The sequence below is a fragment of the Rosa chinensis genome, chromosome 1 (assembly GCF_002994745.2).
Source record: "Rosa chinensis cultivar Old Blush chromosome 1, RchiOBHm-V2, whole genome shotgun sequence".
Classification (NCBI taxonomy): Eukaryota; Viridiplantae; Streptophyta; class Magnoliopsida; order Rosales; family Rosaceae; genus Rosa; species Rosa chinensis.
In genome coordinates, this window is record NC_037088.1 from 18200103 (window position 1) to 18343212 (window position 143110).

Consider the following 143110-nt stretch of genomic DNA (forward strand, 5'->3'; position numbering starts at 1 on the left):
TTCGATCAGAAATCCAAGCACAAATAGACAAAGAGGAAGTGTGGTTTTTGTGGTTGCTAAGGAAATTGGTTGTTTCAGACATGTGGGTTATCAGTGAGCATCTTGTGGTGTTTTATTAACTGTTGGACCTTCCATAAAACCGTGTAGGAATTGAAATTGTATTAAGTGTGGGTAAATGTATTATCATCATGTTGTTGGTGAACAAAGTGGATCTTCACTGTATGAGTTATATGAAAAAGAGTATGAATGTTACTATTCAAACTGAATAGTTTGTGATATTGATACCATGAGTTATTTGGACTAGTATTTGACCTAAATTTCTTGACGTCGAAGTTGTGTACTTGTGAGTATGTACTACTATATAGTTAGGTAAGACAAGGGTATCCAACTTGGAACATTGATACATTTGGGGTTCTAAGTATATGTTTTTGGTTGCTTGTGTAATCGAGATTGTCGAGATTATTAGCTACTCCAGTCGTTGACTTAAGATTGCAAAGGGAAAACTTAATCCAAAGAAGATTTGATTTTCGTTATGCAGTTTCAAGGTGTAGTTCGTTCAAGTAACATCGACCTTGATTTAGCCTTGAGTTTTATTCTGGAAATTTTAGTAGGTGTTTCTGCTCATATAGTCGAACCATTTACAGGTTGCTTCAAACATAATGCTTTGACGATGTTCTCCCTTAGTTGTTAGGGACTGTCAGTAATGAGTGGAAGTAAATCTACCTACTAAAACACTGAATTTAGTAAGAACGCTGTGGGAATTATTCATATAGCAATAATTGGCTAGATTTCAGCTAGAGAATTGTTTCTTATAAGGGTTGATCTCCATGTTCTAATTGGTCAAGTTTTGGATCAGTTTTGAAGGTAATTTCTACATGATTTGAGCAGACTTGCACATCTTTTCTGTGCTTTATCATCGCCACGGCCGTACGATTGGTGTGCTATTCATCTTGTGACTGTTTACTATGGATTGGCGTGTGCACCCATCTCTACTTCAACAGTATGGAATTTCGAGGACGAAATTTTTATAAGGTGGGGAGATTGTGACGTCTCGAACCCGAATTCACCGGGTTACTAGTCATTTGGACGGTAAACAACTTTTACTTTCACTTTTACTGTCGTTTCAATGCTTTTAGGGGGCCCTAAAAGTTGACTTTTTGTTTGGGTCAAAATTTGAGAAATTTTCCTTCATGAAGATTGTAGAGGACGTTAAACCGAGCGCGTGCATATGTGGTACGTAAAAATCGGACTTCGTATGTGAGAGTTATGGCCAAAAATGTGAAGTTACTGTTCATGGTAATTTTTGATTAAAATAGAAAGTTACCCCGGGTAGGTTTCCATTTCCGGAAACCCACCCTTCCTCTTTCTCTCTCCTCCCCCCCCCGAGCTCTCTCTTCTCCGGTTCGGCGATTTTTCTCCTCCCACCGATTTCCGGCGATTCCGGCCACCAACCGGCGTGTCACCGGTCACCAGAGGAGCGCCTCCTCCCTCTGAGCACCCTAGCAACCTTGGTTTTCCACGATTTGGCCGGAAAACCACGGATCGAAGCCAAAACCCCACCGGCTGCAGTTTGGAACTTTTGCCGATTTCCGGCGATTCCGGCCACCTCCGGTCCCCATTTTTCCGTCGAAGGTTCGGTTTTCATCACTGATCATTTCCCTATGGCCTTGTATCACGATTTGTTGTGTAGATGCCGAATCGACGAATTGAAATTCTAGGGTTCTTGAGGATTTCTGGGTTTTTGTTCATTGATCGATTTCGGCCGTTTTTAATTGTTATTTGGGAATGTTGTAGTTGAGAAGTTGAATCAGTGTGTTGAGAAGGTGCTACTGTCAAATTTTGGTGGCCATCGGAGATGGTGGCGGCGGCGCCGCCACTGTGGGCGGCGGTAGCGGCGGCTAGGGTAGTTTATAAATTTCAATTTTTAGCTAGTTAAATTCTATAATTATCATAGAGCTTATATATGAAGTTTGGTGAATTTTGGAGGAGTTTGGAATTGTTTGTGAATTTTCAAAGTTTGGAGTTTTGTGGTGGAATTATGGGAAATCCGACGGCCGGATTTCCCTCGTTTTCATTATGGAATATGTAAATTGAGGAATTAGAATTTTGGAAGAGATTTGGGTTGAATTTGAGAAGTATTGGAGATAGGGATTTTCGGATTTCGTTTAAGTTCGTAATTATTTTATCGGATTGCCGTTTACGGAAATATAATTGTGTACAGGGCAATGTCGCGAGCTACGGTTAGATGAAGGAACTCGTTTGCGTGGTTGCCAATAGTACTGTGAGTGGACATTTTTTTTAAATTAATTCCGCATGCAGTATTATTATTATTTTCTTCCAATTGAGATTTAATTATGTTTTGAATATTTGAGATTTAGTTTATCGAGATTTATTTATGGATTACGAGATTAGTATTGAAATTCCTTCCCGAGGGCTTTTAGTAGATTTTTGAGATAGTCAATCATGAGTTATTGAATTGAGGAATGATTTTCGGGAAGTGACTGATTCAGAAAATATTATGAGGATTCACGAGTACGAATGTTTCATCGAATATTTGAGCATGATTGATTTATCGAGATTTATTGAGCTTTGAGCTCCGTACTTATCAGCTTTGAAGTTACATTGAGTTTTCTTCCGAAAGCATTTATTGATTTACAGAGTATTTGATTTTATGCTTTCGAGGATTTATTGAGATATTGAGGTTTGATTTAGTGAGTTAATCCTGAGTTATGCTTTCGGTGAATTATTATTGATTTATTGAAGTAATACCGAGTTTCTTTCCGAAAGCAAGTAATTAAAAGCGGTTATTTTCAGTTTCTTGAGGAGGCTATTCAGTTTATTAAGGAGGCCAGTTTTGGCGCATGCGTATCTTACCTAGTTGGCAGTCCCTTCTAGGTAATGGTCTGGTTGGCAGTCCCTTCCAGACTACAGCTCGGTTGGCAGTCCCATCCGATGCGTCACCTGGTTGGCAGTCCCTTCCAGATGACATGAGGTAGTTGGTCGGCAGTCCCGTCTACTACCTGTGGTTAGTCGGCAGTCCCGTCTACTACATGTGGCTAGTTGGCAGTCCCATCTATCCACCGCCTCCTATTCCGGTTGGCAGACCCTTCCGATGCGTCATCTGGGTGGCAGTCCCTCCTAGATGGCATGAGATGACTAGACAGCAGTCCTTTCTAGTCATCAAACGAGCCTCATGAAAATCATGTTTTTATAAGGATTGAGGATGAGATTTTAAGAGACTTCAAGATGTTCTTGTTACGCGATTGAGATTTCAGTAAAGAGGATGATTAAAAGTATTTCCAAGATTGTTACTGCATGCGAGGTTTTAGAGAATAACTTGGGAAAGCATTAAGTTTTACTTATTCATTTGAAATTACTTATTTTTCGTCCACTCACTCTAACGGATTTTAAATGTTTTCCCCTGGGCCCTTCGGTTTTAAATGCCCAGTTTGCAGGCCAGTTTAGCTTGAGGTCGAGCGTACTTGGGGTTGAGGCATAGCTGTCATAGCTTCCGCATTATATAAAGCATCGGTCATTTATCTGGCTTTCTATTCTCTTGTTCGCCTGTATATTAGATTGCTCTGATAACCTATGAGATTAATATTCTTAAATTCAGAATTGTTTATGAAATGAGATTTGTGAGATGTTGTGATATAGGGAGCAGGGTGGCTCCAGGAGAATAAGGATGGATGATTTAGAAGTGTGGATGTTTTCTACAGGTGTTGGGTTGTCCATTTTTAGGGGAAATTCTGTCAAATTTTTGGTAGAATTTCTTCTAAAGTGGGCCCCGCAGGGCCTCTTCGGATTTCAGGGTGAAAACCGGGGCGGGTCCTGTCAGTTGGTATCAGAGCACTAGGTTGTAAGATTCTGTAGACTTGTTTCGATCTGGTTACCTTATATGCTTGATGTTACTCAGTACCTCCCGAGTGATGGCCCGACTGCAGCGGTTCCCCATCGTTTACTCTTCGGTGCTGAAGTATTCATCAATTATGTAAGGTACGTGGTTAGTTGATTTTCCTTCAGGTGCTATGCCTCTTATACGCCGACCTCATAGGGATCTGTCTGCATATCAGATTGTTTAAGTGTCTTGCACCTTTTCATGGTGATGGTGATGTTAGATTACTCTACAGGTTTGAGTTATGTTACGAAATGTGATCCGAGGGAATGTGGTGGTTATCTCTCCCTCGATGCCAACAAGTTTGTTGGGGCAAGGTTTAAGGTGCAAGACTGGAGTTCGATTTCGTGTTTGATTGTTAGAGTTGAGTGGGCATAGATTTGGGTTGTCTCAGTTTACTATAAATTGCTTTAGAATCAGAATTTTTGACGGAAATGGAACTAGTAATATTAGTGGTTCTGACGTTGAACCAAGTTTCGGGAAAGATATTTTGTGATGTGATTGGTTGTTAAGTAGCATTTGAACATTATTGGAAGTTTTTTTGTGGTTCTTTGGGAACCTCAGTGTTGGAAACCATTTACAGAGAAAATTGAATAATTATTCTGGGTTGTTATGGCTAGAGTCTTTGTTTTCAAGTGACTTTGGTCACTGATGAGGGCAAGTGAGAAGTAATGATAGTAATTGAGAGATATAAGTAGGACGAGATTTTTAGAAATTGTCATTTTGGGTCGTTGACCTAACCAAGGGGTATGAGCATAGTTTTGCTCGAAATAAAAGAGATTGATTTTTTGATATCATGACTTATAGTTTTGTCTATCTGAGTCTTGTATGGTAGCGAGTAGGGAGATTAACAAGAGTGGGTTTTTGCAGTTATGTGCTTGAAGTGCAAGAATTGGAAGAATGCTTAAGGTTTTATATTAGAGTTACGGTTTTGGTCGGTAAATAATTGGGAGAGTTGGAATCAACTCTTCGTATGTGGTATTATGCAAATGGATTCTTTTGTTTATCCATTTATGAGTGAAACGGTTGTACGTAAATTTGGGGAATAGTGATAGTGATATAGTTGGGTGTTCTTAGAAGTTCAAACGGAATTACTTTGTGATACGGAATCTGATTCGAGTTTTGAATCTCAGAGCCTTGAAGGTTGAATTGTGATAAACCCTTAGTGGAAGTTTGTCGGACGAATGGGTTGTGTTATGATATTAGTGGATGGTGGAATAACTTTAAGGAAATAAGTTTTCAGTTGGCTCTGGAAATGTTTTAAGTTAAGGTTTGACCAGAATTCTTGTTATATGTGGGTCAGACGTAATGCGGTTTGTCTTGGCAGTGACGTATTTCAACAGTGATTAAATGGAGGAATTGGATCGCCAGGTGGTTGGAAAAATTTCAGATCCAGGTACCGCTTTGTGTGAAATGAGATGTTGGACGGGTGTCTGTTTTACATCAAGGTTGTTGTTCGAGGAAAGACTCTGTGAACGGTGTTTGTCATCTAGGAATTTTGGTGGTTGCTTGAGTTGCATACATATACTAACAGATTGCTTTGAAGGAATTAAGTGAATTTTACTACCTTGGTACCGTTACTGGTGGAATTGGTTAAACTGTTTGAGATTTAATTCACACTTTAATTGATATTTCTACCGTATGGTGGCCCATATTTGGAGAAGTACAGGAAGTTGTTAGTACGATTTATATTCGGTCACCATCACGGGTTTATAGGTACGTTGACTTAGCGGGATGTTGGAGTTGAGTTTGGAAATTACTTGTTTGGACCTTGGGTTTTATCAAGGGTTTCAATTTACTCTTGAAGTACTAAATTGTTGAGCGAGTATGGTTGAGTTGTGTTGTTGGATTTATGCTTAGCGAGATGAGGATTGAGAAATTTTGGTGCAATCTTAGTTAGCGCGGATTAGTTTTTGAAATTGTTGTTGTAGCTGGAATATTATTGAATAAGTGTGCTAGAGGGTGGATCTTCAGCTACTTTATCCGCAGTTTAGCGATGACAGCGTCGCTTGGGGATACCGGCTTTAAGCCATGTCAGGAGAGTTCGCTATACTCAAGTACTTGTCTGGTACAGAAATTTTGAACATGAACAGGTGTGCGAAATGTGTCGCCTTATGGCCAGCAAGGTATATATCGAAGAAGTTTCTCTAGTTAACTTAGATGTCATCTCAAGGCTTTGATCAATGTTTTAGTTGGGTATCAAAGTAGCGCAAAGTAGCGCAAAGGAAGTGTAGTGACCCGATAACGTACTTGATTAAGAACTTATAGGTTGGTTCGAAGCTACTCTTTGATATGTTTGACGACTATGGGATCTCTACGTGCATGACATTCGATCAGAAATCCAAGCACAAATAGACAAAGAGGAAGTGTGGTTTTTGTGGTTGCTAAGGAAATTGGTTGTTTCAGACATGTGGGTTATCAGTGAGCATCTTGTGGTGTTTTATTAACTGTTGGACCTTCCATAAAACCGTGTAGGAATTGAAATTGTATTAAGTGTGGGTAAATGTATTATCATCATGTTGTTGGTGAACAAAGTGGATCTTCACTGTATGAGTTATATGAAAAAGAGTATGAATGTTACTATTCAAACTGAATAGTTTGTGATATTGATACCATGAGTTATTTGGACTAGTATTTGACCTAAATTTCTTGACGTCGAAGTTGTGTACTTGTGAGTATGTACTACTATATAGTTAGGTAAGACAAGGGTATCCAACTTGGAACATTGATACATTTGGGGTTCTAAGTATATGTTTTTGGTTGCTTGTGTAATCGAGATTGTCGAGATTATTAGCTACTCCAGTCGTTGACTTAAGATTGCAAAGGGAAAACTTAATCCAAAGAAGATTTGATTTTCGTTATGCAGTTTCAAGGTGTAGTTCGTTCAAGTAACATCGACCTTGATTTAGCCTTGAGTTTTATTCTGGAAATTTTAGTAGGTGTTTCTGCTCATATAGTCGAACCATTTACAGGTTGCTTCAAACATAATGCTTTGACGATGTTCTCCCTTAGTTGTTAGGGACTGTCAGTAATGAGTGGAAGTAAATCTACCTACTAAAACACTGAATTTAGTAAGAACGCTGTGGGAATTATTCATATAGCAATAATTGGCTAGATTTCAGCTAGAGAATTGTTTCTTATAAGGGTTGATCTCCATGTTCTAATTGGTCAAGTTTTGGATCAGTTTTGAAGGTAATTTCTACATGATTTGAGCAGACTTGCACATCTTTTCTGTGCTTTATCATCGCCACGGCCGTACGATTGGTGTGCTATTCATCTTGTGACTGTTTACTATGGATTGGCGTGTGCACCCATCTCTACTTCAACAGTATGGAATTTCGAGGACGAAATTTTTATAAGGTGGGGAGATTGTGACGTCTCGAACCCGAATTCACCGGGTTACTAGTCATTTGGACGGTAAACAACTTTTACTTTCACTTTTACTGTCGTTTCAATGCTTTTAGGGGCCCTAAAAGTTGACTTTTTGTTTGGGTCAAAATTTGAGAAATTTTCCTTCATGAAGATTGTAGAGGACGTTAAACCGAGCGCGTGCATATGTGGTACGTAAAAATCGGACTTCGTATGTGAGAGTTATGGCCAAAAATGTGAAGTTACTGTTCATGGTAATTTTTGATTAAAATAGAAAGTTACCCCGGGTAGGTTTCCATTTCCGGAAACCCACCCTTCCTCTTTCTCTCTCCTCCCCCCCCCGAGCTCTCTCTTCTCCGGTTCGGCGATTTTTCTCCTCCCACCGATTTCCGGCGATTCCGGCCACCAACCGGCGTGTCACCGGTCACCAGAGGAGCGCCTCCTCCCTCTGAGCACCCTAGCAACCTTGGTTTTCCACGATTTGGCCGGAAAACCACGGATCGAAGCCAAAACCCCACCGGCTGCAGTTTGGAACTTTTGCCGATTTCCGGCGATTCCGGCCACCTCCGGTCCCCATTTTTCCGTCGAAGGTTCGGTTTTCATCACTGATCATTTCCCCTATGGCCTTGTATCACGATTTGTTGTGTAGATGCCGAATCGACGAATTGAAATTCTAGGGTTCTTGAGGATTTCTGGGTTTTGTTCATTGATCGATTTCGGCCGTTTTTAATTGTTATTTGGGAATGTTGTAGTTGAGAAGTTGAATCAGTGTGTTGAGAAGGTGCTACTGTCAAATTTTGGTGGCCATCGGAGATGGTGGCGGCGGCGCCGCCACTGTGGGCGGCGGTAGCGGCGGCTAGGGTAGTTTATAAATTTCAATTTTTAGCTAGTTAAATTCTATAATTATCATAGAGCTTATATATGAAGTTTGGTGAATTTTGGAGGAGTTTGGAATTGTTTGTGAATTTTCAAAGTTTGGAGTTTTGTGGTGGAATTATGGGAAATCCGACGGCCGGATTTCCCTCGTTTTCATTATGGAATATGTAAATTGAGGAATTAGAATTTTGGAAGAGATTTGGGTTGAATTTGAGAAGTATTGGAGATAGGGATTTTCGGATTTCGTTTAAGTTCGTAATTATTTTATCGGATTGCCGTTTACGGAAATATAATTGTGTACAGGGCAATGTCGCGAGCTACGGTTAGATGAAGGAACTCGTTTGCGTGGTTGCCAATAGTACTGTGAGTGGACATTTGTTTTTAAATTAATTCCGCATGCAGTATTATTATTATTTTCTTCCAATTGAGATTTAATTATGTTTTGAATATTTGAGATTTAGTTTATCGAGATTTATTTATGGATTACGAGATTAGTATTGAAATTCCTTCCCGAGGGCTTTTAGTAGATTTTTGAGATAGTCAATCATGAGTTATTGAATTGAGGAATGATTTTCGGGAAGTGACTGATTCAGAAAATATTATGAGGATTCACGAGTACGAATGTTTCATCGAATATTTGAGCATGATTGATTTATCGAGATTTATTGAGCTTTGAGCTCCGTACTTATCAGCTTTGAAGTTACATTGAGTTTTCTTCCGAAAGCATTTATTGATTTACAGAGTATTTGATTTTATGCTTTCGAGGATTTATTGAGATATTGAGGTTTGATTTAGTGAGTTAATCCTGAGTTATGCTTTCGGTGAATTATTATTGATTTATTGAAGTAATACCGAGTTTCTTTCCGAAAGCAAGTAATTGAAAGCGGTTATTTTCAGTTTCTTGAGGAGGCTATTCAGTTTATTAAGGAGGCCAGTTTTGGCGCATGCGTATCTTACCTAGTTGGCAGTCCCTTCTAGGTAATGGTCTGGTTGGCAGTCCCTTCCAGACTACAGCTCGGTTGGCAGTCCCATCCGATGCGTCACCTGGTTGGCAGTCCCTTCCAGATGACATGAGGTAGTTGGTCGGCAGTCCCGTCTACTACCTGTGGCTAGTCGGCAGTCCCGTCTACTACATGTGGCTAGTTGGCAGTCCCATCTATCCACCGCCTCCTATTCCGGTTGGCAGACCCTTCCGATGCGTCATCTGGGTGGCAGTCCCTCCTAGATGGCATGAGATGACTAGACAGCAGTCCTTTCTAGTCATCAAACGAGCCTCATGAAAATCATGTTTTTATAAGGATTGAGGATGAGATTTTAAGAGACTTCAAGATGTTCTTGTTACGCGATTGAGATTTCAGTAAAGAGGATGATTAAAAGTATTTCCAAGATTGTTACTGCATGCGAGGTTTTAGAGAATAACTTGGGAAAGCATTAAGTTTTACTTATTCATTTGAAATTACTTATTTTTCGTCCACTCACTCTAACGGATTTTAAATGTTTTCCCCTGGGCCCTTCGGTTTTAAATGCCCAGTTTGCAGGCCAGTTTAGCTTGAGGTCGAGCGTACTTGGGGTTGAGGCATAGCTGTCATAGCTTCCGCATTATATAAAGCATCGGTCATTTATCTGGCTTTCTATTCTCTTGTTCGCCTGTATATTAGATTGCTCTGATAACCTATGAGATTAATATTCTTAAATTCAGAATTGTTTATGAAATGAGATTTGTGAGATGTTGTGATATAGGGAGCAGGGTGGCTCCAGGAGAATAAGGATGGATGATTTAGAAGTGTGGATGTTTTTCTACAGGTGTTGGGTTGTCCATTTTTAGGGGAAATTCTGTCAAATTTTTGGTAGAATTTCTTCTAAAGTGGGCCCCGCAGGGCCTCTTCGGATTTCAGGGTGAAAACCGGGGCGGGTCCTGTCAGGCGGTAACCTGGCTAGCTGTCTTTACGCCAGTCACCTATATGGTGGGCGTTGGTACCCCTGGCGGTACAATGAGCGTGGCTCATTATAGCTAATTATGCTTGCAAATGCACATGTATGTACAATAAACTTTTTTAGATGAATAGCAGTAGCGAACGTCGGGAGATTTCTTCAACATTCAAAAACACTCAAACAGAGAAGATTCAAGCTTTTTGGCAAAAAAAAAAAAAAAAGCTCCAACCTTTTTCTTGTTCCTCTCTCTGGAAATTTGGCAAGAATATCAAGCCAGTAGCTGTAGAGTAGCTGGTTCGGCATAGTAGGATTCGGGGCACAGCATCTGCTGCTGTTGTTTTCATATATTGTAGGTTAATTGTTGAACCTACTTGTATTATGAATTCTTATTCTTCTCTAGATTGCTCTGATAACCTGTGGGACAAATGTTGTAAAGTTTGGGTGTTACCTTTATGTTTTTGGGTTATGTTGTATGGTTCGTATTTCAATTGTAAATTGTGGAGTTGTTGTGATTTGGGGAGCAAGGCGGCTCCAGAAGAATAAGGATGAGTTATTAGAAGTGTGAATGTGTTTTCACAGGTTTTGGGTAGTCCATTTTATGGGTGGCTCTGCCTAATTTTTGGTAGAGTTATTTCTAAAGTGGGCCCCACAGGGTTACCTTGGATTTCAGGGTGAAATTCGGGGCGGGTCCTGTCACTCAATCTAGGCTAGAATCGATCCAGTCGACATGCCGATGAGTCGAGACGCTTATTTCTCTCCCAACCCCCACCTCCCACCCCGACAGGGATAGCAGATCGGTGCTGAGACTAGAAAGACCCGCTCGACGACGTCACCATCAGACGGAGCATGAAAAAGAGTGGAGGCTGCTTTTCTCGAGAGAGAGACGAGAGAGCAACCCTTTTGCCTTTTATTGAAGCAAGGGTATCAATTATTAAAGAGTTCAATGAAAATACAAATAGTGACACACTTGTTAACATATTTTTTGATTTTTTGAGAAGCATTTGTTAGCACATCTTACCAATCCAATAAGCCCAGAATTATAGATGAGTTTATTGGACTAATTAAACCTATGTGGAACAAGGTCTGCTAGTTAAAACTTTTCTAAAATGGAGAGATATTTGTAGTATATTTTTAGATTCTTAAAATGACATAATTCATGGATGATGTCGAATGTTCTTGATTAATTTTCAAGTACAACTGTATTATTCTGAACGTAACTGTGTGCACAAGTGAATTATTCTCAACGTAACTATGCTCGTAACTAGTCTCAACCATTGATTAACGCACTTGATGAAAAAAGGAATTTATTGATGTAGTATGCATGAACCTTTGGTGCTTGCATTTACCTTATAATTCTTTTCAAAAACTATAATATACTTGAAAGAGGAAAAAATTGTAATTTTTTTCCATATCATGAAAGTAAGAATTTATGATTGAATCCCCACCAACTTTATTTACTTAAACGAGAAGGTAGCAAGAGTCATACCTCTACTGATGTTCCATTATAAGAACAATAGCAAGGTATCAAAGTACCAGCCAACCTTCCATATGATGTTTTTTACCTTTTGTGCTAACTTAATTCCAAGTTTGGTTCCATGTTCAATTTGAAAATATGAAACTACTTAAAAGGCCAATGCACTGATTAACACCACATATGAAAACTCAGTATGGAAGGTTATACGGAGATTTGAGTAATTAGCCGAAACACATATTGGTGTGATGCATGTAATAACTGAGAGGGAAAACGGTTGTCCAAAAACTAAATCTCAGGGAAGCCTTCGTCATCAAATTAATCCTCCAACTTTGAAATTGCATATTACAATTACGATCTGAGATTGCATACCAATTTTGAACGAATGCACATTAAATTCAACCCTTAATAAAAAGGAGTTCATGTCTTACAATCTTTTCATCAAACCCAATTTTCTAATCTCAGTTTGAGGATGAAGAAACCAGGTGCAGTGGAAGCATGTCCTTTGGAGTCCCAGGTTGCCTCTGAAGTACCATCATCACCTTCTTCGCTTCCCAAAGAAGGTGGCGATGGTGATGACAAGAGCAATATGAAGATGAAGGAGAAAGTAATTGTCTTAATAGACGAGCCCCAACAATCACTAGAGAAGGAGAAGGAGGCTGCGGTGGGTGGATCCACCAGCTCTGGTGTGGTGCTTGATATGACACCTTCCAACCAGGGTCCGCCGGGTAGATCCAATCTAGAACTCGCTCTTTTCAACTCTTCGTCGTCTCAGTTAGTACCAGAGGTGGTGGAGGTGGAGGAGGGCTCAGACGAGAACCCGGCGGCGCGTGATCAGAAAAAGGAGCCCAGGGTTTTCAAATGCAACTTCTGCCAGAGAAAGTTCTCGACCTCCCAGGCCTTGGGAGGGCATCAGAACGCCCACAAGCAGGAGCGCCAGCTGGCGAAACGGCGGAGTCAAGCATTTGATCATATGGGTGGATTAGGGCACTCGCACTTTCCTTATTACAGCCCATATTCAGGCTTCTCCACACACTCTCTCTATGGATCTTACAACAGGTCTTCTCTTGGTGTCAGAATGGACTCCATGATTCATAAACCTTCTTATACCCCGTGGTCCCAAACTTACGGCCGCTTTGGCGTTGCCCTCGGCGGTGCTGCCAGCGGCCTCGGTGGAGGCGCTTCTGGCTGGTCGCGGCCAGGCTCGAGCCTCATCAACTGTATTGATCAACATAGGCTAACCTCCTTGCAAGGCCTCCAGAATAATATCAATGAATTAGGGCTTGCTGGACGAACTGCTACCGCTCCAAGATTCGAGCAGGGGAGTACTAGTGGTCTTCAAAACTTTGGTGGTTCAAATCTGTCAGCTCTCAACAACAGGGTGCCGCCAACAAATGGTGCTGATCTTCTCCGACAAGCAGAGCCTCCTCAATGTGATACCGATGGTGCTGGACTCGATCTGTCCCTTAAGCTTTAGTTTATTTCAATTTTAGTTTTATTGCTGTTTTATCTATTTTGAGTTATACACAGGGTATGTTGAAAGTTAATGGCATTTAGATGTTAATCTTCTGGATTAGATTTATGTATTTCTTCCAATCGATCTGTTGTTCTCATTTGTAATGTAGTTCCTTTAGCTTTTGAAATTCAAAATATTCAGAGGAGATTAAATAAAAAATCAAAAGATTTGTGCTGTTAGTGTCATGATCTATAATCTTAATTTACGTTTATTTCCCAATTAATTAAGTTTTTTTTTTTTTTGAGAAGAAAAAAACCTAATTAATTAAGGGTTTGCAATTTAATGGAGTTGGAATTAGGCGCATGAGAGAAATTTTATCGCCAGGAATTCAGATGATTTGAACAGATCGAGCATGACTCTAATTTGTGTCAGTTTAGATATTGCACTGATCGATCAATCTGTAATATATCTTCAATGATCCGCCTGGATCGAATTCTATGTGATAGTCGATGGAGCATATTTATTGTTTTCAAAAGTTCAAAACTTGGATTGATAATCAGCCAGTCATTCATATCCTTATTAGAGTCCAAGGAGATTTTGAGTCGAAAATAGTAATCCAACCCTAAACGGTCAAGGACGTCTCTACGTAGAGGGTAAGGCATTAACCCTAAACGGTCAAATTAACTAATGTGGATGGAATAGTCAACTCGTACATTCTATCAACTAATATGTCTACGTAAAGAGCAATGCATTAACGTCCTAAACGGCCAAATTGACTAATACGGATCATATATAGTTAACTTGTTCATGCTAACAAGACCGCCTTTTATGTTTTATTTTTTAAGGTAATCGACAAAATTAACCTTCAATAACCGGCCTGGTTCAAATTCTTTGTGATAGACGATGGACATATTTATTGTTTTTAAAAATTCAAAACTCAAATTGATAATTAGCGAGTCGTTTATCTTTATTAGAGTTCAAGGAGAAAAACCTCAGTGAGAAACAAACCCACCGAGGCAAAAATAGAGTCGTGCTGCAATTGGCTCCTCCTGGTCTGGGTTTCATTTGCCTAGATCTGTTCTCAAAGTTGTGGCTGCAAATCTCATGTTATGGTGCAAATTTGTACTATGGGGAAGAGGATATATATGTGTTTAGATCCTCTTTTTTCGTTTGTCTTTCCATTTTCAGGGTTATTTTGATCGGGCTTTGGTGTAGGGGTCCCCTTCCAAGCTGCAATTTTGGAGTTCCATGTTCGAATTCAGCTACAACGGCCATCCTGGACGTTGGTGGTACTGGATTTGTGGCGGCTGAAGAAGATGTGTGGAGTTTCCCGGTTCTGGGCTTCGTTACTTTTTTTCCTTCTTTTTTTCTTTTGCTTTAGGTTTTCAGCTGTTCTTTCTTTTCCTTTGATTTCTCTAGTCTTGCTTGTTCTGGCAATTGACTATGTGAATCGTGCTTTGCAGACTTCGTCTATATTGGATTTGTCCCTTGTACTGTTGCTTGGCCTTGGGCCTTGTTAATTGATGCTACCTTTGACCCAAAAAAAAAAAAAATTGAACCCCTAAACGGTCAAGGATGTCTCTACGTAGAGAGTACGGCATTAATTATACATTTCTATGTAAAGAGCAATGCATTAACCCTAAAACGGTCAAATTGACTAATGCGGATGAATAGTCAACTTGTTTATGCTAATAAGACCGTCTTTTACTTCAAAAAAAAAAAAAGACCATCTTTTATGTATTTGTTTAACAATGTACGGAAAAGACAATGATAAAGTAGTTCAGTTTATTAAGACTAAGACTACTTTTTAGTACATGGATATTTTCCTTCACTTATCCAAAGGTGACAGTTTAATGTAGTGTCAATTTTAGGAATGAATCAGGAAAAAAAAAAAATCTACTTACCCTCACCAACTACACAAGGTCATCCTTATTTGGGAGTTCCAGACCTACCATCATCCTATGTGCTATGACTCAAAATTCTTATCTGGAAGATGGAAAGATTTATCTGGCAAAGTAGGAATTAAAGTTAGTAAAGTGCAATTAATCCTCTTAATTCATCATCTCCAAACCTTTCAAAATGATTCAAAATGCTTCCAAGTCAACTTCTCTTGGCTCTTGCCATGCATATTGAATCTGGACTTTCCTTTTTGGGTTTAAAACCAAAAATTCTGAAAAATTGGAAGAATATTCGCATCTTACCTTGTAATAATGCCCTTATAGCATCTTTAGCAATGCTAACAATTTCGTAGTCAAATTTTAGTCAAAGTAACTGAAAAGTCATTTTGGCTAGCCACTTTAGAAATTCATCTGCATAAGTTCTATCTATTTTAGCTTTATTTGAATTTATATTATTTATTGAATGAAGAAAAAATAGTTTAAATGTATTTATAAATTATATAAAATGACTTAAAAGGAATGTTTTAAATTAACAAAAATAATAGAGAGCATCATCTCGCTCTCTATATTTAGGAGCGAGATAGCTAAAAGTTAAAATGGAGAGCCACTTAGAGCATTTTAGCAGACTCTCCATTTTGGCTCCTTAGCTATTTTAGAGAGCATGTTTAGCTTTTTACCTATTTTAGCAGTTGCATCAGACACTTAAGAGCATCTTTAGCAATGCTAGCCATTTTTTATTCCAATTTTAGCTCAAGTAGCTAAAATTAAAAAGTCATTTTAGCTAAAATAGCTAAAAAGTCATTTTAGCTAGCCACTTTAGAATTACGTCTGCATCAATGCTCTCTATTTTACTAGTTTTGAATTTATATTATTTTTTAAATGAAGATTAAATAGTTTAAATGTATTTATAAATTACATAAAATAAATTAAAAGGAATGTTTTAAATTATAGGGAGCCTCATCTCGCATTCTATATTTAGGAGCAAGATAGCTAAAAGTTATAATAGAGAGCCACTTAGGAGTCTGGTGCAGCTACTAAAATAGATAAAAAGCTAAACATGCTCTCCAAAATAGCTAAATAGCCAAAATAGAGAGTCTGCTAAAGATGCTCTAAGTGGCTCTCCATAATAACTTTTTGTTATATATCTTGCTCCTAAGTATAGAGAGTAAGATGAGGCACTCTATAATTTTATATAGAGTTTATTTTATATAATTTTAAAACATTTATTTTAAATTATTTTATATAATTTATAAATACATTTAAAATATGTAAATCTTCATTTAAAAAATAATATAAATTCAAATTTAGGTAAGATAGATAGCACTAATACAGACGTATTTCTAAAGTAGTCAAAATGACTTTTAAGCAAGTTTGGCCAAAATTTGACTAAAAAATGGCTAGCATTGCTAAAGATGCTCTTAGGAGTCTGGTGGAGCTACTAAAATTGATAAAAAGCTAAAGATGCTCTCTAAAATAACTAAAGAGCCAAGATAGAGAGTCTGTTAAAGATGCTCTTAGTTTCTAAAAAATTTCACTATAAATATCATTCTTTGAATAGGGATTTATTTGTAATTTTGGTAATTTTGTAATTCACTTTACCATTTTGGTAATTTTGCAAGCTCTTAGTTTCTTACCACTTTACCATTGTGAATATCATTCTTGGGAATTTTGGCTAAAGGACCGAGACTATTAATTTGTAAAAATGTAGACTTGCATGTGTTTTCTAGGTTTTATTTTCGCTTTTTACAACTCGAGGAACCCAAACATCGAGATCGTTCACTACCATATCACCACATCTAGATATCAGCCTCTACTTCGAATCGGGTCACGTTTCTCCTTCCCTATTAAGCTAGGATTTCAGTTTCTAGCATAGGGTTTTTGAACTTCAACAAGATCGGAATAGGAATTCTAGGTTTCTGAATTATAGGGGTAGGGAGCGTTTACGTTTTCGGGAATTTGAAATTTAGGGTCTTTGGGGGATTAGGTTCTAGGTTAGGCTCAAAATGATCGTAATGGAGGGTATGGTCATTCTAGACATTTCACAGTTTGATACGCTTACATCGGGCTAAGTTGGCATCTAGTTTACTGCCACATCAGCCAGCTCACGAAGCATTTGGACAGAGTGGACCGATTGGAGTGAAATTGTGAGGTTAGGGAGTTTTTAGATTAAATTAGAACGTTAGGGACTGAAACAATGAAAGAGGCAAAATATAGGGACTAAACAAATTTTAACCTATTAATAAAAATGTAAAGAAACTAAGAAAAGAGTAAACAATATAAATGGGAATGTTGGGTGCTAGAGATGCTTCTTCACCCAAATCACATGTGTCAGAAGATAATCTAATATAGATGCAAATTTCCTACTTTGGCGGTAGTCGTATCCAAGGCGGTTCAAGGTTTAAGGACCATATATTCTCATTTTGGTATTAATGCGATAGTTCAAGGGTCACATTAACTCAATTAGAGAGAGAGAGAGAGAGAGAGAGAGAGAGAGAGAGAGAGAGAGAGAGAGAGAGAGAGAGAGAGAGAGAGAGAGAGAGAGAGAGAGAGCAGGTTCAAGGGTTACTAACTCACTTTAACTGGCTTAAAACTTGAGAATTAGACAACTAAGCAATCTGCCCATGCAATCACGCAACGAGTGTAAATCACCAAGTTTATAACCCCTTGAATAAGAAATTTAGGGTTTCTAGCTTAGAAATTAGAGGGAGTCAAGCTTCTAACTCCTTGAATAAGAAATTGAGGGTTCCTAGACATGCTCAATATTCAACCGTAGAGTTAACTATGGTCCTAGACATGTATTCAACGTAACAATAATTGATATAAGTATCCATACTATAAAATTGCATCATTACATTAAATTAAATATCTTTGGGTTAGGGCACACAACCCTAACTCCTAGCAAATAAAAAAAAAAAACTACTGACTACCCATAATCAAATCAACATCAATATACATCAATATGTAATGAGTTCGATTGTCACTGACATTTTGTCATGCCCCGTTTTTTTTAAACACAATTAAAAATCAATATATAATCCCATAATTATACATGTGTGATGGTTCAGCCATCAATACAAAGTACCTCCTTTTAAACAAATTACATATATACCAATGCCTTGAACCCACTATGTCAATACAGACCCGCTCCATAGAGATATATTACATAAGTTTACGAATTAAGTTGGCAGAACAAAATAAAACGTAAATGCTCCTTGGAGCTTACTACACAACGGAAGTCATATCAACGGTAAAGTCACAAAATTGGCTTCCTACCGTAAAGCTGCAAGCAAGCTACCTCAGCTTCAGCCACGATTATCCTGACCTGTAGGATTAACCCCTACCATCGAATAGCGCACTGAGTTGCCACACAACAAACCCAGTAAGCTAATGAAAGCTTGTATGAGTAACTCATAAACAACCATCAAACAACTCACCTCAACCACAAGAAACCCACCCTTTCAATTTAATGAAATAAACCCACGTATAAATTCCTTTCCTCAAAGGATATGCATATGTTACTCTGTGACAAAAATCATACCATTTGATCACACAACAAAATGAATATGAAACCCAAATTCCCATATGGACAATAAAAGAAAGAATACTCTCGAGACTCTCTTTCAAACCCATACTTATGAGTCCCAAGTAATCTCAAATAACTATTACCCCCATAAGATACAATTAAAATCCCGACAAACAGACTAGAGCTCTAACTAATCGTAACCACTAACCCGGCCAAGGCGTGGTTCCCAATAACATGCCATGATCACATTCATGACCCTCGATCACTGTAGGTGATCCCCGATCCTCAACCCTCAGGCATTTGGATCTTCGGTATAAATACAAAAACATTAAGCAAGTCGCAATGGACCTAAAATGATACCTGAATCTAAAATAAAAGATTCCCCGTAATTTACCCCTATCAATTACTCCCGGTACAAAGACCAAAACATTAAGCAAGTCGCAATAGACCCAAAATGTTACCCGAATCTAAAATAAATGATTCCCCGTAATTGATCCCTATTAATTACTCCCGGTACAAAAACCTAACATTTAAATAAGTCCTAAAAATGTTCAACAATTCTTAACACTTTTCAAAACAATAAAAATCAACCATTTCCACAATATATTGTTTTCTGAAAAGTCAATCTAACAATAATGTCAACCCTATCACAATTATTCCTTTCATCATAACAAAACCACCAACACATATATATTTCACGTGTGTGTATATATATGCGGTCATTCACTTAGGAATGCCATTAATACCAACTATAGTTTGCAGTTAAATAAATAACTCCCAAAATGATAAGGTAAATCCGTTAGTAAATGAACATTGTGAGATTACTCACCTTGATATTCCTGCTGCATCTTCACACAACTAGATAACTTACAGAAAGAACTCTATCAAGCACCTAAAGAAAATACAACCTCGATTCAGTGCCTGAATCACAAAGTGACTAAAGTTCGAATCCCCCGAATCGAACTACAACCCGAGAGTAACGCCAATCAAGGCGAAACCTGATCCAAGACCACCCAAAGTCTCCGGAACACTTATACGGTCAATATATCAAAACCACAAGTCGATCGGATGGTTGGATCCTCACGGATCGAAAACCGAGATAATCGAAAACGGTAAAAACCCTAACAATTTCATACGATCTCCAAAAATTATGTATTATATATCGAAATGCTAGTATTGACGAGTAGATCATATATAGAACTAGAAACTGCCCCTAGCTTGGCAAGAATGCCGCCAAGCTCCTCCATAGACCAAACTCAAACCACTACAATCCAACCATCGAAAATGTCAATAATACCTAATAGAGCAACTTTAATACCTGGGGTTCAAGCCAACTCGGCCTAGATCGCCGTCCAAAGCCCAGTATTTACTGTTCACGTTGAGTTGCAGCAAACCATAGAGAATCGATCGAAACTACCACTGTGGGTCGTAGGAGGAAGCTCCCATGAACCTAACAAGTCTAGTTTGAGCCGCTGCCGTCGCCGAAGGTGAGATTTCTGATCGGGTCCGACTGCCTCTTAGCTTCACTGCCTTGCTGCGCCACCGTGGGTGAGAATTGCCCCTAGAGACCACCGCAGGGAGGATTGCATGGAAGAGGCGAAGCGATATGGGTTGGTATCACCGATAAAGGTCGCCGGAAAATGGAATTCTGATCGGCTTGAAAACCCGTATGCAGGTCGGGTCAGTTGTGTTTTAGGAGAGAGAACATAGGTTTCTGGCTTTCCTGAAATGGCAACTTTCCAAAAATGTAAAATCTAATTTTCCAAATTCAGAAAACTCTATTTATAGTAATTTCCAAAAAATGGCAGAAGCTTCCGATGGCCGTAACTTTCGCAGACGAACTCCAATTTTCGCGTTCTACATATCCACGAACTCGTATCGACGTGCTCTACGACTATTGTGAAGGAAGTTTTTAGAAAAACCCAACGTATAAAAACTCAAACTTTGTACACCCCCCTAAAACTGTGAAATTCAAATAATTATTCGTATGAAAATAAATCCACTTCACAAATAACATACGAACAAAGAAAAACACCCATAATTCATACAACTGAACCATTATTAATTGTAGGAATTAAATAATGAAAATCCAGGTCATCACAGTCTTCCCTCCTTTGAGTTTTGCGTTTTTCAATCTCTAATTTGGGCAATCTATGGTTATGTGTTTATTATTGGCACGCCCCGAATTTTGAATAAAGGAATTCAAATCCGAAACGCAAGAACAAACAATCACTAAAAGACACTTAGAAAATTTTTCATTTAAACTAAGCAACAAACAAACTGAACTCACAATGTCAACACCGACTCGTTCTCTAGAGTCAAATATCACATCACCAAGTGTTTACAAATTAAACCGAATAACAATTCAATAAGTAAACACACCCTCCACACTCACAACAACCAAAATACCATACTACGTCCAAGCTACGACAGCAACAAAACCTCAGCTTCGATGATGATTATACTGACCTGCACAATAACCCCTACACCATGGAATAATGCACTGGGATTGTAAACAACAAACCCAGTAAGCTTTTTAAGCTCGTATGAGTAAACTCAATTAAAATGACTCACGTCACTCATGCTTATAATTTCTCAACTCGTGAGATAAATTAAAGCAACAACATTTAACTCCACAAAACACAATCAAACATACAATCACACTCGGTAATAATTAGTAATCCCTGCATAGAGAATTAGTTCAGGAGATCACCTAAAATCACACAATTCAAATCGTAGCAACTCCTGCATAGAAATTTAGTTAAGGAGATTACATTAAAACAAACAATTTAAAAGACAATAATCCCTGCATATAACTTAGTTCAGGAGATTACATTAAAACAAATAATAAAAATCATAGTAATCCCTGCATAAAATTTAATTCAGGGAATTACACTAAAACAATCAATAAAATCATAGTAATCCAAATCTCAAGTATAAATTAACGAAATAACACCAGAAACATTCTCTGAAAACTACGTACTCATGATGCCGTAAGTCCGTAACACAGTTACCACCATGGCCGTACGCATACCACAGACTACGTAGTCATGATGCCGTAACCCAGTTACCACAATGACCGCACGCATACGACAGACTACATACTTATGATGCCGTAACACAACTACCACCATGACCATACGCATACCACATACCACGTACTCATGATGCCGTAACCCAGTTACCACCATGACCGCACGCATACGACATACTACGTACTCATGATGCCGTAACACAGCTACCACCATGACCGTACGCATATCACAAACCACGTACTCATGATGCCGTAACCCAGTTATCACCATGACCGCATACATACAACCCAGTTACCCCACAACACAAGGTACTCTTTACAATACTTGGTTACAATCTAAAACCAAATCAAAACTTCAAATACTCTTTCCACACAAATAAATCAACAATTCACATTTCCGACAAGATCAGTAAATGCTCCAATATAATAATCTGAATAAAATCACAATTATTATACTTCACACAATGCCACACCATCTATATATATATTTCACGTAAATATATATATGTAGCCATCCACTCAGGAATGTCTACTAATACCAACTATAGTTTTACAAATTATACTTCTCGAAAATCATTTTATATCAAAACATTGTTTTAACTTACCCATGAACCATTGTCAATCAAGTTCATATATTTTAAAACAAATAATTTGTTTTGAAAATGATTTAACAATTAAACAAGTAATTCCGAGTAATAAATAAATCCGTTCGTAAATGAACCACGTGAGATTTACTCACCTCCAAATCTTGCTGCGTCTTCACACAAACCAAGACAAGCACAAAATTATCCATACTCCGCTCACACAATTCCGTCAAACACCTAATAAAATACGACCTCGATTTAGTATCCGAAACACTAAAAACAATTAATTTCCAAACTCCCAAATCAATCCAACAATCCAAAAGTAATGCCAATCGAGGCGAAACTTCATCCGAAACCACCGAAGGTATCCGAAATACTTGTACAATCAACATATCAAAACTACAAGTCGATCGGATGGCCGAATCCTCATGGATAGAAAACCGATCGAACCGAAAACCCTAAAACTTGGAAAATTCATAACTTGCTCATACGATTTCCAAAAATTACAAAATATATATCGAAATGCTCGTATCGACGAGTAGATCAAAATCAGGAACAGAAACTATCCCTGAGGTGGCCGAAAACCTCCGGAAAACACCACCACAGTGGCGGCACCGCCGCCGGCCCAACGTTAGAATTTGGCAAAACTTCCAACACCAAAGTTCTTCATCTCAACTCCAATTACAACTTTCATATCTAGCACAAAGTCTAAATTAAAGCCATATGGCCGGAATTTACCTCGAAAGCTTTGAATTCCGATGAACCCTAGAATCCCAAATTCCAAAATTCGATCTCCACAAGTTGAATTGATGCAAGCCACCTTGGGAGAAGCATCTACATCCTCTGGGCTCCAAAATCCCTCAAGAACCACATGCTATGGTGGCCGGAATAACCGACTCCGATCAAGGCGATTTGCAGCTCAGGTGCCAAACTTCCCGGAGTTGCTGTGTCGTGCACAGGCCGACCCACATCGTGAAACCCCACAGAGTCGTAGATGGGAGTGAGGCGAAGAGATAGGGACAAGAATCTCATTGATTGGTGGCTAGAGGAGGGAGAACAAGCTCGGTGAAGATGGCTGCTGGGGAAAACTCGGGAGAGAGGAGAGAGAAAAACTTTCTAGAAAGGGAAAATCTGATTTTTCTGATATTTTTCAGGAAATTTCCCATATATACCAAAATGGAAACTTTTTCCGATGGCCATAACTTCTTCATACGAACTTCAAGTTTCGTGTTCCGCATGTCCACGAACTCGTATCGACGCGCTCTACGACTTTCGTGAAGGAAGTTCTCACAGAATCTAAACGTATAAAAGTCAAACTTCGTAACCCCCTAAAACATGCACTTCGAATAATTATTCATCCAAAAATAACTCCATTCCACCCTCGAACCACGAAATCGTACAAACGAACACTTTATTAATCCCAGGAAACATTTAGGAATTAATAAAAAAATTTCGAGGTCTAACAATTATACTTGATAGTTCTTCAATTTCTTCCTATGCTTTTGTTTATCAAATTTGATGTGATTGGGCTGCTAGCTTGTATTTGTTTATGGGATATAAGACTTGTTCTGGGTTTTCTGGGTTGTGTTTTTGGGTTTTGGGGGTTATGTTTGAGGTATCTGTAATGGGTTTTGAGGCTTGGTTTGCCATATCAGCAGAGATGTGTTTGCTCTGGGCGGCCTGACCGCTCATCATCTCCATGAGCTCCTTGTGATTTTCTTGGCTCTGCTGCCAATATCCCTGCGTTAGTCGCGAACTCACTTCAAGCTTTTGAAGTGAAATTGATAGCTTGTCGAGTCTCTGACGCTCTTCTGCGAGAGCTTTCTCCATCCTTTCATTATATGCGGCGTTATTATGTTGAAAAACATCAAGCCACTCCATAATGCTCGCATTCGCCGGGATGAGAATGGGCACAAAGGGATCAGTTGTGTCCGCGCTCACCTGGGTGGCGTTAGACGTGTTGCCAGCTTCATCAGTCTGGACAGCACGGGTGTTGTCGCCCTCAGTGGTGGGCTGTTGAGTTCCACCATGTTCAGTAGACATGTCGGATGATTGGGGATTGACCGAAAACCTTTGAATCACCTGTTTGTCAGAAAGACCACAACAGACTGTGTTAATACTCAAAGTTCGGCGGTAGTCGAACCTTCGTTTAACGCAGGTCTGGTGGGGGGACCGCTACTCTGATGACTTGATGATCCTAGCTAGCTGTCAAATGAAAGACAGGGCGTTAGAGGGAGACCGCGTGGGGTAGTCTTCTTTTCTCCGATGCCTAAGTCAGTCAATGCACATAGACAGCATAACAATAAATGAGTAGTAAATGCATAATTAATGAGGAGAGAGGAGAGAACCTTTTATAGGTGAGGAGAGAGCTGATCTTCTCCTCGTTTTCGATGTGGGACAGATGTGCTTCAATTCCCAGCGTCTGGATCTTCTGATGCTATCTTAGCCCGGCGCGTGGTGGCACTTTAGCGGTGATCTGGAGGTAACCCGGGGCTCAGGCGGTAGCCCGCCTGACTGTGTTTCCGTAGGTCACTCCTTTGGTAGGAGTCGGTACCTCTGGCGATACTATGAGCGTGGTTCATTATAGCTAATTATGCTTGCAAATGCACATGTAGGTACAAGTCCCCCAAGTCCCCAGTCAAGGAGGGCAATCTTGGTTCGGGAGTTGCTCAGCCGTTTGAAGCGTTACTTCCGCTAGACTTGCAACAGCATAATTAGCGTCAGTGCGTTGTCAACCATGGATTTACTGAGCGAACGCTTTATACCATTTCGGGTGGGCCCTTGCTAGGCCCCTTATGGAGTCCCCCACTCCCCGGCTAAGATAGACCTCCAGATGGTTGGTATATTGTTTGTTGAGGGGAGCTGCACGGAGCAGAGGGTGTCGGATAGCGAGCCTAATCTTTGGTACCCAAGTGACGGGGGTTAACGTGCCTGATTAGTGCTGTCGTAGACTGTTGACAAGTCCCCGTGTCCCGAAGGGACGTAATCTGATTCTAATGCCGCGAGGCGGTCGTCGTCATAATGAGGCGTTGCCTCGGGAGCCGCCGCTGGCGGAAATCCCCCACTGGCTGTGAGTAGGAAGCAGCGTCGCGGAGACGTGTCTGGTGGTATCTTAGTGAGCGGTGTTATGCTCAGCAAAGTACGCAGTTTTCAAGATGGAAAAGGAGTTCTGCTAGCGGTGTGTCGTGTAGCGGAAGCTGCCTCACTTGCAGGGTGATAAGGGAGAAGTTCCGCTAGCGGAGTTTCGCTTAGCGAAGACTTCGTCGCTTGGATGACGACAAGGGAGAAGTTCCGCTAGCAAAGTGTCGCTTAGCGGAGGCTTCGCCTCTTGGAAGATGACAAGGGAGAAGTTCCGCTAATGGAGGCTTCGCTTAGCGGAGACTTCGTCGCTTGGAAGATGACAAGGGAGAAGTTCCGCTAGCGGAGGCCTCGTCTCTTGGAAGATGACAAGGGAGAAGTTCCACTAGCGGAGGCTTCGCTTAGCTGAGACTTCGTCGCTTGGAAGATGACAAGGGAGAAGTTCCGCTAGCGGAGTTTCGCTTAGTGGAGACTTTGTCACTTGGATGACGACAAGGGAGAAGTTCCACTAGCGGAGTGTCGCTTAGAGGAGGCCTCGTCTCTTGGAAGATGACTAGGGAGAAGTTCCGCTAGCGGAGTTTCGCTTAGAGGAGACTTCGTCGCTTGAAAGATGACAAGGGAGAAGTTCCGTTAGCGGAGTTTCGCTTAGCGGAGACTTCGTCACTTGGATGACGACAAGGGAGAAGTTCCGTTAGCAGAGTGTCGCTTAGCGGAGGCCTCGTCTATTGGAAAATGACAAGGGAGAAGTTCCGCTAGCGGAGGCTTCACTTAGCGGAGACTTCGTCACTTGGATGACGATAAGGGAGAAGTTCCGCTAGCGGAGTGTCGCTTAGTGGAGACTTCCGATGATTGATGGTCCTTCCCCTTAGTGGTTACTTCCATTAGACGCTTCGTCTGATGGTGGTTGACACGTGGCCGACTTCTAAAGGGTTAGCGTCTAGAGGCGTGCCGTCTCAACATGCCCGTCTTCTCGCCATTAATACGAGTAATTATGGATTTTGTAACCGAGGCGACGCCTTGGTTAATCCGGAGAGTAAGTACAAACGTGGGACACGTGTACGACTGGTGTGTAATGTCGTTTTTTGGCGGACGGGCTAGAATTTCTTGACGTTGACATAAAAGAGGGGGAACTTAGCGAGATTTGACACTTCTGCGAAAGTTTCAAACTTGAGTCGCCGTCCTCAAGCTCTGTTCATCTGAGATTTGGTAAGAAGGCTGCTACGATTTCGCGGGGTTATCGAACTTGGAAGGACGAAATCTCCTATAGTGAAGACAAGTGTTCTCGATCACACCAGAGTTTTCATCTTTGAGGTTGGTACCTCGAATCCTGTCCCTATTTCATTGAATTTTTGTGTTTTTTACTGCTAGTTTCTGGGTTTTTTGCTTTGGGATGGGATCTGTTCTCCCCCGGTGTGCTTTGAGGGTGTAAAGTGAGTCTTGGGGGTGGGTTATGGTGTTTGGCAAAGAGTTGGTGTTTAGGGATTTGCTAGATGGTCGAATCTGGGTTGAGTGTGTGGGTGCGTTTTGTTCTTGTTTTGGCATTTTGTGGGTAATTGTTCTTGATGTTCTTGGATGCAACTGATATAGGGATAGCTTAGATCTTGTGTTAACTGACTGATTTGGGTTTTAGGGTTTGGGATGGTTAGTGTTGTAGAGATTTTGAGCAGCGAGGACTCCGGGTTTAACGTGTCATTCAGCGTGGCGGATAGAATTTCTATTGACTCGTTGCGTACATCTGCCCGTGCAGGAACCTCACTGTTCGAACCGCTAGACACCGAGCCGCTACAGACCATACCCTGGGAAGTAGCAATGGGTCGTGCTCCGCGTCCAGAGAATTCTAGGGCCGGGGAGGCTGCCGCTGCGCAAAATAGGCGTGAGGAGCTGTTAGTAAGTAATAGCGCTGCTAGCGGCTTCTCTGATGGGGAAGAGGTGGCGGGGAGGATACCGAGTCAGTGTGGGTCCTTCCCGACGGCACCCCTGTTGACGAGGCGGGAGGGTCGATGACCGTTGCTGCCATTGATCGGTTGAAATGGATGTTTCGGTTGCCAGGCGTATTGAAGTTGCGTCCGCCGATGACAGACTAGATGGCCTCGATTTTGCCAGCGGGGCATGCCACCATGCACGAGGCGATCTTCCCCCAAGGAGTGACATTCCCGCTACTGCCAAATCTCCAAATCCTGGTGTGTGAGTTTGACCCCGCCTTTGGTCAGATTTTCCCCAATATGTGGTGGTTGATGAGGGCGCTCAACTCGTTATGGCGCTTGTCCGGTTGTGAGGGTCCGACCGTGGCGGAAGTGTTGCACTTCTACGAGTTGGTGTACGTGAAGCGCTAAGGTTGCAGAGGGCAGGTGAGCCTGAGTCGCCGCCATGGGGCGCCCAAACTCATCGAGAACCTGAAGGACTCCATGTCTTACTGGTGGGGAACCTTCTGTATTGCCACAACGGGTTGGGAATACCAAGCGGGGTCCAATGAGGGGGAGTCGACGTTCAGGATTAAGTCGGAGTTTCAACCTATTCGAGGTTGTTTGTCGGCCTCCGCTGACCAAAGTTGGCGGTTTTGCATGTGATAATTCTTGTATCTGCGCTATCAATTAACTTGTCGTGCTGTGTGTGCATCGGGCCTGCGATATAATCTGACTCGCGAGGAAGAGTGTCGCGTGGCACGTATCAGAGGCTGTTGGCGAAATCGTAACCAGTTGGACCTTCGTCTCCTTACTGGTTGGGAGTTGTTGGTTGATCAACAATTGATGCATGCTGTTGGTAAGTAATTTCCGCTGATCTGCTCCTTAGTTGAGCTTGCCTCAGGCTAACTCGTTTCTCTATTTATTTTTTAGATTCTCCGCTGGGAAATAAAGCGAGCCGCGACGCTTTTGCTAAGGCTATGGATCGCACTGAGATCAACAATTTTTTGGAGAGCATGTACGCCTCCGGGCTGGCAGCCTAGTAGACGATCGTTAATCAGGAAACACTGGTGCTAAGCCAGTCCGAGACTCACGTGGTGCTACCTATACTGCACCACTCTCATCTCGGTGGCGATGATTCTCCCGTCATTCAGGCGGGGACTGGCGTGGGTCGTGGGGATGCCGGCGGGAGTAAGGCTGCAACTATGCAGCATGAGTGAGTGCTCTCTAACTGGCGTGGGGCACAGAAGGAGAAAGCGGTGCCGTCGAAGGAGACAGTCAGCATTGCGGGGCTGGACTCGCTGAAGGGATCAAGGCAAGTATCCACTGGACCGACACGGGTGGCGCTTCAGCGGAAGAGTCACCAAAATGACTTCAACGGAGAGGAGGAAAGGGGCAACGCGGAGACCATCGGGGCCCGCCAGCAGAAGAGGGCAAGACAGGCTCCGCTCAAGGTGCCGGTGGTCACTGAAAGGGAGATGCAAGCAAGCGACCTGGACTCGTTTGCCATATACGCAGAGTTCTTGATTGATGATGAGCGAGAATTTCTTTACCACCTCTAAGAGCTGCTCGGGTTTGGCGGCCTAGAGGGGATTGTGCGCTCAACCGCCTTTGATCAATCGCCCTTCAGCTCGACCTTTAGACATCTCTCGGTGGGGCTACACGAGGTGTTCATGGCTGCGTCGAAACAGCCTCGGGTTGAGCGGGAGCTTAGGGAGGAGATCAAGGATCTCCAGAGGGAGCTGGGGGAGGCCAAAGACAGGTTGGCGGATATGGAACAGCGCCTGACCAAGGCAGACTGTGATGCTGTGGATGGTCGCGACAAACTGGCCATCACCGTTGATCGAGATGTGGAGCGGAATGACCACGTCTCCAAGCTAGAGCAAGATATAGCCTTGCTGCAGGATCTAGTGGCGGCTAAGGACAAGAAAGTTGAGATCCTTCAGCGGGAATCTGCCACCAGGTCCGCTGAGGTGAAAAAGCTATAGGGTGAGGTTGCTCGTTTGGGAGATAAGGGGGGTCGTGCTGCGGCCGCCGTTGTGGATGCGTTTAAACAGTCGGCGGAATATAAGAAAGCGCTGACTGAGGCGGCAAAGGCCGGTGCCGTCGCCAACGTGGAAATGCTGAACCAGAAGGGCGCCAACGATTGGGTGAAGGCGTCCCAGCCCGCTGGGCTGTCAGGTCAGAATGCACCGCTCGCGAAGAGTGTGGATCAAGCTCAAGTTGAGGGTGCACGCTCGGGTAGCAGAGAGAGTGGTTTGCGTCCAGCGGACGACTCTCAACGGACCCCCCCTACTCAGTCCGAGATTTCTCGTGCTGGCTTTCTGGCTGCCCACACTCAAGCAGATGGTACCATCATAACGCCGAGCCCTACCGCTCGTGGGTCCGATCAGACGAGCCGTTTTGCAGAGCAACAGCCGCCACCGGGGAACGAGGATGTTGCTGCTGTTGCCCAGAATCCCTGAAGATCTCCACAGCCTTATGTAGTGCCGCTGAGGCCTCTCTTTTTGTTTAGTGCCGCTAGGGCCTTTTTTGTACTAACTATCCTTGGGCGGGGAGTCCCGACCTCTAATATATGAAGTAAAATTTCGAAATTTGTTGTGATTGCCATGATATGCCTGTGCCGCTAGAGTTTTGACTTGGAGTTTTCTTTTGCCAATCAATGAAACATTAAAGGAATTAAAATTGGTCCAAGTGCACTATGTAGCGGACGCGGTCCGCTGACTATTGCTGGCGTTGCCAGTTGCCCTTTGTGCTAGACTTGGCAACAATGGTTTGAATAATTCCTCGTTTCATTGATAGCTGACTGATCAGCGTTTACAAAAGCGGGGTAGTACCCGTTAGGTAGCTTCCCTTAGCTAAATATTGAACAAAAATTTAGCTAAGTCAAGATGCTCTTGGGTAGCGGCATGACTATTTGTAGTAATACCGAAGGTGCTCGGCATTCCAAGGGTGGGTCGTTTTGACGCCATCCTTGTCTATTAAGTAGAAGGTGCCGGGGCTAAGGACTTCCACAATTTTGTATAGACCTTCCCAAGTTGGGCGGAGTTTTGTTGGTAGTGGAATGACTTCTTTCATTACCCAGTCCCCCAATTGGAGGTTCCGGGCCTTGACCCTGGCGTTGTAGAAACGCGATACCCGTTGCTTGTTTTGCAAATTGTGCAAATGGGCCTTGTGTCGTTTTTCCTCTAGGAGGTCCCTGTCGAGGTTGACGTCGTCTCTGTTGGTCTCTGGGCAATAGCCTTCGACCCTAGCGGTGGGTTGAGTTACCTCAATAGGTAGGACGACTTCAGTTCCGAACATCATACAAAATGGTGTTTCACCAATGGCAGAAGTTGGGGTAGTCTTGATGGCCCATAGAACTTCCGGAAGCTTCTCCGCCCATAAACCCTTGGCGTTGTTGAGTTTCTTTTTTAGCAGCTTCTTGATTATCTTGTTTGCTGCTTCGACCTGGCCGTTGGTTTGGGGGTGAGCGACAGATGCAAACTCATCTTGGTACCCAGGTTAGCGGTGAAGGATATGAGTTCCTTATTGTTGAACTGTGTGCCGTTGTCTGTGATGATTGTGTGCGGGACACCGTAGCGGCAGTAGATGTTCTTCCAGAGGAAGTGAGTTACCTTGGCGGTAGTTATTGCCGTCAGTGGCTCTGCCTCTATCCACTTGCTGTTGCAGTCGATGGCAACAATGATGTACTTGAACTGGCCTTTGGCGGTTTGGAATTTTCCTATCAAGTCTAGGCCCCACGTTGAGTGAATCCATGGACCGATGATGATCGACAATGGTTCCGCCGGGGCATGTGGGAGATCAGCATATTGCTGACATTTGTGGCAAGATCTTGATACCCTCCTGGCGTCGTCGCCGAGCGTTGGCCAAAAGTAGCCTTGTCGCATTGTGCGACTGGCCAAGGATCTGGCGCCCGAGTGGTTTCCACATTCCCCGCCGTGTATCATTGCCAGCACGACATTTCCCTCCTCTGGGGTTAGACACCGGAGGTTGGGGTGGGTGAACCCCTGGCGGTAAAGCTTGCCATTCTAGATGTTGTAGCGGGTTGCTCTCCGCTTGAGCTGTCGTGCTTCGACTTTGTCCTTTGGCAATGTCCCATTGCGCTTGTATTCGATGATCTCGTCCATCCAATTGGGATTGACCTCAATGTTGAAGATCTCCGCTAGGGTTTTTGTGATACTTGGCTTGTCAAGACACTCCACCCTTGTGTCCGCTGGACTTTGGTGTGGCTGAGCGGTTGCCAGTCTCGCCAGTGAATCAGCCTTGGCGTTCTTTTCCCTAGGGATCTGTGTGATGGTGTGAAATTTGAATTTTTTGAGCAGCGTCTTGACGTACCCCAAGTATGCCGCTAACTGTTGGTCCTTGGCCTGGAAATTGTCATTGACCTGGTTAACGACTAACTGAGAGTCGCTGAAGATGTTGACACTGTCGGCCCCTGATGGCTAGGAGTAGGCCGGCAATGAGTGCTTCATACTTCGCCATGTTGTTTGAGGCTTTGAAGTTGAACTTCAACGCGTATTCCACGTTTAGCCCCCTAGTCCTGTTAAGATGACTCCGGCGCCGTTGGCCTTGGCACTAGCGGAGCCGTCCACGTATAGGTTCCAGTCTGACTGCTGGGGGATGACTCTTCAGCGGTTATTATTTCCGTTCCGGGTTCTGCCCCCGTGTTGGGTTCGACCTGATGCTCAGTGAGTTCAACGATGAAATCCGCCACAGCCTGCCCTTTCATGGCGGTGCGTGGTTTGTAGTCAATGTCGAACTCGCTGAGCTCAATGACCCACTTGCTAAGGCGCCCCGAATGCTCAGGGTTCTGCATTACCTGCCTCAGCGGTTGATTGGTTAACACATGAATTGTGTGGGCTTGAAAGTGCTGGCGGAGGTGTCTAGCGGCAACGATGAGTGCGAGAGCGAGTTGCTCTAAGGGAGGATACCTTGTTTCTGCTCCGTTCATGCCGGACAATGGCATAACTTACCGCTGACTATGATACCGCTAGGTATATGTACAGTGTTTCTCCTTGCACAGGAATGGAAGAAGTGGGACTGCCGCCAAGTACTCTTTCAAACTCTAAACGCCGCTTGACACTCTGGGTTCCAGTTGATGACCTTCTTGTGAGTCGTTTTTAGGACTTTGAAAAATGGGGCACATCTGTCAGTGAGTCTGGAGATGAATCGAGAAAGGGGAGGCTCTGGACGTGTACTTTCCACTCTGGGACCTTCAAGTTGAGGATGGCTTGTACCTTGTCAGGGTTAGCCTCTAGGCCTCGTTCGTTGACGATATAACCCAGAAATTTGCTGGCGGTGACGCCAAAGAAACATTTTTCTGGGTTGAGGCGCATACCATAGGCCAAGAGAATGGTTACTATTATTTTGAGGTTTGCCACATGCCCGCTGGCCTTTATGCTCTTGACCAACATGTCATCCACGTGGACCTCGATTATCTTGCCGAGGTGTTCAGCGAACATGGCATTCATCAGTCGTTGATAAGTTGCGCCGGCGTTCTTCAGACCGAAAGGCATAACATTGTAGCAGTATAGACCCTTGTCGGTGGTGAAGGTGGTGCATTCCTGGTCGCCGGGGTGCATCTTGATCTGATTATAGCCGGAGAAAGCGTCCATCATGCTGAGGAGCTCATGTCCGGCGGTTGCATCGACTAGTTGATCAATGCAGGGTAGTGGGAAGCTATCCTTTGGGCATGTCTTGTTAAGATTTTTGAAGTCGACACACATTCGCCACTTTCCGCTAAGCTTCTTGACCATGACCAGGTTGGAAATCCATTGGGGATAGATGACTTGGCGGATGAACCCAATGCCCTGGAGCTTGGCAACCTCTTCCCCTATTGCACAGTACTTTTCCTCATTGAAGGCCCTCCGCTTCTGCTTGATAGGATAGAAGGATGGTTTGATGCTCAACTTGTGTGTGATGATTTCAGGGGAGATACCTGGCATATATGCGTATGACCATGCAAAGACGGCAGCGTTGTCACGTAGAAACTGAGTGAGTTCTGCCGCCACCTCTGGGTCTAGCAGAGCGCCTATGCGGACTGTCCGCTCAGGGTGTTCGTCCGAGATGCATACAACCTTCAACGACGTTTCTGAGTTGACTGGCTCCTTCCTTACATACTTCTTCTCGTCATCCCTAAGATCCTCAAAGATATTTGGTGGCGGTGCATGGTTTCCCACCGTCAGGATTTCATGGCGGTGCGTTGACCGTGCTATAGTCGTTGAATAACATTCTCGTGCCAATTGTTGGCTTCCCTTCACACAGCCCATGCCGTTGGGTGTGGGGAACTTCATGAGAAACATGTACCCGGCTATGATGCATTTGAGCATGTTGAGTGCCGGTCGCCCAATGATGGCGTTATATGAGCTGAAACAATCGACAACTATGAACTCTGCATGTATTTCCGCCGTACATGGACTAGCGCCAATAGCTAGCCACATGTAGTTAGAACCCAGAGGTTGCGTGACGTCACCGGAGAAGCTGAGCACTGGCTCATGATCTTGGAGTAGTTTCCTGTTCCGCTTGAGGTGGTTGTAGCAACCGTTGAATATGAAGTTGATAGCGGACCCGCTATCCACCAGGATTCTTCCCACCAACCATTTATTGAGAATTGCGTCGATCAAGAATGGATCATCGTGGGGTAGATGCACTCCTCGCTCTTCCTCCTCCTCTGAGAAGGTAATGGGCTCCCAGCCAGACTTTGGGAGTTTAGCGGATCTCTCATAGCGGATGTTGCAGATCTTCTTGGGGTGGTTAGGGCGGATATAGCGCTTTCTTGCCCTTTGAGACATGTTGGTGATTGGAGCACCGCTGTCGATGGTGTTGATGAGGCCCAAGGGCTCAATGTTGGCGATCACAGGTGGCGGTTGGCGCACCTTGAATTGTTCCATCTTGCCATCACAGTACAGGGTCTCAATGGCTGTTTTGAGAGCGTTGCAGTTGTTGGTGTTGTGACCGCTGTCCTTGTGGTATTTGCACCACCTACCGGTGTTTCTTGGTTTTCTCCTTTTTGGGTACCTTCCTGGGGGTGGCGGTGGGATCTGATTCTTGCACTGATCGTATATTTCTTCATACGAAGCAGTGAGGACTATGAACACTACATATCGCTGAGAGGACTCCGTCTGCTTGTTATGGTTGTCCCCGTGGGATGGGCGGTTACCCTTGTTGTAGTGTTGGTCTTTCTGCAGCTTGCTTTGGTAGTGGCCCTGTTGCCACTCTCTCTTTTTATCAGTTGGCGGTGCAGCAAGGGGCTTGTTAGCGGTCTCCTGATGACTGGGGGGTAACGTTGTCTTTGTTGGTGTTGCTGGTGGTGGTGGGGTTTCTCCATATGTGATGAATTCCGCCTGGGCATGAATGACTGCCTCACTCATGACGTGGTCGTACACGGCATTTGGATGATTGTAATTGAGGTGATAGAGAAAGGCCCTTTGAGGAGTCCCTGCTTGAAGGCCACCGAAGCCATTGTTTTATCAAGATCGCGGCACTGAGATGCTACCGCCCGCCACCTCTTGACAAATGCCTTTAGTGTTTCTTTTGTACCCTGCTTGACGTTGACCAGCTGACTTGTGTTGTGGTGTCCGGCGGACAGTAGGATGAACCGAGAGAGGAAGGCGTGTGATAGTGCCTGAAATGAGTCAATGGATCCCGGCGGACACTGAAAGAACCAGTTCATTGCCTCACTGTCCAGTGTTTCGCTGAACAAGTGGCACAGGGTGGCGTTATCGAATCCCTTGTTGTTGGTGACCTTCTTGAAGGTGTCCATATGGACGAAGGGGTCGGACATACCGCTATAATGTGACATTTTTGGAGTATTTGCATGCGCCGGTCTGATAGCCTGCAGAATCGTAGCAGTGAACGGTCCTGGCCTGGACGCGAAAAGATGATTTGAAATTGGCGCTGGGGCGCCCGACTCTGCCCGGATTAACCTTTGCTCTAATTGCTGCATCCTTTCCAGTATTTGGGCGGTTGCGTCGCCAGCGGGACCTGCCAGGATTTTCTGCTAGACTAGCCTTTGCCTAAGGGCAGGTGGATTTCCCTCATTCCTAGCCCTAGCTTCTGAGCGGTTGGTGTGCGACAATGATTCTGCCTCTTGCTCCATCATTAGTTGAGGCACTGGGGGCGGCCCCATTCCCAGTAGCCCTGGTGGGTTCAGCGGTACCTGCATCTGCACGAGTGGTGCTGGTACCAATACGCCGGTATTAGGCCGGCTGTGCCTCGTGCTCCGTGATTGCTCGCTCTGCGCTGGGTTGGCGTTTGCTTCCAGCGCCCTTTTTAGTTCATCGAAACGTGACATCAGCGTGGCCACCTGCTTTTGGGCGTCAGCCTTTTCTCTGTGCTCCTGTTCACGCTCTCTGTTTGCCTTGTGAAGGTCCGCTAGTGCCAACTCATACAGAGTGGTGAGCTCTTGGCCCGGTGGGTGGCTGCTACTTGGATTTACCTCACCACCGGGGTTTGCCGGGGTGCTGTACTGTTCGGTTGGTGGGTTGGGGAATGGCGGACTGGTCCGCCTGCTTTTCAGCGTTTCCCCCGCTACCATTAGTCATGGTGATTGTGGTGGGATGACCTTTTGTTCAAGGATTCCCACAGACGGCGCCAATGTTAATGCTTAAAGTTCGGCGGTAGCCGAACCTTCGTTTAATGCGGGTCTGGTGGGCGGACCGCTACTCTGATGACTTGATGATCCTTGCTAGCTGTCAAATGAAAGACAGGGCATCAGAGCGGGTTGGGCGGTCTTCTCTTTTCCGATGCCTAAGTCAGTCAATGCACATAGACAACATAACAATAAATGAGTAGTAAATGCGTAATTAATGAGGAGAGAGGAGAGAACCTTTTATAGGTGAGGAGAGAGCTGACCTTATCCTTGTTTTCGATGTGGGACTGATGTCCTTCAATTCCCAGCGTCTGGAGCTTCTGATGCTATCTTGGCCCGGCGCGTGGCGGCGCGTTATGGGTGATCTGGGGGTAACCCGGGGCTCAGGCGGTAGCCCGCCTCGCTGTGTTTCCGTAGGTCACTCCTTTGGTGGGAGTCGGTACCTCTGGCGGTACTATGAGCGTGGTTCATTATAGCTGATTATGCTTGCGAATGCACATGTAGGTACAGACTGCACGAGAGTGTAGCCTGTAACTGAAGGTCTTATGCTTAGGGCAGTTTGCATAAACCTTTTGGTAAGGATTTGCGCTTGACTTCCCAATGGTAGCGTTCGCAAAGAAACGCTATGCGATGTCCCACTGGGCGTGCCAAAATGTTTGGCTCCAAAACCAGCTCGGGTAGCAAACAGTCTTTTTTGCTGATGTGATTGCGCAGGCGTGCCAGCACCGTGGGGTGCTGTCTTCGGGGAGTCCCTTGACCTGACTTCTTGACCAAACGATGTGGACGAGGAGAGCACCAACCTAGTCACAAGGTTCTTTTCTCTGCCTTCCGGAAAAAGACTTCTTGCCTTACGGGTAAGGGCTTTGGTTGTGATCTCTTGCATTCACCGAATCGATATTTAGTGTTGTAGACTAAGAAGAGCAATCACTGAGAAGTTGGGAGAAAGCACAGGGTTTGCTAAAGCATATCTTTAGCTTCGCTGGGTTGCGAGGGCGTTACCCTTACTTCGCTGGGTTGCAACTAGGTTGCGAGTAAGTTTGCTCCGGAGAGGCTTGATAATCTGTTTGATTGATTGAAGAGTTGTGTTTTGTTGTGTCCTTGAAACCTGGTATTTATACCATAGGGTTTCGACTGTTCCTTACCATAGAAGGATTATTGATTGAAGTTTCCTATTCAATCTCCGCTACTTGATTCCAAAAAAGCTCGTTTTCTTGCTAGATCTTTGAATGGGTAAAGCTGTGACCCAAACCCAAGTAGGCTTATTTTTAGGCCGCAGGTATCGGCCCACTACGCTAAATCCTCTAAAGGGATCTTGCCAAAAATACTTTTGGGCTCAAACATTGCCCCCCAGGCCCCGAGATCAGGCCCGCGATCATGTAACTGATTGAAGGGGACTTAAACGACACGCCTTATGACCGAATCGAGGCCATTAATGTGGGATTGCGTCCATTCGCTTGCGAAACGTCTTTTCATCGCATCGTTTCCCTCACAAAATTTCTTATTTAAATTCGCAGTCACCCACAAACCTGTCACATCAGAAAATCTCCCAGTCTCCTTTAAACCCAAAAAACCTTCTTGTTCCAATCATCTTCCTCACAGAAACCCAGAAATGGCTCCGAAGTGAAAGCAGTTGCTGATCTCTCCATATTTTGTACTTCTGCGAAACATCAATATGTACAGGATTACAAGTTTTTGTTTTTGAATATTGTAGTAACAATGAGATTTCTCGTCTCTATTGATCCGTCGAGTTTTACCACTCCAAGGTTTTACTCTTTTCATCTATTCTCAATGCTGATAACTTGCAGAAAACTGCGTAATGGATGAGATGAATTAAATTCTTAAGCGAAATTGGACTAGGCCCAAAATTGGAGTTAAAAAAAAAAAAAATCAAGCCCAATAACAAATATCAGAGCCCAACTCAATTTGAACTCCTTAAAATGATGGAGCGATGAAGTCACTGGGAGAGTGAGAGCAGAACTGCTGAGACGAAAATCGAAGAAGCCATTACACGCGCCGCCGTCAAAACAACAACTGCCGCCGCCGTTGTTTTACTCAACCACGTCCAAAGATTCCTCCTCCAAAACGCACCGCATCGGCCTTCCTCCGAATTCAAAACTAATCGCCACCAATTCCATGGCGGACGACGGCGGCGTTCACAAGCGAGCTCTTACCAGTGTCGCCGACCTCGACGGCGTCCTTGATGAGATACTGGCAAGGCTACGGGTCAAATCACTGATGCGATTTCGCTGCGTCTGCAAGTCATGGCGTGCTCTCATCTCCCAGTCTCGTTTTGTCACCAAGCACTTCAACTACGCAAGCAAAGGCTTCACCGAGAACACCTCCAGGCTCTTGATATCAATGAGTCATCTCCAATCCCGAGACTGTGAAGCATCCAAGGACTTATCCCTAGACTGTGAGGCATTGAAGGATGATGGAGATGCTCATCTTGCAATTGGAAAGCTCGAGTTTCCGGTAATGTTCCCTAATTCCAGTCGTAGAAATATTGTGGGTTCTTGCAATGGCCTGATTTGTGTAGAAATTGACCAGAAAGACATGGTGGTATGGAACCCTTGTACTGGACAATCCAATTTGTTGCCAAAACCTACTGATCATTGCATTCCGCAGTTTTCTGGATTTGGTTATGATTCCACTAATGATGATTATAAGGTAGTGAGAGGGTACAATCATAGAGTTAGGGGTTCTGAGGAAACCATGGTTCAGGTCTTTAGTTTAAAATCAGGTTCATGGAGGACCCATGAGGGTCTCGGTTACTTTTTCTTGGCAGGGCCGGCGTGCTTGTTAAATGGTGCTCTGCATTGGCAAGGGACCATAGTTGATGATTTTCATCCAAGAGATTCAAGGATTATCTCGTTTGATTTAGCAGAGGAAAAGTTTCGGGAGATGCTTCCATTGCCCTCTCTGGTTGGGTTTAGATGCGACTTTCTTCCTGGAGATTGTCTTGGTGTATATGAATATAGCATTCTACACGATGAGATCTCCAGGTTTAGAATATGGATGATGAAGGAATATGGGGTCAAGGAATCGTGGACTGAAGTTGCTTCTTTTGATTTACCAAAAGATCATAAATTCTCACTCGTGACGCCTCTGTGCATATTAGAGAATGGTGAAGGTTTGATCGCCAGCAGATATGATTTTCAGTCCTTGGTATTCTATAGCTTCAAGGAACAGACATTTAGGAATGTTTTTAGGACCCACAACAGATGGAAATTTGATGGACTCATTTACAGGGAGACTTTAGTTTCACCAGTCACCAGTGGTATTGCAGACATCTCTAAGATCAACACTGTGAGTTTTCATTTGCTCTTTCTGTCAAATATGATTGACTATCATTCTATTACTAAATTTATATAAACTAAGTTTGGCCCTTGACAAAAAAACAAAGGAAAAAGGTCCTATTACCACGCACTAGAATTATTGTCTATTCTTTTGCCATTTTGTGACACACCCACTGTCTTCCAGCTTCCAGCTTTGTGCTACTTTTCTTCTTCACATTGTTGTAGACAATAAGCATATTTGCTGGAAAACTAAGTTAAGCATGCATTCTTCATTCTTCACCCTTAAATTTTGGGAATCTGACATGTATGATTCATTTATTTTTTTATTTTGCTGATGAAAACCATATTTGAATCGATGGATTTCAACTTAGAAGTTATTCTTCCAGTAACCTTATTGTTGGAAGTTGGAATTGAAATGCCTTTTAATCATGTTCTTAGGTTGGCCATGACTGGAAACTCATTCATATACTGAATCTATTTTCCACTTCTGATACTTTTTTTTTTGGGAATTTTAGTTATCTTACCAAACTTATATTGATTCAAATGGTAAAAAGTTTCCCAATTTGGAAACCTCTTCGGAATTGCTGAGTTGTGAACAAATCCTGTTCTAAGTCTTTTTTTTTTTTTTTGGGAATTTTAGTTATCTTACCAAACTTATATTGATTCAAATGGTAACAAGTTTCCCAATTTGGAAACCTCTTCGGAATTGCTGAGTTGTGAACAAATCCTGTTCTAAGCCTCACAGAGTGTGTTATCTTCATTTTTCTGATTGTGTAGTTTTAGTTATTTGAATATTGCTTTTGCCAGTTTAGAGGATAAGCAATGCTGCAATAGAAGTTTGGTTTTGTTACTTTTCTGTACTAAAAGGAACTGTGTCCAGGGGCATATGTATTTGTGCCTAAGAGTTTAATGATTTGGCACTTTGGAACAATTGGAGGCCTTTGGCAGTGGCCTCAATATCTGTCAACTAGAAGAACATAAACTGGATAATTTGTTATATCTTTGTGGAGTTGAGCATAATGCTGCTATATTGCTATGTAATGGAAAGTAACTCTTGACGCTACAAAGTTTGTATTCTAATTCAGTGATCTGTGGAGTTGGTTTCAGTTAAGTTCCCCACATTTGTTAATTTCCCAATTGTCAAATTCTAATTACCTGATTGTTAGTCTTTACTTATGAAAACAATTACCGTCACGATTTCAAATGATTCTGAAATTTGGTGTGATATTGAATCTAACTTCTCTTGTGCAATCACTACCATGTACATTGTCTGGTGCTTGGTAAAATTTTCTATAATCTTGCCATTTGGGGTATATCCACTTTGTTTGTTTGTTTTTCCGTTTTTTCCTTCAGAATAGCATCATAGTGATAATTGTTCCTCATTTTTTGCGTAAACAACCATTTATATGTTGAAAGTAAAACAGCAGACAACAGTATAAGCTTGTCCTTTTACACCCGTATTTGTCTTTGATTTTCATTTGTTGGTATTAGTTTGAAGTGAGAAAATAGATTGCAGAACTGATTTTGATTTTGAGTGAATGAAATGCTTGATACTTACTCTTTCTGACTCTTGACTGTCAGATTTGTGGGGAGCTAATTTGTGAGCACCATGATGCTCAAGGAAATCAACAAAATGTTTGAATCAAGTTGAAGCTGCTGCAGAGGTGAAGAGCCCAGTTGTAAATGAAGGTGGAATTCAGGAATTGGTGCTCGCATTAGATAGACATGACTTCTGAATCTCCCTCAATGTACAACTAAATTATTTTGGTTTCACCGACTGCCAGTATTGGTTTTTAGTTGTTTAATTTTATTTCAAAATGTATCAAGATATGTTATCAAAGACAAAATGGTATATCCACCAAGATAGCAAGTCAAAAAATATGAAAGAACCTATACTTTTGAGCAGGCCAAACAACAGTAATCACTTGTGGCTCAAAACCATTGCTTCTTTTCTGGAGCAAGTAGATGTGTTGACGTTAGATGGACATTTTTAACCCAGTGGAATCCCGGAAGCTACTTTCACTCACAAGGTCAATATAATAAAACGAGACCCTTCCTTCCTTCTCATAGTCACAGACGGAGTGAGCGAGCAAAACAAAGAGGGAAAATGGCTTATCATGTATCCTCCACGCCCTCTCTCATTCACTCTCTTCCTCTAGAAAGCTCTGGCCAACTAACTCTGATATTCACACTTCCAATCTCACCTTCCCTACACTCCAGAATTTCTCTCCAAATAAACCATGATTCTTTACAAGAAACCCAGAGCCCAGATGTCCCAAGACCTGAAAACCCTCCAAGCCCAGATGGCAATTCCGAGTCTTCTCCCAAAAGCTATATTTGGGTCAATCCCAGCAGCCCTAGAGCTTCACAGCTCAGGAAGAAATCCTACGATTCCAGGTATGCTTCTTTAGTCAAAGTAGTCGAGTCCTTGAACTCTGGTGGTCCCAGTGAAAGTGATGTTGTTGGTGTTTAAAGGGTTTATTGAATTAAGGCCAAGTTTAATACAGTTGTATGAGGTATATAACTATATTTAGTACTTTTTTTTTTTACTTTGTTAAGAGGAATCCTAAGAAAAATTCCTTCGGCGCATGTGAAATGCTCCAACTGTGCATTGTAGGACAGTGCTTGGTCATTTTGATAGCTTCGGGGTTCGAACCTAGGTTGATGAGCACACCCAACTAGGCAAGAATCACTAGGCCACTTGTGGTTAACTATATTTAGTACATATTAATTAAGTGAAGAAATGTCAGATGTTGACTTGGGCGGTCTTGACCCCTTCACCCTATACTCCTGTATTCAGTCATTTCAGCCGAGACACTGTTCAAAACAGCAGGTCCCATCTGATCGAGCACTCACTGCTACAACAATGGGGGAAAAGAAGGTATTTCTCTATGCACTAGAAAGTTGTTTATGCTGTTCAAACTAGATCACCCATTTGATCAATTCTGCTCCTCTCAATATATATTTTTTGTGGCTGCTACAAATCATTTTAATTCTCAAGTTTTTGCGCTGTTTCTTCTTCAATTTGTCAGATACTACTTAATCCATCATTCTTCTGTCAGAAACACAGAACTTGATGGATTCGATTTCTCATCTTCAAACCCGAGATCATCAACCTCGATCAATTCTTAATCACGCCCTTCTTGTTTTGCAGAAAAAACCTCCTTTCTATATCTTTCTAATTTCTGCAAATGATTGTATTAATGTCAGGTGACTATAATGATTCTGAAGGTAGACCTTCAGTGTGAAAAATGCTACTGGAAGGTCAAGAAAGTTCTCTGTAAATTCCCTCGTGAGTCTCTCTTTTCTCTTCCTGTTCGGTTCATTAATATCGTGAAAAACGTAAACTGAGTGATTTGTGGTATTGGTTGGATATTTTGTGAACAACAGAAATACGAGACCAGACGTACGACGAGAAGAACAACCTGGTGATCATCAAAGTGGTCTGCTGTAGTCCTGAAAAGATCAGGGACAAGCTATGCTGCAAAGGAGGTGGCGCCATTAAGAGCATCGAGATCAAAGAGCCCGAGAAGCTCAAGCCTCCTTCTACGGGTGACAAATCCAAACAAACACAAGCTGCAGGTGAAACCAAAGGTGCCAAGGACGCGTCTAAAGAGAAACAAAAGGAAGATAAACCCGAAGACGGCGAGAAGCCGAAGGATGAGTCGAAGCAGAAGCGTGCTCCGGTTACTGCTTGTACTCCGCGGCCGGTGAACCCGTGCTGTATGGATTGTTATGGAGGGCGTCCTGGTGGTCCCTGCGAAACTCACCCTCCGCGGCGGCCGGTGAACCCGTGTTGTATGGATTGTTACGAAGGGCGTCCTAGTGGTCCCTGCGAAACTCGCCCTCCACGGCGGCCGGTGAACCCGTGTTGTATGGATTGTTACGAAGGGCGTCCTGGTGGTCCCTGCGAAACTGGGTATGGTTACGGTAGGCTTGCCCTTTACATGCAGTACGATGGCTACTATGGAAGGCCGGTCCATGATAGTTACGGCGGTGGGAGGAGCTATACTACTAGTTACTGCGTGACCCGCCCCGATTGTTTCAGTGAAGAAAATCCCCAAGCGTGCGCCATCATGTAAAACCCTACGTACCTACCTACTGTGCTTTTTGCTGCCTTTGTGGGAAAGTTTCCACCAGCTCGGTGGTCCTTCATTTTTAAAGTTGTACGACGTTGAAGTAAAGAATAAAGTATGGTTGGTGATGGTGCGATCAGATTATCCAGCCATCCCACCACTATAGAAGTTTCCAAAAATCATTTGCATATTTTGTCGTGCACATGTTTGCATGCATATATGCTTTTCAATTATTTGCATGCATATATGCTTTTCAATTACTTGCATGCATATATGCCTTTTGTTTTAGAGAACCTAAATATGCAAGAGAGATAATTTGGGGAATGAATGTTAATGTAAATTTAACAATGAACATCTAATCCTTGATCATATATAAACTCAGACAATTAAAACAGCACAACAGCATTTATGAAAATCTGTCATGATGCAGATATAATTGATATTGAATTTAAACCAATTCTGAGTTCATTATATAGATTAACAGATACTAGATGATTGACACAACTATGCCAATTGTAAGATTGTAATTCAAGAACAATATGAATCACGTCCAAAATGTAATCTTCAGTATATCAAATATTGAATCCATAAAAGGAATTAAACTAATAAAAGTACGTGTGTGATACTGACACGATGGAGTGCCACTGTCTATTGATGCTTCTCCAAGATTCACTCTTAATCTGAAATGTTTGATGGGACAATTGTTTGAGAACGAAGTATTCTTGCAGGGATCAATGTAGGCTGTACAATCCTCTTATATAGACAAGGCAAATGAGGCAGTTCCTTCCATCAAGGAACTGTCATGCATGTAACTACCATATTTTGTTTGATTAGATTAATCCAGATAACCATACAATTTGCATTTCAAATTCAAATAGATCATTATCACCAAACCAATTTTCGATTATAAGTTTTATGTGTTTATATGTGTCACTATTTGAACTCAAAGCATCTCATATATACCAGCTTAAGTAATAATGTTGATATCTAGTTCCAATGAGTTTTATAATCTCCCACTGAACTAGATATCACACAAGATTAATTATACACATGAGTTGCTTCTAAAGTGTGCAGTTGAGTTCAACAACCCTATCTATTTTCAAAGTTATGTCAATATACTGAACTGCATTGAACTAGAGAAAATTACAATGTTTAAATAAAACAATGATCTTCCATAATCACAATGCAGTGAGCAGAATCACATGAACTACCTCAAGTATGATTTTGTACATGTTCAAAATATACAGTAATCGATTTGTATTACATGTATGATCCAAATTAAGACATTTTCAACTGAATAGAGAGCTGTATCATATTTGCTTATTTCATATCAACACTAGATTTTCTGCATATCTTTAATTTATAAAGCAAATGAATGTTGAAAATTAATTTCATTCAAATGATGAATATTAGATAATAAATTTGTGAAATTGGCTGATTAAAAATGTATAGTCATACAATTACTTATAGGACTATTTCATATAAAATGCATTACGTACATATGGAATCCAAGACTCCCATATTCTTCACATGACTGATGAACACAGAAACTGGTAATGCCTTGGTTAAAGGATCTGCCAGTTGCTCCTTTGTTCCTATCTTAATCACCTCCACCTCATTGTCTCTAACACTTTCTCTAACTGAAAAATACTTGACATCTATGTTTCTGAAACAGATGTTCTTCTATTGTTCTTCGAAAAGAACACTGCTGCAGCATCGTCGTCACAGTATATAGGCAAAGGTCTTTCTATTGAATCCAACATCTTCAATCTCATAATAAAATTCCTTAACCACAGTGGACGAGCAGTAGCCTCAAATATTGCTATATATTCTGCCTGAAATGTTGATGTGGCTGTCAAGGACTGTTTGCTTGTCTTCCAAGAAATTGCTCCTCCTGCAAGCATAAATACGTAACCTGAGGTGGACTTCAAATCATCTGAATCTTGTTTGTAGGATGCATCAGTATAAGCTTCAACTTTCAATTCTTGATCTTCTAGCCTTCTGTATACAAGCATGTGATCTCTTGTGTTTTTCAAATATATTAAAACTTTCTTTCCAGCCACCCAACCCAACGCTCATGACTGCATTGGATTGATACCTTGATAGCATGTTCACAGCAAATGCTATGTCAGGTCTAGTGCAAACCTGATCATACATTAAACTTCCAACTTGCATAGGGTATTCTTTCCATCCCTTTTCTTTGCAATGCATTTTGAGGACACTGTCCTTTGTGCAATTTATCACCTTTTGACATAGGTGACTCGCTAGACCTGCACTTTTCTAAACCAAACCTCTGCAGCACTTTATCTATATAATTTTTCTGTGATAATCCAAGTGTGCATAATTTTCTATTTCTAGTCATTTCAATCCCAAGAACATAGTGTGCTTCTTCCATGTCCTTTATGTCAAAATTTTACAGCAAGAACTCTTTGAATTGGTTGATTTCAGCAAATTAACATATTGTTGTTGGCTAGCAAAATGTCATCCACATAAAGAATTAAAAACACTATTTCACTCCCATTGGTCTTGCAGTATATGCATTCATCCAATTTATTCTCCTCAAATCCATACTTGGTTATAACTTCATCAAATTTCAGGTACCATTGTCTAGATGCCTGTTTAAGTCCATAAATAGACTTTTGCAGTTTGCATACCTTCTTGTCATCATCTACAAATCCTTTTGGCTGCAACATGTATATTTCTTCAAATAAATCTCCATTCAAAAATGCTGTTTTGACATCCATTTGGTGCAGCTCCAAATAGTAATGAGCCACTAAGGCCATAATTACTCTGAACGCATCCTTAGTTGAAACTGGAGAGAATGTTTCATTGCAATCAATCCCTTCCTTTTGGTTGTACCCTTTTGCCACCAATCTGGCCTAGTGCCTCTCAACTCTTCCATTTGCATCTTTCTTGGTTTTAAATACCCATTTGCAGCCTATGGGATGCATATCTGCAGTTCTATCCACCAAGGTCCAAACTTCATTTTTAGCCATGCTCAAAAGTTCATCCTGCATTGCTTCTTTCCACTGCTTACTGTGCTTGGACTTCATGGCTTCTTCAGGTGTCACAGGGTCACTTTCTTTCCCCAAATCAAGTTCAACCTCAGTGAAATATAACTTGTAATCACTGGAAATTGTAGGTTTTCTTGTTCTTATTGATCTTCTCACAGCTTCTGATGTGTCATTTGCAACAACCTTTATGTTTTGAGTGCTTTCAGGTCCATGAATTTCATTCTGAGTTTTGAACTTGATTTTCATCAACTGTTATTGGAACTACTTCTTCACTTTCAGTTTGATTCCGCACTGTTTCCTCATTCAAAATGCAGTTTCTGCAGCAACTATTTCTGGATACACAAACCATTCTTCCATCTTTTGGTTTACTTGTTCCATACTTGAACTTGCATCTGTTTTATCATGTTCATCAAACATCTCATCATAGAATGTTTCTTTGTGAGTTTCAAAAATCTTGGTTCCCCTTTCTGCATTGTAAAACTTAAATCCCTTTGATTTCTTTGAGTATCCAATGAAATATGCAGATATTGAAAGAGAGTCCAGTTTGTCATTTTTCTCCATGTTGTAGACTCTTGCTTCTGCTTTGCAGCCCCATACATGCATGTGATTCAAACTTGGCTTGTAACCACACCATAATTCAAAAGATGTACCATTTACAGCTTTGCTTGGTGCTCTATTGCAGATATAATTGGCTGTCTTTAATGCTTCCCCCCATAAGAACTTTGGAAGACTTGATCTGGCAAACATGCTCCTCACCATGTCCATCAAGGTTCTATTTATTCTTTTAGAAACACCATTTTGTTGAAGGGTGTATGGTGTTGTATACTGAGCCAAAATACCACATTCCTCTAAATATATGGCAAAGGGACCCTTGTGTTGTTCTTTCTCAGAATATTTTCCAAAATATTCACCTCCTCTATCTGATCTTATCACTTTGATAAGCTTCTCAGTTTGTCTCTCAACTTCTATTTTGAACACTTTAAAAACATTTAGAACTTGTGATTTTTCTTAAATCAAATGGACAAAGCAAAATCTGGAAAAGTCATCTATAAATGTGACAAAATAACAATTTCCACAGATAGTATTGACTAGAAATGGACCACAAACATCTATGTGAATAAGTTCTAATAAGGTTTGAGCCCTTTTTGAACCAAAATTTCTGAAATCGGTCATTTTTCCTTTTAAACAACTGACACAAGTTTCAAAGTCTTTAAAATCTAGCTGAGGTAAAATGTTTTGTTTCACAAGTTCTTGCAATCTATGTTTGGAAATGTGTCCCAATCTTCTATGCCACAGAAAAGATGAAGAACTTTGGAAGTTCTTTCTTTTAGTTCTAGATTGTTTGTCAATTGACAAAACTTCAATTGGCTTGGGATCTACAATTAATGTTGACACAGTTCACATACCAATAACCATCTACTAATTGTGTATCACCGAAACAAATAGAAGTTTTATAAGGAGGTGGAACCGTGGCCACCTAAATTATAGTTAAGATTATACTCTGATTCTAGACCATTAATTAGATCATATAACAACTAATGGTTCAGATTAAATAATATTTTTTTATCCGTTTTTTTTAATAAATGCATATTCTAAAATACAAAAAGGAGATGATTATACTTTTTCCTTTTTTCTCACTCCTTCATTTACTGCAGGAAAAACCCAATTTGGAATACCAAATCAGATGAGATTATCTATTTATTCACTTTCTTCTCTGACCTCATTAATTTTAAGGTATCAATTAGAAAACTATTTAGAATTTTTCATGTAACATAGAGTAAATTTTGTTTAGAGGTTGAGAAAAAAAAATTTTCGTTTGTTGATTCTACTCCTTATGTGAGTTGCATATCAATCAAAATATAAAAAAAAAAATCAATGTTATTTTCTCAATTAATTATTTTACCTGCAACAAATGAATTTAGAGAATAAGAGCATCTTTAGCAATGCTAGCCATTTTTGAGTCAAATTTTAACCAAAGTAGCTAAAAAGTCATTTTAGCTAGCCATTTTAGAATTACGTCTGCATCAATGCTCTCTATTTTAGCTAGTTTTGAATTTATATTATTTTTTAAATGAAGATTAAATAGTTTAAATGTATTTATAAATTACATAAAATAAACTAAAAGGAATGTTTTAAATTATAGGGAGCCTCATCTCGCACTCTATATTTAGAAGCAAGATAGCTAAAGTTATAATAGAGAGCCACTTAGGAGTCTGGTGCAGCTACTAAAATAGATAAAAAGCTAACATACTCTCCAAAATAGCTAAAGAGCCAAAATAGGGAGTCTGTTAAAGATGCTCTAAGTGGCTCTGCATTATAACTTTTTGTTATATATCTTGCTCATAAGTATAGAGAGTGAGATGAGGCACTCTATAATTTTATATAGAGTTTATTTTATATAATTTTAAAACATTTAATTTAAATTATTTTATATAATTTATAAATACATTTAAACTATGTAAATCTTCATTTAAAAAATAATATAAATTCAAATTTAGGTAAGATAGATAGCACTAATACAGACGTATTTCTAAAGTAGTCAAAATGACTTTTAAGCTAGTTTGGCTAAAATTTGACTAAAAAATGGCTAGCATTGCTAAAGATGCTCTTAGGAGTCTGGTAGAGCTGCTAAAATTGATAAAAAGCTAAAGATGCTCTCTAAAATAGCTAAAGAGTCAAGATAGAGAGTCTGCTAAAGATGCTTTTAGTTTCTAAAAAAATTTCACTATAAATATCAGTGTTCCAAAAATCCTTTTGGGCGGCCGCCTCAAATAGTTTAGGTGGCGCTTAGTTGAGGGTAGTTAAAATTTTTTTTTTCAATTATTTACAGGGCTGGTCCTGACTTTTCAGAGATCTGGAGTGGAAATCTAAATGAGACCTTACTAACTGTAGGATTTAAAAAAATTTAGAAACCTTGGTCAAATTGATATAATAAAGAAAATTCTAACTCTTTTAAATACATTTTTTTGTAAAGTTCATAAAAAAGAGAGAAAGAAAAACAAAATATTAAGGAGAAGAAGATGTTGAAATAAAATAAGAATACAAAGGAACAAAAATAAAATATAAGAATGAAAAAAATAAGATTCTGTAATAATCAAGATTGATTCCAAACAAGAATAAAGGCAAGGAGAGATGATCTGCTAGCGGCAGGGAGCGGGAGAAATAGCTAGTAGGGAGCAATAGCGGGAAGAATGCAGGTTCTCAATAGGGTTGGAGAAATTTGTGGGGTTTAAATTTACCTAATAAAATTAAAGGAAAATTTTGCAAACAGTACACCAAGTAAAGGTCACTAATAATTCTTATACATAAAGTTCCAAACCGAGCATATTAGTACACGAAATCTGAAACTCGACCCACTATCAATACACGACGTCAATGACGCTGTTAACTCTAATGCCATTATTTATTTGTCAAAGGGTAGTTTAGTACTCTCACATTCTGACTCATTTTTTTGGTTAAAAAAAAAAAGTTTCTCCTCTCTCTCATCTCCCCCCCCCCCCCCCCCCCCCCCGGGCGCAAACACCCCTGTACCCACACCCAGAAACCTCAACCCCAGTGACCACCGCATCTCCTCCACCTTCCATATCCATACGCACCAAACTCTATCCCGCCAAAACCCTAATTCTAATCCCAGCCCCATCCCCATCACCGATCACCACCATAATCCAGACGTCATCGGTGTAAAACCACTTGCCTCACAAATGTTTTCTCCAACCCATTTCGCTTCATGCTCAAACCCGAATCTGGATCCACCGCATCTTCCTCTGTCAGCCCAACAGTTCTCACTCCTTACCTCGCCTTCAACCTTGCCTTCTTTGTCACCGAAAACTTATTTCACTCCTGCTTCCAGGGCCGGGTCAGGTTGGGTTGTACACCGGGTTTTACATCACATTTGACCAGCATAATAGAGGAGAGAATCTTCGAGCAAAGCTTTGGTGCTCTCTTCCCGCACTCTCATCACAACCTCCTAGGATTTTCTAGCAAATTGAAATGTAGAGAGAGAGAGAATCGCAGAGATGAAGGTGAGGAGAGAGAAATTGGGTCTGAGAAGATGGAATTGAGTATGGAATTGATATATTATCACAATATTATTGGAGAACGGGGTGGATCTTCACTGTGCGACGTATTTGAAGAGGTTACAAATGCTACTATTTCGACCGAATGGTTTGTGATGTCGATACCTTGCATCTGAGCCAGTAATTGACTTGAGGTTGTTAAAGAAAACTTAATCAATGGAAGAGTCCGTTATGCGGTACTTAAAGTGTAATTTGTTCAAGTAACCGAATTCGATTTAACCTTGAGTCTTTATTCTTGAAATTCTACCATGTGTTTCTTCTCACATATTCAAATAATTTGCGGGTTGCTTCAAACATAATGCTTTGATGATTTTCTTCTTTAATTGATAAGGACTTTTGGTAATGTTTGGAAGTAAGATGGTGAATTTATTAAGAATTGTTTCAATTTAGCGACATGACATGTTTCACCTTAAGAATTGTTCTTCCTAAGTGTAGACCTCTCAGTTTTACGTAGCCAACTCTTGGATCAGTTTTGAAGCTAATTTCTACACGTCTTGATCGGATTTGCACATCTTTTATATATCTTAGCTATACCATTGTTGAATGATCAGCGTACCACTTCTACTTCTATAGTATGTAAATTTCGGGGACGAAATTTTATAAGGAGGGGAGATTGTTACGTTCCGAACCTAAATTTACTGATTTACTAATCATTAGGACGGTAAACGACATTTACTTTCACTTTTACTGTCGTTTCAGTACTTTTAGGGGGGCCCTAAAATATGACTTTTTGTTCGGGTCAAAATTTGAGAAAATGTTCTTCATGAAAGTTGTAGAGAACATTAAACCGAGCCCGTGCATATGTGGTACGTAAAAATCGGAGTTCATATGCGAAAGTTATGGCCAAAATACTAAAGTTACTGTTCATAGTAATTTTCTATAAATAGCCGAGTTACTGTGGTCAGTTTCCATTTTTGGAAACTTACTGAGTCCTCTCCCTTCTCTCTCCCCGATTCTCTCTTCCTCTCCGACCTTTTCACCTTCTTCCGGCCATAACTCCTCCATCCGGCGACGGATTTTGACGTATAAGATGTCGTTGGAAAGCTCTCTTCCTTCTCTTCATTTCTAGGTTCGTTTCGTAGCTTGATATGAACTGTGGAAGGTGCAGCAATGAGAAGAAGAGGACTGTCACTGTAGCAGTTTTGAGTCAACGCCAATATTTTCCGATTCCGGCAGTCTCCGGCCACCAAATTGGCGTCGAAGGTTTGGTTTTTGACATAGATCATTTCCTCTAAGGTCTTTCATTTCAATTTGCAGAGTAGAGGTCGAATTAACAATTTCAATTTCTAGGGTTCTTGGAATTTCTGGAAATTTTTCACCGGCCAAATTGGAGCTCTTCCAGGTAAAATTGGAACTTGTTGTAGTTGAGAAAGAGGTCGGGTTTGTTGAGTAGATGGTGCTGCCAAATTTTGGTGGCCATCAAAGGTGGTTGCCTGTGGCGCGTGGGGCCCACGCGCTGCCACTGTTGGTGGCGCGTGGAGGCGTGTAGGGTAGTGTTTTAATTTCGGTTTTTAGCCCATTAAATTGTATATATGTTGTAGAGCTTGTATGTGAAGTTTGGTGAATTATGGAGGAGTTTGGAATTATTTGTGAATTTTCGAAGTTTGAAGTTTTGTGATTGAATTGTTGGAAATTCGGCCGTCGGATTTCCCTCGTTTTCGTTGTGGAATATGTTAATTGAGGAATTGGTGTTATGGGAGAGATTTGGGTTGAATTTGAGAAGTAATGGAGATAGGGATTTTCAGGTTTCGTTTAGGTTCGTAATTATTTTATCGGATTGCCGTTTACGGAAATATAATTGTGTACAGGGCAATACCGCGAGCTACGGTTAAATGAAGGAACTCGTTTGCGTGGTCGCCCAATAGTACTGTGAGGGGACTTTTGTTTTAAATAATGATGCATGCGTTTATTTTCTTGAATTAATGCTTTATTTAATTAACATATTATTTTCCGAGCATATGAATTGATTTCGGAATTTGATTTCGATTTATCTCATGGATTTGCTTTCAATAATGATTTTCATGAATTAATTATGATTTTTATCGGTTGTGAATTGCGGATATTAATTTGTTGTGCTCGGATTCGAATTTATAATTTATGTTGAATTTCGACTAATTATTTTCCGAGGTGATTTCCGGAATTAAGTATATTTCTGTTCGTTGATTTGAGATTTTTGGAAAGATTTTCGAAATGGGATTTCGATGAAGTGATTTCCTATTTATTTATCGACTCTCGGTTTTGGCATTGGGAATGCCTTGTTGATAATCTAATTATTCTTTTAGCGTGTGGGACACGCTGTTGATTTATGTGACTTTCTACGAGAATTTCTGGGTACGGTTGGGAATCGTACCTGTGTTTTCTTTATTCGCGGGACTTATGGGGAAGCCTTACTGTTTTTTGATTTTCGTATGATTTTAACCCACCATACCTGGGTCGTCATATTTATTGCTAGCTAGCCTATTAGTACTCCTCCCTGCTTACTATGTGTTCGTGGGTGAGTAAGAGCAGAGCATGGGATGCTCCAGAGTGTGGGACACTCCGACCCGAGCCTGGGAGGCTCCCTTCTTTCGTATGGTGAAACTTCTTCCCCATATTTTATCGTTGCTTGACTAGCGGGGCTAGTCCGATTTTCACTGTAGCCAGCGGGGCTGGTCTTATCTTCTTGAGAAATGAGATTTCGGTTTTACGATATAGTTTTCGAATGTGGTGACTAGCGAGGCTAGTCGATTTATCGTTTTGGAATTCTTAGATTTAAAGCTAAATGTATTTTTCTAATTGTTGCATGCATCGGTTTTTAATGAAATAAATGTGGGAAAGTATGAAATCCTTTTTCCTTTAAATTTTTTATTTTTGTCCACTCACGCTAACGTTTTTCGTCTACTTTCCCCTGGGTCTTTCAGTTTCTAATGTCCAGTTTGCAGGCGAATTAGTGGAGGTCGGGCGTACATGACATTTGAGGCATAGTTATCACTACTTCAGCAGTGTAGGATTGCTTGATCCTTTACTCTTCTTTTATATCCCTGTGTATAGTAGTATTGCTCTGATAACTTTTGGGATTAGTATTTTTGAGTTTTGTGTTTTGTGAAAGTGGAGTTGTTGGTAATTGGGAGCAGGGTGGCTCCAGGAGTATAAGGTTGGTTTGCTTGAAGTGTTTTTGTGTGTTTTACAGGTTTTTGGGTAGTCCATTTTAGAGGTGACTCTGCCGAATTTTTGGTAGAGTTATCCCTAAAGTGGGCCCCACAGGGCCATCTAAGATTTCAGGGTGAAATTCGGGGCGGGTCCTGTCAGGGGGGTTCAAGGTTGACTTTTGATATGTTGAGATTCTCCAAAAACTTCCTTCACGAAAGTTGTAGGCACGTTGATACTAGTTCGTGGACATGCGGAACGTGAAAATCGGAGTTCGTATGTAAAAGTTATGAGCAATTGAAGTTTGGGAAAATTCTATAGGAGTTTCCGTTTTTGGAAAGTTACTATTTTCATTTTGGCAAGCTTCCACTTTCGAAAACTCAGAAAACTCTCCGTTCTCTCTCTTCAGCGAGTGACCCGACCCGACTTTTCCGGCGATCTCCGGCAACCTCTACCAGTGAAGCAAGCCTAGACTGACTCCCCTCCACCGTGCGCTCCTCCCTGTGATGTCCTCTATTGACGATTCTCACCGTGTGTGGCGCTAGAAGGAGGTAACTTTTGGGTGCAACTGGACCCGATCGGAAATCTGAGCTCCGGCGTTGTCGTGGCTTCAAGCTTATGGTTTTGAGTTCGTAGGAGCCTCCTCAAGGGATCCATGGTGTTAGTTTTGATCGATTCAACTAAAGGTGAACAGTTCACGACGGCTTGTGGCGGCTATAGGCGGCGATCTAGGCCAAGTTGGCTTGAACCCCAGGTATTAAAGTTGTTCTATTTGGTGTTCTTGACATTTTGGACGGTTGGATTAATCTAGTTTTGAGTTTTGGTCGGTGGTGGTTGAGGTGGTTGTGCCACCGACTGTGGCGGTGTTTTGGTGACCTTCCGGCCATGTAATGGATAGTTTCTGGTTTTATATATCATCTACTTGTCGATACAAGTGTTTCGATATATAACACGTAATTTTTGGAGATCGTATGAATATGTTGTGATTTTTACGGTTTCGGACCGTTAGATGATTCGATCCTTGAGGATTTGAGCATTCAATCGACTTGTGGTTTTGATATATCAATTGTAGAAGTATTCCAGAGACATTGGGTGGTCTCAGATGTGGTTTCGCCTCGATTGGCGTCACTTTTGGGGATTTTAGTTCAAAATAGGGGTTTCGGACTTAAATCGTTTGTGATTCATTACTAAGTTGAGACTGTATGTGATTAGGTACTTGACGAAGTATTCTTGGACTGTTAATTTGTGGTTGAGCTGCTTTGTTTTGTATTGAAGACGCAGCGGGAATTTCGAGGTGAGTAATCTCACAAGGTTCGTTTACGAACGGAGTACCTTTATCGTTTTGAGAGTTATTTATTAACTGCAAACTATAGTTGGTATTAGTAGGCATTCCTGAGTGGATGACTACATGTATATATATATTTAATTGAAATATATATGTATTTGTGGATTTTTTTGATTGGTGAAAACAATATGCATGAATGGTGCTTTTTATTGTTTTGGGTGTGGCTTTTCGGAAAACAAATGATTGTGGAAATGTTGATTTCTATTGTTTTGAAAAGCATTGAGATTTGTATAACATTTTGAGTCCTGAGTGACTCCTTTAAATGTTTTATTCCGAGGGACAGTGAGGCTCGAGGAGTTAAGGTCAAATGGTGACCTTAGGCAGTATATCGAGTAATCACGTCTTTGGCCGGACGAGTGGTTATGATTTCAGTTAGAGCTCTAGTCTGTCTGCCAATGAAATTCATGGGGTAACGGTGCGAGGTTATATCTAACTCATGAATTTGTGTTTTAAGAAATCAAGGTGTGAGTACGAGCTTTCATAAGCTTACCGGGTTTGTTGTGTGGCAACTCGGTGCACTATTCAATGGTGTAGGGGTTAATCCTGCAGGTCAGGATAATCGTGGCTGAAGCTGAGGTAGAATCTTTGCAGCTTTACGGTAGGAAGCCATTTTTGTGACTTTACCGTTGATAAAGACTTCCGTTGTGTAGTAAGCTCTGAGGAGCATTTACGTTTTATGTTGTGGTAACAATTTAATTCGTAAGCTTATGTAATATATGACTCTGTGGAGCAGGTCAATATTGACATAGTGGGTTTCAGGGCATCAATATGTACTTGGGTTAAAGGGAAAAAGTTTCCAAGTATTCTGTATTGATGGCTGAACCATCACGCATGTATAATTATGAGATTATATATCGATTTTTATTTGTGTTAAAAATTAGGGGCGTGACAGCTATGTTGTAATCGGGTTACTTATCGAGTTATCTTTCCATTATGTTACCGCTATGTCAAAGCAAATTGAGTAGCCAGTAGAGCAATCTTTCCAAGTTGGTGCTTGTTAGAATACATGTCTTATGTAGAGGTTCCTGATATTATTTCGCGAAATACTCTAGATGCTTATTGTAATTAGAGGTTTAGACTCAATATCCCCCATTTGTACTTGACAGTTTCATTAATTAAGGCATGAGAGCAGTCGCACCAACCCTTTATTAAAAAGAAAAATAAAAAGTTAAACCGATGAATTAATGAAGTGAACAATGTTCTAAACTTCTTAATTCTTCTTGTTTCATCTTTCATGCCACTTTCAATTTTCATAGTTAGAATGTGATTATAAATTGCATCGACTTGCATTGCATTGAAATTGTGTTTGAACTTTTAAAAAAGGAGGAATTTCATTAGCTTTGTTTTTGTCTTGGTAAATACTAAATCAAGTGAAATCTGAAAAAATTGAAAAACCACTAAAACCTGTTTTTGGGCCAGAAATGAAACGGGCCGGCCTCTGTTCGGTCATTGTGGGGATAAATGCAAGTTTTTAACCGAATTTTTTATTCAATCTCGTCCTAGACTTAGTGAAAATTAGGTTGGTCCAGACACGTGCCCAAGCCTTTCATCAAGTGTATTTAATTAGCATCCACAAACTACACATGATTTTCTTTTTTGGGTTTTTGTCCATTTACCCCATTTCTAGGGGTTTTTTTCTCACTTATCCCATTAAGTTTTTTTAATTCCTTCTTACCCAAAACACTCTAAAGAGGTCTTCCCTAATATCCCATTAAGGGTTTTTTTTTGTTTTTTTATTTTTTTAATACCATTTTACCCTCATTCCTTTGTTACTTAGAGAGAGAGAGAGAAAATAGAAGAGAGAGAAACCATAGCAGACTTCGCCGGAGTTGGTCATCCAGTCACCGGTTGCCGGACTCTAGCCAACTTTCGCCAGAATCCAGACACGAGACGCCGCCCACCGGACTTTTCTGAAAACCTCACCGGAAAGGTCTATTGCCCCCAATACACCTCTATTGCCCCCCAATAGAGGGGCAATAGATGTCTATTGCCCCCTAAATGTCTATTGCCCCCTAATAGAGGGGCAATAAATATTGGGGGGCAATAGATGTCTATTGCCCCCTAATAGAGGGGCAATAAACCTTTATTGCCCCCCAATAGACGTCTATTGCCTCTCAATAGAACTTTCGGTCGTCGGAATGGGAACTAGTGTTTCTAAAATTAGACAAATAAAACTTTGATTAAAAAAAACCGAAGAGATTATATCAATTCAAAATGTCTATTTGCCCCCCAATAGACATTCAATTTTTTTTTCTTTCCTTCCTTCTGCCCCATTACTTTAAAAAAAAAAAATTGACTTAGGCACCCAGAAACTGCTATGGCCACCCAAGCGTCCAACAGACCCAACACATTGCTGGAGACGGTGCCAAACTTAGGTTGCTCACCTACAGACTGTACAAACCCATATTCACCAATTATCACCAAATCGATTTCTCCTGAAATGTCACAAACACACCACCAAAAAATCACATATCAGGAGGACAAAATCAATGGTAGAGATCTCGTCCTCAAGCGGTCATACTCGTTCGAATCCAAGAGGATGATGGTGACGAAGCCGACAACGGCGTCGCTGTGGCGGTATCGAAGAGGCGGAAGCTTCTGGAGCAAGAGGTTGTTGCCGTTCGGGTAGCTGAAGAAGCAGCCGGTCTTCTTCTTCCGATTGCGAATCGGAGTCATCGAGGAAGCATAATGGAAGCTCGATTGCGAATCGGGGTCGCCGATTTTCGATGGATCAATTGCTTCACATGCTTCATGGTGTTTGCAGAGAGAGATAGAGGCATTTTGGCTTCTAGAGAAAGAAAGGGAGAGGGAGACAGAGGGGAGAGAGAGAGAGATCGAAGGAAGGAGAGAGATACAGAGTGGCAGTAGCTGTAGTTATTTATTAGAGAGTGGGCAGAATAGTCATTTATCTTTAAATTGGGTTAGTGGGAATAAAAATTTGTTGCTGGGGTAAGTGGGATAATTTTAGCTCATTTTAGTGCTTTGGGTTGTTTTTTTTTCCTGTAAACTACAGATTCATTAAAAGTCCAAAGATCAAGAAAATAATGAAGGAAAAAGCTTTAAATCCCAAAATTCTATACAAAAAAGCCATCCTAAATGACATGGCATTGACCACATCAGCCCTAATGAACCTCCAACAATTCAAGCTATAATTTTTTATTTTCTTATTTAGATCATGTTTTTAAATTAGTTTATTCATCTCTAAGATATTAGAAAATGTAAGTAGAAAAATATGGTGAAGTTAATCAATCCAGCAAGCGCACAAACTCATTTCTTGATAAACCCTAAAAAATCCAAAACCTTTTTATTTATTTTTTTTTTTCATTTTTTAAAAAGAGAATCAAAGGGTTTCACTCCTACCCCCATGGTGACTCGAACCCATGACTTCGTACATAGGTAGTGGGTGCTCTAACCACTGAGCTAAAAAATCCAAAACCTCATCCTCCATATGTTGCAGTCACCCAGTAAATTCTTTGTTCTATTGTTAAAAAAAAAAAAAGTAAATTCTTTGCTCTTTCAATTTCTGGAACCAATCCAATGGATTCAAATGGCTAAATTAATTTCTCTATAGATTTGTATTTGTTGACAAAGATATGTTCTTTGGGATGATGAAAATCTAGCACTGACAAAAATAAGATTATCACAGTGCGGAGATAATCTTAATCTCTTAGTAAGAGCTAACTCACAATTTTTCATCATAATCCCTTTTGATTATGATTTACAAAGTCAATTTATGCCTTGTGGTTGCTATATTCATAATCATCTTCTTGATTTTGGATTTTCATACGCAACACCTTCTTTTATTTATTCAAATTCTAGATGAGTTTTCGTCTCTTCAGTTCTAAATTTTGGTGCAGCATGAGATGAGGATGATGATGACTAGTGGTATATAAGAATATCCCTGGTGTTTGAAGATCAATTTTTGGGATTGCAGGGAAACATTGTTTTCTCATTTTTCCTTTAAAAATTATAATATTAATTAATTACATACATGTTGGAAACTATAAAATGATATTTAATTGACATAATTACATGTTGGAAATTACTACGGATGAGGTGGCAAATGCCACATCATTTGGGATTAGAATTTGGTATAATATTTTGGTGTCTCTAGCACTACTCAATAATGAAACATTTGCAAAAAAAAATAATAATAATAATAATAATAATAATGAAACCCCTCAATTTGCCTCTCACGTGAGTCACGTCACGTGCAGTAAATGTTAGGATTCTGATTCTTATCCTCCCGCCCAAATTATCCATATCTTCATTCTCCCTGTTCACCAGAGAGGATATGGCGACTGCAAAGAGTTTGATAAGAAGCCCTTTCGCTTCTCTCAGTAGTAGTTTTATGTTTAAGAGCTCACCACCTCCGTTGCCCTGCCGGCCACATCGCCTTAGGGTTTGTTGCTCGTCAATCCAGAAAACGTTGACTGAAGTTGATAGCTCAGGCGTCATCGCATGTCTTCGCGCCAACAGGTACCTTTTCTTGTCTCCCTGGGCACCTACATACAACACTGTAATGCTCAATTTTCTAGAACTATCAGCATCAGTTAAAGAAAATAGTTGAAATTCCAGGGGACCATATTTTAATTTTCTGAAATCGCCGGCAACTTCTCTTAAGTTCCTTAGAGTACTTTTAACACTAGGTAAACAGAACTTCTTCCCTAGACCCTAAACCCTAAAAGAAGAAGAGAACAGCTTATGGCTTGTTTTCTTTGTTAAGGCCAATATACAATTGGAATTGCTGTACAGTACTATAGATAGGAACATATTCGAGGCTTGGGGTACGGACCTCAGCTTACATAATTGAAACCTGCTAGATTGTGATCTGGCTGCTTGGGTTCCGTTTTGGTTGAATAATATTTCTTATTCATCTGAAAAAATAACGGTGCTTGTTTTCAGTTTCTTTTTGTTTATTTCAGGAATGTTTTCTTATTTTGGTAAATTTACACCGTGTTCTGGGCTAGATTTGTGAACTTACTGTCTCTTTCCGTTATGTACAGTGCAGAGCTGGCATTTGAAGCTGCTTGTGCTGCTCTTGAAGGCGGCATTTCAGTTGTGAGTTCTTTTTTTAGAAAAGCTTTTTGTTAACAGAAAAAAAAAAAAAAGATCCACAGACTGGAAGTAGAAACACACTTAAGTACATATTTTTCTCCAAGTGCAAAAAGAGAAAGCTATAGCTCTGAACTACATAGTTTTCCTTAATTGTTATTGACGGAGTTCTTGTTTTACTCCAAGTTCTACTAGAGTTTTGTAATTGCTCGTGTATGTTTCATGGTATAAAATATTTGCATCAGTTTGGACTGTCTGAAAGACATTACTAGCCCCTATAGGATATCGATCCCAAATAGATAAAAATCAGGTTGTTGAGTCTCCCAGGTCGCTGGTATTTGGTAAATCGTTTCCATCCTTAGGGTGTCTTGTATTTTTGAATGTTTGTTTCAGAATTTCTTAGGGTTATCATAATGAGGCAATATTAGTTTTGCAGCTCTGCATAATACATGATGTTTGCATTCTGGAAGATAAGCCACATATATTCTCAAATTCTCTTCCTCTTTGTTTGTATTGCTAACCTACAATCTAATTACGGCATTTTACCAAATGAGAGCTAGGGTGTGCAACCCTGAGTGGTTGCATTAATTAGGAGATGTGCAGTACTGTAATATTTTATTTTTATTTTGGATCACCAATGATGGCTTTATAATACTTGTATATCTTTTGATATGTAGCTTGAGATTGTGATGTCGACACCAGGTGTGTTTGAGGTTGTTTGAAGTTCCAAGTTCCAAGTTCCAAGTTTCCTGTTTCCTTTGAAAGTAGTCACTTAGCTTCATAGCTTATGTGTGTTATTTTCCTTGTTCTGTTTTTTGCCTCCACAGGTTCTACAGCAGCTGGTACATATCTACCCTACGAGAGTCCTAGGAGTAAGTCTTCTTCTTACCTCTTGATATCTTAACCTCTTATATACATTGTGTTTTTGGCCCTGACTATATTTCAGGGTGTTTGGCACAAGAATGCACCAAATATTCTTAATACTTATACAAAACTTAGTTCTGTGTCTGCACTGTTTAAGACAACTACTGGTCCATGCATCACTTCTTGGATGTACAAGATATGCGCCTTGTTTAACATAAACGTTCTTCGATGAGAAATCAGGTTTAGCAGAAAACGTTAAGTACTCTTTACAAATTTCATAATCACATCTTGTCTGGTAAAATCCTAGTAGATGCATTGTAAATGACAAATCTGAAATAAATCCTAATAAATTTGTTTCTGATTGGCGTCCATAATGCTAGTTTATTGAAGAACAGCCAGCACAGCTTCATGTATTAAAACTGTTACAATTAGTCTCTCAACCTGCCAAGTTTCCTGCAGGTAGGGACAGTACTGAACATTGAGGATGCGGAAAGGGCAGTGACAGCTGGAGCCAAGTTTTTTATGAGTCCTGTTATAGTGAAGGTAAGCAATTACATAGTTTTATCAATGTTTATTTAGTTCTAGTTATTTCCTCCTTTTCTTATGATATTATTTCTGTGTAGTTTTTATGGAGCCTCTATTTTCTCTTCTAGCCATACAAACTACTGTTGTCTCAGGAGAGGCAACCTTACTTTTTGGCCTTGTAGAATTAGTTTATTTAGGAGGAAATTATTCTTGGGTGAGGAGATGCAACCATAATTGAACTGAGCCTCCCTGCCTCTATTCTCGCAGCTCATTACAGCACAGTGAAATATCTGTTTAACTTAGTTTGCGATGATTGACCTTTCCACCTGCTGGCGTTTAATTTTCTGTGGGGCTTATAAGGGGTTATAGAGGTTTGTTGGCATATGGTCTACATGGATAAGGGGTACTGAGCGCTTAGATTTGAGCACAATGTGATTGCTAACAGTGGTTGTTTGACCGTCCTCTTTTCTTTTCTTTTTTTGATAATTTTTTTTTCTTTTTCCTTTTGGTAATTCATAAGTCCTAGATCCTAAATACCCAATAACTTGACCATAGTAAACCCTAAGGCAATTAAGAGAGATCTAGAATAATGCCATAAGGTTGCCATTCCCTCCAATTTCTAAATTTTCTTAGCTCCATCTTATGTATTTCTAACTATTACACGATGACTATGCATCTGAATATATTAGGATATGTCTCTAATAATCTCAATTCAAAACGTGGATCAGGATATTATGGATGATTTTCGGTATGGGGATGTTTTGTACATACCTGGAGTTATGACTCCAACAGAGGTGAAGGCATTTCTTATGCTTGAACTCCTTGTAATCTCCAAGGCTTAAATGAATATATTTTCACTTCAACTTCCTTTGCTGATTCTATTGTTTTATCTCTTAATCTGTATTTTTTTTCATTGTTATGGAAACTGAGAAGATTAAAACACTGAAAATTTTCTTTTGTATCATGTTATATGTTTATTTATTTATTTTTTGTCATTTGACTCATTTCAGATTTTGTCTGCCTATGATGCTGGTGCAAAAATTGTGAAGGTGAGTCCTCTAGTTTATCTTTTAATGAGGAACTTGCATCTTCCATAGAGATTTCATTAATTTTATTTTTACTTTTAATTTAAACTTGTGGTAGACATGTTATCATAATGTCATTTGCATCAACTTTCTGCTAGCCCATATGGCTACTTATAAAAGTCAATTGAGTTTGATTATCCTGCACCTTGATAAGTTTCAATGTATATGAACCATTAGAATAACATGAGAGTTTCTGCTCACCATACAGTCTATTTATAACGAGTCGTACTCAAGTATAAGACTACAAGTAGCAGAAGTTTCCCATCTAAAATGCTTCGTTGAAGTTAAAGACTAGAGACTTTAATGAACAAAACATTCACCACCCTGGCATGCATGCATATCAAATGCATATGGTTAGCCTTTTGTATTATTTGTATCTTTTACCCTGAACAAATAGTTCTGTCATTTCTCATCACCTGAGAACAATATGCTGGAAACAGCACAGCATGCACTTCTCTATGTGCTCCTGCATTAAACCGCTATTGAGTTGACACTTTGGACCTATTCTGTGTTTAAACCTGAACTTTCATTGGAAATATAATGCTTTTACTAAATAATTTAGCAACACTAAAGGAATTAAACACGATTAGGTAGTTTAGCTAGTTCATTTTGTTATCCATGTACTTCCAGGTCCAGACATGACTTGCATGTTTTAACATTGTTTTATTTGGTGGAACAGATTTATCCTGTTTCTGCATTAGGCGGCATACACTATATATCAGCCATCAAGAAACCTTTTCCTCACATCTCAATGGTTGCTTCTCAAGGCATAACAATAGGTTAGGAAACTTGGCTCTCCTGTTTCCTTTAATGTTCCAGCCCTGCAATTATTTTGCGATACTACTCAAGTATTTGCCCCTGAATTAATTAGATGCTTTTTTCTTCTAACCAGGTTCAGCTGGGGAATATATTGCTAAGGGAGCATCTTCAGTTGTTTTATCAGATGCCATATTTGATAAAGAAGCAATGGGTCAAAAGAATTTCAATAGAATACATCAACTCGCGAACATGGCAGCTTTGCAGTGCAAGGAAGCAGTAGATCGGTTAGAAATTCTTTCTTTCGATAGTGATTGTTTTTGCTTTGTGTAGGGTGCAATCTGTGAAGCCATTGATGTTGCTATATGATCATTTTTTCTTTTCTTTTCCTATGTATGATTGTGAAAAAATTTACTATACAATTGAATATAAAATTGCTCTAGTAGGTAAAACTCATGTGTCTTTGTTCTAGGGTAATTTCTGGTAACTAACTTTGGCCACTTTTTTGCATAGCCATTTGATTATGAAAATCTGGGCTCAATGGTTAGAGGTGTATGAAATTTCGGGTGTTGTCCTAGGCCTAGGAGCTATTGTTCTTTTGTTGACCGAGGGCAGTATAAGGGGCCAACAAAAAGGTGGTTACTCTTTTGCAGATGTACTGCTTTGGCACTTACCTGAATGTTTGGAAGGAGAGGTTCCTTGAGGGGAGGAAGGGGAGTAGTTTGAGATAGGATTAAATCTCTAGATTCTTTTTCGGCGGCTTTGCAATAGTCTTTGTTAAACTAGTTTTGGAGGACTGCTTGTCCATCTTACCAGGATACTGGTTCATTATCAGTTATAAAGCTTACATTTCATTTTCTCCAATTCATTACACAATTTTAAGTTGGATCTTTTACTACAATGGAAAAAATTAAAATGTGTGACCTCTTTGCATCGGTCAGCAGTGTTCGCAAATAAATCGATGCATCTCCAGTGCTTTATTGATTTATTTATCGGGTCTCTGACTGATTTTATTGCCATGCAGGAAGAAAAACCTCATGCTGATCAATAATTTGTAATTGGTGTACTGGACACTTGATACCAGAGAAGCATGAACATGTTTTGCAATGCAGGGCTTATAATCTACAGCAGCATTTTTTGTCGTTTCTGAGAGGATTTCTCTTCTCTCTTTGGATCGGATCGTGGATCAGCGATTTTGATTTGCACTTGCAACTGATGGATGTCACGGTGGACGATTCCGTTCTCAGCTTCGCTGTCACAGTTGGCGCTCAGCTCAGTTCGAGCTTTGGGGTTGGATCTTGGTGGGTAATTGGGTTTGGGCTTGGGCTCCTCCACTGGACTTGGATTGCTTGGATCCCAAGCATTTTTGGATAAATCCTCCGGCAATCCCGCCTTCGATAAGAGGCGAGGGTGTTTGACTCTTTTTGGGGTCTTATTGCTCGAGACAACGTAGAGTCTGACCTTGGAGATAAGAGATAGAGATCGAGATAGCGACGAACCCTAAAATCGAAGCTTTTTTCTGCAGAGACGCAAAGATGAATATTGTCGAGAAGATGATGGCAATAGGCCTTTCTACTGGCTTTGCTGCATTCGTCGGATTGTCGATTTATTTCACGGTCGAGAACTGGAATAATTACACCTATCATAAAGCTCAAGTTCAGAAAGACAGAAACTGAGAGCGAAGAATGAAAGGAATTCCCGTGTAAGAGTTTTTCTCTTTCTTTTTTTCGTTTCCTTGTTAAGATTTGCGGATGTTTAGATACATGCATGTTAATTTTAGATCTACAAATACAATTTTGTTTGCTCCATCTTTTAGTTTCGTGTTGTAATCATTCAGTATTCATATATTTGCAAGATTCTTTGATGCTGACTTGATATGATTTTTATTAATTCCAGAAAACAAAAATCCCTATTTCAGATCGTTCGATCTCCCCGATGTTGTACTCCATACCTCCTAATTGACCTGTTGTATAATGGAATGGATGGCTATTAATTGAATGATTTTTAATTTTCTGTTTTGTTCATCCTTATTAGGTGCATCTTGGCTCATCTGTTGTAGGTGCATCTTTTTTACTCTTTGGCCCCATTTGGTTAGCAGGAATGTCAAAATTGGAAAATGATTTATTTTTCTTTCCAGACGGATATGGAATGGAATATGAGAAAATGTGGGTATTTGGAACATTATTGAAAATTAAATTTTAGAATTAATTTTTCATTTTTATTGTAGTGTTTGGTAAAGTTATAAGAATAAAATATGAAATATATTTTTCAATAATGTCCATTTACTAATTAAAATACATCAATTTATAAGGAATATTGGTGGGGAATATAAATTTTTAGAGGGATAATTAATGTAATTTTGCCTTTGACAGTGGGAAATGGAAATATAATACCACCCCTGACTAGGTAATTCTATTCAAGCTTTATAAGGGAGTCAAATTCCAGTCAGATCTCATTTTTTATTTCCTTTTCAGTCTTTAGTTACAACCAAAAGGCACATCTGAATGGAAAATGAAGTTCCCATTTCATATCATGATTTCCTGCCATCCAAACGGAGCCTTTTATATTTGTTTGCATTGGCTCAAGGTCTCATCCCTATTTGGAAAGTCTGGGATTTGAATTTTAACACAATGATCTTTCACTTATATCCTTGGACGCAACAAGAGACGAAAATTGTTGTCTATGTTAACATTATCACAATGAGATTTTGCTTGTTGTTTATTACTATTCATACATTTTTTTTCTTGGTCATTTTTGAAATCTGATACGAATTCATAAGAAGTTAGTGAATTAGCTGTGGAATGCTATTCATCTTCTTCTTCCTCCTTGTTATCAAATGATATAGCATTATAATTTTAACATTTCTTGCCTTTCATTCTGACAGGAATGATGCCCCATAACAAGGAATCCAGAAGTCTCCTGTGCGGAGAAGATTAGTTATCCTGAGTGTTGGGTGTGTCTGTGTCGGTTTCTATTTATAAGTGGTGTCTTTTGGTTCTTGAAAGTCAAAAGTATGTTTGTTATTAAACTCAAATAAGAGGCTTGATTCTCCATTCTAACTTCGTTGTATTTATGAAAAATTATTAATTAGTAACCATCTGTCTTTAACCAAGACACTATGATTATGATCCAAGCCTCAGCATCTTTTGTTTGCAACAAGTCGTGCCGAATGCAGTGGCAGATTTTGAGGTTGTAAGAATCAGCATACCAAAGTAAATTGCAGTCCTGCTTTCAGGGCAGCATGTTCAGTAGTTGCCCCAGACTTAGGACTGTACAGCCGCCCCCCCATATTTAGACCCCGATTTGTTTCTGATAACAGCTTCTCATCTACAGCACTGTCTGTGTTTTGTTTGTGAAATCCTTTTTGTCATGCTTTTCACTGTTGTTTACCTCTCGAATTCTTTGAAGAGGAGAAACAGAATGGAATTGGTTGTGGATTGGTGGAACAACTATTCCCGTTACAATGATACTCCATTCACGACTAGAGATCAACTATGTTTTGCATTATACACCAATACCATAATTTTACTTATTGTTTTCAAATGCGAGGCTGCTGCCAACGACATCTCCAATCAGCTGCTTAGACTGTTACAAACAGAAAAATCATTACATTCACAAATCACACTTACAGTAAAGAATCATGCGGTCACATATTTGTAATACTCCAAAACTTTGGCAGCCATTCTTTTTACGTCAATAAGTACTTGTGTTTGACATTTGTGGAACTTTAGTTTGTCTCAAAATTTGTCACAGCTTGTTATTATTTTTAAAGATAAATTATCTACTTGTTCTACGATTGAGCTTTCCTTGAGTTATGATTTTCTCAAGTTTAGAAATACTATATCCAAATATTACTAATCCCAGCCCATTCTAGACCTTAGGGAAAAACACATACACCGATCAGATGATTTCTGAGGTTATCGATATTAAGCCTCATTCCTCCCTTTCAAGTATTCTTTTACCCATGTTCGTCATCTGAATTGCATGCCTTAATATGTCTATTCGAGACTTATATCGAAAAAAGGTCTTCAGAAAAGTTTTTCATAATCGTCTCGTCTATAACATATCCAAAAATCAACTCAATCCGATATGTATTGAGGTCTGTACGTTAGTTTGAGTAGTGGTTGCTGAGAAATCAGCGATCAGCACATATCGGGTTCATCTGTTCATCTTCTTTTTCAATTCAAACGTGTCAAAATTTTAAGAAATTGATAGTATAAAGTGCTTGACAGCAAACGAGAAAGATAAGCAAAGGGAGATCAATTGGAGCAAGCTGCTGAGCCCCGTGATACTGCAAAAATCACTTGATAAGCTTGAGGTGGGGGGAATTTTTTTTATTTTTTGAGCTATCGGGGTTATGATTCTCTTAAATAAATTTATTTGGTGATTTTGTTCAATCCATCACTTTTATTTTTATGAAAGTATTGGTCCCTTGAACCAACTGCATGTTTTTCCATGTTTCAATATTGAGTAAAAAAGGCTACTTTGTTTAAGGTTTATAATGGCAAGAACTAGTCTGCTTCTTTGTTGATTTTATGCAATTTCAAGCTCTGTTTTTAGATCCTAAACTACATGCAATAACTGATTTGCATCTTTGAAAGCTAGTAAACTATGTTTCTGGTGATCTTGTGTATTGAAATCCAAACTGTATTTGTCTGTTTGTGTTATGGTAGTGGTGAGTGTGTAGCTGGGATGATGATTGTGAAAGCACGGGCATAATGACCCGTGAGCTTTGAATTGTTATGGGCGCAATGACCCAAATTCCTTGGGGAAGTCCCTTGTGAGGGCATTAATGCGATGAGTTGTTACTGTATGATAAGGTACGCTAAGGTATGCTACACTCCCTTCCAATTGTTGATTTTTACGAAATGACTTCTGTTTTAATTTGGAAAGTCAGATAGCTGTTTGTCATTGAATTTTAGTTTCTGCCATTGTCTAAGAAACTCTTTCATACCTTGTGGCAATGTCTTGTATTTCAGCTATATGATGCTTATGTGGTTTGAGAAATTGTCGATATTTTTCATGTTCAAATTGAGCTTCTTTCAAAGTCATTTCAAGAATGCGTAGAATGATTTTTGAGACAAATGCGATTTCAAAATTGATTTTAAAACCCTTACTGGGCATTGTTTATGCTCATTCCTTTTCCCTCAAATTTTAGGTGGTGATTAGTTGTTTGTGAAGTTGGAAGTGCTCCACTGACCAGTAGACTTTTGTTGAAAGATCAAGATATTTTGGTGAGCTGTAAGCTAATTCGAAACAGAAGTTTTGATGTACTTGCAGTGGATAACTTAGCATGTTAGTCATTTAGAAGTATGCATCTAATCAGATTGCAGCTGGTTTAGTATAGTTATTACCTGGGATATGAAAAGCCAAATGGTTGTCATGCTTCTTGTATCCTCTTTGTATCCCCTTGTTCACTCTCCAATGTAGAAGCTATTCTTTTGGCTTGTAAGCTTGTTCTTTTTGTTGTGCCTCTCTTGTTTACTCTTAAAACAAACCAACTTTAAAATCAAAATTTCATATTAAGGTTAAAACATCTTTGCTGAATTTTCTGAGATAGCTGTCGATCTGTTAATTTTGAGCCTTGTGTTGCCCTACTTAATGATCTCCAAATGTCGTGAAATTTTAATATGTTTCTGTTCTGCTAGTTAAAAAATGATCTGGAAAGTTTAATCTTATTTCGATGTATAGTGAATCTTCGGTGATTTTTCTCTTATGTCTGGTCTGCTTTTGGCAAAGTTCTGGAATTTTTACTGTACACTCCGACTTTCTGCTGAGATTTGAACTTCTATTTGAATCATTTAACCTCTGATCTTTGTATATATTGAATTAGACATTCCAATAGTTGTTTCAAAAGTGATTTCTTGTCAATTGGTCTTACAATGAATTTTTGGTGGATTTTCTAATTTGACTTTGCTGCGGCTATATTTTTCTAAAACCTGACGGTTCAATCTATTTGCATCCATCTTTTCCCTTATTTTTTGAACTCCGATTAGCTTGAAATTTTAGTATGCTGTACCTTGATATGTCATCTTTCATTCTGAAAAATTTCAAGATCATTGCTACCCAGACAGATTTTTAATAAATTCCCAAAGCTAAGATGTTCATGCCTTAACATTCCAGTTCACTTATGTCCCCCTTTCGTCTTTTACATTTCTATTGAATCATTTTTCAGTTCTTTCACCTGCAGAATTTGAGTTCAAATGAAACATTCCGCTGCTTGATTAATGTCTAGTTGTCATTTGGCTTATTGTTACTTTTGTTTCTTTAAAACAGATTCCATTCCAATGTGGTACTTCAACTTTTAGGGCCAAGATTGTGTCAATCTTGGTCGTTTTCCATTTGCTCTTGCTTGAGATCCCTTAAGTCATACCCCGGGTTTGGGGTGTGACAGTATTTGTCTTTGAAAACCAAAAGATAATGTACAATGTTATTGCTTCTCCCAACATGTTCATCCAGGCTCTGGCAATAAGTCTATGAGGGTCTGTTTTTTGACAGCTCACGGCAATATTGTGTGGTTCATTATTCACTTCAATATATAAGGAATATCATTTATGTTCAAAAATGAATGAAGTGAATGTGTCCTTTTTTTCTTAGATTATCCTCAATATATGGCACTGAGTTAGTTACCTAATATATCTGCGCATCATAGTTTCCTTAATTGTTCATTGTTCTTGACACATGCATCAGTACAAGAATTTATACTTACATTTTCATATATAGTTTCTGCTAGCACCAGTAGGAAATGAGACGATTAAACTTGATATTTAAAACTTTCAGTAATGCAAAAGCTTTAGGCAAAGAGTTTAGCTGTTACTCCATACACAACCAAACCCCCCCAAAATGAGGAGCATGAAAGAAAAGGGTAAAGAGGAACAAAATGTAACTCATATGTAATTGCTTCAGCATAACGCATTCATGCTATCCCATTATTGGAACATGATCTGATGCATCTACTCTTCGCAGTGGATGAAGCATACTAATACCAAAACTTTGAAGGACCATCAGAGGGAAGGTGATCTGTATGTTTGAAGGCATCAAAATATTATATCCATCTGCTGTAGCAATACCATCATGCTAGAAATTTGTGAATGCCCAATGAAGTTCTTTCAAGTCTTTTTGTTCCTGTTACAATAAAATAACATGCAATTGAGTTGAATTGAATGAACACTAGTCTTCTTGGAGGAGAACATTATGACAGTAATGTTTTGGACAAATACAAGTTGTGGAGGTAAATGTTTTGGAGCATTCACTACCTCTTTTGTTTCAGCTTTAAATTCTGCCTCCTCTTCTCATCATTTTCTAAATGTCCTAGCAATAAAAACCAAATCACAACGTATTTTTTAGTTCAAACAGAAAGAGCAAAAAACAATAGGCTTCTATTAGGAATGTTCAAACATTAAAAGTTGCATTTAGCATGCAAAGGAATGTTAACATACAACTAGACATACCTTAAGCAATCTAAGGTCATAGATGGAAAAGGTACCATTAATTGTCACTTCCGGGTGCTAACTTACAACTAGCCAGCCTAAATTCTAACAAAGTACTGAGGTTATCATACCATAGGAAGCACTACCTATTAACGTTAGGAAACGAATGCTGTAGTTGTTAGAGAGGGAAAGTTGTTAGAGAGAAAGAGAGAGAGAGAGAGTAAGTGAGACACGAGAAGTAGTATAGTGGTTTGTCTCCCCTTTTAGCAGGAGACTACATCCATTTGAAGCTTTTACTATGTGTGCCGGTTGGGCCGCAATTTGAGGATGTAATGGAATGTTGAGTAAGTGAAAGGGAATCTCCTTTTATAGGGAAGAGAAGCTCCTTCCTTTAATTTTCTTCCATGTGGGACACAAAATGCCTATTCTAGTGTAGAAAAGCTAATTGTGAAGCATCTTGGCATTGGGCGCACTTGGCAAGCAGCTTTCATTGCAACTTTCTCTTTTACTGCAACAGTAGGCGCATTAACCAAGAAGCTTCTTCGTTCCTTTTTTCTTTTTGGACTTGACTAAAATTTTCTGTATTACACGAAATCTGAAAAGAAAAAGAAAAGGTCAATTTTTCTTCAAATCCACTGACCAAAGAAATGTTGCTTTCCAACTTACTAGTAGCATATACAACGATGCAGTTTCTCAATTGTGTCGTGTACAAATTCCCATTCCCATTGCCATTTGTTTTGTCTAATTATGAAGTACCAGACTATCGGTCGCTTGGTTGATAATTTTTCAAGTAGTCTTACTGTATATAATATCCATGGTATCAAATTCTCGTGCAGGCAACTTAGACAAGCATCACAGTGAAAAAAAGGGTCGGGATTTGATTGAACTAGACATGAACCAGGAATTATACATGCAGAATTGAGACTAGATATTAATGTATTGGTATTTTAAGTTTAGGGTATTCAATCCTTCTAGCTGATTTTAAATTTTCAGAGGAAGAATCAGTTCTTAGGACCCTATAAAATGAGCACTGCTATACTTTTCATTTTCTGTTCGTCACTAAACGGGTTTTGGATTGAATAAGGTAATGAGCACTACTTCCTTAAGTTACAGAAACAAGGAAAAAAAACAGTTAGTTTATTCTAAGATGATTAAAAAATTCTTGCATACCAATCAGTTTTGGAACTCGGTTAAGCCTGATGGTATATGTAGCCATCCTGCAGCAGCCTCTTAAGAGGAAAGCTCCAGCATCATGCCACTTGATCACTGCTGCTGAAAACTATTCAGCAACCCCTGTTGATCACTTTAATAAAAAAGAAATGCAGTTGGACCTTTTGAAGAACACTTTAGAAATCAAAATTGCTATCATCTATGGAACTGTTCTTAAGAAAGGATTGCTTAATCCAAGGAAAAATGGTGCAAGTAAAAATCAAGATAGATCTTGCCCTTTTCTGCTCTGAATGCAGACATGGGTGAAACAACAGTCGGGATTCAATTGAAGCAGACATGGGTTGGGAGTTCTGGAGGGAATTGGATGCAAATTTGGATATTCAATGTAAATAAGATGATGCTGTAGTTGCTAGAGCTGAGATACTTGAGACCTCAATTTATAGGTCTTTAAATTGAGGTTACTCCAATCCTTCAAAATACTTTCTAAATTTACAAAGAATCAGTTCGCTAAAGAATGAGCTATTTTTCTATGTTCTTTTTCTTTTCTTTTTTTGAAAGGATTTTTCTATGTTCTGTAACATGTAGAATTATGAATGAATAAACGTACTGTTATTCTGCAACATAATCACACAAAACCAGCACAATAGAGATAGTTTTACTACATTCTCCAAGTTAAAAATAACATAAAAAAAAATTAATAACGTGGAAAAGGAAGAGATTCAGTTACTAGAAGATGATTACATATAAATACTTACATATTGTAAAGTTTTCGTGAATACAAATACTTGTGGATCTTCACACAGTGCATATGTACCCTTCCTGCAGCAGCCTCTTTCCTACGACTGCAGACAATAGTCTCATCAATCATCCCACTTAATCACTGCAATGGAATACATGCAGTCCGAGTTTTCAAGAACACATACAAATTCAATCCACGGAGCCGTTTGCTAAGTTCAAAGTTTTTTGCCAACATAACTAGAGGTACTTGCTTCTCTTTCTTAAGGTGCCAGTATGGTGACCCCAAATGCCATCCATATATGCTGATTAGTATATGCAACTACCATTGTGCATTTGTGCTAATCCCAGCTGTTACAAACCACTATGAACTAAAAGCTTAAAAGAACCAACAAATGTCAACCATAGCCTTATAAAAGCAATGTACCTGCAGAATCTGAGAAAAAAGAGGAAAGACAAACCTGAGAAGTCTTGGAATTATAATCAGCTATTGTACTTTGAAGCTTGAAGTCTAAAGATTGTTTTCAAGTCACAGCTCCAAACCTCTCTGATTAGTCCACGAAAGAGTGTTTCTCTCAAGCATTTCATCAAACACCTTTGCAGGCATAATCCAAGTGCCCACATTCTGCATAGAAACGAATCTAAGAAATCCCAATAAACACATCTCTCAAACCCATCTTCACAAGCAGACCCATGGAGCTGAACCCCTTCACAGAAAGCCACAATCTTCGAGCATGCGCTGAGAGCAGAGGACTCAGCTGAAGCACTGCAGGCCATGGTTGATGTGTCGGTTGGCCTATTTTCGGGTTGTATCTAATGTCAACCAACTTAATTGCAATGCTTCTATTTCTGTTTTTAGAAAATTATGGACTTGGTTTCCCTTCATCTATGAGGCCTCTGTTTTACGAGAAGAGAGTTGAGGTGCAGGTCCAGCACAAAATGACATTTCTAGCCTTTGAGTGGCTCTAATCTAATGAACTACTTTCAGTATAGCATGATACAAGAGATGAATTACACTGAAGAATGTCAGTCATTGTGAACAGATGAACATCTTTGAATGCGGTTGTGAACATATGAAGCAAAAAGAGACGGCTGTATAAATTTGATTCACAATGAAGCAGTTGATGTCAAGTTTTGATTTTAAGGCTATCCAATCAAGGAAACAATGATATCCAGATTTTAGCCAAGTCACCTTGAAGTGGAATTTAGCCAAGTCAGACTAGAACTGTTAGCATATTCTTCACTGCTTGCAAGTATACCAATTATATAATACAATCCTTAAGTTTGAAAATTAAAATAGTGTAAAAGATTAATATGAGAATGTTTTTTTTTTTTGAAAATCAAGCCAGTAGGCCAAATATATATTCATCACAAGCCAGAATAGGTCATTACATACCCTTCCGCTGCTATCGATAGACAGACAAGAAGATAATGGTAGTACCCACAATGGTACATAGAAAATAGACCCACTCATTGTACAATCAATACGTAGAGACAGTGGCAATCCCCCTTTGGTACTACGCCTCCTAGAAAGATCTGGCCCTCCCAACCTAACTCTTTAACCAATAAACCTAGCTGCCTAGAGACCTCAATTGGTGTACACCTAGATCCACTGAGAATTAAGTCGACAAGACCAAAGCAAATGCAAAAACTTAATGCACAAAGGTGCCTAGACTGTGCTTGAAAACGGACCTTAATGTAAATAGACAAACTAATAACATATATAGAAAAGGCTTAGGGCTAAAACAACCCAAGCCTAAATAAAGACCCAAGAGGGCAGCCCAAAGAGAAGGGCCCAACTCAAGGTCCAGCAAGCCAGGGTTGACCTAAGCGCAGTCACCCTTCCACCACGCCTGCAGCCGCCTGTGCAACCCCGCCACGAACCAACCTCACCACAATCCCCGCCATGAACCAACCCCGCCACGCGCCGCACTGTCAAGCTTCGTCACAAGCCAGCACCGCCTCGAGCCCCAAGTCACTGCAGATACAGCGCCCAGCCCCGATCGCCGCCAGCCGAGCCATCACCTAGAGGCCCATGATTCGCCGCCGCAGGACGCACCACCCCTGCACAGAAAACGACCACAGACGCCTAGAAAGTTCGCCCACGTTTGCCTTCAAAACCAGGCTGCCAAACCTCAAGCCATAGCCACCTCCTCTCCCGATCTCAACCCAGGGCATTGAAGTGCCCGTCCGGCAGCCAGCAAGCGAAGACGCAGCCGAAGCCGACGCCATCCATGGCCGCCTCCGGACAGGGAACAAACTGGTGGGTTTGTGATCTCTCGCGGTGCTAGGGCTAGAGAGAGTTTTCGGGTCGTTCCCAGTCACTTCTTAACATGAGAATGTTTGTCCTTTAGTACATGAATGAAAAGTCGAAAACAAATGGCATAGAAAGAAGGGGAGGAAAAACCAAATGTCTAGACATGTCAAACCTAGTATGCTTACTACTGCAGTTTTTAGAACAAAGAGAAAACCCTAAATTGGAATATCTTGAAAAGGAAGGAATACTCATAAAAGTCTTGATTCTGACAATTTGAAACTTGAAGTTAAAAGAGCAGCATCGTTTCAAGTTGTTGCTTTGAACCACTCTAAAAGAACACATCTCAGTGAAATTTGCTTTAGCTAATGCACCTCAAAAGAGTAAATTGTATGCACATGATATTACATGGTAATGCATGGGAGTAACAAGGTGTCAGATTCTAATGCAGTAACAGTCCAGATAGACTGCCCCATTCTGATCTGAATGCTGACAACCACAATGCATTACACAGGGCAAAACAACAGTCAGGATTTACTGCACTTGAGTTTCCCCGTGCAGCTGCAAGAGCTACTCACTTACATTGACCATCAGCCAGTTGTCCGCTTAGGGTTTGAGTCAATGATGATGCGGAGCTAATAGCTTCCTGCAAATAACATCACAATGCAGAGTCACACATAAATACGTGCAGATGAAACTTTACACCATAGTGAACCCAGAAGACCCGCATAATAAAGCAAAAGCAAAGCCAAAAAATTTCTCATTCCTAGAAAGATATCAACCAGTGAGATCTTGACCGCCCAAAAGAAAACCTTGTCTCTAGAACCCAACACAGACTCATCCTTTCAGTCAACAACTCAAAAATACTACTCTTTGCAGGTGGAGAACATTGATACTTTGAGATTCAAAACATAAACACTAGTGGAGCAGCATTACACATTCCAGTTCTGTTGATAATTCTGCTGTATCAACCTATGACCAGTTACATAAATACTAGTGCACCCCACAAGAAGTTCTGCAGTCATTATGAGCAGATAACAATTCTTAACGAGCTACCAATCTTCATTCCCCTTTTTCTCATAAGAATCAAAGACCCCAAACATTATAGTTCTTGAAAGCATAAGTGAAGAAACTTTGTCAATAAATAAATTAGTAAAAGAGAAGAAGCTGGACAGAGTACAAGCATACACACCCTTAAAGCATGGGCTAACGGCGAATGTGTAGACTCAAAATGCTGCAGAGCCACAATTGCATGTTCAACCATTCCCTTCTGGAATGTGGCATCTACTTGCTCAAACATGGCTTTACATGACTTCTCAAAGGCAGGTACCACTGAAGCTTCCATGCTAGACTTGAGAGAATCCTATGTAAAAAGGTTATATATAACATTAGTTAAAAGGTTTACTGAAGCAAATCAAACGCGTGTTAGATATTCAAATCACAAATGCAAAGAAATTAAGTCACTATGACATTTAGACATACCTGAAGAGCTTGTTTACCCGATGTTTGAAACTGTGCCTCGATTTTCCTGGATACAGTAGCTTTAAGTTTTGAGTTAACTGATTTTCCAACTGATTAACTGCTTTATCTCCCACTACTTCCTGCAGCACAAGCATCAATTACATAACTAAAGCCAACTTTATAAAGGAACAAGCCAGATCATCAAAATTCTCACCTGAAAGCAATCAGATTATTCAGATATAGCCAAAGGTATTGGTTTCACCATAGCTGGAGTGATTGCAGGAACAACAGCTGGTCCAACAGCAGCTATCAAGAAATCAGCAGGTTCACGAAAGCCAATGCCTTATGTCTAGGCCAACGTCTGTGTCCAGTGATTCACAATCATCTTCAATTGACGGCGACGAAAGCCACGAAAGGCAGTCTAGCATACCACTCTCATCGGCAGGTGGAGCTGCCATTACAATCTTATTTGAATATTCATTCGGTGGTTGGCATATGAGGTGAACTCCACAGCTTTTCATTTGATCAACAGGGTAAAATTGAACTCGACAGTGATAACGCGACCAACCGTTTTGATCCACCTTTCCCTTTATTTCATCAGATAATGGAATATAATTCAGACGCATATGGCCAATTGGCGTTGGACTGTGCCGATTGGATCTCTGATCTATGAGTTCCTCATTGATGGAAATAACAGCTCGATCGTCAATAAAAATACTAAAAGTTTCCTCAACTAAAACAGAACAAAGAGCCAGTCCTATGTTCTCCCAATTCAATTTGCTTGGGATTTCAAAAGAAACTGCACATGTCAATGCCAGGCCTTTTTCATTAGCAGCAACCTCCTTCAAAATATGGAACCACTTCGGAACCTCACTACCGGGTAATACAAGCGTAAATGGGGAGTTATTCTGCAATAAAAATGTCAACTATGTTAATACCGAATGTATTCTTTCAGCAATAGGAATTCAGGTGAGAGACCCCTTAACTGTAGGCAGGTCTCACCCCATATTAATAAGGTGTATGCATCATGAAATACTGAAATCACATCAAGCAAAACGCGTGACAGAATAAACGGACCTGATTATTCAACAAAATATTTTCCATCTTCTCCATGTCATATCCCAGACTGTAACTAAATCTATGGCAATTACACAAGTCCATCTCTAGCATTTTCAAAGACTTGGGCCATATAGAAAATCTCTCCAGTGATTCACAATCCCTCGCATTTACCTCAAGTATATTTGGTGGAAGCTCTGGAATCTCTCTAAGTCTCTTGCAACAATTCAAGTCGATCCTTGGCAAGTTGACAAATTTGCCGAGTGTAGGAACACTAACAAAATTGTTACTTGAGAGATCAAGTTCGGTTAATGTTTTCAAGCAGTCAAGACTCCCAATGAAATCAGAAGATGATAAATTACATCCTTTGATTTTCAGTACATGTAGCTTGGGAAGCGCTAGTGAGCCACCGTCACGATCATGTGAAATACTTGCTTTTGTTTGAAATGTAGCAAGATTTGAGCATCTACTCACATTTAGGATCTCCAGATTTTGTAACTCATTGCATGGTATTGTTGTAAGATTTTCACAATCTGCTAGATCCAACTCTTTCAAGTTGGGTATTCCACTGAAGTCAGGCAGTCCTGATAGGGATTCACAACCCCTTAAATTCATACGTGTTAGCTTTGAAAAATTCTGCATGGCATAAGAAAAAGGAAAAGATCAACCAAGTGGAGACAATAATTTACACCACAATTATTTATTATTTATTTTTTAATTAAAAAAGTATTGAAATAAAATGGATATTAGATTAAAGTACCTTACGTCCCTCCCAAAGTCGTGTGATTCTGTGGCTGTCAGGAATATTGAGGTTTACAAGTTTGTTTGCATAAAAATCAGACGGAAAAGATTGCAATGGACTATCAGGCCAATCAAGCCACCTCAACTGGTTGGAGAGATAGTCAATGTCTCCAGAAAAGGATTCATATTCCTGTTTGGACCTGATTTTAGACGATTTTGAGGCAAACAATTCCAGGTCCTTGCTCATAGAAATATATCTAAGATTCTTCATCTGTGAGAAGCTTTTACTATTCAAAAATATTATAGATGATCGCCATGAGACCTGGATGCCTATAACTTTCTTTGTTCCCTACATTAAAAGAAAGCAACCATATTAACATAGGAACATTTATAGTTGCAATTTCTATTCAATAAAGAAAAATAACATAGCAATTTCTATTGGAATCAGAAGTACTGTTTCAATACAGTTTTCTTCAAGGTGCCAATAAGAAATTATATTCAGTATAAAATGTTTTTCATAATGAAAGACACAAAAATCATTAATATTCTTACCGTATTATTTGTTAGAATGTGGTTGACATCTTCTTCACTCCACACTCTACTGCGTTTTCCGGGCTCACCAGGTGACTCTTGATACACTATATCTTTACCCATTTCCTCTATCAAGTCATGCATCCAAATCACATCTTCGTCGATTCTTATCAAGGCTTTTTCTTGGAGTTGTGCAATACCAATCATCATTGTTTTGAGGTCGTAGCAAGCTTCTAGTATTGGTTTCACATGGACAACATGCTTACCTTTAAAGAAGCAAGCGATATCAAGAAACAGTTCTTTTAAATCTGCTCCTAGAGCATCATAACTTAGTGTGAGAACTTCTTGTATCTCTGCCTGAGGACCTCCTTTAAAACTACCTATTGTAGCTTTCCACTCCTCTATGCTTCTACGAAATAGATGAGAGCCTAAGAGTATCAAAGCTAATGGAAGGCCTTGGGCATAGCTTATAACATGTTGTGCAAGTTCCAGATAATTGCTTGGAGGTCCATTTCTTTTGAATGCATGCAAGCTAAACAACTGCAAAGCGTGATGATCATTTAACATCTTTACCTCGTATACTTCATCAACTTCATGAGCAATTAGACAACGTTTATCTCTTGTTGTTATGAGAATTCTACTGCCCGGCCCAAAGCAATTAGGGGATGGAACCAAGTTCTGTAATTGGCTACAATGACTCACGTCATCAAGGATTAAGAGAACTTTTTTATTTTGCATCCTTGTCTTTATCAAACTAACTCCTTTATCAACACTGTTCACCTTCAAAGTTGAGTCTCTTAAAATATCAAATAAAAGTGTCTCTTGTAGTTGGACTAGGGCATTTGATCTAACACCTGCCAAGAAACAACTACATGCAAACTTATAGCTAATTGAATTAAACACATCTTTCACGATTGTGGTCTTTCCTATTCCACCAGGCCCCCATATGCCTACCATGCGAACAATATTTTCCTCGGCTTTTAAAAGACTTTTGACAGCTTGTCTACAAGACTCTAATCCAATTGGATATGCAGCTACTTGCAACTCACATGAAGGGTTTACTACTCTGGCGGACAACTCCCCAACAATCTTCCTGATAAATTTAGCCTCGGACCTATAAATTTAAAAGCATATATATGAAATCAAATAAAGTGGAAGATTAATGTTGTCCTCAAAAATATAAAAAAGAGGCTAACCAAATTAACTAGCTAGTTTGGGGATAGAAACATACTCGCCATCCTTGAAAGGCCATCCAGACAAATCTGCTGCTTCCTTAAGAGCTGCCTTCCATTTGTCCATGCTGTCTTTGTATTTGCATTGATCAAGCGTAGCAAATGTGTCACCAAAAGCACCTCTTTGGTGTCGTACATCTGCTGGATCAACCTTGTAAAATACAAGTATAACTTCCTGTCCTTTGGATTTTCTGCATTCAAGTATCTTGACCAGCTCATTTAAGCACCACCTTGACGAAGCATAATTTTGAGAGAAGACAATGATTGAAACTCTGGACTCCTCAATTGCTCTGACAAGAGCCGCGGATATTTCCTCTCCTCTTCTGAGCTCATCATCTATGAAGGTCTTAATTCCCCTGTCCTCCAAAGCGGTGTGCAGATGATCTGTGAAATTAAAGCGCGTATCCTCCCCTCGAAAACTCAGGAAAACCTGGTATGTATAATGATTTTGGTCAGTAGAAGAAAGTGGGAGAGAAGAAGATGAAGAACTAGCTGCTTCATTGGTCAGAGCAGCCATATTTTGCTTTGCCATGCCTTGATCCATCTGTTGAATGTTGCCTTCCTAGAGTGCTGTTGCATGTTGCCTTCCTAGTGCCTGCCTTCCTTGCAACTCACGAGGCACTTGCGAAGCAGCTTCTGCTTTCCTTTCTTCCATCTGGGGCTGCTATTTTGAGTCAAAAACTACGTTTCCTGAACATATTTAATAAAACCAGTTGGCATTGTCAACATTAGGAGGCCTAGTTGCCAAGAAGTTTCTTCTTTTACTTTTTTTGTAGGTTCAATGTATTTGACTACTTTCTATGGAGGAGATTGCATTTATAATCATATGGCAATCGGAATTTCTCATCTGTAGTTTAATTAAGATAATGGATTTTTATTTATAGGTATTTAAGTTTAGGGTATTCAAGCCTTCCAGCTAATTTTTTAAGACCCTATAAAATGTGCTATTCTTTTTAATATCTATTTTTCACTAAACGGGTTTTGGATTGAATAAAGTAATGAACCTTAATAAGCACCGGTATTCTGAAAGTTCAAGATATGACAACACCAGCATCATGGTAATAGTTTTAGAGACAATTCCTTCAGTTACAAAAACAAGGAAAAGAGAATAATACATGTAATTCTAAGATGATTACAAATACTCGCATACCGATCGGTTTGGAACTCAGTTAAGCCTGATGGTATGTGCAGCCATCCTGCAGCAGCGTCTTAAGGGAAGCCCCAGCATCATGCCACTAGATCACTGCTGCTGAAAAATATTCAGCAACCACCACTGCTAATCACTTTAATGGAAAAGAAATGCAGTTGGACCTTCTGAAGAACACTTTAGAATCAAAATTGCAGTCATCTATGGAACTGTTTCTGAGAAACGATTGCTTAATCCAAGGAAACATGGTGCAATTATGATATTTTTCGGTGGATTGGCACATAAGGACCTAGGAAAATAATGTAGGCACAAGTCGCACAACTAAGGGGAACAGCAAACACTTTTACCTAGCTAGATTATTCGGAGTTGGCAAGTATCTGCACCCTTTCCCAATGTCATCAAAAAGCTCTAGAGCTCGCTCCCCATTTCCTTGCATGGCCATTGCTCGAATGGCTGCTGTAGCATTTCACCCATCACCGAAACTGCTTCACCAGCCACTTTGACAAAATCGTATTGTAAAGAACCGAGTTCTTATCCACACATTCATCAAAAAGCCACTTTGCAGCATCAGTAGCTCCCGAATGTAAGCATATTACGTACTCTTCAGTCCAGACTCCCGAATGTAAGCACACACCCTCTGACTCAACGCAACATCCTTCAACTTTGCGCAAGCAAAAATTAGACACACCATAGTCACCGAATTGGGTTCAATCCCGGTAGCCACCGTCTCGAAAAACAAAGAAACAGCCTCCTTTGGCATATAACCACAAATCAAACTAGTGCACGACACAGTATTTCTCTCAAGCATTTCATCAAACACCTTCCGGCCATAATCTAAGTCCCCACATTGCATGGAAACGAATCAAAGAATAATTCCCATAAAACACATCTTCACAAGCGACCCATGGAGCTGAACCCCTTCAGAGAAAGCCACAATCTTCGAACACGCGCTCAATGCAACATCTGAACATAGAGCCCAATAGCCTCGTCACTAAGCCCAGCACCAGAGTAACCCTTTTATCAGAGAATTGTACATGACCAATACAACCTTTGTTTCTTCTTCTTCTTCAAGGAACAAGTCGAAGGCTTTTCGGGCATAGTCTAAGCTTTCGAAGGTGCCCGTTTCGGCGCATGTGCTCATGAGCTTGGTGACATTAGAGGGCCTGTGACTGAGGCCTTTCTTAGTGATGTGACAGTGTAGTTGCTTTACTTGGTGTCTTGGTTTATGGGCTATGAATTTGGGTTCGTTTTGGGATATGAATTTGGGTGATTTTCTTAGCAACTTGATTAAGCATGATCATACCACAAAGAGAAGACACGGACACATATGATAAACCAGCTCTAAGGTTCGGCTGTGAAAGACGGGTTTAGTACAGCATGATATAAATGTAAGAGATGTCATGATCGTGTAAATATAGGTTAGGCTCGAAACTACTTTTTAGTACAGCATGATATAAAAGATAGTTTCTTTATCATGAATTACAATTCAGAATGTCAGGGTATAACAATAGCCTCGAAAGGCATTCTTCACAGAGAAAATTAGAACAAGGAACAAACAGAAAGGAAAGAATGTCGCTGATAAAAGAGACCAAGCCACTAACTTATGTTGTGACTGAACAGACAAGAACTCTGTAGCTAGTGCTAGATTATGATTGGTACTCCATTCTGGACAGATGTATGCCATCTAGAAAATTAACCGACTAAATCTGTATCATCGAATGCCTTTAGTATTCTATTCAGTATTTTAGTACCCTCTCGATCAGCATCTGCTATCCGGTAAGTTCATCTTCAAGATAGTTATATTCAGAAGTAAACTTGGCTTTGATCTTTTGACACCTGTGACATATCATATAAAGACATGTCAGTTAGATGACTTAGATCAGTTTATTATTTACAAAGACTTCAACAAGAATGCCTCTGTGTGTGTTCTAACTTCAGTTATCCTACGTACTGTTACTTCTGCACGTATAAGCGCGCTCAATTTTTTTTCCTTCCTCTCTTTGGTTTCACCAAATACTTCTTTTTTCGTGAAGTGAACTCAAAATCATGCCACGGGTGCAAGTCAAGAGAACTTCTTTTGTGTATAGAACGCCAGAAAGGTGCTACTAGTAAATCACTAAATCTCCAGTACTATCCATATAAAACAATGGTGCCTGACAAAATTTCAGCTTTCGAAATGTCATCCTATATATGAGTTTGACAAATATTCGGCCATATTTATGAATTTCTAAATTGTAAACTGCAGAATAAAATTGAACATGCTTGTGGCCTGTGCCAGGAAGATTTTGCTTAAAGTGATATATTTCATATTCCATGTGCTAAATCCATGGACCATGCGGATAATGCAACATCTTTGAACATGATATGTTTTGATCAAATTGTAGACAATAACATAAAGGCACTAGAGCATAGAAGTACTAGGAAAAGTGTATAGGCAAGGGTACAACTAAGGGGACATAGCATGTACCTTTGCTTCAAGCTTATTTGTAGTGATTTCAAATTTAGCTCGATCAGCATGTACCGCACTTGGCCGAATATGTAACTATTCAGAGTGGAATGTCTATGCCGATCGACAAGGTTTGGTAGGATTGGCAAAAGCAAGGATCTTGCCTTGGTTGGCACCCCCATCCAAGTTTCGAGCCCCAGAGTTGTAAATTTATCCCTTGTTGGTAGGTTGCTGAGTGCCAGGGTCTTGCGGGGCCTATGTGAATGCTGGTGAAACGTGCCAACTTCACGGGTGTCTAAGTCTCTTCTTGAGGCTTAATTGCAGATGCCTGCGGGTCTTACCACCTGACTCCTTCAGTGGGGTAGTGTGGGCTTTGGGACGTTGCGGAGTTTGTCTACTCCCAATTGTAAACTGGCTCGGGGCCCAGATGTTTGTTGGGTTCCTGCCAAGACCTGCCTCAGGTAATTGGGGCAAATGGTCGATCATAAAGTTTCTGAGCTGGGGGACCTGCCTCTCCCCTCCCAAATACTGATTGCCAAAAAAAAAAAAGTGGAACGTTTATAATCCCCACTGGAAGTGGAAAAGCAACCAAAATGCATGATACCAATAAACTAGCAACTCAAAATAATGCATAGACTATAAACATTTAAGACTGCCAATGCATATATGAATTTGAACTAACCTATGTAGTGCTTATAGTGTAAAGTGACAGGGCCATTTGGTCAATTCTGAAGTAACAGCTGCTAGGCTGAAAATGTGAAACTTGCACCTAATGCACCTCAAAATAGGCCAGATTTAATGTACATGATGCACCTCAAATAGCTGCTAGCAGACATGGATCAGAATTTCTTCATGGAATTCGATGCAATTGAGATATTAAATGTAATCAAGACAATGACGAAATCACCAGAGTTGAGATATTAAAGTGAGGTATTTAAAAGTATTTGAATTGATTTCACTAAATTTGATTCTGAAACATGTAGGATTACGTTGGAATAAACCTTAATACACACTTATTCTGAAACAACCTTGCATATAGTACAAAAGCAGCACCATGGAGATAGTTTTACTGCTTCAGAAGTTAGAAAACTTGGAAAAGAAAGTGATACTAAGAATATGACATGCATGTGAACTTACAGATTGATCACCTGAAGTGGATGGTAGTGTTCATTGCGGAGACATAGACAGCTATGAGTCTTGATCACCTTCTACTGCGCCACGAGGTTTTGTTGGTTCTGAAAACAGAGAACTCAGTTGCTTCCTCATGGCATTGAAGCTGTGGAGTAGTTGAATGATGGGAGCTATGCAGGTTTGCTTGTTACCTGCAAATTTGATAAGCAAAGGAACATTAATTATATGAAATTGTCAAGGGGCTAAGCTATGTATGCGAATTTATTCCAATTAACCAAAGATCATACCTTCCGAATTAAGCAAGAAAAACTAAGAAGAGAATCTCTGAAATATGTAGGAGGAGATATTTTCTCTTTTATTGAACATTGAACAAGAAAACTGCATCAACTAGGAAGAGAAACGAATGATGAGCATGGAAAATAGCACATACCTATACTTCCGGTTTATTTGCACTCATCTCAAATTCAGACAGTTCAGCATGTACCCGATTTTGCCCGAATCTGCAACCATTCCAAGAGAAAGTTTATAGTTCCCACTGAATAACATTAATCACCCAGAAATATTATTACTAGATGACATTAATCAAAATGTTCAAATATCAATAGTATCAACCAATTCGAATGGACTACCTTGATTTGCAGAGCCTAGCTGACTGCCACCAATGCTCTCCTATAATAGTGGGATCAACTGATAACCAACCAAAAAAAAAAAAAAAAGAATTGATTGATATGAAGATAACGGAAAAGTTGAGATACTTGAGACCACAATGTATAGGTTTTAAATTGAGGATAGTCCAATACTTCCACTGTTTTTTAAAATTACAGAGGAACATAGAAAATGAGCTATTCGTCCAGTGTTCTGTTCATTTCATTAAACCGATTTTTGATTGTAGAATTATGATCAAATACAAACCTTAATATGTATGCACTATTATTCGAAACTGCACAGTTATAAACTTTTAATACTTCCTCTAAATTACAAAAAAAAATGAAAAAGGAAAGGTTTTTATTCCAAGTGGATTACACATATACACCTACTCATTGATCAGTTTTGATGAAAAGATATACTTGTTGGAGAGAGCCTGATCCTGCAGCTGCCTCTAAAGAGACTCACAGTATTAAACTATTAATTCTTAATTTCCTTAAAAACAACGAAAACCAATTCCTTCTTCCTCGAGGTGGTCAGCATCCACCTGCAGCATCACCTTGAAGCAAGATACTTAGCCACAGCGAGGCTAGAACTTCTGATACCAAAAGCATATTGTATATGAGTTTGACAAATTATTGGCACATTTATGAAATTCAGAGATGTAACCAGTACATGAAGATTCAATAGACTAGCTGATTACCAGCAATATTCTCCTACAAGAATGGAATCAATTGAAGGCAAATTTACGAATTTTGATACCACAAAACAATCATTCGTATAAAAACATGAAATCTGCAGAATTTTAAAACAGGGAAGAGAGACAAACCTGAAAATAGCAGCGAGTCTCTGAAAGAACATGGCATATATTATTGTAGGAACTATGGAGTACTGGCTAGTGAGGTAGGATCAAAATTCGCGAGAGTCCGCAGCGAATTGGGAAGAAGATCAAGATTTGAGGTGGATGCAGATGCAGATGCAGAGTAATCGGAGAAGGAAGGCATTGATGGTTGCTCCTCAGTGCAGTGTCGTTTTGAAGGAATTGGTTGTTCCTGCTGCTCTCGTTCACGGTCATAATCGTCATTGGCTCCATTACGAGGCCTCTTTTGTTCTGGATTCGCAGACGAAATCCACGAAAGCCAGTCTAGCATGCGAGGTTGGCATACGAGGTGAACTCCACAACTTTTAATTTGATCAGCAGGGTAAAATTCAATTCGACACTGATAACAAGACCAACCCTTTTGATCCATTTTTCCCTTTATCTCATAAGATAATGGAATATAAGTAAGCCACATATGGTCTGGCGTTATTCTGCGCCAACTGGAACTGCGCCAACTCGGCAACTTGGAACACTGTTCTATGATTACCCCATTGATGGAAATATCAGCTCGATGATGAGTTATAACACTAAAAGTTTTCTCAACAGAACAAACAGCCACTCCTATGTTCTCCCAATTCAATTTGCTTGGGATTTCAAAAGAAAATGCACATGTACTGGACGAGCCGTTTTCATTAGTAGCAACCTCCTTCAAACGATGGAACCAATTCGGAACCTCACTACCAGGTAATACAAGACTAAACCGGGAGTTGTGCTGCAATAAAAATGTCAACTACGTCGATCAATACCGCACTTATTCTTTCAGCAATAGGAATTCAGGTGAGAGACCCCTTATGTGTAGGCTTGTCTCACCCATATTAATAAGGTGTATGCATCATAAATAATGAAATTACATAAAACAAAACTAGAAAGAGAAAAAACAGACCTGATTATTCAGCAAAATATTTTCCATCTTCTCCATGTCATAGCCCAGCTTGTAACTAAATCTATGGCAATTCCACAAGTTTATCTCTACCATATTCAAAGACTTGGGCAATATCAAAAATCTCTCCAGTGATTTGCAATCCCCTGCATTTACCTCAAGTATATTTGGTGGAAGCTCTGGAATCTCTCGAAGTCTCGTGCAACTATACAAGTCAATCCTTGGCAAGCTGACAAATTTGCCTAGTGCAGGAATATTAACAAAACTGTTACTTGAGAGATCAAGTTCGTTTAATGTTTCCAAGCAATCATGACTCCCAATGAAATCAGCAGTTGATAAATTACAGCCGGTGATTTTGAGTACACGGAGCTTGGGAAGCGCTAGTGAACCACTGTCTTGGTCATGTGAAATGCTTGCTTTTGTTGGAAATGTAACAAGTTTTGAGCATCCACTCACATCTAGGATCTCTAGATTTTGTAACTCATATATGCTGCATGGTATTGTTGTAAGATTTTTACAATCTGCTAGATTCAACTCATTAAGCCCAGTGAAATTTCCAATTGATGGATGCAATTCTTCAATGTAGCAGCCTCTTAGATACAACTCTTTTAAGGAATTCATCTTTCCCTTGAATTTTGGAAATGTAACAAATTTTGAGAATCCACTCACCTTTAAGATCTCTAGATTTTGTAACTCATATATGCTGCATGGTAGAGTAGTAAGATTTTGACAATGATCTAGGTATAACTGTCTAAGCCCAATGAGATTCCCAATTGACGGATGCAGTTCTTTAACAAGAGTATTCGATAGGATCAACTCTCTTAAAGAATCCATCTTTCCAATAATTTTTGGAAATTCCTCTAGCTTAGTGCAAAACTTAAGATCCATAGCATGGAGAGATTTCAAGCTAATTTCGCTGGGCAGCTTAACAAGGTTATTGCAGCCTTCAAGACATAAGGTCACAAGCTTATCTAGGCATCCAACGGACTGATGAACCTCAACTAAACTTTCACAACCATATAAATTCAGCTCTTCTAAGTTGGGGATTCCGGTGAAGTTTGGAAGTTCTCTTAGGGATTTACAACCTTCCAAATTCATAGATGTTAGAATTGGAAAATTCTGTGTGGCAAGGTAAACCAAAAAAACAAAAACAAAAACAAAAAAACAATTAGCTAACCTGAAGGCTGAAGCTCTAGTACTTGACACCAATCAACCAACCATTATCTATACTATTATTGAGAGAAGAGATTTTGTTAGCTAAAACTAAAAATTTTGACAAATTTAACACTAAAAGATTAAAAAACTTTAAGAATAAATTAAATCATAAGTGTAAATATGACAATCAAATTAAATCATTAGTGTAAATATGACAATCACAAAATGAATTTTCATTAAAAATATTTTTTTTTTTAATTATCCCACAACCTGAGTTTTCTCTCTCACTATTTTGGATCTCTCTACAATATCCGTTTTTTTTTTCTTTAAAAAAAATATTACACATGCAGAGTATGCATGAAGAATGTTAGTTTATATAAAAATAAACATAAATTATTAAATAAAAGTACCTTAAGTCCCTCCCATAGTCGTGTGATGCGAGGGCTGTAAGGAATTTTGAGCACAACAAGTTTCCTTGGATGAAAATTTGAAGGAAATGACTGTATCGGACATCCGTACCAGTAAAGCCACCTCAACTCATTGGATAGATGATCTATGTTTCCAAAATACTGTACCCTCTTGCTGATAGACAAGTATTTGAGATTTTTCATCCTAGAAAAGCTTTTAGAATTCAAACATATCTCATCTTTTTCTTGCTCCCATTTTAGTCTAATGCCTTTTATTTTCTTTGTTCCCTGCAAAATGAAAGAAAGCAATAATTATTAACATATGTAGTAATTAGGAAAGCACAAGCTAGTACATAAGCTTATGTGTTTCAAAATTTTCTAGCTTCAAGATTTCAATAAGAAATATTAATTACGTATTGGATAAGATAGTACTTACTGTATTAGCTGTTAATACATGGTAGACATCATCGAAGTTCCACAATCTGCTTCTTTCGCCGGGCTCACCCTGTTGACGTACTAATTCTCTACCCATTTCTTCTATCAAGTCATGCATCATGATCTTATGTCCGTCCATTGTTATCAGGGCCTTTTCTTTGAGTATTTCGATACCAATCACTGGGTTACGGTCACAAGCTACTAGTATTGTTATCACATGATGTACATCCTCACCTTTAAAGAAGCAAGCAATGTCAAGAAAAAGTTCTTTTACATAATCCTCTTCTAGAGCATCAAAACTTATTTTGAGAATGTCTTGAATATTCTTGTGAGGAACTCTTTTATAACTATCCAATGCATCGTCCCAGTGCTCTTTCCTTCTAGCAAATAGATGACGACCCACAACTATCAAAGCTAATGGGAGACCTTGAGCATAGCGTACTGCACGATTTGCAAGTTCCACGAAATCATCTGGTGGTCCATTACAATTGAATGCATTCCAACTAAATAACTCCATAGCTTCAGCATCATTTAACATCTTGACCTCGTATATTGACTGAACTTGATGAGCTATTAACAAATGTTTATCTCTTGTTGTTATGATAATTCTACTGCCTGGCCCAAAACAATCAGATGATCGAACTAAGTTGTCTAATTGATTCGAATCACTCACGTCATCGATAATTAAGAGAACTTTTCTATACTGCATCCTTTTCCTTATAAAACATATTCCTTCATCGACATTGTGCACTTCCAAAGTTGAGTCCCCAAGAATATCAAACAAAAGTATCTGTTGAAGATGAGCTAGGCCTTTTTGGACACTCGAATTTGATCTAACATTGGCCAAAAAACAGCTACCTTCAAACTCACCGCGAATTGAGTTAAACACAGCTTTAGCAATTGTGGTCTTTCCTATTCCACCAGGACCCCATATCCCTACCATACGAACATTATTTTCTTCCATATGTAAAAGTTTGTGGACATCTTGTCTACAAGAGTCAATTCCAATTGGATACTTAGCGACCATCAAATTATCAGAATTGACTAGTACTTGGGACGACAACTCCTCAGCGATCTTGCCAATAAACAGAGATTCATACCTATCAATTTAACAGCATATATACCAATTTATAAAGTCTTAACCACATGTTGAGAGCTAAATATACAATGATACAAAACTATAAGCCAACTAGCTAGTGGGATTTTGAAACATACTCGCCATCCGAAAAAAGCCATCCAGACAAATTTGCTGCTTCTGAAAGAGCTTCCCTCCATTTGCCGATGCTATCCTTGTATCTGCATTGATCAAGTTTAGCAAATGCCTCACCAAAACTACCTCTTTGATTTCGTACATCCGAGGGATCCACCTTGTAGAAAACCGGTCTAACCATTTGTTTGTTTGATGCTCGACATTGAAGGATCTTCACCAGTTCATCCAAACACCACCTTGATGATGCATAGTTCTCAGAGAAGATAATGATTGAAACCCTGGACTCCTCAATTGCTTTGACAAGCTCCACCGATATTTCTCCTCCTCTTGGAAGCTTATCATCTCTGAAGGTGTTAATTCCCTTGTGACGCAACGCGTTGTACAAATGATCAGTAAAATTGCAGCGAGTATCCTCCCCTCTGAAACTCAAAAAGACATCATATGTGTATGAATTGGAGAAAGAAGAAGAAGAGGAAGAAGCTGCTTCAACGGCCATAGCGGTCATATTATTGTTTGTTTCTGTAAGCTAGTTGACTAAACAGACTCAGAATATGGAGTCATGCTCTCATATTGTTTGATATATTAGACCTTGTGCCTTGCATCGCATCTACGAGGCAGCCGAACGTAAAGTTGAAAGCTACGCCCGCATTTCGGCGTGAAGTGGTTGGCAATAGGTTGCTGACTTTTTTTTTTCTTTTTTTTTTCTTTTTTCAGACCACAAAAAAAAAAAGATTGTTGACTTTTTGTTTTTGATAGGACTCGGCTTGGAGTCTTGTTACTCTACTGGATGATGCCTTACGGAACCAACGAACGGATTATGTGAACCAATCATGCAAGTTGAATAATGAATGGATTCGGTCATTTGAACCCAATCATGCAACTTCTAGATTACTCAATTTCTTTTTGGTTTGACCTTAAATGGGGGATAAAATGATATACATTAACAAAAGAAGAAATGATTTATGTGATGCTTAAGTGGATACACACTTGTATGCCTTACATTTTAGTGAAAAACTAATTTAGAAATTCAGAAATTGAGTAAGGACATGAATCACATGATTAGCACGATATAGAAAAAGCGATCACGACATTTGCAAGTCATCATAGATTTTTTTTTTGAACATTTGCAAGTCATCTTAGATAGGCACCAGGTCTATCTATTATCTCATCAACTTAACTCTGTCATGCTCCATTTACCATGCATATCCAACGAACCAATTTCACCTTCTCATGTAGTGATCCAAGTACTACTTCTAATGCAATGCACTTCCCCTTCAAAGGTCATCTAGTTAATTCAATGCAAATTGGTAATCAAATTGAGTTATTTCAATGCTTCTCATTACCTCATAAACTGAGGAAGAATCAGTATCAGGACACTACAAAATAAGCTAGCTAATTGATATTTGAATATCTATTGATTTTACTAGGCTAATCTTCATAACCACTGCACTGCTATTTTTGAAACAACCTCAGCATACAACACCAGCTCTGATGAACTAGTTATATTTGTTAAACAGCGACAAGCGTGGCCCGTGGCCCACCATTGTACCGATACTGTCCCAACTTAACCACCCGATAGGTGTTGGGTTTTGATCACAAAAGGCCTCGGTACAATTGGGTGAGATCCACCCACTTATAAGTTATATTTTATTTGTCACTTTTCCAATGTCGGATCTTTCCTCTCCAACACGCCCCCTCACGTGCAACCTAGCTCTAGGTATGCACGTGGAATTAATTGACAAACTCGATTCCACATTGGAAATCGGGTCACAAGTCCCACATTAGAGACTTGACCAATCACATAACAATCCAAGGCCCACATCGGACACTTGGCAATAATCCAATCGGAAACTTTCCGATGGCCAATTTAATGAACCCAAACTAGGTCCATGATTGGAGAGGAGATTGGTGAATCAATTAATGAATGAACCCATATCCGGGTCCATGATGGCAACGTATTGAAGGGCGACCCGCTCTGATACCATGTTAAACAGCGACAAGCGTGGCCCGTGGCCCACCATTGTACCGATACTGTCCCAACTTAACCACCCGATAGGTGTTGGGTTTTAATCACAAAAGGCCTCGGTACAATTGGGTGAGATCCACCCACTTATAAGTTATATTTTATTTGTCACTTTTCCAATGTGAGATCTTTCCTCTCCAACAAAAATGTGGGAGTCTGCGTTACAAAAGCAAGGAAAAGACAAAGATACAGGCTTATATTCCTAGATGATTGCAAATACTTGCATATAAATCGGTCCTTGGAACTCAATAAAGCCTCAGATATCGGCCTCCTTATATTTGGAGCCTCAATCAGGGAAGCACTAGTATCATGCCACTTGCCTATGGCTACATCTGCTGCAAACTCTTGATCAACCATCCCACAAGACGACTACAATGAAAAAGACATGAAAGTTTTTCAAGAACAGATGAGAAATAAAAATTGCCATCATCCTTTTTTTTTTGGATGTGCTAGAAGTACGAACCACTCACGTGAATCATATCTTATTGTGGCACCAAGGTTGTTGGAGGAAAAGGGAACAGAATATAAATTGGTGTATAGCAGGGGAATCATGCACGCCCATTGCTTGCTCTGACCATCATAAGAGTCTCACCACTCTCAAGTATATCACCGTATGTTTGCTGGTAACCTTCCAACTACATAAGCAACGGAACATTATACTAAAAGGTTAAGAGCTAATCATGTTTAATTTAAACTTACTTAACCAGAGATCATACCTTTGAAATAGGTAATCCATCAGTGGATAAATCTAAGTGGTGTTCGTTGGATATTTACAGCACCAACTTGCTTGCATGAATCTACAGCATATGCAAACTCCAAGAAGCAGATTCACAGCATCAATTCCATCCTTAGAAACAAAGGAAACACAGCTTTTATGTACTTCCTCAAGAAGGTCAACACATGATGCCTGCCGCATCACCTTGAACCCGAATTTAGCCAACGCCAGCTGATACCAAAAAATGATGTGTATGATCCAATCGGATCATTGGCCAAATTTGTTCATGTATTTAGAAGTTATAATCTATAGATGACAACTTAATTTGGCTCTGGAATGTAAATGTGCCACGAATATTTTTCTTAATGTGACAATTTCACATTCAATTGGCATAACACAATGACCATGTGGACAATTCAACATCATGCCTAATGTGATATGTTTCAAAAACTTGTAAACAATGAGATGTATGCACTTGAGCATAGATCGGAGTACTAGGAAAAGTATATGGGCACAAGTACAACACATGAGTACTAGGGAAATAGCACATACCCTAACTTCTAGATTTTTGCAGTCGTCTCAAAGTCAGTCAGATCAGCATGTACCCAACTTTGCCCGAATCTGCAACCATTCAACTGGAGAGTTTATAGTTCCCACTGTAAACGGAAGCAACAATCTAAATGTATAACATTAATAAGTTAATCACCCAGAAACATTTATAGAAGTAAATAACAAGTGAAACCAAAGAAATGAACTAGAAGCCAAATATTAATACTGGATCATTTGTATGCACTACCTTAATTGCAGTGCCTAACTGATTGCCATCAATATTCTCCACAATAACGAAAAGAAACTCATGAAACGCCTTTAGGTTCTTCCAAATATTATATTATGCTTGTTATTTTTGTCATTTGAAATTTTTGTTAAATTCTCACACTGGTTCAGATTATAATATTCTTGTATTTGTAGATATGAACAAAATATACAAGGTTTTTTACAAATCCTACATATTGGTATCTAAGAAGCACCCTCATCAAACATTCCATAGTACAGCAATGTCTGTCTTACAACCAGAACCAAAGAGTGCATATTCATCAGTCATCACTACTTGCAAAGTTGGTCAAGTATACCAATTATATAGTACAATCCTTAGGTTTGAAAATCAAACTATTGATATAAAGATAAACAAGAAAATAAATATATGTTTGTCATTGAATACATAAATCAAAACAAATGACACAGAATAAAGGTGCGGAAAAACCAAATGTCTACAATTTTTTTATTTTTTTTTTTGGGAGAAAAAACCAAATGTCAACCCTAGTAAACAAAATATCTGCAGATTTTAGAACAAAGAGAAAATCCTAAACTGGAAAATCTTCAAGCAAGGAAGACTCACAAAATCCTTGATTTTCGCACTTTAAAACTTGAAGTTGAAACTGCAGCAGCGTTTCAAGTGGTTGCTTCAAACCACTGTAAAAGAACACATCTGAGCAAAATTAATTTGCTTCCCTTAATGCAGGCTACCACAGGCACAAGCATTACACAGGGTGAAACAACATTTGGGATTTAATTGAAGCAATGGGTGGGATTTCTTAAGGGAATTGGCTGAAATATATAGAAAATCTCAAAATCCATGTAATTAAGATAATGGCAAAGATGAGATACTTGAGACCTCAGTGAATAGGTCTTTAATTTGAGGATACTCCAATACTTCCAACTATTTTTCTAAATTTACAGAGGAACTTATGAAAATGAGAATTCTTTCATTTTTCTATTTATTTCATTAAACTGGTTTCTAATTGTAGGTTTATGATCAATTAAAGTCAAAATACTAACCTTAATATGTACGCCCTATTCTGAAACTGAATATTTTTAGTACTTCCTCTAAGTTACAAAATTTGAAAAGGGAAATGATACACATATTTAATTATTTATTCTAACATTATTACATATGTACACTTACGTCTCATTGATCAATCTTGATGAATAGAAATGCTTTTCGGATAGAGCCTGATCCTGCAGCAACCTCTAAAGAGACTTACGCTACTTTCTAATGAATTAGAAGACTCTCATCAACCACCACATATGATCGCTGCAATGACATACACGCAACCAGACTTTTTTAAGAATGCATTAGAAATCAAAATTGCCATCAATCAACAGAATATTAAGATTCAAGTTTTTCATAATATAAGTATTAAGCAGAATTAGTTGCTTCTCTTTCTTAAAGTGCCACTAGACCAGATTGATGTTAACTACTGAATATATGCTGCTCGATTATAGCAAGTAATTAATGCTTGCTTGCATGCATCCACAACAGAGGCAAACTCCAAGAAGGAGTAACTACGTAGCTGTAACATCAACGCCATCCTTAGAAACAATGAAATCCAATTCCTTCTTCCCCAAGAAGGTCATGCATATGCCTGCCGCATCATCTTGATGCAAGATATTTAGCCAAAGCCAGGCTAGAACTTCCAATATCAAAAATTGATGTAAATGAGTTTGATAAATCAAAATAGAGTAGCAAGCGTCTAGTATTGGTTTCACATCGTCTACATACTTACCCTTAAAGAAACAAGCAATATCAAGAAAATATCCTTTTAAATCTACTCCAAGAGCATCATAACTTATTTTGAGAACGTTCCTTATCTCTAAGTGGGGATCTTCTCCTTTACAACTATCTAATGTAGCTTCCCACTCCTCTCTGCTTCTACGAAATAGATGAGAGCCTAAAACTATCAAAGCTAATGGAAGGCCCTGAGCATAGAATACAGCACGTTTTGCAAGTTTCAGATAATTGTCTGGAGGTCCATTTCCTTTGAATGCATTCAAGCTAAACAACTCGAAAGCTCGATCATAATCTAACATGCATTTTGACCTCGTATACTTCATCAACTTCATGAGCAGTTAGCAAACGTTTATGTCTTGTTCTTTCACTTGTTCTTTTTTACTTGGATTTGGAAGTCTGTTTTTTCTTTTTCTTTTGTCAGAGGCGATGACTTAGAAGACTTGGAAAATCATTACTTTGATGCTTTGATGGAAGAAGGAAATTATCTGGTGTTGATTAAAAATAGAATTTATTTTAAAATTATAGTTACTATGGAGAAGAAAGGATTATAATCATATGGTCATCTTACGAGTTACGACTTGGACGACTTTTTCCCGTTTTCTTTTTCTTTACTCGGAGATGACGACTTGGAAGACTTGGAAAGATCTGGGAAAATTCTGCACCCTTTCCCAGCGGCACTCTTATGATGGCAAACCACTTCCTTACCTGATCATCAATTTTCTCCGAAAACGGTTGGACCAATTCACTGTTGGCAATGATAACGCATAAGGCATACATCTGACTATCAGATCCTCTGCGTTTATGAACAATTAAGAAGTACCTCAAAAACCAAATGCACACTGAATGGGAAATAGAAAGCCAGCCAACGTTGCTCAAGGAGGCCAAAGTTCATTGCTGATCTCAACCTCTTAACTGGAAATAGCATCATCCGACTCTTGTTCTTTCCTAACATAACTAGAGGTAGCTCCTCTTTCTTAAGGTGCCAGTATGGTAACCCCAGATGCCATCCATATATGCTGATTAGTCGATGCAACTACCATTGTGCTAATTCCAAATCTTACTAACCACTCATGAACTAAAAGCTTAGAAAAACCAACAAATCTCAACCTGAAAAATCTGAGAACAAAGAGGAACACTAAACCTGAAAAATCTTGAAATTTTGATTAGCTCTTGCACTTGGAAGCTTGAAGTCTAAAGATTCTTTTCAAGTCTCGGCCTCAAATCTCTTTGTCTCTGAAAGAATACATCTGAACGCATGGCATTCTTGTCGGAACTCTTAAGTGGGACAGGGTACGGTTGGTGAATGGCAAGTACTCTTTATCTTTCTCATCAACATTAAGCAGGACATTGTCCAAATAAGGAACGTGTCTAGCATCTCTGAGTCTGCTGGTTATTTCTTGCAACATCAATGCAATGTGGCTCTTCTCTGTCAATTTTGATATCTGTTCAGCTGCATATGCTGCCATTTCGACCTTTTTGTGGGTTTGACACGCAGCCAAGAGACATCCCCAAATGACATCATCATTAGGTTCCATTGGCATGCACTTTATCAGATCAACAGCTTCTTCCAAGAGCCCGGCTCAGCCTAGTAGATCGACTGTGCAACAGTAATGAACAATATGAGGGGAAATGCCATGGACCAACTGCATTGACATGAAATGTTCCGTCCATGTTCCAAAAGACCAACATTGCTGCATGCTGTTAGTACTGCCACAAAGACTACTTCATCTGGTTTCACTCCTTGGTTAAGAATGTCATCGAAAAGCTCTAGAGCTCGCTCCCCATTTCCTTCCAGGGCCATTGCTCCGATGGCTGCTGTCCAAGCAGAAACATCTCTTCATCCCATGTTATTGAACACCTTCATTGCATTTTGAGGGTCGCTACATCTAGCAAACATGTCAACTAAAGCTGTCCCGAGCATCATATCACAGTCAATTGTGTTTTTTATTCTGGATATAAGCAGGAGTCAACTTTGCAAGATCAAGAGCTCCTAGATATCCGCAGGTAGATGCAACCTCCACCATGGTCACCCTATCTCCTTTTATTCCCTCAGTCCGCATCACCCGGAAAAGTTCAATTGCTTCCTCAAACTATTTCAAAAAGCCGCTTTGCAGCATCAGTAGCTCTACATTTCATATAATATCAACAAGTGAATTCACCATAAGCATATTACTCTTCAGTTCAGACTCCCAAGTTAAGCGCTCATCCTTCAACTTTGCGTAAGCAGAAATGACACACACCAGAGTCACCGAATTGTGCTTAGCCACCATCTCGGAAAAACAAAGAAACAGCCTCCTTTGGCAGATTCCTCCAACCATAACCACAAATCAAACTAGTCCACGACAAGTGTTTCTCCCAAGCATTTCATCAAACACCTTCTGGGCATAATCCAAGTGCCCACATTCTGCGTAGAAATGAATCAAAAAATTGCCAATAAACACAGCTTCCTCCAAACCCATCTTCACAAGCGAACCATGGAGCTGAACCCCCTTCACAGAAATCCCAATAGCCTGAACCACCATGTGAACATAGAGCCCAATAGCCTCGTCACTAAGCCCAGCACTAGAGTAATCCCTTTGTCAGAGAACTGTACATAATCAATACACCCTCTGTTTCTTCTTCTTCTTCTTCTTCAAGGAACAAGTCGAAGGCTTTTCGAGCATGTGCTAATGAGAGCTTGGTGACATTAGAGGGTCTGTGACTGACGCCTCTCTTAGTGATGTGACAGTGACAGTGACGTTGCTTCACTTGGTTTCTGGTTTTACAGTTTTTTAGTGACCCAGTTGGACAAGTGTCCTTCGATATGGATTCGGGTTCGGGTTCGGATTCGGGTTCGGGTTCGTTTTGGTAAAACCAACTAAGCTCGACAGATATAAAGGCAACCCAAACCCCAGCTTCATTTCAGCTCCACACTCCATAGTAATTTTGTGAAACTGAAAAGTGACAAATAAATTAAATTTTGATAAATAAAATTCTTTTGTATATTAAAGTAAGAGAGAAGTTAACTCAGTGGTTAGAACACCCACTACCTAAGATCAAGGTCCTGAGTTCGAGTTACTATGAGGGTAGGAGTGAAATTCTTTGATCCTCTTATAAAAAGAAGAAAAAAAGAGTAAGAGAGAAGTATAAGACTTGATGTGGACTTATCAATATTCATTAGGAACTACAACAACTTAGAAAGACATCGTATTTCCATTGACGACGAGAAGAGGTTGACGCCATCGATCTCCTAATCGGAATTGAATCAAACTCGCCTATTGTTGACGGAATTACTCTCTTTCTAGTAAATGGCCTGACTTGATTCCACTCTCCAGCTAAAATGATACTTAAGAGTAAGAGGACAGTTTAAAGCCTAAAGACTAGGAGAGCGCTTTAACACCACTCCCACACGCGCTATGTCGACTTCACATGCGCGCTTCAACAAACTTCAAATAATCGAAGTAGTTAAACAAAAATGAAATTTTAACTAATAACATGAGAATACAGTATCATGAATTTAATTTAAAAGCCGTGACCACTTACCCAATTTTAGTCCAAAAATTGTCCACTTACTCCACTAAAAGTTTTTAACCTCATTTACCCAATCTAACAGTGTTTGACAGTATTGCCCTCCTTTTAATTAACAAATTACACTCATATCTCTCTCTCCTCCCCCTCATCGATCTCTCTCTCTCTCTCTCTCTCTCTCTCTCTCTCTCTCTCTCTCTCTCTCTCTCTCTCTCTCTCTCTCTCTCTCTCTCTCTCTCTAACCTTGTCTCAGACTCTCTGCCTCTCTCTCTCTCTCTAAGCCACCACGCCCACCACTCCACTGTCGATGTCGCCCTCCACCGCCGCTGCTCTGTCCCACCGTCGGACCACCAGAGGATGACGCCATCCAACTCCAAGATCCCAACCCCTCTGGGCTTCGCCGGTTTTGTTCGTTAGATGTCCGGGAAGCTCTCCACGCATGAATCAGGTCTGGGATCGCCGGTTTTGTTGGTCAGATGTCCCGACAGCTCCGAAGCTTCATGCCTGAATCGGGTCTGGGCTTCGCCAGTTTTGTTTGTCAGATGTCCGGGAAGCAACGAAGCTCCACGCCGGAATCGGGTCTGCGCTTCTCTTGCAGGTCTCGGACGACGTCAAAATTGTGGCCTATTGGGGTGCAATAGACAGATTATTACCCCCAATAATTTCTTAACTGTGGTTAATTAATCACTGAAATTAGAGTTTTGATAAGTCTTATGTTGTTTTGAGTTTATTAAAGTACAATAATCTGTCAATGATAGAAACTGGTGATTTTTGGGGTGGTCTATTGGGAGGCAATAGACAGATTATTTCCCCGCAATAATGTCTTAACTTTGGTTCATTTATTACAGGTCATTTCAACAAAAAGCTGCTAGATTCATTAACCAAAATAATTAGGTTTATTGGGGGGTCATAAAAAGTTTATTGCCCCCCAATAATTTTTTTATAGATGGTCAAAAGTAACTCAGTTTGGTTTTAAATTAGTTTACAAAAGTACAGGTATTCAAATTCAATACTTGGTGAATTTAAGTCCCCAAACAATCAGGTTATGAGCGCCCATTTTGGCACAACTACCACAACGAATTGGCTTTTTTTTCACTCTCCACTTGACTTGAACCGCTTCACCCAAGGCCTCCCAGGTGGCCTCTTAACAAGAATAAATGCACCTAACAACAAAAGTATCACCCATATTCCTGCAAAAAATAACAAAACAAATATATTATTGTCCCGCAATAAACAGATTATTGCCCCCCAAAAATATATCAGAAATACCAAAACACATTAGAAGCAGTCTTTAAACACAAAGGAAAATATCATTGAACACAATTATAGAGACTTTATAACAATTAAGACACATTATTGCCTCCCAAAAGGAAGATTATTGAGCCCCAATAATCTCGACCCTGGTTGACGATTTTGCCCACAATTCCAGTCATTTTGCAACAATTTTGGTTAACCATTTGCCTTCACACTGATTTGACTCTGATTGCAACGACTCTAGTAACAGCCCGGGACCGGAGATACAATCAAGTTGCGATTTCCGTGATGATCAGTCGCAGGCGAGAGAGACAGAAGCAAATCAAAGACGTACCCGATTCTACTGGCGGTCGTCGATTCCTTCAGAAGGTCCAACCCGGCCTCGCCGAGCTTCTCAGCGACGAGGACTGTCGGCTTGGCGTTAAGCCTGGCCGCGGAGAGCACGGCGACTAGTTTTGGGGCGGCGATGGTGAGAGCAGGCGTCGTGGGCGACCAGCTGGAGGGATGGAGGGAGGGAGAGAGAGATCCGACTTCGTCTGGAGAGAGAGAGAGATAGAGAAATCGGTGAGGGGGAGAGAGAGAGAGAGAGAGAGAGAGAGAGAGAGAGAGAGAGAGAGAGAGAGAGAGAGAGAGAGAGAGAGAGACTGAGAGGAGAGAGATTCATCAGGGCAAAACAGTCCAAAAATATGAAGAAAACAGGTCCAACTCTTAAAGTTTTGGGTAAGTGGAGTTTAAAAATAAAAATTGTTGTGTAAGTGGGCAATCTCTTAGAGTGTTTGGGTAAATGGGGTTAATTAACCCCAAAATTGGGTAAATGATCATTTCCCCTTTAATTTAATTATGAACCTCAAGTTTATATATATTTATTATGTCTCCTAGATTTGGCTATAGTTATTAATTTACATTTCAAACTTATAGGTATAGTTTTTTTTTTATTTCATACAAATTCTCCGTCTAATAAAAAAATATAACAAAAGATGAATAAATTGTCAAAGAAAGAAAAATGGAGCTCTCTTCCTTTGGCATGGAGTGATGGGAGAGAGTGAATTGTGAGTGATTATTCTATGGTCGCAGATCACATGGTATTATCATGTGGTGGTCTAAGTTAATAATATTGTGACGTCCCGAACCCGAATTCACCGGTTTACTAGTCATTTGGACGGTAAACAACTTTTACTTTCACTTTTACTGTCGTTTCAACGCTTTTAGGGGGCCCTAAAAGTTGACTTTTTGTTCGGGTCAAAATTTGAGAAAATTTCCTTCATGAAAGTAGTAGAGGACGTTAAACCGAGCACGTGCATATGTGGTATGTAAAAATCGGAGTTCATATGCGAAAGTTATGGCCAAAATACTAAAGTTACTGTTCATAATAATTTTCTATAAATAGCCGAGTTACTGTGGTAAGTTTCCATTTTCGGAAACTTACCGAGCCCTCTCCTTTCTCTCTCCCCGATTCTCTCTTCCTCTCCGACCTCGTCACCTTCTTCCGGCCATAACTCCTCCATCCGGCGACGGATTTTGACGTATAAGATGTCGTTGGAAAGCTCTCTTCCTTCTCTTCATTTCTGGGTTCGTTTCGTAGCTTAATATGAACTGTGGAAGGTGCAGCAACGAGAAGAAGATGACGGTCACTGTAGCAGTTTTGAGGCAGCGTCGATATTTTCCGATTCCGGCAGTCTCCGGCCACCAAATTGGCGTCGAAGGTTCGGTTTTTGACATAGATCATTTCCCCTAAGGTCTTTCATTTCAATTTGCAGTGTAGAGGTCGAATTAACAATTTCAATTTCTAGGGTTCTTGGAGTTTTCTGGAAAAATTTCACCGGCCTAATTGGAGCTCTTCCAGGTAAAATTGGAACTTGTTGTAGTTGAGAAAGAGGTTGGGTTTGTTGAGTAGATGGTGCTGCCAAATTTTGGTGGCCATCGGAGGTGGTTGCCGCTGGAGCGTGGGCCCCACGTGCCGCCACTGTGGGTGGCGTGTGGAGGCGTGTTGGGCTGTGTTTTAATTCCAGTTCTTAGCCCATTAAATCCTATAAATATTGTAGAGCTTGTATATGAAATTTGGTGAATTTTGGAGAAGCTTGAAATTAATTATGAATTTTTGAAGTTTAAGGTTTCGATTATCGAATTACGAGAATCCGGCCGTCGGATATCTCTCGGTTCTGCCTTGGAACCTTTAAATTAACGAAATGGTATTAGTGGTATAATTTGGGTTGCATCCGAGGAGAAGTGGAGATGTAATTATGAGGATTTGATTTTGAGAATCGTATTTAATTGTTGAATAGTTATTCAAGGAAAATAATTGTATACAGGGCGACGTACCGAGCTATTGCTCGACAAAGAAACTCGTATGCATGGTCGCCTAAACAGTACTGTGAGTGGACGTTTGTTTTTAAATTAATTCCGCATGCAGTATTATTATTTTCTTCCAATTGAGATTTAATTATGTTTTGAATATTTGAGCATTGATTTATCGAGATTTATTTATGAATTACGAGATTAGTATTGAAATTCCTTCCCGAGGGCTTTTAGTAGATTTTTGAGATAGTTATTCAGGAGTTATTGAGTTGAGAAATGATTTTCGGGAAGTGACTGATTCAGAAAATATTATGAGAATTTTGGATTTCGAATATCGGTTTTTATGAGGATTCACGAGTACGAATGTTTCATCGAATATTTGAGCATGATTGATTTATCGAAATTTATTGAGTTTTGAGCTCCGTACTTATCAGCTTTGAAGTTAGATTGAGTTTTCTTTCCGAAAATATTTATTGATTTACAGAGTATTTGATTTTATGCTTTCGAGGATGCTTTCGAGGATTTATTGAGGTTTGATTTAGTGAGTTAATCCTGAATTATGCTTTCGGTGAATTATTATTGATTTATTGAAGTAATACCGAGTTTCTTTCCGAAAGCAAGTAATTGAAAGAGGTTATTTTCAGTTTCTTGAGGAGGCTATTCAGTTTATTAAGGAGGCCAGTTTTGGCGCATGCGTATCTTACCTAGTTGGCAGTCCCTTCTAGGTAATAGTCTGGTTGGCAGTCCCTTCCAGACTATAGCTCGGTTGGCAGTCCCATCTGACGCGTCACCTGGTTGGCAGTCCCTTCCAGATGACATGAGGTAGTTAGTCGGCAGTCCCGTCTACTACCTGTGGTTAGTCGGCAGTCCCGTCTACTACTTGTGGCTAGTTGGTAGTCCCTTCTATCCACCGCCTCCTATTCCGGTTGGCAGTCCCTTCCGATGCGTCATCTGGGTGGCAGTCCCTCCTAGATGGCATGAGATGACTAGACAGCAGTCCTTTCTAGTCATGAAACAAGCCTCATGAAAAGGATGTTTTTATAAGGATTGAGGATGAGATTTTAAGAGATTTCAAGATGTTCTTGTTACGTGATTGAGATTTCAGTAAAGAGGATGAATAAGAGTGTTTTCAAGATTGTTACTGCATGCGAGATTTTAGAGAATAACTTGGGAAAACATTAAGTTTTACTTATACATTTGAAAGTACTTATTTTTCGTCCACTCACTCTAACGGATTTTAAATGTTTTTCCCTGGGCCCTTCGATTTTAAATGCCCAGTTTGCAGGCTAGTTTAGCTTGAGGTCGAGCGTACTTGGGGTTGAGGCATAGCTGTCATAGCTTCCGCATTATAAAAGTATTGGTCGTTTATCTTGTATTCTACCTTCTTGTACGCCTGAGAAATAGATTGCTCTGATAACTCTTGAGATTAATATTCTTAAGTTTCAAAATTGTTTTGTGATATGAGAGATGTTGTGATATAGGGAGCAGGGTGGCTCCAGAAGAATAAGGATGGATGATTTAGAAGTGTAATTGTTTTTCTACAGGTTTTGGGTTGTCCATTTTTAGGGGAAGTTCTGTCAAATTTTTGGTAGAATTTCTTCTAAGGTGGGCCCCGCAGAGCCTCTTCGGATTTCAGGGTGAAATCCGGGGCGGGTCCTGTCAAATATAATTCAAATTTAGTGGGGACTATTATGGGGGTCAATAAAAATACACGTCATATAAACTAATAACATTAATCCGGATCTATAGCGAGATCACATGAAGTGTGAAAGTGACTTTCTAAAACAAAAAAAAAGGGGTTAACTTTTTATTCAAATGATAACACAGAAATTATACTATATACGAAAGATGAGTTTACTATTCACAACTATTCATGTAACAGTAAACTGACGATTTTACTCTTGCTATGTTCCATAATTACGCGCTGCCATCCCCAATTCCATATTCGTCCAAGTATAATATCTCCATTTGTCTTCTTCCCACATTCTGGATTTCTCTACACTTCTACCATATGTCCTCATCATATAAAGCGGCTCAATCAGTTGCTGGTTTCTTCGGGAAGCGTCAGCAAACACAATTTTTGCACTGTTTCAGATTTGCAATCACCATCAGTTGTGTCATTCATCAAATAGAGTTTGGCTTCCTTTCGATAACATTAAGTCGTCAAGATTATCAGGTTGAGCTATCGACCAAAATTCAATAAAGTTTGGGTTTCTATTTCAGATTAGAGCTGATGAATTTTTTTTCTTTTGGGATGGGGGGGGGGGGGGGGGGGGGGGGGAGGGAGAGAGAGAGAGAGAGATAGAACAGGGGAAGAGGGGGAAGGTATTTTTTGAATCTCAAATTTTTTTATTGAAACTAATTCTAGGTTCTGTATTTTCTCTTCACCCGTATCAGTTGGGTTTTGTATTTTCTGGAGCATAATAGGGTAATGTTCTGATTTATGTGATTTCAGGAGTCTATGCAAAGGAGTATCTGGATTGTTCTTTTGCCTCTATTCCTGGTTTTGTTGCTTGGTGTTAGTTTGGTGTCCTATTGTTATTCAGGTATGTAACTTTTGTGTTCAGATTATTGATTGCCCCGTTATTTTTTTTCGGTTTATTTGAGGTTATGCATTGTTATGCTTGATTGTCAGCAAAAGATTCGTGCTTGCTTGATTGTTGTTTATGTTGTGGTTTGTTTCATTTTGTTGTGCAGATTTTGGGAACAGTGAGCGATCAAAATCTACAAATTTTCTAGACTCAGGTATAAATGTTTTGTCGAAGTTGTTAATGCAGTTTAAAAAGTTTTGTTGAATGTTATTTCAATATGATGATCTAAAAATTTAATTGGATTACATATATTGTTGAAGTGATGGCATCTACGAGCACAATGAAACGGGTTAAAAGATTGTTGGAAGGAGGACGTAAATCTAATCAATTTGATCAAGTTAATTCAAAGAGATGGAAAAGAAGTGGGTATATTTTCTTATGTTATTTTCTATTTGAAAGCAGTGTATTTACTTTAATTTTGTTCTTGAATGAATGAGTTTTTCTCCTTTTAGCTATTTTTTGTTGTATGAAGGTGTACTGCCTATATATTGTTTTGTTGTGGTCATGGTTTGATCTCTGTAACGTAATTAATCTACATTGAGGTGAGTTAATCAATGATTGTTGGCAGGTAGCAAAATCATTGAATTTTTGTTTGTAACTTAATTTGTAGTGTATAGGTTTGAATTGTACCCTGTTTTATACAAATTATAGCTGCTGATGTTTTTTACAGTATGAAGCGAACTATTGCACGATACAACAAGGGTGATGAGTCTTCAGAGACCGCTCTGGTAGAATCAAGGGCCGAGGTATTGTTCTGAATTCTTTTTTGAGGTATCTACAATTCTACATAGTGATATGAGGTTTGGTGCGTCTATTTGAAAGCAGAAAACACTACCACAAAAATTGAATCAGACGACACCTCTCAGACGACACATCATAGTTTTCTGTCGTCTGATTGATTTTTATTTTTTTGTACGTCATTTTTATAAAACCTGTCGTCTGATGTGGTATAATGAACTAGTTCAGAAGACGTTTAAGGATAAAACTGTTGTATGACCCTAAAATAATTGAGCGGCAATTTTCCCACCATGTCTGTGGTGCCAAACCCCACTTCAAACCCAAATTTTTCCCCCAACATGTAGTAATCATACGACGAGAAACAATAAAAATGTCGTCTAATTAATATGTTTGGCAGAAAGCAAGGAGATTTCCCACCATCATTTTTCTCTAACTCCCCAACAAGGGAAGTCAAGTGAGTTGTCCCACCAAAACCATCACTCCCCACTCTCGACAGCTGGCCACTCTCTCTCGACACAAAGCCAAAACCAAAACCCTTACTCGATCTCTTCTTCGACAAAGATCTCTCTCTCTCTCTCTCTCTCTCAACCCTTCCCCCCCCCACCGACAAAGCCCGACCTCTCTCTCTCTCTTTGACAAACCCTATCTCTTCTTCCACAAACCCCAACGCAAGCTCTCTCTCTCTTCGACAAACCCCGACCAAAACCTAATGGTTATTCAATATGGGAAATAGTGAAGGCCTTCATCAAGACCACTTTGAGCTCGCCGTTGACCTCTACATCCAAGTCCCAAGCCATCGCCTTCGACCCCAACAACTCCGAGTTTTACTCTGACCGCGCTCAGGCCAACATCAAATCCAACAATCTCACCGGTAACAACCCCCTCTCTCTTGCAAATCTGACGCCGGTTCTTCGTCGTCTTCTTGTTTCGTTTTTGAGACCTAAAAATTGAAGGAATTAAATTGCGTTTTTTGTTTGAACTGATTGGTTTCGTGTTTTCTTGTTCAGAGGCTGTAGAAAACCTAATGGGTAGACCTGTAGTGTTCTTCAGATCTTTCGGCAGTGGCGTGTTGCTTTCGGCGGATTCGAAATTCAGCTATGGGTAACCAAGATTTGAATTTGAACATTGGAGCTGTGGATTTGGGATTGAAGGCAAAAATGTCAATATTGGGGCTAAGAAGATAACTAAGAAGGTTTCTGGGTAAGTTTTGATTCAAAGTTTTAGTCTTTTGATTCTGGGTAACTAAGTTTTGATTCAAATGTCAAAATTGTCAGGTACCGGACATATGATGATCCAAAGCTAAAAGCCAAAATTGAGCAGGCTAATGTAGAAGTTCAGAAGAAGAATCAGGCTCAATCTCGAGTCCTTGAAGCATTAAATGCAAAGAGGGTGAGTTGAAGTTCTTTGTTTTGAACATAACCTACTCTTATCTGTTTGTTTTTACATCATTGATTCCTTACAGTATTAATTACATGCAGATATATGGCATTAAAACATTGAAACAGAGGCTCTGATCCGCTACTACTGAAATATGATAATTTTACAGGAATTCATTGCTATGCTAAACCTATATTTACTACTCTATGCTAAATTGCTAATAATCTACTATATAATCTGAAAGCAGAGAAAAGATGGATTGAAACAATATCACTGCATGCACGTGTGTCATTAGTTATTCAAGCACCATACAACCCTTTTGTATTAGTTTCTGCCGGAACAGAGGATGAACTTGGACAAACTTGATGATGTTGACTCTCGTGTGCACTTCACATTCACAGACGGCCTCCTTTTTTGTAAGTAGTATCTCCTACTTTTGGTTACTGCTGTTTAACTATTTATGAAAAGTATTATATTCTACCCATTGTGATATCTACCAATGGGTTGTTATCTTAAATTCTTAATCCCAAGTGGATGATCTCTCAAGCTTATAATGCACTCCTTCTCATTTTCTTTAGAATCATCAAATTGCTATTAAATAAGACCAAAGTTAAGCTAGCCTCTATTAGGTATGTGGCATTGTGTGCCACTTTGCCTTCTTGAATAACAAATGTATGAATATTTCATGATAATATCAATATAGGATTCAATAGTGGGTCGGTATTCATTATTGGATATTTGTGACAAGACAAGCTTGACATCTATAATAGCGATTTCTTTAACATCTATTCTGTTTATGTTTTCTTTTTTGTGCTTATGCTTCTAGTTATTTAATACTTAGGTCTAGGTATTGACAATTATTGGTTAATAAGAGAACAGAAGGAGAGGTTGGTGCGGGTTTTGTTTCGATGCATAGTGGGTCGTTGTTTGTGTGGATTTTGAAAGGTTTAACATCGACGGAAGGTATTGTATAAGGTATTCTGTAATGGATTGCTGGATCTTTTGGTTTTCGTTGGATTTTTTTGTTATGGATGGCTTTGAATTGATAAGGGCTTTGATGTTTTAGCCTCTAGGGTATTGTTTGTTCTTGAGTTTGGGATTTCAGTTGTTGATTAGAAGAGTAAGAGGTTCAGGGTGACATTTTGATTTTGGGTGATCTCAAAGTTTTGGCTTTCAGTTAATATATGGGTTTCGATTTTTTGAATCTTTTCTTTGTTACGGAATATTGATAGTTATTTTGTTTTGATTCCGTAGGTTCTATGCGAAAAAGTACCTGGATTGTTTTTCTGCCACTGTGTTCCTGTTTTTGTTCTTTGATATTGGTTCGTTGTTCTGTCTTCATTCAGGTATGGAATCTTTGTATTATTACTGATGTTTGTTATTAGCATTGGTTTAAATTAATTACAATTCTAAGGAATGAGTATATTTAGGGGATGATTTGTTGTCAGTGTATACAGTACGTAACCAACCATGCGTCATTTGGGATGTACTGATGATAATGATTGGATGCCATGAGAAAGTCTACACCTGCATTTAGATTATGGTTTAGATGTGTTTATTATATGACATCTGGGTGGTAGTCAAGAAACAGATATATGAGGAAAAAATAACCACTATAATTTAGAAGTTAAGGCTTAATGTAATGTGTTTTTAATAAGATAGAAATTTAACTAAAGTTTTCTTTGGCCTTTGCTTATTTTGTCATGAACGATACCTCTAAATTGAGGAAAGTAGGAGCAATGGTTGTGTTCAGCACTTGCAGGGTTTAGTTTTTGTTTACTCATGTTCTTATATTCGGTTTGGAATGAAGTATTTTTCTAACTTTCTTTGTTTTTCTGGTGGGTTTTGGGTCTTGCCGAGATGGTTATGTATGTAATTGAACTTGGTAGCTGCAAGTGTGTTTGCGTAGTATTAGAGATATACTGATTTGATAATGAGGTTTTTGTACTGGTGTTAATCTCACTGCCACCCCCCTTATCATATCCATCACAGAAAGTAGTTTCTGCGAGGGAGAAGGAGAGCCCCTTTGAGTGAGAGTGAGAGAGAGAGAGAGAGAGAGAGAGAGAGAGAGAGAGATTTTCATAATTTGTTGTTTTTCACCATGAATTGATAAAGCTGTGGCCTATCCTAATATGCTTTTGCATTATAGAATTTAACATTCAGTTTCAAAGCTGTGGCCTATACCTTTGTTTTCTTTCTCCTCCCAGAGTTTTATTATGTCGATCACCTAGATTCTAAGTGCAGTGTTGCATAACTTTTCTTGAACAAGTTCTGTTGGATGTATACTCAGTGGCCAATTGTATTTTATTTTTCACAGAGATAAGCAACAAAAGTGGAAGAGTATCTCTTGTTTTTCATTTTCATTCACATAAGAATGAATACTATGATTCGCATTTCGAATGGGCATGAATACAACATCTATAGGATAACTGCCATCTTGAAAGTTATTTGGAGAGCAACATCAAGTTTATCAGCAGGGTGGTGGATTGTAGGGACATGCCTCCAAGTATAGGGCAGCCAACTACACACTCTCCGGCTGACATATTTTGGAATGTGCTAATAGATCATATATCAGGTTCCTCTAATTCAACTTTACCTTTTAGGTCTCAATTTGCAGTTATGACTTATGATACATTAAGTGCAGGTACTAAGTCATTATTAAAATGATACATTAGTTTATGATGGCTGATGTTGTTGTTATTGCTTGCTGTACTACTATTGTGCTATACTTACTGTTGTTCCTTTTCCCCATTGTTACAATATCAAAGTTTGAGATGCATGTATGAACCCTTTGTTTAAAATCTTTACCAGTTTCTGTGGTTTTTCAATATTTTCCCTACAAACTCGTGTTATCACATGTCGAAATGGAATAAGAACAATTAACAGTGGTTGTATTTATTATCATTTTTCTATAATCTAATGAAAATTTCTGGTACTATTTAGTACCATATAAGTGTGATCTTACCAGTTTCAAAATGCTCATTGATATGATGCATGTTTTATGTGAATTAAAAGAATCCTTGGTACGTAGTTGAATATTGATATGTTGCTTTCAATTTTTGATTTGAATGATTGTATTAACATGGTTTCATCATTTACCAATAAATTTAGTTTTGTTTGGTCTTTCACTTTCTACTTTTTGGTGCTGGTTTCAATATTGAATTTTGTTAATTGTTCTGTGATATAATCACTTGTGGTCAGTATTATGGCAAGAACTTGTGATTATAGGTCTAAATACTATGTTCCATATCAGGTATACAGAAAGAGAGCAAAAAGCTACTACAGAATTGGTGCTTGGAAGCTTCCAAAGCTGGACTCCAATGAGGCCATGAGAGCAGCAAAGCTTGCAAAGCTACTCTTTTATGTAAATTTCTGGATGTATATTGCTAGGAGAGTACTATTAGATGTACTTCTTTTGTGGATAAAAGATTACCTTCGCACAATCCATTTTGGTGCATGATGTGGATTATAACAATTTCTTCTATATATTGATCAGTTACTGTTAATTTGGTCATTTTTGATTCCGCTTCCAGCAAATATAATGCATTGAATCATTCTTTTAGTACAATAACCACGCAAAACTGTCATATGTACACAATATTTACAATCGCCTCAAAATTAAAACTGTCGTCTGAATGCAAAACAGATCACAGTTATAAAAAAAAAAGACTTCTGAATCACAAACACACAACGGGTTTCTAAGTTGCCCGTTGTCTGAGTAACGTTCACACAACAGTTAATGATGTCGACACTCTATCGACAGCCTGTCGACATGGATGCCGAGTTCATCAGACGATAGTTCTCTAAATCATGTTTCATCAGACGACAGCGAGATATACGACAGTCAGCTCCGTATCATACGACAGTTTTTAGCCGTCGTCTGATTCAATTTTTGTACTAGTGAAAAAAGGTAGATATATAAATAAAAATAGCTGAAATGACTTTCCCTTTAAAAAAATATATATATACTACAGCCGGCCCTATGTGCAAAAAAATTTCAAGACATTTGACAAAAGCATCATTATTAGGTGCAGGAGTGTCTGCAGTAGCAGCTCTTGCCATGATGTTTTTACTTTGGAATGGTAAGTATTATCTTTTTAATTGGTTATTTATCACTTGATATTACTCAAATTCAACTGAATGGGCATGATGTTAGTATAATGTTCTGTAGAAAAGTCTTTTTGTTAATTTCCTTTTCTTTTCTCTTTTGACAGTTTTTTTTTCTTTCCTTTTCGACCGTTCTACATTTCTTTAGTTGACATACATTATCAAATTTTATTTCCAATCTTTTGTGGCCAATCTGATGATGATTATTAGTTGGCTTCTCAAGTATTTTTGTTTGTTAATAAAGGGAAACAAGAACTTCTAAAATCCGAACATAAGTAACAGCTGCATAAGACTAAACACAAAGAACACAGCGATACTAACTAAGCCATAGCTATGCAAGCATTTTGGTTTGCTATTGCAATAGCCAGCAAATCACACAAAGCTACATTAATGCCATGCCTTACATGACTGATTTTGTAGCCTTACCACTGTGGTTGCAATTTTTGCAGCCCTTGGATTTTCAGTTAATGCCATGGAGATTGGTGAATAAGCTTGAGCTTGAGCTTCATTGAGTTGCTATGTCCTGCTCATGATGAGCTCAAGTTAGAGTGAGTTTTAGAATAATACTGAATGTCCAATTAGCTTGGCAGTATTGGTCGTTTGGTGCAAAAGTAACTTTATTTGTTCTTGCCTCACTATCCCAGACATCATTCACCATATGTATGAGTTCAAAATCCCTCTACGAATTTCAGAATTGGTGGCTAACACACAGTCACATCATGAAAAGGAAAATTAAGATATACTAAGGTAATTATAGAGAAGATTGAGTTAGTGAACACTATTTCAAAAAACTTTACTCAGTGTGATTTTATGCATTACACTAAGTAGTAGTTATGTTTACCTTAGTAGTTAGTATTAATAGCATCATTTCAAATGGGAGAAAATCATGGATTAATTTCCTGATTTTCATCGTCTGTGTTTACAGGGATCCATTCACTTCCCAATTGTCATGACTGAGACACAAAGAGGAAGACTTGAGAAATACAAAGGTAAAGTGTGCTTATCCAGATTGCACATTTTACATGAGTTTCCAGAACCTTCCTACACCATTCATCCTATGCAAATAGAAGTTGTCTATAGATTTGTAAACTTTGGCATTAATAGTACAGGATGTACTCCTTTTCTAATGATTGCTATTGTATAGTATATTTTTGGAGGATTTATTAACGAGGTATGTTCAGAACTCTAATCTACATGCCTTTCTTTAAAATACAGGCCACTTGAATATATGATGATACTTGGAGCATCTGTCAAAGATCTGAATGCCTTTGCTTGGCTATCAAGAAGCTTGAAAATACCTTTGCTCTCTCTTTATATATGCTCTCTCCGGTTAGACAGTAAAAATTGAGAGACAACCACAATTTGCTCTTAAAGGCCTGAAGAGTTGTTGATCTATTATTTGTGCTAATGAACTAAAATGCTGTTACTTGAATCATAGAAAGTGAGGCCAATGTTCCTCTCTTCACTTCTGTAAACAATTCACTCACAATTCTAACTCCGCAGCAATGCGCGGGCAAACATTTCTAGTAACTTTAAAGCTTTAATCTTCAGCCAAAACAAAAAATTAGAGCTTCAAACCATAGGGTAGAAGGGTGTAAATAAAAAAAGAGTTGAGAAATTTGGTGTTGGCAATGGCAACTCCAACAGACCAACACTCCACATTTTCGTTTCCCCAGGGCCCAGGCAGAATGCGGCGGTACCACCACGGGTAATTTATCGGCCGATGGCTGCACCCCCGCTGCTTGAGGCTTCATTTTACGTGGCTTAAATTAAAAGATTAAGGCAAAAAAAAAAAAGGTCATAGTTTTACGTGGCATCATTTCATTGGCCTCATATATTCCTTCATTTAGTTTGGCATACACACGGGCCACGGCTACGCTGCTCCACATCACTAGACGATAGGCACCTGCTCTTTCTCTCTCTCAGACTCAGAGGCAGAGCTGCCCTGCTGCTTGAGAGTTGGGACTATCTCTCAGTAAGTCCTTTTCTTTATTGTCTGTTTGAATTAATGGGTTTAATCTCAATTCATTAAAAAGAATCCTTTTTTGTTTCTGGTGTTCATCAATATGGAAAATGAAAGTATTTGGAATTTTGTATCTACCATTTTCTGAATAAGAACCCTAGTTGATGTGTTGTGTGTTGGGGGGTTGGATTATGCTGTTAAAGTTATTACCATAATTGGTTCCATTTGAGAGGAAAGTAAATAAACAAAGGTTCAAAATGCACAAATTTCTCCACCACTGACAATATTGGAGGTTTTACCAATGAGTAATGCTAGGTGAACCACCTTTTTTGGGAACCACCTAGAACCCACCTTAGGTGGCACCTTATGTGGCATAGCCACGTCATCGAAGCATAATTTTTTTCTTTCTCAATTACCAAAATTCCTTTTTCTTTTTTTTACTTTCTTAAATTACTTCTCCGCCCTTTCATCCGCAGCTTCATTCCCCTCACCTCCTCTCCAGTTCTCTTTGTCGGCTCTGGCAATGCCGGTAATTTCCCTCTTGCTCTTGTTCTGCTTAATTTCTACTCCATTGGGTAGTTCAATCCTAGGACTCTTGTCAATACTAGGAATTGAATCGAATATGAGGGATTGAATTCTTTATGTTGTAGTTATGTCTGAGAACATGGCGAAAGATGGATATGAAGACATAATGAACATTGCCATCTCATCAATGGCTATCAACCTCATGAAAACCAGAAACAAGCACATCCCTCAGTTGAAATGTAACATGCTTAAACTCCACCCACTGCACTTCTATGTTGTATTTTCTATTGCAACTTGGCATTTTTTTTGTTTGTTTTTGATTCCTTAATAGACAAGCAAATGGATGTGAGGGATATGAGCTTCTTCCCAGATGCATGAATCATTTGACGGTATTAGTGATAAAGGTACAGAGTCTGTTTATTTGGTGTGGTTGATTTTTAACATACGCTGTATCAATGGTTATGCATGCCCGTTCAAGACACCAGGGGGAAACAGACATGGGCTTTCTTGAAGCCTTGGAAATGGAACATTTGGTTGTGAGGAAATTGAAATCGGATTGAGAAGGCGTTGATCAATTGAAGAGGAGGTGAGAGGAGAGGTGCATGAGAGGAGGAAGGACGAGAAGATGAATTTGTCTCAGATGATTAGATCAGAAAGAACAATTAAAAAAAAAAAGTTTTAAAAGATAAATTTAAGAAAGTGAAAAAAGAAAAAGGAATTTTGGTAATTGAGAAAAAAAAAATTATGCTTCGATGACGTGGCTATGCCACATAAGGTGCCACTTAAGGTGGGCTCTAAGTGGTTTCTCAAAAGGTGGTTCATCTAGCATTACTCTTTACCAGTTGTGGTTTTCTTGATGATGATGGATGGTTTTCGTTGAACTTGGTTGCGGAGTAAATTAACTATAGGTGGGTGGGAGTTAGAATTGTGACCCTTTTCTTGTCCTCTATTTTGTAGGAGTGCTAATCTATTAACATGGACATAGGTAGTACTGTAGTAGTAGTACGAGGTTAGCTTTCTTCACATTTATACATAATTCCAGTTGATTCCTCCATTTCAGCAAAAAGTGTTTTACTTTTACCAACTTTCATGGCATGAACTTATAAATTCTCCATCTTTATCTCTTAAACTGCAAATCTGCTTAGTTAAGCATTTTAGTCTTTCCAATTTCACCAAATTACTGTTGTAGTCAAGCATTTGTGTATTTTATTTTTATTTCTTTGATTATCTGGATAGGTGTTGCCTTGACAAACAAGTGTTGTGGTTGTCGAGCAAAAATTCAAGAAAATTGGATTGGAAAAACATCCACCCACCTCCATATACTGTGACTACTTGGAAATTAAAGTTGGGCTTTCAGAGGTTGATAAATTCTCAAGTGTTCACAGGGGAGCATTCCCTGAATCATGTCTTGTGGAGAAGATATTCAATTCCCACTAGTTTGGAGGAATCGTCGTCAGTACCAGCAGAAGCTTATGGTAGCAATGATGAACTTAAAGATTCAGCGCTGGAGCTTCTTGCTCAACCTTTAAGAATTAATGAGGTATAATCATGCACTAATATGTCATAAACTGTAAATTCAATTACAAAGAGAAGTTGACATCCTTCGTTTCATACTTATACTCTCCACTGTCCTAATTGTTGGGTTTGGTGCCTATCCCTCCTTGGTGGAGATATTTTTGCATGGCATGAATGCATGATATTAATTGTTTGTGCATTCAAGGTGACAACTTATGCATGGAAAATTGGTGCATGGTCAAGTGCATGCATTGGGTATAAATGCATGGTCAAGTTGATGCATTGGAAATACATGCATGGTTAAATTCATGTATTGACCTTTTTAGTCTTCCTAGGGAGTTAATGTGGGAGATAGGTGGTTGATTCATGAAGGAACATTGATGAAGTGAGTCTAGAGACTTCTATCAATGGTATAAATATATGAAGCTTGTGTGGAGGCAAGTAGAGGAGAGGTCTAGAGCAACTCTAAGGGTCTTTGTGTATAGAAGTAAAGTGAGTTGTGTTCAAGAGTGTGAATAGCTCTTGGGGTAGAGTGATCTTCTAGGTTGAGAGAGGGTGTACAAGGGGTATCCTATTGGATACAAGGGCTTGGGTTGGGCATAAACTTGAGCGGTGTAATCTTGTACTTGTGTAATTCTCTCATTAGTGAAGGTGAAACTCTCCGAGGACGTAGGCAAGGATATTGGCCGAACCTCGTTAAATCTTGTTGTCTTCTTGGCTTGGTTATTTCTTCTTTCTATCTCTACTTCTAGTACTTGCGTGGCGGAGGGATTAATTTCCCTAACAAGTGGTATCAGAGCTTCGACTTATCGGTCGTGGGCTGTTAGTCATGGCAAGTTCTAGTGTTTCACATTTCAAGGTGGAGCAGTTTGATGGAAAGGGAAATTTCACACTATGGCAAAGGAGGGTGAAGGACATCCTAGTTCAACAAGGTCTTGCAAAACCTTTGAAGGGAAAGGATGCGAAGCCGGAGAAGATGTCAAATGAAGATTGGGACGAGTTGGAGTCCAGGTGTGTTAGCACTATTAGGCTTTATATTGCTGACAATATTATCAATAATGTTAATAATGTAGATTCGGCACCTGAGCTTTGGGAGAAAATGGAGAAGCTTCATCTTGGTAAAGGCTTGCAGACGAAGTTGAATCTAAAGCGGGATCTCTATAAGCTCAAGATGGGAGAAGGTGCGAGTCTCATGGAGCACATGAATGTGTTCAGAGGATTGGTAGATCAACTAGCAAAAGTTGATGTAAAGATTGAGGAAGAAGATCAAGCCCTTCTACTTCTTACCTCGCTTCCCGATTCGTATGAGAATATCATCACTACAATCTTGTATGGTAAGGATACATTAAAGATGGAGGAGGTGGAATCGACTCTCTTAACTCACGAGAAGCGGAGGAAAGCCGATGATTCCCAAGTTTCCGTCTTTGTTGCTCATGATCAGAATCAAAAGGGAAGGTCAACTGCCAGGGGATCTAGTGGACATAGCAGGTCTAAATCCAGGGGCAGGGGAAAGGGCAAGCAATGCTACAAGTGCAAGGAGTGGGGACACATAAAGCCGGATTGTCCGTTGTTGAAAGAGAAGGATGATAAGGGCTCAGATTGCTCCTTGGTTGGTGTAGCACAGGTTTCAAATGATTTTGGAGAATTTCTCACTGTCTCCAAAGGTAATTACACTTGTTCTCAACGTGATTGGATATTGGATACTGGTTCTTCTCATCATCTTTGCTCCAGGAGAGAATATTTTGATACGTTCCAAGAAGTCCAAGGATTTGTGACTTGGGGTGATGGCACAAGGCGTCGTGTCATGGGTGTTGGAACGGTGAAGATCAAGATGTTTGATGGAGCGGTTCGCACTTTGGGTGATGTTGTGTACGTCCCAAGGTTTCGAAGAAATTTAATATCATTGAGCCAGTTAGACTCCAAGGGCTGCAGGGTTTCGTCAGCAGGGGGAGTTATGAAAATATCACGTGGCTGCATGGTCCTAATGAAGGGAGAAAAGTGTGGAAGTATGTTCCGTCTGATAGGAAAAACTCAGACCTCGAAGGTTGAAGGGAAACGGAGTGCACAAGGATGCAGGTACCTGAAGCGGGTCTCGTTTGCGAGCATAGCAGAGACTCCAGTTACAAGTTTCCATGATTCAGACGATGGTGAGAAGGTAAATCCTGCTAGGAAAGGGGTCAAGTCGAGGTCCCTCTTCAGAGTCAACAAGTGATAGTTGTCTCGGGGCAGTTACACATGGTATTGGCCGATTGAATCAGAGGGAGTTAGGACAAATGCAATTGACTCTAATTATGTGTAACTGCGCAACTAGAAGGCCAAATGAAATGCTTGTGGGTATAACAAGTTGTGTCTCGGATCGAGATGACTTCAAGGATTGAAGTGGTAGTGCGAAGCTCTCCACCAAAGTCGGGAGGGGGAGATTGTTGGGTTTGGTGCCTATCCCTCCTTGGTGGAGATATTTTTGCATGGCATGAATGCATGATATTAATTGTTTGTGCATTCAAGGTGACAACTTATGCATGGAAAATTGGTGCATGGTCAAGTGCATGCATTGGGTATAAATGCATGGTCAAGTTGATGCATTGGAAATACATGCATGGTTAAATTCATGTATTGACCTTTTTAGTCTTCCTAGGGAGTTAATGTGGGAGATAGGTGGTTGATTCATGAAGGAACATTGATGAAGTGAGTCTAGAGACTTCTATCAATGGTATAAATATATGAAGCTTGTGTGGAGGCAAGTACTAGAGGAGAGGTCTAGAGCAACTCTAAGGGTCTTTGTGTATAGAAGCAAAGTGAGTTGTGTTCAAGAGTGTGAATAGCTCTTGGGGTAGAGTGATCTTCTAGGTTGAGAGAGGGTGTACAAGGGGTATCCTATTGGATACAAGGGCTTGGGTTGGGCATAAACTTGAGCGGTGTAATCTTGTACTTGTGTAATTCTCTCATTAGTGAAGGTGAAACTCTCCGAGGACGTAGGCAAGGATATTGGCCGAACCTCGTTAAATCTTGTTGTCTTCTTGGCTTGGTTATTTCTTCTTTCTATCTCTACTTCTAGTACTTGCGTGGCGGAGGGATTAATTTCCCTAACACTAATCCATCTATCTTTTTAAAGTGGTTTGATGAAATCTAGAAATTGGAATAAACTATGGTAATGGATCTTGGAACTAGTCAGAACAATTTACTAAAAACATATCCTTGACAACATTCAAATGCATGGAGTTCCGGCCTTTTTCCCTTCGTTTCTCATTCCTAGCTATCCTTTGGCTTATTAAGCATTCTCATATGGTGCTATTATATAGTAGACACAGAAACGTTTTAAAGTATGGTCTGAACTCTGAGTTGTTCACAATGTGGACTCAGACTCGTAACAATTTTGATTGGTATTGAAGAAAATGAAGTGGCAGTTTGCAGCTTAGCTTAGTTGTTAAAGTTTGACATAATCTAGTCCTAACTCATTCTTCACTTATCAGTGTATTATTTTTAGGCTTGTTTTCTCCTAGAACTCTGTATTACCTTGATTGTAAGGATAAGGCTTGCTCAAGACACAAAATATGTCCCAGTTTTGGTCAGATGCTGTTTTCATGGTTCACCTTCTGCCAAAGTATATGAAAACAAAGACCTCTTTTGCTAAAGGAAAAATGGCTTATCATTTACGGAAATTCAGCACACGATTAAAAAGGTGTATTTACAATATTCCTGATTTGACATTTGATGGTGCTGAGTTGAAGGTGATTGCCCCATACATAGCAATGATGTGGGTAGTGTGGTTGGAAAGGAATAAAAAACTTATGAAGTTTCTTTAGGGCAAGGTGTTGGTATTCACGTTGATCTATCTTGGGTTTCCTCAGTGTTTCACGAAATACCCATCCACCCCACCCCCTCCCATTTTCCCTATTTTTGCACATTTGTCTGTTTTATGGTTTTGATGTATTCTTGTTAGAGCTTTACTATATTGTCTGTTATGTGTTAATAGATACAAAGATTATGATTGTAAATTAACCGAATCTTAATGATTTGATTTTCACAATAGAAAAAGTGGATAGAGTTATATGTGGGTGAAGAGAGTTCCTTAAGTTTACATTTTTCTTTGAACTGCTCTTTATGTAGAGATTCTGGGTCGTGCTTCACTTACTGTAATTGTTGCTGTGTTCTGGGTCTACCATGAATGTAAAGTAAAAGGACAGCACAATAATAGGCGTCAAGCAAGAGTTCTTTCTTTTTCTTTTTTCTTTTTCTCCCTCAAAAAATTTATGTGAACTATTGAATAAATGACAAGTTCTCACTCCAGATAAATTCTCACTTCTTTTTTCTTCATATTTTGCAAATGTTGTCTTAAGTTGAATTGTTTCAGTAGATGCGAGGGACCAGATGAAGGACTTTTATAACTCTTGTAGTATATTAATGACTACTTAGCTGCAGCTCCAGTACTAATGACAATCCCTGACATCGATATCATTGGTTACTAATATAACTCTGAAGAAACATATTAGTTCCTAATTTTTTTATCTGCATCATCTGATGCTCTGCATGATGCAATATTATATTTCATGTTGTTTATTATGTGGTCTTTGGCTCATAGCCTGCACTCTGATACTAATGATTATTGGTGATGTGATTTGATTAGTTTTGAGTTTTTGATACCACGCAATCTTTTTGACTAACATATTAGTTTTTAAGATCTCTAGAACTAACTCATGTTACACTTGTATATCAGTTGAAGTCCCTACTCGCTGATTCTGAAAGAACAAAGCTCATTAAAAAACCAAGTGAAGCCAATCAACAAAACCGATTCCTCAAAGAACAGGTTTGTATAGTTACTATATAACAAACACGTAAGTGGACTTCTAGGAGTGCTAAAGTTAGCATTTATCATTTTCCAAATAAAGAGCATATGCTTCAATAGGCACCATTTTACACATGTTATTTTTAAGAAATGAGTTTGCAAACTGACATTTTCTTTTTGATTTCTTGTCTGTGCAGTTGCATATAAGGGAGGATGCGTTGATTAACTTCAAAAGTGAACTTGCTGTCATGGAACTTGAACTTCAGGTTTGACATTTTACAATTGACTGCTGTCTGAAATTTTTGCATGATTATAATGTTATCACATGTGACTGATTGAAGTCCCAAGAGATCAATGCTGCTATGACACGTGACTAATCTATGTCCCAAGAAATCAGGATTCTTGCTTCCATGTTTGGCAGCTTTAACATGATAACAAATCCTTTTGTTTAGCAATAATGGATCTAGTTCAAGGGCCAATTTGGAAGGAGCAAATCATTATCATCTTGATTTTGATCTTGTTTTACTCATATCCCATTGTGAGCACATTTACATAGATGTCTGTAATTGCTTGGTTTCAACAGTGGTCTTGCTTAAAGTATTCTCAAAACATAGGCTCTATATGTTGTGATATTTAACCACTATGTTAACTGTTACTAATAGCACTCCATCATAGACCCATAGGGCAACAAGCTTAGGTAACTTTGTCCCACAGCCACTCCACTTCAAGATGCCAGATATTCTTCAAAGTTGTGTAAAAGTATCTTAATAGATATGTTAAATTTAGAAAGTGTGGAGGTTCTAGAATTTTTTGGTACAGAAAAGGTCTTTTGAGATTTAAACTGGTATAGGAGAGAAGTGTAAGCTGCTGCCTAAGTTGTTGTAGCAATGAACAGTAGACCAGAGATGTCCAGCAGTAAACATATAGAAACATCAACATGAGATGGAAATCAATAGGATCAACATTGGTGGCCGGGTAGAGAAATAATTTGGGTCAATCAGACCTATGAGAAACAAGCTAATTGTTTTAAGATAACAGACTAGTATTTGGTCATCTCGAAAGTTATGGGACAATATATTTCTTAAGAAAAGTGAGTAGGAAAATAAAAGTGCCGAAGACTACTTGTCATGGTTGTGTTTGGAAAGCAGGAAAAGGAATCCTGAAATATCTAAGTTTTGTTGTTTGCTTAGCTAGAAGGTGCAGCGAAGTGATTTACTATTATGATTACTTTCATAGTTCTTGTTAGTTAATGATTCTGGTCCACAATTTCTGTCAAATAAGGAGGATGGGATTTCTAAGGAAGTTTAAAGTCTCTTGCCCTGTGGGGCATAACTATTTTGGTATGCAAACTTGCAAAAGAAAAAGAAAAAAGAAGCGTAGTTACTTTCCTTAGTTTTACTTCCATCATTTTTTTTCCTTGGGCCAACCAAACAGACCCATATGGACCAACTTACACTCATAGAATACTTTCATTGGAAAACATTGTCGAGGGCGTTGAGAAGGGAAGTCCTGCACTTGAAATACATTGTAGATCAAATGGCTGATGTTAAAGGTTATGTTTTCATCCATCATGTTATGATGGCAGGCTTTGGTGAAATTGGCAGAAGAAAACGCAAAATCTGTCATTCCAGTTGGTTCAGAAAGCTTAATGGAAAATACATTCAATCTCATCTTCTTTCCTGTTTAGAAGGTAACTTGCTCAAGCATGACTTCTTTATTTTTTCATCATTAGTCATTAGTTTCTCCTGCTACATTTTTTTCCTTAAGTTCATAAGTTAAGAATATTTTATGAAAAAGCATCTTAGGATTGGTTGTCTTACAGACAAAGATAAAAATGTAAAAGAAAAAAGTATATAGACAATATAAAGTGTAAAGCTAGCCATCTACAACATACTTTTTCTCCGTTTTGACTCAAAAAGAGAATAGTATTCCTTCTTTTTTAAAGCGGCACTTCTGATGTCCCTTAAAGTGTATGGGTTATTCCTTCAATTGCATGTAGACAGCTGATTGGATGAGTCGTCTTTTCAGTTGTTTTCTTTGTAACTTGCATGAAATTTCTTTGAATTGTAAGGCTTCCATATAGTTGTTTCCATGTTTAATCTTTCATATTCTCTGACAAAGATACTGTTGCATGTGTCTGTCTGTGTGAAGCTGTACATGAGAAGTTGAGGGAACAAATTAATGATGTTGATGCTGCACAATCAAAGGAGGTTTCCCTATTTTGGCGTGGTATGGCCGAGGTAAACATATAATCCATACTGTTGTAATTCCTTTGTTCTCATATTAGAGTTTGGTAATAGGCTTTGACTTTCTGAAAATTGATGAGATGGGCCACTTCATTACAAAAGAAAAGGGTTGAAGGATGATCAGGATTTTAAGAAGGTTGTTTATCATAATAACTCAGAAGGACTTTAGGAAGAATTTTTTTTTTTGGGAGAAGAAACAGCTTTTTATTAAAAAAAAGCAAAAATCGAGATACAGGGAGGCGGACAAGGAGTCCGCTTTAATGATCTAGAGAGAGCAGCTAGGCCTATAGGCCTAGCATCTCGTCTAATAGGCCTAGCATCTCGTCTAATAATACTAATCAAGGCCTAGGGGCTTATACTACAGCTGCTTGCCAGTTAAGTGTAATGGAAGAGAGATTATAATCCTTGAATTCCTTAGAAATAGAAACCCATAAGGATGCCCAGAACTTGACTCTCTCCCACAGGTCTTCCTTCTCCACCCCTCCATAGTTTTCAAGTAATCTTTTATTTCTTTCCATCCAGACCACCCAAACTACAGCTAGCACCCCACAACCCCAAAGGGTTCTGGCCTTTTTACCTTTACCAAACGCTATGGGGTTTTCTCTTAGCAAGTCACTTCTCTCTAATGGAGTTGTCCAGTCCACTCTTGCCTCCCTAAATAATTTTTTCCATAAGAAATTAGCGACTTCTCTCATGTCTTCACAATGCACGAAGACATGATCAGCACTTTCCCCTTGAGCTTTGCATAAAATGCACCAGTGAGGAGAAAAACAACTTCCCGGTCTCCTTTGAAGAAGATCACATGTATTCGTCTTCCCCAGTACCACAAGCCATCCCAAAATCTTCACCTTATAGGGACCTTGACCTTCCAAATAAACTTTGCAGGAGCAAAAAATGGATCTAATCCACCACTAATTAAGCTATGGAAAGATTTGCAAGAGAATTTTCCGTTAGGCTCAAGCTTCCACCTCCTTTCATCTGGTTTGGACTCCACTAATCGGACATTTTCTAGCTTAACCATTAGCGAGGCAAACTCCTCAATCTCTTGATCATTTAAATTTCTTCTGAACCCAAAGTCCCAGCTCATCGGAAAAATGAGAGGGATAGCTAACCTTTCCACTGAATAGTTGGTGTGTCTTGATAGTCTGAACAACCTTGGAAAGTAGAATTTTAAGGGTTGATCCTCTAGCCAAGAGTCTTCCCAGAACCTCTGTTGGAAAGTAGAGCAAAATTAGCTTAGTATAGCTGTCAACATTTAACACATTCAATCTGAATCATCACATTGATTCTGTGTTATTAGGCATTAATAGGGCTAGAATAGTTTTCCTTTTTGTATCCTAGAATCAAGCTGTATTCTTGTATATATGTTATACTGATCAATAGAGCAAGATTTCTCCAGCAAATCAATCTTTATTGTTTTTCATGGTATCAGAGCAGGACTCACGATCCTGACTCTTCTCTAGCCTTCCCAACAACAAATTCATAGAAATCACAATCACGATGGTTGGTGATAAAGTCCCATCACCACCACCCAATTCCAGCAAGTCCACTAATTCAACATCTGATATCTCAAATCCATTCTTCACTCACCATTCAGACCATCTAGGATTGGTCTTAGTCTCCAAACCATTGAATGGAGACAACTACACAGGTTGGAAGAGGGCTATGACATTGGCTCTCAATTCTAAAAACAAGCTCGGCTTTGTTAATGGTTCAATCAAAGCTCCATCACCCGAAGCTGATCCCGAAGGATATGCGACTTGGTCAAGATGCAATGACATGGTCCATTCATGGATCGTTAACACAGTCAGTTCTGAAATTGCTGACAGTATCATCTACTATCCGACAGCTCATGAGGTATGGGAAGATCTAAGTGAGCGTTTTTCACAAGGCAATGCACCTCGCATATTTGAAATTCAGCGAGACATCGCTTCACTCAGGCAGGAACAACAATCAGTTTCAGCATACTACACGAAATTGAAAAGTTTATGGGATGAATTGGCAACCTATTCAGAAGCATCACAAGGAGCACAAGCAGATCAACAAAAGCTTATGCAGTTCTTGATGGGATTAAATGAGACTTACAGTGCAACCCGCGGTCAAATCCTCTTGATGAACCCCCTTCCAAGTGTTAGACAAGCATATGATGCCGTTGCACAGGAAGAAAAGCAACGTTTCATTGCAGCAGCGGAATCCAGTTCAAGTGCTGCTGCCATGGCAGTTCGAAGTGGCGGCCGGCCGAACCAGAATGGCAGCAAAGGCGGTCATGGTGACCGACAGAATTTTCAGACCGATAGGGATGCAGAACACGGCTTCACCACACGTTTTGGTTCAGGTCGAGGAAGGGGAAGGCCACACTGTACCTATTGTGGTGATCCAGGACATTGGGTCCAAACTTGCTTTCACTTGATTGGTTTTCCTCCAGGTCATCCTAAAGCAAAGCAAGGATCGGGAAATTTTCCGAAGAAGCACACTGCTGCACCAGTCGCGCCCTCTCCTTCTGCTAACCAGATTAGTGCGACAGGCATCGTAGAAGAGGAGAATAGATCAGCAATTACTTTATCTGAGGCCTAATTCAAGCAGTTTTTAGCTGCTCTCCAACAAGCCCAAAATCCTAATCCAAATACCGAATCGAGTTCCAAAGCAAATGCAGTAACGCAACCAGGTTTGTCTAGAGTCGCTTCCCGCAATTGGATAATTGATAGCGGGGCGACAGATCATATTACTTCGTGCTCTAAATTATTGAATAAAAATAAAAAATATGCATTACCGCCTGTTTTGCTACCTAGTGGAGAAAAAAATGCATATCAAAGCCACAGGTTCTTTGCCTCTGAGTACCGCATATTATCTACATGATGTACTGTTTGTGCCAAAGTTTAAAGTGGATTTAATGTCGGTTAGCCGTTTGACAAGAGGTCTGAATTGTTCAGTGACATTCTATCCTTAATGGTGTGTTTTGCAGGATCTGGCTACGAATAGGATGATTGGTTTGAGTAAAGAACGTGATGGGCTATACTATTTGGTGGCACTAGCGGCGGAACAAACCAAACCTTCCATTACCAAACCTTCCAGATCATCTTGCAACCTTGCCATTTCCTCTACCAATCTTTGGCATAATCGCTTGGGTCATGTTTCTTCTCCATGTTTAAGTCACATAGCAAAGCATTTTCTGCATTTTTCCATTCAGCCAATTAATAATTGCTATGTATGTCCCTTGGCTAAACAGAGTCGATTACCATTCAGTTCTAGTTCTATTTCTTCTACAAGACCATTTGAAATAATTCATTGTGATATTTGGGGTCGTTATCGACACCCTTCTCTTTCTGGTGCCTTTTATTTTCTTACTATTGTGAATGATTTCACCCGATTTACTTGGGTTTTCTTAATGAGGCACAAAGATGAAACACAACCACTTTTGAAGCGTTGTTTTGCTCACATTCTCACTCAATTTGACTCTCGCATTAAAACTTTGCGAAGTGACAATGGTAGTGAATTTATTTCACTTCGCTTTTTTTTTTTTCATGATAATGGTGTTGTCTTCCAACATTCTTGTGTTTACACGCCCCAACAAAATGGGGTTGTGGAGCGCAAGCATCGCCATATTATCCAGGTGGCTCGTGCCTTAAAATTTCAGGCTCATCTTCCTCCACAATTTTGGGGGAAGTGTGTTCTCACAGTCGTCCATATAATCAATCGGTTGCCCTCACCCGTCCTTTCTTCCAAAACTCCTTTTGAGCTTCTTTACTCAAAACCACCTTCTTTTTCCCACCTTCTGGTTTTTGGTTGCTTAGCTTATGCCACTAATGTGCCACTGGTTCCCGAATGGAGGGATGCCATGCTATCCGAGTTGGAGGCCTTGCAGGCCAATGGTACGTGGACCCTTACCATGCTGCCCCCTGGGAAGATTCCAAGTGGTTGTAGATGGGTTTACAAGGTCAAGCATAAGTCTGATAGTTCGATTGAACGATACAAGGCCAGGTTGGTGGCCAAAGGCTTCACGCAGTTGGCCGGTATTGACTATCAGGAGACCTTCTCTCCTACTGCTAAAATTGTTACAGTTCGTTGTCTCCTTGCCTTAGCTGTGTCTCATGGTTGGTCTCTTTCTCAACTCGATGTCAACAATGCTGTTCTCCATGGCAACCTGGATGAAGAAATTTATATGTCTCCGCCGCCTGGGCTCCGGAGACAAGGGGAGGAGCATTTGGTTTGTCGGTTGCATAAATCCTTGTATGGTCTGAAACAGGCTTCAAGGCAGTGGTTTTCTAGATTTTCAGAAGTTATTCGGTCTGCTGGTTTAGTGCAATCTAGAACAGACTACTCTTTTTTTACCAGGAGGCAAGGCAAGTCTTTTACAGTCTTATTGATATATGTTGATGACATATTAATTACTGGCAATGGTCCTGTGAGTATAGCTGATGTCAAGAAATTTTTGCATAAAACATTCCGTTTGAAAGATCTTGGCAGTTTAAAGTATTTTCTTGGCATTGAGGTTTCAACATTTAAGAAAGGGATATTTCTTTGTCAGCGCAAGTATGCGTTAGAAATTATAAAAGATGCAGGATTATTGGGTGCTGCCCCTGTTGACACACCTATGGAACGAGGATTAAAGTTGTCAGATAAGACTGAGTTACTCAAAGATCCAGAGAAGTATAGGCGTTTGGTTGGAAGATTGATTTATCTCACAGTGTCAAGGCCAGATATTACATATCATGTTCATATATTAAGCAGGTTTATGCATTAGCCTCGAAAAACTCATTGGGAGACAGCTTTGCGAGTGGTACGCTACCTCAAGTCAGCTCCTGGTCAAGGCTTGTTCTTTTCCTCAAATAGTGATCTTCGGCTACGAACTTTTTGTGACTCAGATTGGGCAAGATGTCCACTTACAAGAAGGTCTACTACAGGGTATTATGTGTTCCTAGGGCCTTCTTTAATTTCATGGAGGTCAAAACGTCAGAAAACAGTCTCTCTTTCTTCAGCTGAAGCAGAATAGCGTGCTATGACAGGAGTGTTCTGTGAGTTGACTTGGTTACATTATTTGCTTCAAGACTTGGGGATTTTACATAAGGAAACGGCATTGCTCTATTGTGACAACAAGGCTGCTTTACATATAGCAGCAAATCCAGTGTTTCATGAACGTACAAGGCATATAGAAATGGATTGTCACTATATTAGGGATAAAATCCAAGATGGTTCAGTGGAGACACGGTTTTTGAGTTCTGGAAATCAATTGGCTGATGTTTTGACTAAAGCTCTTGGCAAAGAGGACTTCGAGCTTATGATTCGCAAGTTGGGTGTGCAGGATATTCACTCTCCAACTTGAGGGGGAGTGTTGGAAAGTAGAACAAAATTAGCTTAGTATAGCTGTCAACATTTAACACATTCAATCTGAATCATCACATTGATTTTGTGTTATTAGGCATTAATAGGGCTAGAATAGTTTTCCTTTTTGTATCCTAGAATCAAGCTGTATTCTTGTATGTATGTTATACTGATCAATAGAGCAAGATATCTCCAGCAAATCAATCTTTGTTGTTTTTCAACCTCACTTTTTGCCATTGCCTACAGTTAGTTTATGACAGAGAGAATATTGGCTTATTCCTGCTGAAATATCCTTCCAAGGACTTCTACTTGATCCACCCGAAATTGGCTTTGTGTCCCACCCATTCACATCATATCCATATTTGCTCCTTATTACAGCATGCTATAAGGACTCTCTCTCCAAAGGAAATCTCCAAAGCCATTTCCCTAGGAAAGACTTATTTTTTGCTAGTAGATTCCCGATTCCCAGCCCTTCTCTTTCCTTGCTTTTTGACACTATCTCCCAACGAACTAGATGGTTCTTCTTACCCTCTCCGACTCTATCCCAGAAATTTTTTTTCAGAAGAGATTCTAATCTCTTTGCCACTCTCACCGGAATTTGGAATAGAGATAAATAGTATGTTGGGAGGCTGTTTAGAACTGCTTGAATCAATGTCAGCCTACTGCCTCTCGACAAAAAAGCTTTTTACCAACCCTCCGATCTCTTCTCAATTTTCTCTACAATTGGGTTCCAAAATGAAGCTTGCTTTGGGTTACCACCTAAGGGAAGGCCCAGGTATTTCATAGGCCAAACTCCAATCTCACAGCCTTGTACATCAGCCATCCATTCTAATCTCCCAGCCTCAGTATTTATTCCAACTACGGAGCATTTTGATTTATTGATTTTCAGCCCTGAAAACAAACAAAAACTTTCTAGGACCATGTTTAAATTATTCCAATTCTGGTCATCATCCTTCAAAAAGAAAATTGTATCATCAGTGAATTGCAGATGAGTGATTTCAACCTCTTCCCTCCCGACTGCCAGGCCTTCAATTAGTCTACAATCTCTTGCTCTCTCCATAAGTCTATCCAGGACATCCACCACTAGGGTAAAAAAAAAAGGTGATAAGGGGTTACCTTGCCTTAATCCCCGAGAAGCACCGAATTTTCCTCTTGGTCTCCCATTTATCAGAATAGAAAAATTTGCTGACCTCAGACAACCCCCTATCCATTTTCTCCATCTGTCTCCAAAGCCTTGACTTTCCATAACATAATCCAAAAAGTTCCACTCTAAGTGATCATACGCTTTCTCAAAGTCAATTTTGAACACCAGACCCTCTTTCTTCTTCTTCCTTGTCTCATCAACCACTTTGTTAGCCACCAAAATTGCATCTAATATTTGTCTCCCTTTTATGAAAGCGCCCTGGACACCAGAAATGGTGTCACTTAAAACCTCTCTCAATCTCCAAGCTAATACCTTTGCAATAATTTTATATAAGCTTGTTATCAAGCTAATAGGTCTGTAATCCCCCACTTTTAGCGAATTTGTTTTCTTTGGTATAAGGCAGATGTATGTCTCATTCGTTACCTTATTCACAACTCCGTTTGTGTGAAATTCTGCCATAACATCTAATACCTCTCTTTTGACCACTTCCCAATTTCTTTGTAGAGCTGCGAATGAAAATCCGTCTGGACCCGGAGATTTATCCGTGTCACACTCGAACACTGCTCTTTTAATTTCTTCTTCTTCAAATGGTCTCTCCAGCCATCTTGCCTTCTCTACGCTTATTGGTTTCCATTGGAGGCCTTCAATTCCGAAACTCACTTCCTCCTTGCTTGAATAGAGATTCTTGTAGAAGCGGATGATCTCTTCCTCTATCAAAGCCTCTTCTTCAACTAAAATGCCATTGCTTAATTCCAGCTTTTCAATAACATTTCTTTTTCTTCTGCCATTGACTAGCTTGTGGAAAAATCTTGTGTTGTTGTCTGCTTCTTTGGCCCATTTTAGCTTAGCTCTTTGCCTCCAGAAAATCTCCTCTCAGGGCTATCTCCTCCAGTCGCCCTCTTAAAACTTCCCTCTCCCTTTTTTTGACCACACATATACCTGCACTCCTTTCTTCCTCATCCAGCTCATTTATTCTTACTTCCACCACTTTCTTTTCTTTCCCAATATCACCAAAAGTCTCTCGACTCCATAGCTTTAATTTTCCTTTCACATTCTTGATCTTTCTCATGAATCTAAAGCCTTTCCAGCCATCACAGTTTCCTTCATCCCACCACTTTCTAAAGTTTTCTTTGAAGGAAGGATGTTCCAACCACATGTTTTCAAACCTGAAAGGTGTAGGACCCCATTTAACACTAATTGTGTCAAGCAAGATCAGGCAGTGATCAGAAGTTACTCTCGTAAGAGCCAGTTGTCTTGAGTTTGGAAACATGGACTCCCAATCTGTAGAGTATAGAAATCTGTCAAGTCTACACTAGATCGCATTCTCCCTTAAATTGGACCATGTGAACTCTGCTCTTTGAAGACTTGGATCACAAAGATTTGCCTCCCTTATGAAATCATTGAATGCCTGCATGTTACGGGTTGTGACGTCCCGAACCCGAATTTACCAGTTTACAAGTCTTTCGATGGGTAAACGACATTTACATTTACTTTTTGGCTCCGTTTCGACATTTTAGGGGGCCCTAAAAGTTGACTTTTTGTTCGGGTCAAAATTTGGGAAAATGTTCTTCATGGAAGTCGTAGAGGACGTTAAACTGAGCGCGTGCATATGTGGTGCGTAAAAATCGGAGTTCGTATGTGAAAGTTACAAGCGAAATAGTAAAGTTACTGTTCATTGGTAGAAAGTATAAATTTGAATTTTTACTGTTGGGGGCCGGTAACTTTCTTTTCCTCTCTCTCTCCTCCTCCCCGCGTTTTCCTCTCTCCTTAGGCGATCTGCAGCTCCGGCCTTCTCTTCTTTTCCGGCCACCTGGTGGTGCAAGCTTGGTGTCAGTAGACTCGTCTCCTCCTCCTGGACGCGCCTGCGGTGATGAATCGTCGAGTTTTGGCTGGAAAACGGCGAACCAAGGCCGAGAAGTTTACTGTAGCAGTTTGGGATTTTCGTCGATTTCCGGCGATTCCGGCCATCTCCGGCCACCAAACCGGCGTCGAAGGAGCGGTTTTTCCCAAGGATCATGTTGCCCCTAGCCTTGAGCCACGATTTGCAGTGTGGAGGTTGAATCGAAGGTTTGAAATTCTGAGTTACTATTCATGATTCGGGTCCAAACTTCTCTTTAATTGTTGAGGTACTTCCGCTGATTTTCTAACTTGGTCACAGTTGAAAGAATTAATGGGTGTGTTGAGAAGGTGCTACTGCCAAATTTTGGTGGCCATCGGAGATGGTGGCGGTGGCGGCGCTGGCGCCGCCACTGTGGGCGGCGATAGCGGTGGCTAGGGTAGCTTTTTAATTTCAATTTCTGGCTAGTTAAATTCTATAATTATCATAGAGCTTGTATGTGAAGTTTGGTGAATTTTGGAGAAGCTTGGAATTAATTATGAATTTTTGAAGTTTAGGGTTTCGATTATCGAATTAAGAGAATCCGACCGTCGGATATCTCTCGGTTCTGCCTTGGAACCTTTAAATTAACGAATTGGTATTAGTGGTATAATTTGGGTTGCATTCAAGGAGAAGTGGAGATGTAATTATGAGGAATTGATTTTAAGAATCGTATTAATTTGTCGAATAACTATTCACGGAATATAATTGTGTACAGGGCGATGTACCGAGCTATTGCTCGACGAAGGAACTCGTATGCATGGTCGCCTAAATAGTACTGTGAGTGGACATTTGTTTTTAAATTAATTCCGCATGCAGTATTATTATTATTTTATTCCAATTGAGATTTAATTATGTTTTGAATATTTGAGATTTAGTTTATCGAGATTTATTTATGGATTACGAGATTAGTATTGAAATTCCTTCCCGAGGGCTTTTAGTAGATTTTTGAGATAGTCATTCATGAGTTATTGAGTTGGGAAATGATTTTCGGGAAGTGACTGATTCGGAAAAATATTATGAGAATTATTGTTTTCGAATATCAGTTTTTATGAAGATATACGAGTGCGAGGGATTTAGCAAATATTTGAGCATGATTGATTTATCGAGATTTATTGGGTTTTGAATTCCGCACTTACCAGACTTGGGTTAGATGGAGCTTTCTTTCCGAAAGCAATTATTGAATTATAGAGTATGTGATTATGCTTTCGAGGATTTATTGAGATATCGAGGATTGAGTTAGCGAGTTATTACTGAGTTATGCTTTCGGTGAATTATTATAGATTTATTGAGGTAATATCGAGTTTCTTTCCGAAAGCAAGTGATTGAAAGAGGTTATTTTCAGTTCTTGAGGAGGCTATTCAGTTTATTAAGGAGGCCAGTTTTGGCGCATGCGTATCTTACCTAGTTGGCAGTCCCTTCTAGGTAATAGTCTGGTTGGCAGTCCCTTCCAGACTACAGCTCGGTTGGCAGTCCCATCCGATGCATCACCTGGTTGGCAGTCCCTTCCAGATGACATGAGGTAGTTAGTCGGCAGTCCCGTCTACTACCTGTGGTTAGTCGGCAGTCCCGTCTACTACATGTGGCTAGTTGGCAGTCCCATCTATCCACCGCCTCCTATTCTGGTTGGCAGTCCCTTCCGATGAGTCATCTGGGTGGCAATCCCTCCTAGATGGCATGAGATGACTAGACAGCAGTCCTTTCTAGTCATCAAACGAGCCTCATGAAAAGGATGTTTTTATAAGGATTGAGGATGAGATTTTAAGAGATTTCAAGATGTTCTTGTTACGTGATTGAGATTTCAGTAAAGAGGATGATTAAAAGTATTTCCAAGATTGTTACTGCATGCGAGGTTTTAGAGAATAACTTGGGAAAGCATTAAGTTTTACTTATTCATTTGAAATTACTTATTTTTTGTCCACTCACTCTAACGGATTTTAAATGTTTTCCCCTGGGCCCTTCGGTTTTAAATGCCCAGTTTGCAGGCCAGTTTAGCTTGAGGTCGAGCGTACTTGGGGTTGAGGCATAGCTGTCATAGCTTCCGCATTATAAAAGCATCGGTCATTTATCTTGCTTTCTATTCTCTTGTTCGCCTGTATATTAGATTGCTCTGATAACCTATGAGATTAATATTCTTAAATTCAGAATTGTTTATGAAATGAGATATGTGAGATATTGTGATATAGGGAGCAGGGTGGCTCCAGGAGAATAAGGATGGATGATTTAGAAGTGTGGATGTTTTTCTACAGGTTTTGGGTTGTCCATTTTTAGGGGAAGTTCTGTCAAATTTTTGGTAGAATTTCTTCTAAAGTGGGCCCCGCAGGGCCTCTTCGGATTTCAGGGTGAAAACCGGGGCGGGTCCTGTCAACGGGTAGTTCTGCCACCACTTGATTTTTCGGAAGGGAATCGGACTACATTAAAATCCCCACATATGCACCACCTACTTCCACATATATAACCCATATAGCCCTGCCAGTTCCTCCCAAAAGCTTACTCTTTCTCTGTATTTGTTTGGGCCATATACTCCTGAAAGCCACCAATCCAAGCCATCAACTCCAGCAATCTTTATTGATACAGAGTAAATCCCAACTACGGATTCTGTCACAGAAACACATCTGGTGTTCCAAACCACCACCACACCACCAGATCTTCCCCACGATGGAATTGCTACCCAATCTTTGTATCGTGCTCCCCAGATGCTTCCGATTAGTCTTCGATCTATTTCGCCTTTTTTTGTTTCCTGTAAGATTACTATATCTGCCCCACTTTCAATTAACAAATTTTTAATCACCCTTCTTTTGTTCTTACTCCCCAACCCTCTTACGTTCCAGCTGAGAATCTTCATTTAAAATTCTTGGATTCTCCCATCTCAACATTGGCATTTAACTGCATATTTGTCTAGGCCTTCTTGGCTTTTGCATCAAGGGTGTTCTTACTCTTCTACTTTTTCCTTGCATACACTTTCAGCTTCATAGGCGGTAGGAACTTCCCAAGTTTACCTATTTTTTGTAGGCCTGTGACATTCTTTTGAGTCTGATGTGATCTCTCGTTGGTTGAGTTTGTCCCCTCTTTTCTCTTAGGTTGCTTGGTTAAAGATTGAACTTCTTTCGTTGCTGGATTAACTTCTCCATTTTTTCCAGATGCAACTGCTCCATCCTTGTTTGTCCCCTCTAGAGGGAAAAAAGAATTCCCATCTTCCACATTTCCTTCATCTTCTTGAATTGCTGCTAGGGTGTTACTAGTTGTTTGTCCTTCCATAAAACCTTCTAAACTGAAATCCTCATCCTCCAACGGATCTCTATCTAGATTTCCTTCAACAGAGGAGAACTCCGCATCACTGCACTCGTCATCTGAGCTATCTGAACTGAGCAAATCATCCAAAGCAAGATCTACAGACAAGTTTTCCTCCCCATCTCTTTCGATGAGATCTTCTATATCTTCTTGATTTGATTTCCAGTTACTTTCTTCCTTTTCTAGCTCTTCTTCAAAAGTTCCTTCATTTCCACTCCTTCCTTATTTCCAAGGAGGAAATGAACCATGACAGAAAGGCATTGCTAATTGTCTATACATCATGTTAAAATGTAAAAGCAATTAACTTTGTGTAAGAGCAAGTGCACCGGTCTGGTTTTGACCAGGCACCACATGGGATTAGTGACGTGTTGACCGGGCATGGAGAAAAAGGAGCATCCACCGGACCAAATATAGTTGGGCAAGGTTTGGCTTTCCCTGCCCAAGTCAAAAAAATGGGCAAGCCCATGACATTTTTCTTGCCCAAGCTTGGCCGGCTGCCAGCTCGGAAGGAAGGCAACGTGGGTGACGTCATGGGCTTCGGTGGAGAAGCTGACGTTCGAGAGCGACTACGTGATGCCCACTTGCGTGTCGTGTAGCGCCGAAAAAGGTTGGCGCGTGCTGCAGCGAAATTTGTCATGTTGCGGGAATTAAAAGGCAGCAGGGGTCAAGGAGGAGCTACACGTGTTTAGGTACCGTTGGCTGGTTTTGGATTTTGAACCCAACGGTCAAATAAAATGGGACGTTGGATTAAAAAGTGTTCTGCAGATCTGACGGCTAGGGAATTAATGATGAACAGTCTTGACTGGGCAAAAAAACAACGGGTGTAAACCCATGTCCAATGGCAGTGAATAGTAACTTGACCGGTCGAATTCTTGACTTCTCGACTTTGCCTTTTCTTGACTACGGGTGAACTTGCTCTAAGAGTTGCACAGAAAGTGCTTAATCTTAGTGGATTACTCTCAGTATTTCAGATGACTTCGTATTTGTTTATTTAATTTTCTGTTATGAAGCCATTGAGAATGATCAAAATACAAGATTCTGACTTGAAAGTAATATTGAAAGGAGTGATTGCACCATTCTTGGACTCCTGGAAACATGTCAAAGAAATTTGAATGTTTGAATTGGAGTTCTTTAGTGGACTAATAGCTATTTTTTATTGCTATTCATTGATGTTTGGGGTTTTTCTGTGGCTGATATTGGGCCTTGGATTGTCTTGGGGTGTGAGAAGACTATTGGCTTTGGGTTTTGAACGGGGTGTGAATATATGGAGTTTTGGTTCTCGGTATGGAGGTTGTCCCAAGTTTCTTTGAGGCTGTTAAGGAGGGTAATGTAGGTTTGATTGACAATCAACTGACTCCAACAATTCCCATTCGTGTAGATTTTCTCAATTTTCAAGGTCTTAAGGTGTCATGATGAAATGATTCAAATGATGGACTGGTGCCAGCAGCCTTTTTAGCTTGAGCTGAATTTGCAAAAGCAGGCAAAGCCAAATGAAATTCTAATGTTCAGCTGATTTTTTTTTTTAGACATTTAGGTATAGAACTTAAAAAGTTGTCTGTATTTTGGCATCAGAGTGTGCAAGTTATGGGCACTTTTGATTGTTGGAGTCAAGGAGAGCATTTATCCGCGGAGTATGCAGGTTCTTTTACCACGTTCTCAACAACATTAATGCTGAGTCCTGGAAGGTACTAGCTAGTCACTCAAATTTCCTCTTCTTCCTCCGTTTATTCATTCTGAATCATAACTTTATGATTTGAAGGTATGAAATCAAGTTCTTGGTGGATGGAGAATGGAAGCTTTCGCCAGAATTTCCTAAAGTCGGCAAGGGATTAATGAGAAATAACTTGTTAGTTGTGGAATAGCTCGAGGTCTTTCTGTAATTATGCTTCTGATGTACAGCAGTAAACCATTAACTACCATCCACAAAGAAGATAGCATTTTAACTAGAATGTCCGGAAAACTGTACTCCTGATAATCTTTCAGGAGTATCTTAACTGATAAAGATGATGATACTAGCTTGTACTGGCCCTTTCTCATATTGACTAGTGGACTTTGTGGTTTAGTTTTAATAGCTGGTGCTTAATGCTTTTTTTTTGGGGGAAGACTCTTACATTTCGATCATTTTTATAATCTCCGTGTAGTGTGCATCCAAGTTTGTGCACTAGAGGAACTTGAATTCTATAGTAACTTGTAGTACAGACTTGAAAATTAGAAAATCGGTTTAGGTAACTTCCAAATAAAACACCTGCTGTTACCTTTTATCATACAAGTTATAAATTACAAAATGTGTTCTTTCTCCATTCTTGACAACTCACTTATTTTGATCTCAATTTTTGCTTTTTTAATAAAAAGCTGTTTCTTCTCAAAAAAAAAAAAAAGAAGTTTGAGAACTAAAGAAACATTTACCGATGTCTATGAAGGGTATACTCGATTTAGTTGAAAAATATTGGTCAGGTTGTCCTCATTGACTTATTCTCTGCATGTAGGCTAGAGTTGCCAAGCTGGAAACTTCGGTATCTGTATTGACTGACAAGCTAGAGCTAAAGGTCTACGGTTTCAATGACAAGCTTCCAGCTCTGTTGTCAAAGATTCTGAAAACTACCAAAAGTTTCATGCCAATTTCTGATCGTTTTATGGTATGCTTAGCCGTTCATCTCTGCTATCCACTCTCTGTCTGGTTTAAGTTTCATATAGATAAGAATACCTTGCTGGTTTCGGGCTTGTTTATGACAGTTACACTTAACAGGTTATTAAAGAAGATACGGAGCGAAAGTTAAAGAACACCAATATGAAGCCTCTGAGTCACTCTACATGCTTGAGAGTGCAAGTTTCGTTCCAGAGATTCTATGATGTTGATGAGAAGTTGCATGTTTTAAGTGGACTGTCTATTTCTGATGTGAAGTCATTTATTCCCAGCTTTGGTCCAAGGTACAGTACACACAAACAGTCCAGGATTGTTGATTTCCTTTTTTTCCCAGTTTCATGTGTAACCATCAAGTAGAGAGTCATAAGAAATACTGGAAGAATTGGAGATTGGCTGTCAGACGTGATGTCTAGTGATTATATATTATAGTTTCCTGTAAAAAGGATAGAATTATTTCAACTTACTGTCTCCTCTATATGCACAGGTGTATATTGAAGGCCTCTGTCATGGAAATTTGTCAGAAAAAGAAGCAATCAGCCTTTTAAGATATATTTAAAACAAATTTTGGTGTACAACCACTTCCAATTGAACTGATGCTTAGTGAACAGTGTATTTGTCTTCCTCCTTCTGCTAACCTCATTAGAGATGTCAGTGTCTAATAAGTCTGAAACAAATTCGGTGATCTAGGTTTTCTATACAAATTCGGTGAATAAGTATTAATTATTTATTTTTTGGTTTTTTATATAAATGTGCCTTTGGCTTATGTGTGGCCCTTGGTTTTTGATTTCACATTGCAGCTGTATTTTCAAATTGAGCGGGAATCGAGGATCGAGTCCCCCAGATTGAGAGCCCTGATAGATCTTTTCAATGAAATTGTGGAGGAACCACTTTTCAATCTGCTAAGGTAATTTATCGAGTCTCAGAGTATTACATTTACTCTTATTAGCTAAAGAATTTGTATGTGATATTGTAGTCGAATGAATTTATAATTTGATGTATGGTCTTACGATTGCCCTTGTACTTCTGGAAAAAGGACGAAGGAGCAGCTTGGTTATACTGTTCATTGTGGCCCGCCGGTTACTTGCAATATATTTGGATTTTATTTTTGCGTTCAGTCAGCTGAGTACAACCCAATCTAGTGCAAGGGAGAGTTGAGAACTTTATAAATAGACTGGAGGAGTTGTTGGTAAGCATTCAAGGTTCCTTTGAAACTGCTAGTTTAAGGGGCCCTCCCCCCCCCCCCCCCCCCCCCCTAATAGCCAAAAGATAATAATAAATTAATAATAATATGAGTTTAAGGTTTTACCCAATCTTTTTTATAAACACTTCAGAAGCTAGTATGAACTGTTAAATGTGGTATACTATGTATACACTTTTTAAAACCAAGATTATAGGATCTTGCAACTTGAGGTGCCATAATGAAATGTACAAGGCATTTCTTGATCATGGGAATCTGATTTTATTCTGTTATGCTCACGTACTTGGTTTAACTCGTGTGGTTTCCTTATTGAGCATCTGCAAAATGATATATCTGTTGTAGTAAATGTATAAATGTCTACATCATGGAGTATGTTTGGTAAGCACTTGAGAAGTGGAGAAGTTTGGTAACAAATATGATATTGTTTGTAGGGTAATTCACACTACTTTGTATCCCTATATAAAGCCTCCATTGTGAGAAGAATAAATCACCCATTCACTCTCCAATTTCCATTCATTCTCCAATTTCCTAAAACACGTTATCAGCACGAAATTGCTCTAGAATTAGAATCGAAATTGAAAAGAGAAGAGGTAGTTCATAATCCGATCGAAGTCATTTTTTCAAACTTACAAAAAACCTCCAAACCCTAGCTAATATCAAAGCCCTTGATCCAAGAAGCCCAGAACCGGCCTCAGAACCTCCAGAACAGGCCGGAAACAGCCTAAACCGGCCACCGGAAAACTTGAACCGCTGTCGAAGCCCTGCCGAGTCCTGCCGAGATCTGCCGAGAAGCTGCCGAGTGAGCCCTGCCGAGTCCTGCCAAGATCTGCCGAGAAGCTGCCGAGCGAGCCCTGCCGAGACCTGCCGAGCGCATCTGCCGAGCCCCTGCCTAGCACCTGCCGAGCAGCTGCCGAGGCCCCTGCTTAGCACCTGCCGAGCAGCTGCCGAGGCACCTGCCTAGCACCTGCCTAGCACCTGCCGAACAGCTGCGCAGCAGCTGCCGAGCTGCTGCCGAGCAGCTGTCGACACATCTGTCGACAGATCTGTCGAGCAATTTTCCGACAACCTTCCGGCGACTTTTCCGGCAACTTTCCGGACACTTTTCCGGCGACTTTTCGACAACTTTCCGGCGACTTTTCTGGCAACTTTCCGGACACTTTTCCGACGACTTTTCCAGCGACTTTTCCGGCGACTTTTCGACAACTTTCCGGCAACTTTCTGGCGACTTTTCCGGCAACTTTCCTGACACTTTTCCGGCGACTTTCCGGACACTTTTCCGGCGACTTTCCGGACACTTTTCCGGTGACTTTCTGGACACTTTTCCGGCAACTTTTCAACAACTTTTTCCGGCAATATTATTCCAAGGTATTATTTACTAAAAGTTCCCGTTTTTGAGTTTTTACTTCATTTTTCTTCTCTTTCTTTTTCTCGGGAACTTACAATTAAAAGCGGAATTACAGAAATTCACGCTAAACGAACTAAGAGGGTTCGTAATCATGAACTAAGAGTGTTCATAATATTCGGACTAAGAGCGTCCGCAAAACATCATTGTTTTGGTCTAAATATTATTGATTTTAGCTTTCGTGGAAGTTTAAACTCCGAAACTAATATATCTTCTCTTATTATCTCCAAGGATGTCGAATGAACCTAGACTCGACTTTCAAATGCTTAACTCAACGGGTTCGGAATACCATAGTTGGGTAACCGACGTTGAGAACCACCTCAATTCAAGAGGAATATTGCCCATAATTCAAGCTCCTAATCCAGGCCTTGTGTTCCAACGAACACCCACAAAGCATGCACAAGCTATTATCTTGATGCGGCGCCATATGGATAAAGCACTCAGATTAGAGTACATGTCAATCAAAGATGCTAGAGACCTATGGGTAGCGCTAGAAGAGCATTTTGGTAATATCCAAGATACCCTCCTCCTTGACTTGAAGGTTCAGTGGAATAATATACGCTTCTCCGACTTTAAGTCTGTTGCTGAATATAACTCGGAAGCTCTTCGCCTCAAAGCCATGTTGAGTTTCTGTGCAAAGCCTCTCACAGAAGAGGAGCTAATTGAGAAGACTCTCTCCACCATTCCCGTCTCAGCATTTGTGATATCAAAGCAATATCGCACCGAAGTCAATGCTGGACGAATTACAAAGTTTAATGAGCTTATCAATATTTTGTCGGTAGCTGAAAAGCATGACAACATTCTTGTAAAGAATTATCATTCAAGGCCCATTGGAACCAAGAGCGTCCGTGAGGCAAATTATAAAGCACCCAAAAGAGGGCGCAAGCAGCAATACCCTAATAACAAGGGACAAGAAAAGCGTACGGGCCCATATAACCACCCCAATAAAGAGAGAAACCGCAACTTTAGAGCGGACACTCGTGGTGGTAACTTCACACGTGGTGGCAACTCCATACGTGGGAGAGGTGGATACGATAACAATATGGGCCGTGGAGGTCGCATCATAAGACGTGGTAGTAGCAGTAACCCTCCTAGGGAATATCCACAACGTGGACAAACTGCACCTCCAATGAAAGGAGGCAACCATAATGACGTGTGTCATCGGTGCGGATCAATCGAGCATTGGTTCAAGCAATGCCATGCAAGTACTCAACTAGCTGCAAGCTACAAAGAGTATAGGCAATTCAGGGAGCAAGAATCCAACCTTGCCGAAGATGAAAAGAGTGAAGATGTCAATCTCACCATAGAGGACTTCAAAGCTAAACAAGTGCACGAGGATGCAGCAAACTTTGATTAGAATAGTCTTTTCTATTTTCCAAAAATGGCAAATGTGCCTTAATCAATAAAAATTGTATTGACTCTTTCTCATGTGGCGTACCCAATAAAGTATGATGTCTAGGAAAGTAATTGAGATCAAGGTATTTAAGCGAGCCTCGCTCCACCAACATCTCTCTACTTCCCTGGTCATATTTCATTGGAATTACCAAACGGATTGAGCAATTACAATTTGTATAAGTTTGATTATATTTTGGAATAGACTTTGGAAAACTTTGATGTAATCATTGGCTATTTTCCTTATCAATAAAGTATCGCATTCAATGTCATGGACATGTGTTAATATTCCTAACTTTATTCTTTTTCAGTATGTTTTCCGGAGAAATGGAATGCCTTCTTGATAGTGGCACCACACATACTATATTACGACATAGGCAATTATTTTTATGGATGACGCCTAGTCAATCTTCAATAACTACGATGGCAGGATCATCACAATTGATTCTTGGTCGAGGACCAGCTCAATTCTTGTTGCCAAATGGCACGAATATTAATATCACCGAAGCTCTATACGCTCCTAGGGCTGGAAGAACCCTATTGAGTTTTAAAGATATAAGAGCCAATGACCTTCATGTGGAAACACATTGTGAGAATGGACAAGAGTTCCTTTGCATTATCTCTAATAACTACGGAAATACACGAGTATTAGAGAAACTTATGTGCCGCTCTAGTGGATTATATGCAACCACTATCAGAGTAATTGAATCCAACCATGTCATGAATGAAAATTTATGGGATTCTGACACATATAGACTTTGGCACGACCGTTTGGGTCACCCAGGTCGAGATATGATGCTCCGTATATTAAAAACTTCACACGGACATCCATTCTTCAAAACGAAAAAAAGTACGAACCAAAGATTGGTCGAAAGAACTACTTCATATCATTCGTTTTGCAAGGCTTGCTCTTTAGCAAAGGTAGGATCAAAACCATCCTATGCAAAGGACACTAAAGAAAATATACCATTCTTGCAAAGAATACAAGGTGATATTTGTGGACCTATTCAACCAACTTGCGGACCATTTAGATATTTTATGGTGTTGGTTGATGCATCGACATGCTGGTCGCATGTCATGCTATTATCCACGAGAAATGCTGCATTTGCTAAACTCCTAGCACAAATCATTAAATTAAGGGCTCACCACCCTGATCATCCTATTAAGTCAATTCGTCTTGACAATGCTGGAGAGTTTACATCAAAAACTTTTGATGATTATTGCATGTCCATTGGGATCGAGGTTGAACACCCTGTACCTCATGTACACACCCAAAATGGTCTCGCAGAAGCTGCCATTAAAAGACTTCAAATGGTTGCTCGAGCATTGGTTATGCGCACCAATCTCCCTATTTCTGCTTGGGGCTATGCAATATTGCACGCAGCTATGCTTATTTGTCTGAGGCCCACTGCCACCCAACCATTTTCTGCTTCCCAGATGGTAACTGGGTATGAGCCCGATGTCTCACACTTACGCATATTCGGGTGTGCAGTCTATGTGCCAATTGCGCCGCCACAGCGCACCAAAATGGGTCCTCAAAGACGATTAGGTCTTTATACTGGGTATGACTCTCCTACCATTATCCGCTATATAGAACCCTTGACAGGTGATCTATTTACCGCAAGATTTGCGGATTGTCACTTTGATGAGACAGTCTTCCCGTCATTAGGGGGAGACATGAACAGTACTGTTCAACAGAAAAGACAAGAATTGTCGTGGTTTGTCCCCACTCTGTCTCATCTTGATCCCCGAACAGCACAATCTGAAATAGAAGTGCGGAGAATCCTCGATCTTCAAAACGTAGCAGAATCAACGCCTGATGCGTTTTCTGATATCGCTAAAGTGACAAGATCACATATACCTGCTGCAAACGTGCCTGCAAGGATTGATGTCCCTAAAAATAGTGGACATGGCGCCACCTCTAGAGGTATTGAGCATGGCGCCACCATCACTAATGGTGATGGCAATGTGGCTCAGGCTGGGCTCCCAGCAAGGAAACGTGGGAGGCCCAAAGGTTCGATGGATTCTCGCCTGAGAAAGAAAGCGAGTTTGGCACAAAAAGATCCATTAATCATCGACATAAATAACCCGTCTCATGAAGATATTCCGGATTATGGTTATGTCCAAGAGACATCATTGGGGGACGCTCCAATGTCAGAACCAATTCCAGAGAATAGAGAGATCTCCATGAATTACACTAGTATACATGAGACGTTGAGTCGAGACTCTATTATCCTTGATGATGTGTTTGCATATTCTATCGCTCAAGGAATTATAGAACATGATGATATTGAACCTCGCTCCGTTGAAGAATGTCAACGTAGAGCAGACTGGCCTAAATGGAAAAATGTGATCCAGGTTGAATTAGATTCACTAACAAAGAGACAGGTATTTGGGCCTATAACGCTGACACCCCCAAGTATAAAGCCTGTTGGCCATAAATGGGTCTTTGTTAGAAAGCGTAATGAGAAAAATGAGGTTGTTAGATACAAAGCCCGCCTTGTGGCGCAAGGTTTCTCACAACGCCCTGGAATCGACTACGAGGAGACATACTCTCCTGTAATGGACGTTATAACATTCCGCTACCTTGTCAGTTTGGTAGTTTCCGAAAAACTTGACATGCAGCTTATGGATGTGGTTACAGCATATCTCTATGGGGATCTAGATTCAGAGATATATATGAAGGTTCCAGATGGACTTCAATTACCCAAGTCAAGTGGCTCTAAAACACGGAGCACGTTTTCAATAAGATTGAGACGCTCACTATATGGATTGAAACAATCCGGACGGATGTGGTATAACCGTCTAAGTGACTACTTGATTGGGAAGGGATATGTCAATAATGAAATATGCCCATGCGTG

The 143110-nt window shown here is 39.7% G+C and overlaps 7 protein-coding genes, 1 long non-coding RNA gene and 1 pseudogene across 22 annotated transcripts; 5 read left to right on the top strand and 4 right to left on the bottom strand.

The window, feature by feature from the left end:
- Positions 1 to 12015: 12015 nt before the first annotated feature.
- On the top strand, positions 12016 to 13020 carry LOC112202808. The gene has a single exon (XM_024343823.1). The coding sequence runs from the start codon at positions 12016 to 12018 to the stop codon at positions 13018 to 13020; it is 1005 nt and encodes a 334-aa protein (XP_024199591.1).
- A 24524-nt stretch (positions 13021 to 37544) lies between these two features.
- On the top strand, positions 37545 to 40827 carry LOC112184705 (F-box/kelch-repeat protein At3g23880). Its single transcript, XM_024322946.2, has 2 exons — positions 37545 to 38916; positions 40488 to 40827. The coding sequence occupies exons 1-2, from the start codon at positions 37744 to 37746 to the stop codon at positions 40545 to 40547; spliced, it is 1233 nt and encodes a 410-aa protein (XP_024178714.1). The 5' UTR covers positions 37545 to 37743; the 3' UTR covers positions 40548 to 40827.
- Positions 40828 to 41668: 841 nt separating this feature from the next.
- LOC112181526 (protein PYRICULARIA ORYZAE RESISTANCE 21) lies at positions 41669 to 43292 on the top strand. The gene is made up of 3 exons (XM_024319893.2): positions 41669 to 41787; positions 42117 to 42198; positions 42297 to 43292. Exons 1-3 carry the CDS (start codon positions 41773 to 41775, stop codon positions 42986 to 42988), a joined length of 789 nt encoding a protein of 262 aa, XP_024175661.1. The 5' UTR covers positions 41669 to 41772; the 3' UTR covers positions 42989 to 43292.
- A 15494-nt stretch (positions 43293 to 58786) lies between these two features.
- On the top strand, positions 58787 to 65940 carry LOC112187410 (KHG/KDPG aldolase). 4 transcript variants are annotated; one of them, XR_005805340.1, is made up of 11 exons: positions 58791 to 59022; positions 59550 to 59604; positions 60276 to 60311; positions 60426 to 60470; positions 60922 to 61005; positions 61716 to 61781; positions 61998 to 62036; positions 62752 to 62851; positions 62965 to 63115; positions 63853 to 64530; positions 65713 to 65940. XR_005805340.1 is itself a non-coding variant. In XM_024326188.2 (10 exons), the coding sequence occupies exons 1-10, from the start codon at positions 58838 to 58840 to the stop codon at positions 63884 to 63886; spliced, it is 795 nt and encodes a 264-aa protein (XP_024181956.1). In that variant the 5' UTR covers positions 58791 to 58837; the 3' UTR covers positions 63887 to 64755. The 4 variants fall into 4 exon arrangements, 3 of the variants coding, with proteins under 3 accessions (XP_040369257.1, XP_040369259.1, XP_024181956.1); XM_024326188.2 differs by lacking the exon at positions 65713 to 65940 and having other exon boundaries at positions 63853 to 64755; XM_040513323.1 differs by lacking the exons at positions 60276 to 60311; positions 65713 to 65940 and having other exon boundaries at positions 58787 to 59022; positions 63853 to 64755.
- Positions 65941 to 69560: 3620 nt separating this feature from the next.
- On the bottom strand, positions 69561 to 73480 carry LOC112192738. 2 transcript variants are annotated; one of them, XR_005810156.1, is made up of 6 exons: positions 72352 to 73480; positions 72184 to 72270; positions 71429 to 71561; positions 70280 to 70853; positions 70085 to 70139; positions 69561 to 69953 (listed from the first exon to the last, which is right to left on the bottom strand). It is a non-coding gene; the product is annotated as an uncharacterized LOC112192738 (long non-coding RNA). The 2 variants fall into 2 exon arrangements; XR_005810155.1 differs by having other exon boundaries at positions 72184 to 73480.
- Positions 73481 to 73630: 150 nt separating this feature from the next.
- On the bottom strand, positions 73631 to 82038 carry LOC112187462 (disease resistance protein RUN1). 10 transcript variants are annotated; one of them, XM_024326312.2, is made up of 9 exons: positions 80589 to 82038; positions 79438 to 80128; positions 78228 to 79320; positions 77695 to 78024; positions 76956 to 77570; positions 75900 to 76786; positions 75610 to 75780; positions 75000 to 75063; positions 73631 to 74227 (listed from the first exon to the last, which is right to left on the bottom strand). In XM_024326312.2, exons 2-6 carry the CDS (start codon positions 79980 to 79982, stop codon positions 76205 to 76207), a joined length of 3165 nt encoding a protein of 1054 aa, XP_024182080.1. In that variant the 5' UTR covers positions 79983 to 80128; positions 80589 to 82038; the 3' UTR covers positions 73631 to 74227; positions 75000 to 75063; positions 75610 to 75780; positions 75900 to 76204. The 10 variants fall into 10 exon arrangements, with proteins under 10 accessions (XP_024182080.1, XP_024182072.1, XP_024182062.1 ...); XM_024326304.2 differs by lacking the exon at positions 73631 to 74227 and adding an exon at positions 74234 to 74487; XM_024326294.2 differs by lacking the exon at positions 73631 to 74227 and having other exon boundaries at positions 74497 to 75063; positions 80589 to 80684; positions 80933 to 82038.
- A 4511-nt stretch (positions 82039 to 86549) lies between these two features.
- On the bottom strand, positions 86550 to 90283 carry LOC112187449 (disease resistance protein RPV1-like). Its single transcript, XM_024326242.2, has 4 exons — positions 89780 to 90283; positions 88566 to 89664; positions 88133 to 88417; positions 86550 to 87686 (listed from the first exon to the last, which is right to left on the bottom strand). The coding sequence occupies exons 1-4, from the start codon at positions 90268 to 90270 to the stop codon at positions 86550 to 86552; spliced, it is 3012 nt and encodes a 1003-aa protein (XP_024182010.2). The 5' UTR covers positions 90271 to 90283.
- A 5190-nt stretch (positions 90284 to 95473) lies between these two features.
- LOC112202812 lies at positions 95474 to 97811 on the bottom strand (annotated as a pseudogene).
- Positions 97812 to 104123: 6312 nt separating this feature from the next.
- LOC112177212 lies at positions 104124 to 112430 on the top strand. 2 transcript variants are annotated; one of them, XM_040512881.1, is made up of 7 exons: positions 104124 to 104313; positions 104593 to 104683; positions 104835 to 104882; positions 104989 to 105090; positions 105399 to 105474; positions 111876 to 111939; positions 112166 to 112430. In XM_040512881.1, the coding sequence occupies exons 1-5, from the start codon at positions 104149 to 104151 to the stop codon at positions 105401 to 105403; spliced, it is 411 nt and encodes a 136-aa protein (XP_040368815.1). In that variant the 5' UTR covers positions 104124 to 104148; the 3' UTR covers positions 105404 to 105474; positions 111876 to 111939; positions 112166 to 112430. The 2 variants fall into 2 exon arrangements, 1 of the variants encoding a protein (XP_040368815.1); XR_002927313.2 differs by lacking the exons at positions 104124 to 104313; positions 104593 to 104683; positions 104835 to 104882; positions 104989 to 105090 and adding exons at positions 105103 to 105270; positions 110872 to 110925; positions 111400 to 111498; positions 111595 to 111697.
- The last annotated feature ends 30680 nt before the right edge of the window (positions 112431 to 143110 follow it).

What these genes read in the sequence shown, in the direction of transcription:
- LOC112187462 (XM_024326312.2), bottom strand. Translation starts at nt 79,982, where the DNA reads ATGGATCAAGGCATGGCAAAGCAAAATATGGCTGCTCTGACCAATGAA. An exon ending in ACATTCTAACAAATAATACG is followed by an intron (nt 78,025 to 78,227) that starts GTAAGAATATTA and finishes CTTTTAATGTAG; the next exon opens with GGAACAAAGAAAGTTATAGG. An exon ending in GACTTTGGGAGGGACGTAAG is followed by an intron (nt 77,571 to 77,694) that starts GTACTTTAATCT and finishes TATGCCATGCAG; the next exon opens with AATTTTTCAAAGCTAACACG.
- LOC112177212 (XM_040512881.1), top strand. Translation starts at nt 104,149, where the DNA reads ATGTCCTCATCATATAAAGCGGCTCAATCAGTTGCTGGTTTCTTCGGG. An exon ending in TAAGTCGTCAAGATTATCAG is followed by an intron (nt 104,314 to 104,592) that starts GTTGAGCTATCG and finishes ATGTGATTTCAG; the next exon opens with GAGTCTATGCAAAGGAGTAT. An exon ending in TACAAATTTTCTAGACTCAG is followed by an intron (nt 104,883 to 104,988) that starts GTATAAATGTTT and finishes ATATTGTTGAAG; the next exon opens with TGATGGCATCTACGAGCACA.
- LOC112187410 (XM_024326188.2), top strand. Translation starts at nt 58,838, where the DNA reads ATGGCGACTGCAAAGAGTTTGATAAGAAGCCCTTTCGCTTCTCTCAGT. An exon ending in GCATGTCTTCGCGCCAACAG is followed by an intron (nt 59,023 to 59,549) that starts GTACCTTTTCTT and finishes CGTTATGTACAG; the next exon opens with TGCAGAGCTGGCATTTGAAG. An exon ending in ACCCTACGAGAGTCCTAGGA is followed by an intron (nt 60,471 to 60,921) that starts GTAAGTCTTCTT and finishes AGTTTCCTGCAG; the next exon opens with GTAGGGACAGTACTGAACAT.
- LOC112187449 (XM_024326242.2), bottom strand. Translation starts at nt 90,270, where the DNA reads ATGGCCGTTGAAGCAGCTTCTTCCTCTTCTTCTTCTTTCTCCAATTCA. An exon ending in TGGCTTTTTTCGGATGGCGA is followed by an intron (nt 89,665 to 89,779) that starts GTATGTTTCAAA and finishes TTAAATTGATAG; the next exon opens with GTATGAATCTCTGTTTATTG. An exon ending in ATGTATTAACAGCTAATACA is followed by an intron (nt 88,418 to 88,565) that starts GTAAGTACTATC and finishes TTCATTTTGCAG; the next exon opens with GGAACAAAGAAAATAAAAGG.
- LOC112181526 (XM_024319893.2), top strand. An exon ending in AGTTCTCTGTAAATTCCCTC is followed by an intron (nt 42,199 to 42,296) that starts GTGAGTCTCTCT and finishes TGTGAACAACAG; the next exon opens with AAATACGAGACCAGACGTAC.
- LOC112184705 (XM_024322946.2), top strand. Translation starts at nt 37,744, where the DNA reads ATGGCGGACGACGGCGGCGTTCACAAGCGAGCTCTTACCAGTGTCGCC. An exon ending in ACATCTCTAAGATCAACACT is followed by an intron (nt 38,917 to 40,487) that starts GTGAGTTTTCAT and finishes CTTGACTGTCAG; the next exon opens with ATTTGTGGGGAGCTAATTTG.
- LOC112202808 (XM_024343823.1), top strand. Translation starts at nt 12,016, where the DNA reads ATGAAGAAACCAGGTGCAGTGGAAGCATGTCCTTTGGAGTCCCAGGTT.